The following is a 121896-nucleotide window of genomic DNA, read 5'->3' on the forward strand; positions in this document are numbered from 1 at the left end:
ACTCTCAGACCAAAGGCCCTGAAAAGAAAACTGAGGAACCAGACACTCAGTGTCCAATCCACAACAAGCCACATCCACTGTCCAAGTGCCGGGACTTCAGACGGAAGCACATAGACGAGCATAAGGCTTATCTGAAAGAAAAGCGGATTTGCTTTAAATGTTGTGGTTCCACTAAGCACATTGCAAAAGACTGTAATGTCAATCTCAAATGCAAAGAATGCAACAGTGATAGACACACCTCAGCGCTGCATCCTGGTCCAGCTCCCTGGATAGCAGAGGCACCTACAACTGTGAGAGATCAAGGCGGGGAGTCAGAGGAGACTGCCTCGTCTGCTGTGGTCACATCAAAGTGCACAGAGATATGTGGAGTAGCATCAAAACCCAGATCATGCTCCAAAATCTGTTTAGTGTCTGTTTTTCCCTCCGGTCACCCTGACAAAACAAGGAAAATGTATGCTGTGTTGGATGACCAAAGTAATCGGTCATTAGTGAAATCTGAATTCTTTGATCTTTTTGGCATTAGCGGTGACTCAGCCCCTTACACTCTGAGAACATGCTCAGGCATTATGGAGACAACAGGGAGGAGAGTATCCAATTTCACTGTCCAGTCCATTGATGGGAAAACACGGGTAAAACTTCCCACTCTAATTGAATGCGACATGATGCCGGAAGACAGATCAGAAATTCCAACACCTGACATTGCCCAATATTTCCCCCATCTGAAAAGGGTAGCAAACCAGATCCCAGCACTAGACCCAAAAGCCCAAATCATCCTTCTCTTAGGTAGAGATATTTTAAGTGTACACAAGGTACGTGAGCAGTTTAATGGGCCCCACAACACGCCTTATGCACAACGGCTAGATTTGGGTTGGGTTATAGTGGGAGAAGTATGCTTGGGAGGAGCTCACAAGCCATCAGATGTGAGCATCTTCAAAACAAATGTGCTACACAACGGACGCACATCTCTGCTCAGTCCTTGCAGGAACAGGATTCAAGTGAAGGAGAGAGTCACTCCTGACACACAACAGCCGCACAAAACGCCTCAGTGCTGTCTAGAGACTGTAACCCCTAGCACAGACAGCTTGGGAGATGGTGTGTTTGTTAGGACTCCAGATGACGACAAACCCGCTCTGTCCGTGGAGGATAGCATGTTCCTGGACATAATGGACAGAGAAGTGTACATGGATGATGCGAACCACTGGGTGGCACCGTTGCCATTTCGCTCACCTCGTCGTCAGTTGCCAAACAACAGAAAGCAGGCGTTAAAACGTCTCTGCACTCTGCAACGTTCACTAGAAAGAAAACCTGACATGAGAGAACATTTTGTCAGTTTCATGCAAAATATGTTTGAGAATGACCAAGCAGAACCAGCTCCACCATTGAAACCAGGTGAAGAGTGCTGGTATCTGCCCATTTTTGGTGTCTATCACCCACAGAAACCAGGGCAGATTAGAGTAGTATTTGACTCAAGCGCTCAGTATGAAGGCATCTCCCTGAATGACACACTCCTCAGTGGACCCGATTTAAACAATACACTCCTAGGTGTCCTTATGCGTTTCCGCAAAGAGCAGGTTGCAGTCACTGCTGATGTGCAGCAAATGTTTTATTGCTTCGTAGTAAGGGAAGACCACCGCAACTATTTAAGATTCCTGTGGTACAAAGATAATGACATCACCAAGGAAATAGTGGAGTACAGAATGAAAGTGCATGTGTTTGGTAACAGTCCCTCCCCAGCTGTAGCCACCTACGGACTTAGACGTGCAGCTGAGCAGGGTGAAGCTGAACATGGAGCAGACGCAAAACAGTATGTCACAAGAAACTTTTACGTGGATGATGGACTTGCCTCTGTGCCTACAGAAGCTGAAGCAATCAGCCTCTTGCAGAGAACTAAAGAGATGTTAGCAGCCAGCAATCTCAAGCTACACAAGTTCGCATCCAACAGTAGCTCAGTCATGGAAGCATTCCCCAAAGATGACAGAGCGAAAGATCTAAAGGACCTGGAGATAGGCGTGGACCCTCTGCCCCTTCAGCGCAGTCTTGGGGTGAGTTGGAACTTACAAACCGATAGTTTCACGTTTAAAGTGTCCCGAGATGTAAAGCCATTTACACGCAGAGGCATCTTATCCACAGTAAATAGTATTTACGACCCCCTAGGATTTGTATCCCCCATAACTGTGCAGGGTAAGGCCTTAGTCAGAGATCTGTCCTCAGAACAGTTAGACTGGGATACTCCGCTCCCAGTAGATAGAGAAGCTCAGTGGAAGGCTTGGACCGACCAGCTGATTGATCTTGAGCAACTCAATATCCCCAGACCCTATGTGCCAGTGTCACTCTCATCTACTCAGCACAGAGAGGTATGCATATGTTCTGATGCCTCTACTACAGCAATATCAGCTGTGGCCTATCTTAGGGTTATAGACCGTGATGGCCAGTGTCATGTAGGCTTCATCATGGGCAAATCAAAACTAGCTCCACGCCCTGCCCACACAGTGCCACGCTTAGAGCTGTGTGCAGCAGTCTTAGCAGTCGAGCTGGCAGAGATGATTACTGAGGAGATGGACATTGATCTTCATGCAGTTAGGTACTACATTGACAGCAAAATTGTGCTTCTCGTAGATTCTATGTATATGTTTCAAATAGAGTGACACGAATTCGAAAATCTACTCACCCTAACCAGTGGCATTACATAGCTACAAGTCAAAACCCAGCAGACCACGGTACTAGACCAGTCCCAGCAGCTCTTCTACAGCAGACTAACTGGTTCTCAGGCCCGGCATTCCTGTACCAGGCTGATGCAGAGGAAAACATAGAGACAGAATCCTTCAACCTCATTGGCCCAGATTGTGATGACGAGATCAGGCCTGAAGTGACAGCCCTTGGTACTAAGGTCACTGAACAGCAGCTGGGGTCACACAGATTTAACACAGAGTTCTCCACCTGGAAGTCACTAGTGAGAGGTATGGCTACTCTCACCCACATTGCCAAATCATTCTCCAGCAACACACACACAGACTCTTGTAAAGGCTGGCATCACAGTAAGAAGCTGTGCAGTTCCTCAGAATTCTCTCAAGCTGAGAGTTTCATAATCAGGTGTGTGCAGCAAGAATCCTTTAAAGATGAACTCATATCTATGTCAAAGAGAACAGAAATCTCAAAACAAAGCCCTATCAAGAATCTGAACCCTATTATTGATGAAAAAGGCCTGATTAGAGTAGGTGGCCGCTTGTCAAATGCGGACCTGACAAAAGAAGAGTCACATCCCCTGATCATCCCAGCCAATCATCACATAGCCACTCTCTTAGTTAGACACTATCATGAGAAGGTGGCTCATCAAGGGCGTCACTTTACTGAGGGCGCTTTACGCACAGCTGGCCTATGGATTGTAGGGTGCAAAAGGCTTCTTTGCAGCATCCTGCACAGATGTGTCACTTGTAGAAAGCTGAGAGGGAGGTTAGCGGAACAAAAAATGTCAGACCTCCCTGCAGACAGACTAACAGTGAGTCCCCCATTCACTAATGTAGGCCTAGATGTCTTTGGGCCATGGAACATCATTTCACGTCGGACAAGAGCAAACAGTGCAGAGAGCAAAAGGTGGGCTGTGATATTTACCTGCTTGAGCACTAGAGTAGTTCATCTAGAGGTCCTTGAATCCATGTCAACCTCAAGCTTTATTAACGCACTAAGGAGGTTCCTGTCCATCCGTGGGCCTGTCAGGCTGCTCCGGTCTGACAGAGGAACAAATTTCATAGGAGCCTGCAGAGAACTGAAAATCAACTCGGATGATCCAGAAATACAGAACTATTTGCTGGACCAGGGCTGTAAATGGATTTTCAATGCACCTCATTCATCCCACATGGGAGGAGCGTGGGAGAGACTAATTGGAGTAGCGAGACGCATTCTTGATGCAATGCTGCTCAAAAACGGAAACACTCGCTTATCACATGAGGTTCTTACCACACTAATGGCTGAAGTCATGGGCATCATGAATGCCAGGCCATTGGTTTCTGTTTCAACTGATCCTGACATGCCAGAAATTCTCACACCAGCGATGCTCCTGACTCAGAAAGCTATCCCAACATCAGCACCGCCTGGGGACTTTGACCTGAAGGACCTTTACAAATGTCAGTGGAGGCAGGTTCAGAGTCTCGCAGACACTTTTTGGGAGCGCTGGAAGCAGGAGTATCTGTCAACACTCCAAACACGCAGAAAATGGAAGGATGACAAACCCAACATTCAGGAAGGAGATGTTGTTCTTCTCAAAGGCTGTCAGGTGAAGCGCAACGAGTGGCCAGTTGGGCTTATCGTCAAGGCTATCCCCAGCAATGACAAAAGAATTTGCAAGGTTGAAGTAAAAATAGTTAAACAAGGGACTGCCAAAGTATACCTTAGGCCTGTGTCGGAAGTGATTGTTCTCTTTTCAGGTGAAAAGTAATATTCTATGCTTTATTATAGACAGAGTATTAGTGGTATACAAGTTATACCAGGCAGGGAGTGTGCTGTCCCCTGACCTCTTTAATTGTTATTGTGACATGCCACCCTGTGGTTGCTTTATGTTATGTCAACCCCTCTTAAATGGTACATTCCAGGTTTGCCACCCTGTGGTTACTTTGTGTTAATTATTTCCTTGACATGGTACAGTCCAAAGCAAGTAGGTCATTCCTACATGGTCTTTTGAGAAGCATGCATGCAGCAGTGTGTTCTCCACAGCTCTCCAACTTTTGTGTGTCTTGGAGTAGATATGTCTGTAAGTTAATTTCCAATATTATGTGTAATGTGTATGTGTATTTCAGTTGCAAATGATAACAGTATATTTGTAATTTGAATGCTTTTCTGAAACCATGTGTTTGTTTATTTCTATGTTTTACAGTCTTACAAAAAATCAATGTGAACCCAATGCAAATAATCTACAGTAAAGACTCTTCTAAAGAAATTGCCTTGGGAGTTTGTACGCTATCTGTCTAGCCTTTGCACAGACACGCAAGTGTGAGGACAGAATAGATTCAAAAGCATTCTAAATTGATGCATCTTTAGATTCAGATTTGATCAAACACCATCCCAACTACTCACAAAACTGGTAGTGCTTAGCAACAGGACAGCTGGCTGTGGGTATGGTGGCCTTGTACTCGTGTCCATTCTGTACATTTTTGCCTTTGTCTGCTTGAAAGAAGAAAAAAAGTTAATATGAAACATTGGATGGTCTTTGGGCGAGGCACAGTGCTGAGTGCGCGGCCACAGTTTTTTGCAGCCAGCGGATTCTAGAAAAACGCTGTGACGCACCTGTCACTCACATTCAAGACAGTCCCCGTAGCCCGCACTGCCACTAGACACTAGCCACTAGACAAAAGAATGCCTTTGCACTTTCACACTTGGGGTTCGTACATCTACATACACATTCAGATTTAAAATATAAAGTACTTACCCCATGGCCACGGATGTTACAATCATGTACGGGCCCTCATAAGTATCCGTATCTTCCGTATTGTTCAATAAAAAGCATTTTAATCCAATCAGTGGTCATTTTCTCCGTATGCTTTCAACTGCGCGATCCTAGCGGTTAAGAGGTTTATTGCACTGTTGGTACATTATAACTCTATGGGAAAATGGCCACCAATCGGATTAAAATGCTTTTTATTGAACAATACGGAAGATACGGGTACTTCTGAGGACCCGTACATGATTGTAAAATCCGTGGCCATGGGGTAAGCACTTTATATTTTAAATCTGAATGTGTATGTAGATGTACGAACCCCAAGTGCACAAATTATAAAGTACTGGGTGAGATGCAACAGCTACAACCAGTTGGTCCACTGAGAGCACCATGTTGCTTCCTGAGTCTTGGGACAGTCCGCCTTCGACTCACCCGATTGGACAGAGGGGGAAAATCGGCTCCTGCCTCCAGCAGTTTTATGCTTCTTCGTGTAGAGCGGATAAACGCAAGGTCTGCGCGATAAGCGGAAAAATCTGCTCTTGCGTGAATCCACGCATTTGCATTGACAAAGCATTGGCAGATTCTGCCCCAGAGGTAAAATAAAAGTGCGGTGGGAGCGCGCCCTAACAGAGTATTTCTACATTGCAGTATTGATACTTTTATTTAAGTAACACATGTGATTACTTTTTCCACCCCTGCAAATATGGTTTTAATTTCACCTTGAGGGGCTGTCAGTCTGAACCAACATAATGAAGAGGTAGAGAGAAAGAATATGAGCTTCCTTCCTTTAAAGTAAATATTTTATTGTGAGCTTGTAGATCTGCTATATTGGGTGTGACCACTAGTAGTCACCACTAGGTGTCATAAAATCCCACCGCTTCAAAACAAAACAAAAACAAGGATACGACAGTGACGTCACGTTGCGTCATGCCACGGCGACGTGGTGGTACGTGGCACTGTGTGACGTCATCGGAAGGCGTCCATCTCCAAGCTGCAAGGTAAGTTCAGTCTCTCCTCAGTTTATCATCTTCTCCTGATGTTACCTTGTTGTTACAATTGTGTGTGTGTGTGTGTGTGTGTGTGTGTGTGTGTGTGTGTGTGTGTGTGTGTGTGTGTGTGTGTGTGTGTGTGTGTGTGTGTGTGTGTGTGTGTGTGTGTGTGTGTGTGTGTGTGTGTGTGTGTGTGAGAGAGAGACATTTAATACTGAGCAAATGTGATTAACCATACTGTGTGTGTGTGTGGGGGGGGTGTGCTGTGTGTGTGTGTGTGTGTGTGTGTGTGTGTGATGTAGTGTACACTACACACAGAAATACATGTAGTACATTTACATTCATAGTGGGGCTGTACAATATACGTATCATATCATCACAATATCAATGCGCAATATACAGTACATATTGCATAATACATCTTGATCTGCAATAAGTGCTATATATATACATGCCATGTATTCAACACTCTGTAGATCAATACATTTGGCCAATCAATCGGAGCCCTACTAGTTATTTAACTTGGTTTCAGGTTTTTATTCATTTCAACGATCCATGTATAAAGGATGTTTTTGTTTTTGATTAGAAGACAATGTTTTAGGGGAAGCAGTGAGAAAGTGTATTTCTGAGTTGGTGGTTTATATTCATTGTCAATAGCAGCTGTAGGCAGGTTCAATGTTTTCACTAATAGTGGAAAATGTACAGTAATCCAGTAGTTCTCAAAATGATTTATGCCAAGGACCCCCAAATTGATATATATTTGGCCACGGACCCCCCCATCGGAAAATGTTTTGTGCCAGGGACCCCCAGAAGAGAAGATGTATGTTAAAGTCAAACAAGTCAACACTTTAAAGATTTTACAAAAAAAAAAAATCTAAAATAGCAGATGTACAAGCTTGCAGCACCACACAAACTAACATGATGTGAGCTTGTAGATCTGCCATTTTTTCGTATAAATCAAATGGATTGTTATTACTAAGCCTTGTGATTAAAATGATTGTGATGCTGTATTAAAGGTAGGGTAAGTGATTTGCTTTGGTTAAAATAAGTGTTAAATAGCTCTATATTCTGATAGTACTCATTGCTATGGAGTGTTTGTTCAGTAACAGGAGTCTCCTTGTCTCTCCACCTATTTATTAAACAGAAAATACATTTTCGTTTCAGTTTCAGTTTCATTTCCAATTGTATCCAACCAGGATAGAGAACTCAATCAGGATATAGATTAAACAAGTGAAATTGGAAGTGATGACACAAAGAAATGAGCAGGCAAAATTGGAACTGGAACACTATAAAAATTAAGCTTAAAATGGGTACTTTCTCCTGATTGGCTGAGATTTTGACACCTACCGGAAAATGTATTTTCTGTTTATTAAAGAGCTGGAGAGACGGGGAGACTCATGTTAAGCCAATAGCAATGATTACTATCAGAATATAGTGCTTTAACCTTTTAACAAAATACTTTTTGTTATAACCAAAAAATATCACTTACCCTACCTTTAACTACTATTGCTGGGGACCCCATGGAAACCCCCCTTAAGGACCCCTGGGGGTCCCTGGACCGCAGAACCACTGCAGTAAAAAAAAAGAATCTTCCAGTGTGTGTGTACAGTAGGCTTCTATCTTGGCAGCCAACCCAAGGCAGAAAGCATTCAAACTATATACTTGTTTACTTATCGCAATTCATTTGATTTCATCATCGCAATTGGCTCTATTCACAGCAAGCCACATTATCACTTCCTTCACAGGTGTTACCAATGATACTAATGAAGGCTCTGTTCCATTTAGTGTAGCACAGTCAGACTTCTTAATTTCCACAACCACCATAACTCTGAGAGTGTACAAATGGAACCAAATGGACCCTTACGGGTCCATTTGGTTCCATTTGTACACTCTCAGAGTTACACACCCGTCAAGGGGCCATTTGGAAGTCCCTCAGAGTGTTTCCAGTGAGACAGCATGCACAATATCAGCACCCTGACTCTGTTTGACCTGAATGGAACGGAGCCTTCATTAGTAGCATTGACAACACCTGTGAATTTCTCCACAATATGGCTGCTGTGCATAGAGCATATATTCAACAATGTTATCGCATGTTTTCCTAATATCGTGCAGCCCTGATTCATAGTAGCACTGATGAGGACATAAACATTGAAAATATGTCCAAGTTGATTTCCTGTTACAATGTTTGTGAACATCGGTAACTGACAGGAAATAAACTGTTCTGACGACAAGGTGTGTGCAAACACATAATATGATACAATCTGAACACAGCATAATTACCGTAGATCGTTCATACGCTTTTGTCAACATTTAGAAAAGAAACCCAATGCAAACAATCTACATTACTCTATTTGTTTTGTCTGTATTCATTTATTAATTTAGTTAGTAAATACGTCTGTGATAAATGTTCAGTTCTTATTGCGCTAATGCAGGTGTTTTAAGTGATTAAACGCTGTACAGTAGTAATACGTCCCAATATTTATCTCATTGTTCAGGATTCTCATTCTCATTAACCACTTGAAACCCAATCTGGGGGAAAAAAAGGTTGATTTTCCCCCCTTTTTGTTCTTGCGTCTGGGGGCACCACCTCCCTTTTTTTGTGTAGAAACAGTACTCGGTCTGGCTCATCCCCTTTCTTAAACCACTTCCTCCCGGCGCTTCTGTTTTTATTCCTACTAATAACTATATTACATGTTTAAGGCAGTGGTGCTTGAGAGATTACTTGAACCCTAGCAGAACCCTGTTCTGGGGCAAACATTTGGCGAAAATAGCCGATCTACAAGCTTGTTGTTCATTGTTAGCTTGTAGTTTGGCTAATTTTGGCATAGATATTTTGTGTAGAGCAGAAATCAGTAGGGGCCCTAATATAGACCCCTGGGGGACTCAAGTGTTGTGATATATATTGGAGTGGTGATTGATCATCGGGTGATATACAGTTACAGTAGTATACAGAAGTGGTAATAGGCTCTATGCACAGCAGCCATATTATCACTTCCTTCACAGGTGTTACCAATGATACTAATGAAGGCTCTGTTCCATTTAGTGTAGCACAGTGGTTCTCAGATTTTTCAATTTCCACAACCCCTATTACTCTGAGAGTGTACAAATGGAACCAAATGGACCCTTATGGGTCCATTTGGTTCCATTTGTACACTCTCAGAGTTACACACCTGTAAGGGGCCATTTGGAACCATGAGGGTCCCTCCCTGGACCCAAATTTTAGACCCACTGGTGTAGCAGAGTGTTTCCAGTGAGTCAACATGCACAATATCAGCACCCTGACTAATTTTACCAGAATGTAACAGAGCCTTCATTAGTATCATTGGTAACACCTGTAAATGTCTTCACAATATGTCTGCTGTGCATAGAGCCTATTGATAAGGTAATATAATATATTGTAGAGGTGGTTGATAAGGGGATATGTATTGGAAGGTGACTGATTGATCACCCATGGTCCTATGAATCAGGTACAGAAGGCTGACATCATGATGGAGGAGAGCGGAATTGAGACCCCCCCACCCACCACCCCGACCCCACCCCCTGATTTGGCCGCCACTGGAAGCGTTCCTCCGCTCGCTATGGGTATGATAAAGCAGTGCTTCTTAAACATTTATCATGTCAAGGACCCCCCACATTGATTTGGCCACGGACCCCCATCTGAAAAGATTTTGTGCCATAAGAGAAGATTTGTGTTGTTGAAAAGTGGATGTTACACTCTTTAACTTTTGTAAACCATTATTGTCCATTCCATTAAAGGTAAAACACAAGTTTTTTTAGTTAAAAGGTTAAAGCATTATATTCTGATAGTAATCATTGTAATAGAGCGTTTGTTCAGTAACAGGAGTCTCCCCATCACTACAGCTCTTTAATAAAACAGAAAATAAATGTTCAGGTGGGTTGCCAATTTTCAGCCGATCAGGAGAGAGTACCCATTTCTCAGCTTCAATTTTACTGTGTTCCAGTTCCAATGTTTGTCTGCTCATTCCTTTGTGTCATCACTTACAATTGCACTTGTTTCATCTGTGTCCTCTGCGAGTTCTCTCTCCTGATTGGATAAAATTGGTATCCCCACCTGAAAATGCATTTCCTGTTTTAACTTAGAGTTATTTAACACTTATTTCAACAAAAAAATATCCCTTACCCTACCTTTTTAACTGTGTTGTAGATCTAGTCTTGATTGACGGAATCCGTCCTTTTCTCTGTTCTAGATCTTTCCAGCCCCCTGTCCAGCGCCGCCGCCGCTGTCTCTAACGTCACCGCTCTCTCCAGCCCTGTCCCGCCCAGCCACTTCGCGGCCTCCCCGCCCGCTATGCCCGGCGCCCAGCCTCTGGCGCCTCTCGTCTCCCCGTCCATCGCTACCGTCCCGCTCACGTCCCACCTCGGCTCCCCGTCCATTGCAGCCGGCCCCCACACGGGCCCACACGCCTCCTTTTCGGCCCTCTCCCTCTCCGCCCCCTACGTGGCCTCGTCCGTCGGGGCCCCGCCCTCCGGCCTCGTCACGTCTGCCCCTCCGACGGGGCCCCCCAAATCCTTCTCCATGAGCGCGGGGTATGACATCACGAGAGGGCACGCCGGCCGCACGCCACAGAGCCCGCTGATGCCCACCATCGCCAGCCCCACCCAAATCTCAGGTAAGAATGAACTAAAGACCTAGTCTTTATTATTGGGCTTTGAACCGATTGCAGACCAGGGCACAGTCCAGAGTTCAGACATTTGGCTAAACAGGTCTTTTAAGGTCAAATGTTTACACTGATACTTTAAAGCAGGGGTTCCGAATTATTATTATTTTTTTTTATTCAACAGAATGGATGAAATACAATCTAAAAATGATAACAAATAGTACATTTTACCATTTTAATACACTACAAATGCACACCGAACATGCAAGTTTATGTGCATAAATTACCTCCAGGGTTAGGTGGGGTCGCGAGTCAATGGCCGCATTATTTTGGGGTCGCGGGCTGAAAAGTTTCGGAACCCATGCTTTAAAGCAGGGGTCTTCAACGTTTTTTCAGGCCAAGGAGGACCCCTTAGCTGAGAGAGAGATGAAGCAGGGACCCCCTACCACATATTGTATAAAATTGTGTTGCAGATTAAACTTTTCAATAGATTTCATAGATATCTTCATAGACTTGTTTGACACACTATCTAATCATTGTGTAGCGTGGTGTTGGATTCATGTTAATGTGTGTTGTCAGACACTTAAACCCTCAAAACTTGCACTTTTTATGTCTGCTCTTTTCCCCCTCAGTACAGTACAGTACACTACACTACAGTACACTACAGTACACCAAACCTCTTCGCCAAAAATAGCCGTTGTAGATTGGCTATTTTTTGCCCCATGTTCCCCTCAGAATAGGGATGCGAGGGTTCAAGTGGTTACTGTAAAAAAAGGTTCCTATCACACAAAGAGTTGGCGCCCCCCCCTGTTGTAAATCTGAGGACCCCCTGTTGAAGACCCCTGGTTTAAAGGAGCACTTCTCACATTTTCAACCATATCTTATATGTATATCGTAATTGGTCCTCCTCACTAATGCTCATTGTAAGATGGCTCCATTTCTTTCTACTCACTCCGTGTCTCAGAAGAGGACTGTGGACAGTTCAGAAACTACCACAATGACATCATCAGCGGTAATAAAAAAGTGTGTTATGGACAAGGACAATGGCTTCTATTTCAGCATGCTTTCCAGTAAGAGAAAGGCTGTAGTTTCTATTAGCTTAGAATGCCTTCGATGAGGTTTTGTCACCAGCCTTAAATGAGAATTGGTGAGGACCGGTCATATGAAGATATGGTTGAAAATGCTCCTTCAAGCAGTATTACTTATGGATTGTCCACTTGTCCAGCAGGTTTGGTGTCCAACCCGTTGACCCAGCAGCCAGTGATGTCTGGAGGTTTAGACAGCTCACCCATCACTTTCCCTGAGAACCCAGAAGACCCCAGGATCTCTGCAGACCCCAGCACAGGGGGTGGAATCTGGGGCTTTATCAAGGTAAAAGTATTGCGTCAGTTGATTACCTGAAAGTTGATTAGCACTCACTTAGCATGAGGCCCATTCATGCTGTCATGATAGAAAATAATTCTTCCAGCAATAATTGTCGTTCTCACAATTCTTCAGCTCAACTTCGATTTAGATGTATACAGCATGTGAGGATTGGGCTGGGAATGGATGTAATTGTATTTGTCCAGATTCCTGAAAAGGGGGTCTTTAAATGGGGATGAAGCCCTATGCTGATTTTGAAGTTTGTTTTTCCAGTTCGGGTTTAAAAACTACAGCAGATTAAAAACACGGCAGGCTGCATAAGGCTGATCTTATGGTACCACATGATGTTAGACAATCTGTCTAAATAACCTGCTATCTAAAGTTTAACATTGTGGTCTAGAAAAACAAGCCTATGTAACAAAAACATGAGAACAAATGACCAAGGTAAGTCTGACTCTGCATGGGCGTCATAATTAGGTCAAGTGCTATAGGCAAGTGCTACAGAGAACAGTGGGAGTGAGTCTGCAGTTCTGACTGCAATGGGGAGTTTTTGTACTGTATACACACACACACACACACACACACACACACACACACACACACACACACACACACACACACACACACACACACACACACACACACACACACACACACACACACACACACACACACACACACCACATTCACACACACACACTCACATGTGTATCGTGTGTGTTTGCAGGGTGTGGCAGGTAACCCCATGGTGAAGACTGTCCTGGACAAGACCAAGCACTCTGTCGAGTCCATGATCACCACACTGGACCCCGGCATGGCTCCCTACATCAGTAAGTCAGTCCTGTAAGCCAGCGGCGTCGCAGCCTTTTCTGGATCAGGGCCCACTCGAAAATGGTTCATTCATCCATTTGACCACTTTAACCACTTAAACCCTGGCATCCGTATTGTGGGGAAAGCTTTTGCTGAAAATAGCCGATCGACAAGCTCACGACGCGTCGCAAAACGTTGTGAGCTTGTCGATCGGCTATTTTCGATTTCCCCCACAATAACAGAAAACGGAAAAGCCACTAATATGTAGAGCTCTGAGGGACTCCGGTCAACTATGTAGGGTTGAAGTGGTTAACACAGCAGCCAATCGGTGCGTTCTCAGAGCATGTGTATTTTAACCACTTGAACCCCAGCATCCCTATTCTGGGGGGGGGGACGGGGGGACGTTTGACGAAAACAGCCAATCTATAAAACAAAAGAGCGTGTCTAGTACAGTTGCAACTCACGTCCATTTTACTAAGTATAGAGGGTTTAAGCAGTTTGTTAAAAATGTATACATTTTCTTCAAACTAGATCGACAAGCTCACAATGCATCACACCCCAACGCGTCGTGAGCTTGTAGATCGCAAACAAAGTATAAATCAGGATAATATTGTGAGGGTACGGCCTTGTGTTTCCAGACCATTGACACACATTGTGAGCTTATAGAACGGCTTTTTTCGGCACGACGGAAGTTTAAATCGGGATAACATTGTGACCGTGTTTTTCCAGAGTCCGGTGGAGACGTGGACATCGTGGTGACCTCGGACAAAGAGGCCGTCGTGGACGCCGTGAGGGCGGCGTTCCAGGAAGTGTTTGGCATGGCGATGGTGACGGGAGACCCCGGGGTGTCCAACATTGCCCCCCAGCCTGTGGGCTACGCGGCCGGTGTCAAGGTATGTGACCTGACCTCTACTCTACTTGTTTGGACTGTAGTTTTATATCGTCTCTGTCAGGTGGAAACCTCATATGACCAAAACTGTTACTTTTCAGGATTCAAATTTAAAAAAGTAGGCAAAAGTAGCAGATCTACAAGCTCGAAACGCGTCGCTTCGCGCCGCGCCGCGTTTTGAGCTTGTAGATCGGCTACTTTTGATGCTTTCACGTGGCGCTGTAGTGTGATCAAGTAAGGCGTTGATTTACAAAAAAACTCAAAAAGTTAGAATATGGAGATAAGCGGTTTCTGCCCGACAGCAACGATATGCAGTATCATCGCTGTCGAGTGGAAACCTTGTATTTCCAAACCTTGGAGATACAGGGTTTGGAGAGCACACAGCTTCCATTAAAGGCACCTAGGAACCTTGGTTTGTGTAGGCCTATATCAGTGGTTCTCAAATAAAATAATATGTCAAAGTCAAGGACCCCCAAATTGATATGTATTTGGCCGCGGACCCCCATCTGAAAAAAAATGGTGCTGTGAGATTTACAAAACAAGATTGTCGAGGGGGACACTCTGGAAACCCCTCAAGGACCCCCTTGTAGTGTGGGTTCCCCCGGACCCTGCTTTGAATTCGGTTCAGCTTCACCCAGCTGATGGCTGCTCAGATGGTCATGATGGGTGCTCACTCAGAGGGGGATAAGTTAGGGGTGAAGTTCTCAGAAAACACTGTGTTTGAAGGTACTGCAATGCAAAGCGACAGGAGTCTTTTGATCATGATTTGTAATATTACTGTATGTCTGTGTTCTGAGAGGGCTCTGCAAGTTTTCCCCAATATATGCAAGACCACAGGGGCATTTAAGCATGTACAGTGTATACAGTATCACGTTGTTGGTCTTACATGAAATAATACCTTTGATATTGAATGCTCTTCCCCTGTGTGGACTATAGCATTTCTTGCTTTTGGGAGTCAAGTGACACCGTTGACAGTTGTTTCATTTATAACCGCCTGGTTCCAGAGGGCTCAAACAGGAATGGGGAGGTACTCTAAGGTGAATGAGACAAATGCTCTTTGAGGGCAGGGTTCTGTGAAAACAACATGCCAGTTGTTTATTGATGTTGGTGGACATTTATTTTGCTATCGGATAAGCATAGACCAGGGGTCTTCAACAGGGGGTCCGGGACCCCTAGGGGGTCCTCAGAGTTACTACAGGGGGACGGCCAAATCTTTGTGTGATAGGAACTATCACACAAAGTACCACTTGAACTCCCTATTCTGAGGGGAACCTTAGCCGAAAATAGCCGATCTAAAAGATGCGTTCCCAGATTTCCGGCCCTGGCCTCTGTGAGGCGTTTTGAGCTTGTAGATCGTCTATTTTCGGCAAAGAGGTTTGGCGTAGAGGGGAAAAAAGAACTGACCAAGTACAGAGTGAAAGGTCAAATTTACAAACTTTTGACAGTTCAAGCTCACACATTAATTAAATGTGTGAAAATACACATTAACATGAATCCCACATACACTGATCAGTGGTAGTGCTGTCAAACACGTCTGTGAAGCTATATGAAATCTATGAAAAAGTTTAATATGAAACACAATGTTATACAATATGTAGTTGGGGGGGTCTCTGCTTTATCTCTCTGTCAGCTCAGGGGTCCTTGGGCTGAAAAATGTTGGAAGACCCCTGGCATAGATGATCCTGTTGGCACTGATCAGTGATTTTGATGCTGGTCTTGTTCAGGCACTCAGAGTGTTGTTTGTTACAATACAAAAACAATTAAAGGCTTGTGTTATCAATTTGTTTTTTTGTACCCCTCCATATTTGGGCACGACTGACCCACAATAGGCTCTATTCACAGCAGCCATATTATGAAGACATTCACAGGTGTTACCAATGATACTAATGAAGGCTCTGTTCCATTCTGGTCAAACAGAGTCAGGGTGCTAATATTGTGCATGTTGACTCACTGGAAACACTCTGTTACACCAGTGGGTCTAAAGTTGGGAAACCACTGTGCTACACTAAATGGAACAGAGCCTTCATTAGTATCATTGGTAACACCTGTGAAGGAAGTGATAATATGGCTGCTGTGCATAGAGCCTATTCCATATTTGGGCATGGCTCACCCATCGTGACCTCATCGTGATGATGCCAGCGGCACTGCTGGCTAGCTTATTATAACCAACAGGGTCATCAGAATCTGTGCCTTCTGTAAACGCTTTGGGAGTCAGCCCTACGAGAACCGAACATCCAACATGGCTGCCGCCATAGTGAGGGGCATCGGCTCTAACCTGGCCAAGAACCTCAGAGAACTCCGTCTCCATTTGTGTCAGACTACCGCTGCCAGCCAGGGAGCCAGGGACTTTGTGGAACAGCACTACGTGACGTTGAAGAAAGCCAATCCGGAGTTTCCCATCCTGATCAGGGAGTGTTCAGGAGTCGAAGCCAAACTCTGGGCTAGATATGACTTTGGGAAAGAAAGGAGTGTTGCGTTGGACAACATGACGGCAGAACGAGTAGCCCAAGCGCTAGAGGCGGTGGTCAAGTCCAAACCCTGACCTCACCGGACAGAGTCTCTCCCAAACCTATGTTGCTATATCAGTGGTTCTCAAATTATTTCATGTCAAGGACCCCCCAATATGATATGCATTTGGCCGCGGAACTCCATCTCAAAATATTTTGTTTCAGGGACCCCCCCCCCCCCCCAGAAGCAATGATTTGAGTTACACATGTATAAAAATATATATATATTCAAAGATTAGCACACATTTCCAAGATTTTTCTAAATTAGCAGATCTACAAGCTCATAGAGTGCCACGCTATGAGCTTGTAGATTTGCTGTTTTTGAATAGCCAACGCTAAAATCTAAAATGACACAGAGGCTTTCCCGCTCTTAATGGATTCATGTGACATTGTCTGTTGTACTTATTGTTAATAAACCCAATTTACAGCACTAACCCCCCCTCCCAAAAATAAATCTACCTCATGCGCAGCTTCATTCACAAAGACACTACGAACCATTCAGCCTTTTTCGAACTACGGAGAGCTGTACAGGTTTAGTGGCTGCAACTTGAACCGGAACTCCATTGATCTGTGGAAAAATAATTCTGGAGGAAGGTGAAAGTCCAAAGTGAGAGGCCCAGGTCCAGGTTCAATGTATAGTAGTACGTGCTGTTGCAAGGTGGGAGATCGTATCATCCTCTTTGGAGGATACACCACACCACACCACGCCTGTACAGCTTAGACTTATATCTTAGTATGAAGACATTTATGCAAGCTTGCAGTTCATCAGTACCGTCTGGAGCAGTCAGGACTCCCGCACAACATCACGTGGGAACTGGCGGCCATGACTACCCAATGTGAACATGCAGATGCTGTAAACACCGTTTCTCAAGTTAGAGCTCCATTCATTCATATGGGAAAGAAAACAGAGCAGATCAATGTTGTCAGCGATAGCTAGAACCGTGACTATGGAATCCGTGTTATAGATTCCATACATAGCAACACAATAGACCGTGTTTATGGGAAGCACCCAATTCATATCACACACACACCATGTGCTGTGACGGCCTCACAGTAGGAAAACTATATTTTCTTACCTGTGTTTCCCACCGTGGTCATGGAATCATCTACAAAAAGATCTCAAATTGGACACATCTATCTCCATCGATGCATTGAAGAGCATCATAAAGCATTGGTTCTCAAAGTGGGGTCCGGGGACCCCCAGGGGTAGCAGAGCCATAAGCTCGAAAACGTGTGACGCTACTTTTGTTTGACGATACTTTTGTGCGACGATACTTTTGTGTGAGTATGATCAAGTAGGCAGGGCGTTAAATTACGGAAAAAAACACTGCAACAAAATGTTTTTTGGGCCCTAGTCCAGAACAGGTTGGGAACCGCTGTTCTAGTCTGTGAAAGTTGTGTGTGAATGGAATTTAATGGTCTCCTGAAAAATCTTAACTACAGTATGTTTTCATATGTCTTGTTAACTTGTCCCGCCGTTGCCCCGTTCCTCCACAGGGAGCACAGGAGCGCATCAACAGCCTGCGGCGAACCAACGCCATACACGCCAAGCAGCCTGCGGTGTCTGTGGAGAACTTCATCGCCGAGCTCTTCCCCGACAAGTGAGCAGAAACGCACACAGCTTCCATTAGCCCGTTCAATCCGGTAACGCATACCGTGTGATTTTAGATTTTTTGCTATAGCCATTATTTTATACTTTGGGATATTCAAAAATAGCAGATATACCAGCTCATAGCGCGGCACCACGAAAAATTGGGATTTGTGCACATTTTAAATATATATATATTTTTAAGCGAACTGGGGAATTTTAGAATTCTGGGGTTTCTACAAATGTTTTCTAAATCCTAACAGTTTTTTTGAAAAACACTTTTGTTGCTATGATATCAGTGGTTCTCAAACTTTTTGCATGTCAAGGATCCCCAAAATGATATGTATTTGTCCGTGGACCCCCCCCCCCCTCCATCTCAAAATATTTTGTTCCAGGGACCCCCAGAAGCAAAGATTTGAGTTAAAAATGTATATATATTCAAAGATTTGCACAAATTTACACCATGTTTCTAAAATAGCAGATCTATAAGCTTGGTGAGCTTGTATATCTGCTATTTTTAAATAGCCAAAGAAATCTAAAATGACACCGATGTGTTCCCGGATTGAATGGGTTAAAAGCGCTAGTGTACTATATATAATATATCAGTATCAGTATATATTTTCATCTCAAACAATGGAAACAAGTCCCCTGGACTTTTTTGTGTTATCCTTTTAGCCTTAATGTCTTACTGTACCACATGCTGTTTACATTTCTGATTAATAAAGTATTCAATCAATCAATCAAAAGGGCCTTCAAATTGATATGCATTTGGCCGCAGACCCTCATCTGAAAATATTTTGTGCCAGGGAACCCCATGAGAGAATGAATAATCGGAAAATAGCAGATTTACAAGCTCACAACGCTCATAAAACATTTCTCTGGAGACACTCTGGGACCCCCTCAAGGACCCCTGGGAGTCCCCGGACCTGCTAGTAATGTTTCCCAAGCGTATGTCCAATAGACAGGTTTCCTGTTAGTAAACATGAGAGGATATGACCGCGCAGAGCCGGGGGGAGCCTATAGAGGGCGCCATTACCCGCAGCAGCTCTGGTCAAATGTCCATTCATAAAAGACATGATCTTCACCGGGTTTAAAGGGGAAATCCACCCATTTTCAATATTTAACTATGTCATTAATATAGCATAAAGGAGTTGTGTGGAAATAAGAAAAAAGTTCCCCAAAAAATGTTAAACCCAAAATCAAAAGATTGATTTTGGGTTTAACATTGCAAATTACAACATGATGACTCATCATGTTGTAATTTGCAATGTTAAACCCAAAATCAATCCTCCAGTTCAAGGCAACACAGAAAGGGGGGACCTTTTTTCTTATTTCCACACAACTCCTTTATGCTATATTAATGACATAGTTAAATATTGAAAATGGGTGGATTTCCCCTTTAATGAAAGTAGATTAAATTATGCAGTTTGTAATACCTTGTTTACTCAATAAAAATGATTTGTCGGAAGTTGGATCTGTTTGTATATAATAGCAGCATTATGCCTATTATGCCTATAATAGCCAGAATTATGGCTATCTAACTCCCGAACATAACAACAGAGTGAACGGCGCAACAATTCGTTTCCCCCGAGCATGCGCAGATTGCGCATTCTGCTCTGTGATGACGTCGCGTGGAAATCCGTCTATAGGCTCTATTCACAGCAGCCATATTATGAAGACATTCACAGGTGTTACCAATGATACTAATGAAGGCTCTGTTCCATTCTGGTCAAACAGAGTCAGGGTGCTAATATTGTGCATGTTGGCCCACTGGAAACACTCTGTTACACCAGTGGGTCTACAGTTGGGGTCCAGGGACCCTCGTGGGCTTCCAAATGGCCCCTTACAGGTGTGTAACTCTGAGGGTGTACAAATGGAACCAAATGGACCCGTAAGGGTCCATTTGGTTCCATTTGTACACCCTCAGAGTTATGGGGGTCGTGGAAACCACTGTGCTACACTAAATGGACAGAGCCTTCATTAGTATCATTGGTAACACCTGTGAAGGAAGTGATAATATGGCTGCTGTGCATAGAGCCTATTCTAAGTTGTTCTGTCTCCCTCCTACACAGGTGGTTTGACATGGGCTGTTTGGTCTTGGAAGATCCGGGCCTGGGCGTTTACATTGAAACCTTCACACAGGCCACTCCTGTAGCACTGGAATACATTCAACAGGTAAAAGGTTCATACAGACCACTGCTGTAGCTGGGGTGGGAGGGGGGGGGGGGTACGTTCAACAGGTACACATCAACTAACACTGTTCACAGGGGAACCTTTTATGACTTTTAAAGCTGCCATCCATGACTTTCTTTAGTGAATATAAAAGGTTATTTTAACCAATCTGTATGGTTTATCAAATATAACATAATAGGCCCGCATCGCAATTCATTGCAATGCGTTGTAAGCAGGCCAGGAATTTTGTTATTTTAGGGTCATGGCCACTTGGCCTTTGGTGTTGTCACACTTTTGAGGGCACAAAGGGCAAATACCAGTGCAGAAGGACATCAAATAAAACAATTATTGTAAGTCCAAATAATGAATTTAACTTAAAAAGGGTAAGGATGATTATATTTTAATATAGACCTAGTACAAGTACAGTATAACTATCAGTAATACGTATATAACCTGTTTATTTCACAGAATAATGTAGAAAGTCATATTGTCTCAATATGTCATTCAGCACTGTACTTCACTGATTGAAGTAAGGGTCACATGAATCACATGAGCATTCACAGATGTATGGTTTTATTATATTTTTTATTTTTATTTAAGATGAATTGTGATGAGACTTGCACTTGTAGTGATGACTAATGACTTTAGTTTATTTTTTACATGATTTAGCTTAAACTATGGTATTTGTTAATTATTGATTAACTTTATTTTCATTAATTTGGTTAGCCTACGCATTCTTCATAATAACCTGGTTGTAAGCTTTTAGATCTTCTGTCTTGGCTATGTTTGAAATAGTAAAATTTACCTTTGTTGTACGTTTGGATCCCAAGGAGACACCTGTTTGTATGTCTTCATGGCTTCCATTGAAAATGACTTGCATCCTGTCGCTTTGTTTCTGCTAATGTGATCCATCGGTCCTCTTCGGCCCTATATACTTCGCACATTGCACATCGTGAGCTTGCCGATCGGCTACTTTCGCTATTTCGGAAAAATTGTGAAAATATTTATTTCACATAGTACATTTCCGTGTTTTAGGCTCAGTCCATGACGCCGGCCGACTACAGCCTGCGCTGGTCGGGCCTGCAGGTGACGGTGGGGGAGGTCCTGGAACGCAGCCTGCCCAACGTGAGCCGGGCCAACTGGCAGCGCGCCCTGACAGGCATGAGCCACCAGCAGATGGTACACAGCGCCGCCACAGCGCTGGCGGGGATGTACAAGCAGCAGCTGACCTCCAGGGGGAGCCTGTGAGACGCAAGTGAGGCTTTCCGTGTGTTCGGAATCGAAACGGGGAAGGGAGGGGACGGCCGTTCGACGGGATCGCCCCCCGGTCAGCGTGATGAAAAGCCAAATGCACATTTTGTCGCGAGGTGTTTAATTTGTGTCTGCAGAGCGATGCAGGCTCCGGGGCCTGAAGTGAATTGACCACTTAAAGGTGGTGTAAGTGATATTTTTTTTTAAAGTAAGTGTTGAATAGCTCTATATTTTCTGATGGTAATCATTGCTATAGAGTGTTTGTTCAGTAACGGGGGCAATGTTACTCCGCGTCTCTCCAGCTCTTTTGTAAACAGAAAATAGGAATAGGAAAATCAGGAGAGATCATTTATAAGCTTCGGTTTTATAGTGTTCCATTTTTTGTTTTTGTCTGCTCATTTGTTAGATTCATCACTACCAACTCCACTTGTTCATCCTGTATGTGACTGGATAAAAGTGGTATCCTGACCTGAAAATGTGTTTTTTTGTTTACTAAAGAGCTGGAGAGATGGGGAGAACCCTGTTACTGAACAAACACTCTGTAGCAATGATTACTCTCAGGATATAGAACTATTTAAAACTTATTTTAACAAAAAAAGTATAACTTAAACCATGTTTAAGCCCTATTAAAATAAGAAAAATCTAAATGTGTCAAATGTTTTTTCAAAGAATTGCAGATCTAAAACCCTCGCATTGTGAGCTTGTAGATTGGCTATTTTTTGAAGAATCTTGGAACATGTTTGGAACATGCCCAACGACATGCCCAAAATGGGGATGTCGGATTTAAAGAGGTCAATTAAATGCCAACAGACACCAAAATTGAGTTCATTCCTGCCAATGCCCGAGCAAGCACAAAGACATCACTCGATAATTTATCTAAAATATGATTAGATTGTGTGTGGTGGTGGAGAAAGAACAGTGATATCCTGAACAGTGCTGAGCGATGAACCCAAATGACACATTTTGTTTTCATTTTTAGTTGTCTAAACTGATTGTAAAGATTGGTTCAATCATTAGAAATATTCAAATCTGGTTCATGCTGAGTTTACAGCTCTCTGGGTGAGATTTTGTAGTATTCGTCGACTTACTTAGAATCTACACGCAGGGTGTACTATTGACTGTAGAGGGCAGTAACTCGCCTTTCAGCGTCTAACCTGACAGAAGTATAGTATCAGGGTGAAAACCAAGGTAATGGAAAGAATTATATTCTGTGTTTCAATGGATTCAATGTATCATTTAGTCACAAGCCTTTGTTAATATTTTTTTCTTTGGTTCAATATTTATAAAAACCCACAGACCTGGCCTCTATTTTGGCCATGTCATTATAGCGAAACCTCGCAACTTTTTCAGAAGTAGAGAAAATACAATCTACAGTACAAGCTCACTACCGCCATTTTTGCTACTTTTACATGACACTGTCATACAATGAATCATAACATAATGCATTAATCTATGAAAAAAACAAGAAATATGGAGATACAAGGTTTCTGCCTGACAGCGACGATATATAAATTAGTTTGGAAAGCTGTCAGTGCATTCATAACATTTACCCCCCCCCCATCTTAAGTTCCATTCCATTACTCTGAAAAACCAACTCGACAAGTCAAGTAAAAAGTAATCGCTCGGCACTGCAGCGTATCACAGCCTGTAAGATATTGTATGATTAATTTGCCGATATTTCCGTCAAATAAAGTAACTTTCTGTGCTAATGAATGCTGATTGTGTATGGAAGACTAAAGGATTCTCTTCCTCAGTTAATTGTAGCTGTGTTTTTAAAACGTACATGTCTTGGTGTCATACAACATGCTGTATTGCATATCTCACTTCTAACTTATTTTAAAGTACCAATATTATTCTTGTATTTGGTGTCGCACGTCTGTTTGCCAAACGTTTGTACTCGAGCGCCTTTCCGTCACTGAATAACGTTAAAATGGCCTGAAGTGTGAGGTAGTTTTCTCTGCAGTTATAACTTTATGTCTCAAAAATTTGAGGTTTAAAACCTCAGATAGATTTTTGTTTTGTTTTTTAATGAATTTATATCCCAGACCCAGATTTCTGAGGGGTTTTCGAGCAATTGTGAGGATTCTAAGGTTTCAACTCTTTATATAAGATTTCTGTTTGTTTTTGTTTAACTTGGAAGTCACAATCGCAGGGAAAATAACTCACAATTCAGGCCTTTTGAATGTCATTCCCAGGCAGAAATGGGCTTCCACACATTGATTTGGAAGGCAATGAATTTGTCCTGGTTACAGGGGTTGACACTAACGGTTGTCTGATTGCCTAGGGCATGTAGAAAAAATATATACAAGTGGAGTTTACTTTCTGGTTGCCCTAACGGGCAAGTGACTTTTTGCAGGATTGTTTATTTCTTTGTTCTTTTTTTTTTGTGTTTTTAGAGACTGAGATCAACTTGATTTTGTTCACTATTCACAAACGAGATATATTTGTCCATAAACATGCAAATGTCTCTAACGCTCTTTCTCTGCCCAGAGCGCGCTCTCATTCTCTCTCCCTCACTCTGCCTGTCTTCTTTTTTGTTAAGGAACGGATATTGTGTCAAACTCCCTATATCTCCTCCCAATGTTTTGTAGTTCAAACGTATGACCTTTACCTGCCTGGTCAGGTGGTCAATGCATTTGAGACCGTAGTGACAACCTCTGTGGTTCCTGTTAAAGGCACACTTCACCCATTTTCAACCTATCACATAATTGGTCCTCACTTATGCTCATTATAAGATGGCACCATTTCTCTGTGTCTCAGAAGAGAGCTGTGGACAGTTCAGAAACCTTACTCTAATGTCATCATCGGTTTCCTGCAATGACATCATCAGTGCTAATTTCCAACAACATTTCAAACAAAACCTTTTTTTTGTCTCCGCCAGAGGTGGAGAGTATGTTTTCGTCTCCGTCCTTCCGTGTGTCCGCCAACATTGGTTAAGCTTCACGTGACACGTGATAATATGTTGAAAGGGTGTGCTTTGATTGGCTAGCGAGACGCATGACGAAATAGAAACCTATAAATAGGTGTGTCACTTCAAAAAATCATATATATTTTTTGAAGTGAGCTTCCATCAGCCAAGCTAACATTGGTCAAGTGACAATACGTAATATAAATAGGTAAGACAGGATTAATCAGGAACAGTACTGGCGGAGACGTGCTCCGAGGAGCACATTTTTTGTATTGATTCAAGTACAATGGCTTCTACTTCAGATAACTTTCCAGGAAGAGAAAGGCTGTAGTTTCTATTAGCTTGGAATCCCCAACGATGATGTCACTGGTAGATGGGTTTCTAGAACTGTCCACGGCCCACCAATGAAACACAGAGGCTGCTACAGGCAGCTGCACATCCTATACCATAAAGTTAGGTAAATACCATTCTTCAGGGATAGTTGCTCAAAATTATGTCCGACAAATGCCAGAGTCGACTTTGTCATTGTTCTCTCAGATATCAGGATTTGTTTTGTGTGTGTTCAATATAAAGAAAGAAAGCTTGTGCAGCTCTTTACTCCTAAATGTGCCTTTAATACGCAAGTAAAATACTTTTCATACTGCTTTGTGTTTTGTGTTGTTGACTGCATACACACACACTTTGCTTCCCAAAGCATATTCATTATTTTTTAATGCAGTATGATTTTTTTCAACCAATTGAAGTATAGCCATTTCTGTAGAATGTTTTTTCCTAAATCCATATTGGTGTTCATACAGAATGTTACACTCCTGCAGTGCAGATGTTCCATCATTCTGTTGTAGACCAACTTCTCCAGAATCGATGAGAAACATGGGAGAACAGAAATGGGGCGGTAGTTGCTAAATACACTACGGTCTCCAGATTTCTAAACCGGAACTACTTTAGCAACTTTAAGGTCATTGGGTATGATTCCAGTTTCTAAAGATTTGGTGAAGATGTGGGTCAAAGAAGGCTTAACAATTGCATGACTAGTTTTGATGATTAGATTAGACTTGACCTCATCATGACCAGCAGCTGAATCTTTCAGACACATAATTATGTCTATGATTTCCTTCTCAGTAGGAGGCTTGAAGCTCTGAATAGAGGGATGGCAATCTGTCAGAAACTCAGATGGACACCCGGCCATAGGACTCTGATAGAACTGAACCGATATTGACAAAATAATTGTTAAAACACATGCAATGTCAGATGGGTCAGAGTAAACTCTATTGTCATCAACAAACTGTAATGGAAGAGTGGCTGAAGCCTTGGAACATCAACCAGCTTCCTATTTAGAAGCTGGTTGATGACTCCCCAGGTGGTTTTGACACACACACACACACACACACACACACACACACACACACACACACACACACACACACACACACACACACACACACACACACACACACACACACACACACACACACATATTGATATATGTGTGTGTAAGTGTAAAACAAGGTTGAGGTTAACTGATTGTGATGCTATATGAACTGATGTAGCTGGGGATCTCCTGGAACCCCCTCAAGAACCCCCCCTTTTTTTTTAGAACTACTGTCATAGTTCAGGTGTTCTCAACCCCCCCAGGTGGGTCCCCAAATTATTTTTGGGTGGGGGGTCCCTAGATGATTTGCTTAATCTGCAACACTGTTTTCTCACTCAACAGTAAACAAACTAACATACAGTATAAGTGTTTACAGGGGGGGTCCACAGTTCAAATATGTTTTTTTGGGGGGGGTTCGCGGCCTGAAAAGTTTGAGAACCACTGTTAGAGATGACAGACATCACAGACTGGTACATGGGATCCAGGCTGTTATAAGACCCTGTTTGTTGAGAAGCATTTCAAGTGTGTGTGTGACACACAAAGTGGCTTCAGGTTTAATCCTAGTGAGATTAAAATCTCTTTACAAGTGAGAGAGGTGTAGGAAGGTGCAACAGTAAACAGTTACAACAGATAAAGATCACCAGGCGGCAAGGATTCTATCTCGAAAATGAAGCCAATGCGGAAATAAGGAAAATGCTGCAGTTCGCATTAATGGCCCGCCCAGCAGATGGCGCTGATTTCCCTCCTCCGGCTGCAAAAGAGATTTTATTCAATTGAAGTCAATGGCAACTTGACCCGACTTTACACTTAAAGTTTTAATACCTTAAGTAAACCTTTTCTTAAAGACCTTATGTTTTCAAACGCTAGTTTCGTTTCAAGTTTTCTTTCACACAGCATGATATGCGTTTTTGTAAATTATGGTCCCATTCATTTTAAAATTGATGATAAAGCAGGGTATGCTTTCGGGGCTTGGTTGGTTCTTCTACTGAGGGAAGACCCACCCCTCGCTCGCCTTCACACCAATAGGCTCTATTCACAGCAGCCATATTATGAAGACATTCACAGGTGTTACCAATGATACTAATGAAGGCTCTGTTCCATTCTGGTCAAACAGAGTCAGGGTGCTGATATTGTGCATGTTTTGGCCCACTGGAAACACTCTGTTACACCAGTGGGTCTACAGTTGGGGTCCAGGGACCCTTACATGCCCCCTTACATGTGTGTACTGCTCAACAGAAACACGGTGACATCATTTACGCACGTTTACACAGAAAACATTCTTACAGATGTCTCTCTCTCTCTGTGTGTGTGTGTGTGTGTGGTGGACGGGTCCGCGGCCTATATGCGTGTCAACGCATACACGGCGAGAGAGAGAGAGAGAGAGAGAGAGAGAGAGAGAGAGAGAGAGAGAGAGAGAGAGAGAGAGAGAGAGAGAGAGAGAGAGAGAGAGAGAGAGAGAGAGAGAGAGAGAGAGAGAGAGAGAGAGAGAGAGAGAGAGAGAGAGAGAGAGAGAGAGAGAGAGAGAGAGAGAGAGAGAGAGAGAGAGAGAGAGAGAGATCCGCGCGCCTGGTGTAGCCGCTATCATTGATAATCACTTGGATCTAAACAAACGCGCTGGACGATCTCTGTGTGTGTGTGTGTGTGTGTGTTCGCGACGGGAGCATGTACCGTGGACTTTACTATATAACTTGGGGTCCAAGACATAGAAATGCCATTAAATGGGGGTCCATAGCCCTAATGCATGTCAAACTGGGGGTCCTTGAAATTAAAATGGTTGAGATTCACTGCTAGAGCCGTAAAAAAAAAAGCTCTTATGGGGGTCCCTGGCATATCTTTTCAAATGGGGGTCCGCGGGCTAACAAGTGTCAATTTGGGGGTCCTTGACATAAAAACGTTTGCGAACCACTCCACTACAGTACAAACTCACTTTCGATCCCTGTTACTGTCTGTTCTCAGCGCATAAGCCAAACTGCACACGTTGGGTGCTCATATTCCCCTACGGGTATGGTCTAGTGTGTGTAACTCTGAGAGTGTACAAATGGAACCAAATCCATTTGGTTCCATTTGTACACTCTCAGAGTTATGGGGGTCGTGGAAACCACTGTGCTACACTAAATGGAACAGAGCCTTCATTAGTATCATTGGTAACACCTGTGAAGGAAGTGATAATATGGCTGCTGTGAATAGAGCTTATAACACACTGGTTGTGGTTGCACTCGCAGTCATTTTTTGCTGAAATAGTGGCTTCAAAACTGTCTGTAGAAACCAATGGGTGACGTCACACTCTCTTCGTCCATATGTGGTGGGGGATTCATGGCTCTGCTTTTGATATCCCCCCTCTGGTCATTCATGTTTATAGTAGGTGGAGATGGTTCATACAAAATAGGCTTAATTGGTTACAGTATGTTTTGTAATAATAATCTAAATCTTAGTAAATAGTAAAAGTTGTCAAATAATTGTAGTGGAGTAAAACGAAAAGTACAATATTTGCCATTGAGATGTAGAGTAGAAGTATAAATTATCAAAAGATGGACATGCTCAGATAAGGTAAAAGTACGTCAAAACTGTACTTGAGTAAAGGTATTAGTTGCATTCCACCACAGCATGCCAGTGTAATGTCTTGTGAGACAAGGCAGTGTGCTTGAAGCTGTCATAACATACAGGATGAAATAAGGAATGTATGGCACTTCCACATGGATTCATGTTAACACCATCAAACTATGTGTGCCTGCCTATCAGCTATTGGTGCACTACTACACAAACAAAACGGGGGCCTCTTTTCCGGCCGCTGAGCAAACGCAGTGAGAATATCCATATCTCCACCAGGTCCGGTGGTCTACCCAGGACTGTTACGTAGTATTGTGACGTTCATGAACAATTTGCTCGAAATGATTCTGCCTTTAGCGTGAACGGGAAAGAATATATAGGCTCTATGCACAGCAGCCATATTGGAAAGAAATTGGGCCTCTTTTTACTTCCTTCACAGGTTTTGCCAATTGATACTAATTAAGGCTTTGTTCCATTTCATGTAACACAGTGGTTCCCAAACTTTTAATTTCAAGGACCCCCATAACTCTGAGAGTGTACACGGGTCCATTTGGTTCCATTTGTACACTCTCAGAGTTACACACCTTTTAAAATGCACAACAGTATCCTGACTCTGTTTGACCCGAATGGAACAGAGCCTTCATTAGTATCATTGGTAACACCTGTGAAGGAAGTAAGAAGAGGCCGAATTTCTCTCCAAAATGGCTGCTGTAGCCTATTCGGTCACTCTCTCAAACGTTATCGTACGTGAGGAACCGGACTTGCTGACGCGGTGAACAAAACCTTTGAACTAATCTTCGTGGTGAACGAAATAATTCGAACACTGAAATGAACGGTAATTCCCACCACTAACTGTTAGGGTGCATTCACACCAGGCGCCTTTAATAAGAAAAAAAGAGGCACCGCCTTTTAACATTAAATCCTATGAGAACTGACCAAAAGGTGACAGCATAGTGACTGCTATTAGGATGTGCTGGTCAGAATGTTTTTTTTCTGGCCGAGCAGAGCTGCCAGTCCCAAGCTGATGGTCTCTCTATGCCCTGCAGCAATGGAAGAAGTATACTCGCTTGTTTTACTTAAGTAAAAAGTATCAATACTGCAATATAGATATACTCTGTTACAAGTAGAAGTCACATATTCAAAATGTACTTGAGTAAAATTACAAAAGTATTGGCATCGAAATATACTTAAAGTACCAAAAGTAAAAGTACTCATTGTGCAGAATGTCCCAAGTTCAAAATGTATAAAAAATATTTTGAAAATAGCCTAATGGTCGAAATATTTATTTGGCTGAAGTGGTTAGTGTGTTTTGTAATAATAATCAACATCTACAAAGTAACTAGTAAAGTTTTCATATAATTGGAGTGGAGTAAAGTACAATATTTATCTCAGAGATGTAGAGGGGGAGAACCGGAGAAGTAAAAGTGTTGAAAATTGCAAATACTGAAGAAAGTAAAAAGTACAGTATTTGAGTACAAGTTACTTTACACCACTGATGCCCTGATGCTCGGCCACAGAGACATCCACACCCAACTACCACCTGCATCCCTCCTCCTCTTCTGCCAAACAAAAAACACTTTTTATTACCTAATATAATTACAATGTAGGCCTACTCACTGTATCGTGGAGTTGTATTTCCTCAGCGCAAACCTGTTAACATATTCATCAAAGTCAGCTGCACTGCTCCAGCAAGGACAAACACAGAAAGTCTGTTTTCATCTGACAGCTTGTCTATCAAAGATCAATACATTTTAGCCGAGAAATATGTCAATCATCCACTCCACATCTACACCTACTATATTATAAACCTTGTCAATATTTGTTATATTGAAGTCTGTTTATGTCGATCACATAATGCCCCCCGCCCCCTTCTTTCTGTCTTTTTTTCTTTTTCTGCAGAAGCAATGTGCATAAGAGTGAATGTACCCTAAGAGGCACAATGTGAAATTGCAGGGATGATGTGTGGATTTTATGTTGACCGTACCAGGCGTACACCAGGGGTGTCATTTGGGGTCTCAGGGGATGGCAATTGCCAACCCCTATAGTGTTCACATTTAACCTCAAATTCAGTTCTTTTATGCATATTTTCCACTACTCTTTTTTTTCCTGTTCACCAAAGGCCAAGTGGCATTGCCCGTAAAATGATGAAATCCCATGCCTGGTTGTGAGTCTCTTTTTATGTTTAATCAATTAAATTGATTACTCCAATTAACAGTTGCCCCCTGGCCCTAACTGTCTGTATTATCGTTAGCAAACAACAGCATGGCCTGAATTCAATCCGGCCTCTAGTCTGGACAAGCTGTGCAGACTGCTACAGTAAGTGCTCGCTGCTCAATGCATCTCAATTATAGAGGCTGTTGGGCCCTTTTAGTACCAGTAATGTACCTCCCCATAAGCAGTGGCGGACAAAGTACTCAACCACCCTTCTGTCGTACTTCAAAACATCAATGTTTCATAAAATATAGAGGCCCTCAGTCGTGGAACTCTCTAGACCAGGGTCTTCAACAGGGGGTCCGGGATCCCTAGGGCAGTGGTTCTCAAACGTTTTCGTGTCAAGGACCCCCAAATTGACACTTATTAGCCTGCGGACCCCCATTTGAAAAGATAAGCCAGGGACCCCCCATAAGAGAAGATTTTTATGGCTCTAACAGTGATTCTCAACCATTTTAATTTCAAGGAACCCCAGTTTGACATGCATTAGTACGGACCCCCATTTAATGGCATTTCTATCTCTGGGACCCCAATTCATATTGTAAAATCAACGTTAATTTAACTCTGAGAGTGTTGGTTCCATTTGTACACTCTCAGAGTTACAGACCCATAAGGGTCCATTTGGTTCCTATCCATCATTTAGCTGGGGACCCCCTGGAACCCCCTCAAGTACCCCTGGGGGTCCCCGGACCCCACTTTGAGAACCAATGCCCTAGGGGGTCCTTGGAGATACTGCAGGGGGGCCAGGGTGGGATAGGGACTTTATTATATATATTTTTTACATTAACCACACTTAATGTCCCACAAGCCCACACGACGCGTTGTGGGCTTGTAGATCGGCTAAGAGGTTTGGCGTCCAGGTACAAGTATTGAGGGTTGAAGTGGTTACGGTTAAATGTCTGAAAACGCACATTTAACATGAATCCAATAGGTAGTGGGGGAGTCCCAGTCCCTGCTTCATCTCTCTCTCAGCTAAGGGGTCCTCCTTGGCCTGAAAAAACGTTGAACACCCCTGCTCTAGATGCATCAAAGTCATAACTTTACTTACCAATATTTAAGAAACATTTTTATTTTGTGCAGTTTTTGTGTTTTCACATCTTCATTGCACTGCTGGTCCCGTTGTATAAGCTTGTATTCTTTTGTATTGTTCTTATTGAACTTTTAATGTATGTCATAAAATGGCCTCTTCCGTTAAGGAAAGGATTCCAAATAAATAAGCCTATTGGCTTCTTCATTTTCTTGCACAATACGTGTCTCATTTTGAGATGTATTGTTTCTATTTTATATTACAATGTGCTAATAAACTAAACTAAGTCAAAGAATAGATACTCCTGGTCAAATATTACTCAACTGCAAGTGAAAGTTGCTAAAATGTCAAATTTGTAGTCAAGTTAAAGTACTGGAGCCTTTAACAATACTAGTTTGTTCATTTATTGACCATACTGTTGACTACTGTCTACACTGGTACACCCATGGACACACCTAAATCTATTACACACCAATTATTAATTTCATTATCTGCTGCAGCTGTGTTACTTGAGTGACAGCGGTGGCCTAGTGGTTAGAGGGGCGGCCTTGATACCGGAAGGTCCCTAGTTCGATTCCCCAATTCACCACATCAATCATGAATCACCGCTGAATAGCCCTTGAGCAAGGCTTCCATGCAGGGTCCGGCTGGAAACAAGTTTCGTACTTAGTCCGACACCCTGGGTAAACAACAAACTTTGCTTTGCTTTACTTACCATGCCATGTTTTTAATCTGCTGTAGTTTTTAACATGAACAGGAAAACAAGCTATTCAGCCTAGGGTTTCATGGCCCTTTAAGTTTATACTTTGACCTAGCGAATATAGGCGATTTTCAAGCTCACAAGTTTTTGAAATGGCTTGCCCATATGCCAGGTCGCAAGTGGTTAAAATATAGTTCAGGACGATGGACAAGATATGTATGTGAGAATTGTTGACCGTTGTTGGCTGCAAATGTCAATAATTTTCTTGAACATTTTTATATTAACAAATGTATTTATATCGATTTGACAAGTACATGATGCTAGTATGTCGCAGGGACCTACCCCCAATCCAACCCTTGATGCCGAGTGCCAAGCAGGATGGCAATGCGAACACTCTAACCCCTAAGGCCACTGAGTTGGCGATGAGCCGTTTGTTAAATATTAGTGTTACGCAGCGCAGCAGAACAATAGGCTTTGATGTGTGATCTTCCAGCACACAGAATGCAGGTAGCAGGATGTGGGATTTGCGTTGAACCTCTACTGTGTCACTTCCTCTGGGCGTCTGTGCAGCATGGGTCACAGTGACCTGTGTGACACACAGTAGTTGTGATTAACCTCGCATCACCAAGGCTTTCCATGTTGTCCTGTCAGGAAGTTCATCATCAACAGTCTTTACAGCCTTCCGGGAAACACAAGCATTTTGTTTGGGGCCCAGCCTAATCTCGTCACTAGGCTTTCCACTGGCTTTAGTTCTGAATTAAGCGCGATTTGTACTTCGTTGTACGACGGCACCCGTTGTGAGCTTGTAGGTCGGCTGTTTTTGCCACACAACACCGCCGTACAGCAATCAGGCTTTAGTCTATTGTTTCTTGTTTCGCTTGTTTCTTGAAACGCAATTTTCAAATGCTGCCGCCCTAACGGCCTGTACAACAGAAGTGCTGAAAATAAGTAGCGGATGTCCGTATTTGTGTACGTACTTTTCTGGAATTATGTAGACAAAATGACGGTCAGAACATTGGTAATTGGTGAATCTAGATAGGACACTTCAAAATCAGGTGTCAGGTGCCCATTTGGAACATAACTCAAAGAACCCAGAAGGTCCCTGTACCCCCCTTTGAGAACCACTGCTCTAATCAATAGGCAGAGCCTATTGAGATGAATATCTTAGACCCATCATCTTGTGGCTGTTTTTTAATCTGGTTTTACAGTCCTTCTCAACCTTTTCAAGGACCCCAAGTTTGATATGTAGGCTACTAGGCTAGTGTTTCCAAACGCTGGGTCGTGACCCATGACCCAGTTTGGGGTCGTGGACCAATTTTTATGGGTAATTTTGCAAGTAATGATTCCTCTTTTATTATTATTATTCCAAAAGATTTTCTATTTTTTTCTAAAGATTTTTGTTTTATTATTAAAATTAAAATAATTTCGGAAAAGTTCAGAACATACTGTAAGAAGAAATCCATAAAATAATCGTAAGTCTGTATATATATATATATATATATATATATATATATATATATATATATATATATATATATATATATATATATATATATATATATATATATAATTTTTTTTAAATATATAATTTATATTTACTCGCCCCAAACATGGGTCCCGACCCACTGTTTGGGAAACAGTGCTTCTAATACGTATAACTGGGGGAGTCCCAAGTTTGAGAAGCACTGCTCTAGAATGTTCCCTGAAAGTTCACTCTTTCACTCTGAATTGTGGTTCTTCAAGTCCCACTCAGCCGACACTCAGCCACAGCGGGGTGAAGGTGTGTGAGTCATTGTTCTAGTGCTGTAGCAGCAGTGGAGAGAGACGGTCTGTTGTGCATTCGTCTATCAGTTTCTCTTGAAATAGACCAATGTTGGTGTGAATGTCATGAGCACTGATGTCACTCAGTGGTGGAAAAAACACTCATATTCTTTACTTAAGTAAAAGTATCAATACTGCAATGCAGAAATACTCTGTTACAAGTAGAAGTCCAGCAATATTTACTTAAGTAAAAGTACAAAAGTATTGGTATCAAAATGTATTTAAAGTACCTAACGTAAAAGTACTCATTATGCGGAATGTCCCATTTCAAGTTTTCAAATGTATTAAAAAATATATGTATAAGAAAATAGCAGATCTACATGCTCACAATGCATCGCATCGTGACACATTGTGAGCTTGTAGATCGGCTATTTTCAAATGGCCGAAATGCATGTAAGGCTGAAGTGGTTAATGTATGTTTTGAAATAATAATCAAAATCTACAAAGTAACTAGTAACTAAAGTTTTCTAATAATTGCAGTGGTGTAAAAGTAGCCTACTACATTTGCCTCTGAGATATAGTGGAGTAGAAGTAAAAGTATTGGAAATTGGAAATACTCGAGTAAAGTACAAATACCTCAAAATTGTACTTGTAAATGTACTTTCCACCACTGATCTCACTGCAGTGCAACATGCACAGCGAGTGTCAGGCCAGTTGCTCTCTTCATGTCTGCCGATTGCATTTCCTTCATCAGATCAGTGATACTCAACCTTTTTTTAATTTCAGGGATCCCCCCAGTTTGATATGCATCAGGACACGGGACTTGTGGGCTTGTTTACCATCGAGCGCATTCTTTAGAAAACCTTTTCAAAAGTGTGGTAAGCTGTAAGCGGTAAGGACGTCAACCCTTTCTTTTCATGTTTTACCTCTTTGGTTGGGTAGTCATGGCTGCCAGTTCCCACCTGATGTTGTGTGGGAGTTCTGACTGCTCCAGAACGTACTGAATAACTGCTAGCTTGCATGGTGTCTTCAGACTAGGACTCAAGTCTAAGGTACAGCTCCAGATACAGCACAGGTCATTGAGGTCAAAGGATGTGCTGTTGTATCCTCCAAAGAGGATGACACGATATCCCACAATGCAGCAGCTGCTCACAGGATGTGACTTTGTGCAGCGCTGCGAGCTTGCACGTCTGCTATTTTTGAATTTGTTTGAAAAATGTCAAAAATGTTTGGAATCTTTTGAATAATTGTGAACAAATCTTAATCATAAATCTTCTCTTCTGGGGGTTCCTGGACCCTGGCACAAAACATTTTCAGATGGAGGTCCGCAGCCAAATACATTTCAATTTGACGAAAACATTTGAAAACTACTATTTTAGACCTCACATTGAAAACCACTGCACTGCCCTAGTCCACCTCTGGACGTGTACAATAGATACTCTGACAGCAGGACAGCGGGTATTGCAAAACCGGGTGTGGCTTCATTCTCTCTTTTCAGCCAAGGGGTCCTTGACCCGAAAAACGTTAAAGACCCTGGTCTAGAGGGTTTAAGTGGTTATAAAGGATGACCTTTATAAGGTGTCGTTTTGGCTGTCGTTTTGACTGACCCTGTCCAATGTGTTACAAATCTTTAAGCCCTGCCCTTTGTTTATGTTACACGGCTAGGTGACAGAGTTTAGCGGGGTGGAACATGGGGCCTTGCAGCCTTTTCGTTTTGACATTTTGGAGCACTACAAACGCAGGCCTGTCTGCTCTACACGCTACGCAGCAGCATGATGCAACCGTCAATATTGACACGGTCGTTAATGTTTACTGTAATTACAGTAATTTCATCACCCCAATGCTCCAGCTGTCAAGTCTAAATGCAGGCGGGGCCAGTGTGCGTGTGTTGACGCTCACAACAAACACTCTATTGGACAAAGGATATTGCCACTGTGCTTGTATCACTACAGGCAACAAGGTAGGGGGGGCTTTCAGGGGTTGGGTGGGGGTGGGGTGCTAGCGGTCGTGCTTGTGCGTGTGCGTGTGCGTGTGCGTGCGTGCGTGCGTGCGTGCGTGCGTGCGTGCGTGCGTGCGTGCGTGCGTGTGTGTGTGTGTGTGCGTGCGTGCGTGCGTGTGTGTGTGTGCGTGTGTGTGTGTGCTTCCGTCAGACATATGCTTGAGTAAAGATGAAGAGTAAAACCACTCTTTCACGTACAACTTATTCAAAATTTGACATAATACAATTTTTGTACTATAAATAAAAATGTAATAGCAAACCACATACTAAATAAACAAACAATATCACACAGTACACAGTCATATCCTATGTGTTAATTTAAAGGTGCAGTTACTTTTGTGTTAGAATAAGTGTTAAATTGCTCTATATTGTGAAAGTAATCATTGAGTGTTTTTTCAGTAACAGAGGTCACCCTGTCTCTCCAATTCTTTAATAAACAGTTCGGGATACCAATTTCATCCAGTCAAAACATTCATTAGTATAAGAATATAGAGTTTACTTTTTTTTAAAACAACAACAACCAAAACTGAGGGTCCATTTGGTTACAGAGAATGGATGCAAATGGATAAATTAACTGTGAGGGCTTTGGTGTGTCGGTGTTAGACATTTAAACCTGTGGTGTCTCAAACACTATTCACCCTGAGGTCAAACAAAAAAAGGCAGTAGTAGTATTTCTGCCCCCATCGGACTCTCAGAGAGATCACATGAGCACGGTGCATCTTGACAGTGCACGTCTCTTCACAGGGTGTGGTGAGTTGCAGCGTGATTACCTTTCTTGGGGTTTCAGAATGTGGTGTGTAAGTGTGGCTGGCTGCTACTACACCTTCTGAGAATTTGAGCGACCCCCCCTCCCCTGTATAGTCAAACATCTGCCTGCTAGTCCTGCGCTAGCCTGTTACTACACTGTGGTCTAGCTCTGTCTACTCTGGGTTGTCAGCAAACAATAGTATCAAAATTGGTGTAATAATCACCCCTAATAATCACTCATCCTACAGCTCCAAGGCCTGATTCATACGTAGTTGCATGTGGGTGTTGTACACCAAAAAATAGCAGATCTGTAGATCTGCTATACTTTCGGTGCACGACACCCACCCACACACAACTAAGTATAACTCAGGCTGCATTCACACTAGCAGTGACTAAGGCAGGCTACCAGTGATTTTCATTGGAAGCCAGTAACATGAAAATGTAATTGCCGTCATCTTTTTTCAGCGCTCCAATTATACAGTGTAGCGTAAATCAATCATATGTTTTTTTTCCCTCCACCATTTACACTGACTCCCCTTATCTCACCACAGAGTTCCTGCTTGTAATGGGGGGAAAAACAAACCCTTGGGGTTAGACTGTGGTCTATGGTTTGAATCCATCGAGGTGCATCTGGCTTTGTCGAGTGTCTACGAATACAGTTGGCCCGTGTTCGGGGAGGGAAGCCGGGCGGGGAGGGTAGTATTTGTCACATGCACGAACCTCTACGGGCTGGGGCACCTGTCAGCGGGGAGCGTTGGTCGGGAGCAACATGGACGAAGGCTCCGCGTCCTCCCGGTTGGGGCTCCTCACTGGCAGCTGAGTCAGGATACAATACAGCAGTGACAACACACAGAAATATGTGTGGGGAGGAATTAATTGGCATAACAGTTCTCTGTTCTTTTTAACCCAAGCCTTTACATTTTCCTTTATATTTTGCTTGCTTGTCACTCCCATACGTGGATCAACGGGCTTGTTGAGCAACAATTTAAAGGCGACTCGTTGACACTGTAGCTGACCATGTTTGGTCGTTTGGTAGTTTTGTTGCTGCTTGTTTGAACACAGCATAAGGCTAATGCTTTGCTCAAGAGCACACAGGCAGAAGTATGTCCCCCATCTGAACAGTGTTTCAAAGCCAGTCTGGCACGAACCCGGAACCTTGTTGCTGTGAGACAACAGTGCTAATCGCAAACGTCATAGAACATCATGATGACACACAATCTCACTATAGACTCTATGCAGAGCAGCCATATTGGCAAGAAATTGGGCCTCTTCCTTACTTCCTTCACAGGTCTTACCAATTGGAGGCTAAAAAAGGCTCTGTCTGTTCCATTCTGGAGTCAGGCTGCTGATATTGTGCATATTGGCTCACTGGAAACACTCTGCTTCACCAGTGGGTCTCAAAGTGTGGTCCAGGTACCCTCATGGTTCCTTGAGGGGTTCCAAATGGCCCCTTTCGGATGTGTAACTCTGAGAGTGTACGAATGGAACCAAATGGACCAGTAATGGTCCATTTGGTTCCATTTGTACACTTTCAGAGTCATGGGGGTCCTTTAAATTAAAGGGTTGAGAGCACTGTGCTACACTAAATGGAACAGAGCCTTAATTAGTATAATTGGTAAGACCTGTGAGTAAGGAAAAGGCCCAATTTCTTTCCAATATGGCTGCTGTGTATAGAGCTTATCTAAGGGTGCATCAAAGATACAATGCAATAACCGAAAATTGATTTTTTTTTATCAACACTTCCTTGTTTTCCGAGGCGACCATGTCCACCCAGCACAACACTTATAATACTTTCATTACCGTAAGCAAGGAAATACTTTGTTTTGTTGTTACTTTTGGGTCAATGTATTAATTAATTTATTAAGTAGCCGTATAATAAGCAGGATCATTTACGGTGTGCCGGTCGTTGTTGAGAAATAACCCCTTCAGGATCATTAAACCCCTCGGTTTCGTCTTGGGATTTACTCATCCTGTCAGGGTTATTTCTCAACAACGACCGGCACGGCATAAATTATCCCTTGTTTAAAATACTATACTAGTTATATTGTATTAACATATTATATATATACTAGTTATATTCTGTATTAAAGCAGCACTATGTACCTTTCCTCTTCTACTGGGATTTGAACCTGGTTTCCTGCACAAGTGCTGACTTTTTTTTTTTTACCATTGAGCTAATAGAGCCGGCCTGCTTGCTCGGGGGATAAATTGAATCTTGTCAAAATCCGTGTCAGATCCTGTGTCTAGGTGAGACATGACCTTTGACACAATCTAAATGTCTCAATAGAAGAGTAGGGAGACAAAATACAACCACCCCAATTGTAAAAGTTATATTGTATTAACATACTAGATTGGACATTTTAAGATATTTTTTGGGCTTTTTTTGCCTTTTTATTGATAGATGACAGTAGACTGACAGGAAATAGGGAGAGAGATGGGGGGGTGACACGCAGCAAAGGTCGTCGGGATCGGGAGTCGAACCCGCGACACACTGTCAGGCTGGCATTGCAGCCTAGGGTGCCTGGACCGCCACACTGCGGCCCAGGCCAAAATGTATTATTATTTAATATTCATTACAAAAATGTTTCATAGTGAGGCTTTAACATAGTACTCTGCTGTACAGATATGCAAGATATACTGTATTAACATACTCTAACATACACATTGGTTAAATATATATTAATTAAAATAAGCCTCAGAGCGTTAAGCATAACACTCGGCTGTAGAACATTATGTCTGTTCTTATTCTATTCTGTTTTTTGAATCTCAAGGTTATTCACCAATTAGAGAGTGCCGTACTGTTTCACAGTTTCTATTCTATGAATATTATATTTATATCTGAATCCAAGTAGTCATTTCATGCTGTACACTGAAGCCACTGGCCACATCACATCTGCAAATATCTTGCAAGATACTTTTTTTCTTCTCCTGCAGCTCGCTACAAGTGGGTCTAAATATTTTCACCAGCATCCGATCTGTGATGGCAACCCTCTTGCTTTGTGTTTGAGCCGCCTAGCTAGAGTGAAGTCGTTTACGTACAAAGTGCACCTCATCAAACTCACTCTGTGCTGTTCTGAAGAGCTCAGCCACACATAAATTAAATCTGATGAGGAAAACAAAACTGTAGCCATTCATGTAGCGATGCCGTTCATCTTTGAACATTATGGGTGTACTATGACAGGTTTTTAAAAACAAGTGATTTAATCACTTGAACCCTATATACTGTGCTGACTGGAGTCCCCCAGGGACACCATCTATACTAGGCCCGCGCCTGTTTTTGCTCTACACTAAACATCTTTGTCGAAAATAGCAGATCTACAAAATAGCAGATCTACAACTTGTACCTGTAGATCAACTATTTTCACTGAATGTTTGCCCCGAGAATAGGGACGCTAGGGTTCATTAAATAAATAAATACAAGTAAATACGTATTGGCAATATGAGGGAAAGAGTAGATTGGCCCCAGACAGACTCGTACAAGAGCCAGGCAGTAAAAAGCGTCACCTTGAACGTTGGTGAGGACAGTTGGGCCTACCTGTGAAAGTCACGGCGCCCTGTTGAAGTGAAAGGCCAGCGGTATGGTCACAACAAACCATGTTGATGACACATCAACTCAACTGGATGCTCCCCAACCTTAGGCTACACCTTTTCATCTGATGGGGACACCATCAAAACCGCTCACTTCTCCTGCGATGGTCACACTGGTTCCACTCTCTAATCTTCTCAGCACACTTATAGACTTGCTTATCTAGGTTTCTTTGTTTGTTTTGCTTACGTTTATGTCGTTTTGCTTGCTTGATTATCTACTCTGTGATGTGTTAAATAGCTCTGCATTGTGATAGTAACCATTGCTATAGAGTGTTTATTCATTAGCAGGGGTAGATCTTCCCGTCTCTCGCCAGCTCTTAAACAGAAAATACATTTTCAGGTTAGGCTATACCAACTTCATCCAATCAATCAGGAGAGAGAACAGGATACACGATAAATATATAAAAGTGGAAGTGATGAAACCAAGAAAATAAGCACACACAATTGGAACTGGGACACTAAAGCTGTATGGGGTTCTCTCTCCTGTCTCCTTATTGGATAAAATTGGTATTCCGTCCTGAAAATGTATTTTCTGTTTACTAAAGAGCTAGAGAGACAGGGAGACCCCTGTTACTGAACAAACACTCTATAGTGATTACTATCGGAAAATAGAGCTTTAACTAAAAACCTTTAGAATTAAATAAAACATCTCTTGAAACAAATGTTTAAAGAAACTGCAGGCGATGTGTGCTCTCATCTCTGCCTGCCATTTCAGCTCAAAATGCAGACATTTACAGGAAATATGTCGATCATTTCCCTTCCAATGACCTTTTACTGCGGTGACATGTGTGTGAGCACATGGATCAATGCTAAAGCAGTTGTGTTGTGATCTAGCCACTGATTGATTGTAATGAAGACCAATGAGGCTGATTTACATTACACATGCAGTGAATTGGCTTTGTCATTTGGAACAGGAAATTGGAAATGTATTCTCACATTTTAATATATTTTACATCCGTTTGATTTTCGTTTTTGTTTTTGTAGGTCTCTTAAGAATAAAGGAATAAAAGTTACATTTTTCAAATGATTTGGCTACATTCCTCATGTTACTTTTATGTTTACCCTTTTTTTTATTACTTTGTGTATCGTTGCTGTCGGGCAGAAACCTCTTGTCTCCATATTTTAACGTTTAACTTAGTAACTAGTAGCTATTATAAGGGATTGAAAGGGAATTCAATATTCTTTTTTAAGTATTTATAATTTTATATTGTTTGTTACATACTTTCTTACTCTTACTCAAGCAATTATTTGTACGACTACTTTTGCTTTTCCTTTACAAATATAATTATAATATTTTTTACTACAGGTTTTAGTTAAGTTCAGTTTAGTTTATTTGCAGTAGTTAAAAACACATGGGAAAGGAAGAGAAAAGAAATACAACTTTTTATTAAAATGGTAGGATACAAAAACAAAAAGACAAGAGAAGATGAGGCACGCAGAGGCCAAAAAAAACAACAAAGTGGCTTGTCAGGTGGCCTTCCAAATGAGAGTCCTAAAAAACATCAACAAAATACTAAATGCTAAGTACTAGTGGAATGCCCTGACACCATCCCTTAAAAAATGTGGATCACTGGTTTCTTTCAAAACAGGCCTGAAAGAACATCTATCAGGAGACAAAAAGGGAGGTAAAGGTAATCTTTCCATCTCTTTTGTGCGCACAGTGTTTGTATTTGTTGATGACATGTATTATTGTATTAATTTCTTATATGCTATGTTGATGAATTGAATACAATGGAAACAAGTCCCCAGGACTTTATTTTGTGTTATAATGTCTTACTGTACCACGTGCTGTTTACATTTCTGACTCATAAAAGTATTCAATCAATCAAGTCTTGAAATAGGCATTATAAGTAGTTATATGTAGTGTTTTGGCTACTCTCCCCAGCTCTGCAGCCTAGCATGGCTGATATACACATGAACTTTCTCCACCCAGATGCCACATACCAAATGGATATTCACCAGGGCGTCACACGAGGGCTGAAAACGGAGCCGCAAAGACGATACATTTGTCATCTGATTGGTAGTGATCAGATTCAACATAGTGACAACTTGAAGACTTGCTGATTTACGTTTGGAAGTGACCACAACAGAAATAACCCCAGAGGTCCGAGCTGGACCGGTCATATCTTCTTACAGTCAACTTAACACCAGGAGGAGGGGGAAGCAACCACTTAGCCTATTTAAAGATTAAAAAATAAACTGTGAAAATAGCTGATCTACAAGCTCACAATGCATCGCATTGCGATTGGCAATTTTCGGTTAGGAAATTTGATGTAGAGGTGGGGAAAGGGAGGGGGCCCAAGTATAGACCTCTGGGGAACCCCGGTCAACAGAGTATAGTGTCTCTGTCGCGTAGAAACCATTATGTCCAAAACGTTACTTTTCAGGATTCAAATAAAACAATGGCAGATCTGCAAGCTCAAAACATGTCACTTTGCGCTGCATTTGATCTTGTAGATCTGTTATTTTTCTGCTATCTATCTGCTATTTCTGATACTTTGCTGTAGTATGATCAAGTATAGGCCGTTAAATGTATGAAAAAACACAAGAAGTTGGAATATAGAGATACGTTTCTGCCCGACTGCAACATGTGGTTATTGCTAATTTGGTCAGAGGAATATCTTTATCTTTGCATTCATCATGATTAGCCATCATCATCATCATTTTGGGAGGTCCCAAACAAACATCTGGTGTCAGACCCCAACCAACAGGTCCCTGGCACCAACCTCCCAAGGAGACAATGGTCGACACTCAATCGATTCAGGACTGGACATGGCCCCTGCTTGGCCAGCCTTCACAAGTGGGGCAGTAGCCCAAGCCCACTGTGTGCTTGTGGAGAGGAGCAAACTATGGAGCACATCATAGAAGTTTGTCCTCTCCAAAGACTGAAAGGAGGATTAGTCACCCTCCATACAGCAAACCAGGAGGCAACTGCTTGGCTTAAGGACTTTGCATTCGCTAAATACAATCATCATCATCATCATCGTCATCATAGGCCAACAATTGCAGTTGCAGTAACTTTTAATCATTCAAAGTTGCTGCGTATGGAGTCAAAGTTTGCGGCCTGTTTTTCCTCAGCAGACGATTGCAGCCCCGAGAAGTTAAGAAAACCGAATCGAGCATCATAATATTTCATATCTGGCCTCAGCCTGGCCTCTACACACCCTGAACCCACATGCACCAGCTCTCTGACTGAGGGAAGAGGAGGTAATAGTCTCAGTTTGTGTAGATTGCGAACTATTTTGTGTCAGTAAGAGACGAGGCACTCTGGTGTGTGTCTGTAGGATGGATTTGAATGGTTGGACATTAACCCTGGTGTCCCTATTTTGGGAAAATGTGACGCTTCGCGTCGCGTTTCGAGCTTGCAGATCTGCTACTTTAGATACATTTGTGTGACGCTGTACAATCAAGTAGGACGTTAATTTTAACAAAAAAACACAAATAGTTCAAATGTGCAGATAAGATGTTTTTGCCCGACAGCAACGATATCAGAAACATCACCATGAAGCTGTCATTCTGTTAGCTGACACTGAGACACATGCTGAGATCCAGTGGAGGAAAAAGTACACCTTACCCTGAACAGATACTATTCAGTACCTTACCCTGAACAAATACTATTCAGTATCTTAACCTGAACAGATACTATTTCAGTACCTTACCCTGAACAGATACTATTCAGAAAATGCTAAACACCAAACTCCTCTGCCCAGAACCCCCTCCCCCTTCCAGCAACAACTCCCATGGGACACCAGCATGATAGATAGCCCTGGAGACAACTGGAATAGTGTTTGCAGACAAATGAAAGAATATAAGCCTGTATTTGAAAGACAAACAAACAAACAAAAAGGAGTTTGAATTACCGGATTGCCCCTCCGGAAAGTGATCCAAAATTAGGGCCCAGGTTTAAAATAAATACAGTTCCCTTAAAGCATCTGTAAATACGTTTGTGTGGTTCTGTGAAATGAAAGTTTCAAATAATATAGGCCTGGATTATTAGAATTAAGTATGCCTTATACATGCTTCACAAACTGTTAATGAGTTATTCATTAATTGTTAAATGTTTACTAATTGCTGGTTAATGATTTAAAACTATGCTTTATATATAGTCCATTGATCATTAACACGTTATCAACTAATTACTTGTTAAGTATTTGTTAAAAGTTGATCAACAACTTTCATTACAGGTAAATAATCATTAGTGGAAAGACAACCCACACACGCATGCACATACTGTATGCTGGTTCACACACACACACACACACACACACACACACACACACACACACACACACACACACACACACACACACGCATGCATGCACCCACAAATGGTGGTAACAGACGTACTATGTATAGCACCTTTAAGATAGGTGCTATATAGCACCAAAAGAGGTTCCCCCCTTAGATTACGAGCCAAATATCCACTTTTACGGCTATTTAGCACCATTTGCTTGTTTAGTGTTTAAAAAAAGGAAAAGCGCCCCCTTATAGAAGTTGAGTATAGGCCGTGTGTCCAACAAAAAGGTTGTTGTTTTTCCCCAGCTGAAAACTGAAGGCGCTCTCGTCAAAGCTATCTTCCAAACGCCCAGAGTTGAAAATATTTCAACCAGACCAGATAAAAAAACACCAGACACACACGGCGCAGAATACACTCAGAACCTCCTCACACTACTGGTGTTTCTAGCATAGCGTTGCTGTCGTGTCAGGCAGAAACCTCTTATCTCCATATTCTAACTTTTGTTTGTGTTTTTTTTCCGTAAATTAACGCCCTACTTGATCATACAACAGCGCCCCACAAAAGTATCAAAAGCAGATCTACAAGCTCGAAACGCGTCGCTTCGCGTCGCGTTTCGAGCTTGTGAATCTGCTACTTTTGCTACTTTTGAATTTGAATCCTGAATAGTAACAGTTTTGGATATGAGGTTTCGGCCCGACGGAGACAATAGTGTAAATATGTGCTCCCATTGAAAACAATGTGTTTTTTTGGGCGTTTCTTTTCTATTTTGCGCACGTCTGGTGTTTTTTATCAGGACGTCGCCCAGAGTTGAAATATTTTCAACTCTGGGCATTTGGAAGCATTTTAGGAGAGCACCTTGAGTTTTCCACTGGAAAAGAAAAAAACTGGTGGACACAAGGCCTAAAAGTACAATATCTCTGTCAAACACATAGTGGAGTAAAATAAAGTGTCACACTCAAGTGCCACTACCTAAAACATTGTAATTAAGTGGAAGAACTTGAATAAATGTACTTAATTACTTTCCACATCCACTGTGGTCAAGAGACATATGTGTCGGTTCAAAAAGAAAATCTGTTTGCTGTTCCAAATGTCTAATTCCAAGATGTACAAATGTAACCTGTAATGGTCCATTTCGTTACCTTTGAACTCTCTCTCCGAGCTAAATGAATGTTCCGTATTTTACAGCGGAGCTTCCAAGCGACACACAAAAGGGATGATGGCTGACGGAGAAGATGGATAATTGACCTGGGAACTCAAATGTCCCCCGCTCTGCTCACCGACTCTCCAGTGCTCCGTCTTTCAACTCCAGTGAATGCTTTGAAAAGAAGCTTTCTACTGTATGTTAATGCCTACACAACCGTTCCTCTGTGAGGAATGGCCCCCTGCAGTGCTGCACATTGGAATGTATAACAGTGCAGCAGCAATCGCCAATATTTGATGATGGTCTGTGACAAACATGCACAACAATGTACAGTAAAATGTTGATTCTGAGTTTGTGAGGTCCTCAAACTTTTTCATGTCAAGGACCCCCAAATTGAATGGTATTAAATGCCTCACCGTAACTCTTTTTTAATAAAAAAATAATAAAATGTAATTGTGTCCAATCTGTATGGTAGAGTATGTTAATACAATGTAACTTATATAATTGGGGTGGTTATAATTTGTTCTCCATGCTCTTCTACTGAGATATTTAGATTGTGTCAAAGGTCATGTCTCACCTAGACACAGGATCTGACACGAATTTTGACCTGACCTGATGGACCAAGATTCAATTTATCCCTCGAGCGAGCATGCCGGCTCTATTAGTTCAATGGTAAAAATGTCAGCACTTGCGCAGGAAACCGGGTTCAAATCCGGGGTAGAAGAGGAAAGTTACGTAGTGCTGCTTTAAGCTGCAGAGCCCCATTTCAAAAGATGTTTAGCCAGAAACCCCCATGAGAGAAGATCTTAATTGTTAAATAAAACTTTGCACAGTATTCTACAACTTGCTTTACTGTAGGTGGAGAGAGAGAAACCTATAACAGTCATTCTTAAGCATTCTCTCGTTGGATGAGCCTCTAGATGGTGAAATTATAGTGAACCTGCCGTTTGTATAGGCAAAACACACATTGAACACATTTGAAGAATAGCAAAGATATGCAGATCTAGCTCACAAAAGCAACACATCACGGCACATTGTCTCACACTTACACATGTGAAATGAGAGTTTGCAGAGTAAGCATGAACCTTAGTCAATAAACAAGGTAAATAATCACATAAGCAGAGTGAGAGAGTACAATGTAGTTCCTCAAAGTAACTAGGATACCATGTAAACAATGAACCTAGCATCTGTCTAAACAACATGCTATCTAAATAACATTATGTGCATTTGTGGTCGAGAATTAAAAAAAACGTATTGATTGATTTATTGATTGAATACTTTATTAACAGTTTGCAAATAGTACAGTGGTACGATTTTACAATGATGCTAAAGGATAACACAAAAAGCCCTAGCGGCTTGTTTCCATTGTGGTCCTGTTGTAAATCTTATCTCTAAATAACAAAAAGCATGAAAACAATATTACATTTACATTACAGTCATTTAGCACACGCTTTTATCCAAAGCGAAGTGACCAACATGTATCTGCATAGTATAGTATCTGTCAAAATGTACCAAAAAGGGACACAAGAGAGAGGAGCGCTAGGGGGTGGAGTCTGAAGAGGTGAGTGCTAGGGGCTGAGTTAGAGTCTGAAGAGGTGAGTGTAGGGGGTGAGTCTGCAGTTCTGACTGCTGTGAGGAATGTATTGAACAGTTTGGGAGTCAGGAGGGAGAAGAGTCTAGGACGTGTGGAACGCTGTCCAGGGTGATTTAGGGAAGGCTCGGATAGCATTCCTGTGTTAGCTGATCTAAGTGAGTGGGTAGGGTTGGATCGTGTCTGGAAGACACACAGACATGTTAGTTAACCACTTAAGCCCATATACTTCTCGCATGTCAAATAGCGACAATGAGCTAGTATACCGGCTATTTTCGCTATGTCTTTAACCTTTTGAAAAATGTACACTATTTTTGAGCTATCAAAACGTCCGGCTATGCGATCTGTCCACCAGGGGGCTCTGAAATTGACTTAAGTGTGTGTCATGGCAGCCTAGACTCCCAGTAATGGGCTCCCAGTGGACAAGGAGGAGCATTAAGTGGATTACCGATTTTTCTGGCTGATTAGCAGCAGTTGGAACAGTAGCGGGTCTGACCTTGGACTGGGGGGGTACAGCCCTACTGTACAGTGGTCTGTCCAACTGTTGTGTGAATGAGGTGGACCTTTTGGACGGTGGTTACAGTGCCTATCTAATAATAGAAAGGTCACAGCTGTTGGCATGCGTTCAGTCACAAGAAATCTGGACCATAACACGCAAAGCCATATTTACTCAATGAGTCATTCTGGATATGGCCAACCGCCTCTTATACTGCCATTAACATGTTAAATTCACATGTCACACTCAAAAATAGTGGTTCTTCAGCAGTTCTTTGCGACAGTTGAGGAGCAATAGCACTTATTCTTTTTTTTTATCTCAACCCTAATTTAGTCGTTATCTCAACTGATTCCTCCCCACACACATTTGTGTGTATATCCTACCGACTCGCCTGCCAGTGAGGAGCCCTCACCGGGAGGATACTATACTCCTCCCGCCCAACACTCCCTGCTGACAGGTGCCGCCCCCAGCCAGTAGGAATACGTGCAGTGACAATTATCACCCTCCCCGCCCAGCTTCCCTCCCCCAAACAAGAGCCAATCATACTTGTATAGACACACCTACAACCTCTGCGGTGGTGGGCAGGCACCTGCAATAGCAAACAATAGCAATAACTATCTATTATCTTTTTAGCAATAAAAATCTATTATCTACATGCACACAGCATAATGCAGCTGGAACAGTATGTACACGAGGTTAGACATAAGGTGCATTAGGTTAGGGCACAAAGGTGGTTGCAAATCGGTAGGTCCACAAAGCAGCAGCTATGTACTTCAGATAAAGCGCAAACAGAGTGTCAACGTATTGTCAGGTTCGACCACATAGTCCACAAGGGGCTGTAACTTTCACAGGTAAAAATCCACACGATAGATTCACAAGGAAAAGGTGAAGTCCAAGGCCAAGCCTGGTGACAGGCGGTGTTCAGGCCTTGTTCAACAGTCTGATGGTAGCCGGGTGGAAGCTGTTCATAAACCTAGTGGTCTTGCCTTTGATACAACAGTAGGCCTCCTAGAGTGAACGCTCTGATGTGGCCCAGGGGTGGAAGAGAGTTAGTCCAGGCAAAGTAGCATTTCCAGACAGACTAATTGTAAGAGATTTTTTTTCAACAGATATCATTTCTATGAGGTGTCCAGAACAACATACTAAAAGTCCTAAGAAATCCTAGATGCGGAAATATGTTTAATTCTCATCAATTCAAGATGTGTGCTAATACCTCGAGAAAACTAAACACCCTAATGGGCTTTTTTTTTTCTTTTGTCCTATCACAATGAAACTTTCCACAATGAATCTTAACATGAAAACTAACATTTTTTGTATTACAAGTTTTTCTGAAACTTAATTTGAATATACAAATTAGCTTCATATATATTGAATATGCCCAAATATGCATATCACGAAAAGTACTTTTCCCCAAAATGTATTATATTTACATTGTTGTTTGTTAATGATATCAAAAACACTGATCAGACTTTCATGAACCATTTCATCGAAATATTGTGACTTCATAGAATAACATCAAAAACACCATTCATATGTATGACAAATGCATAAATCCGTCAAATCTTCCTCCAACCATCCTACTGCTAACGGTTGATGGCAATGCTGCTTTTGGACTGGCCTCTAACCTGAAACCTGCCCGGCTTGGTTGTACCTGCCGGGGGTATAACCCCCACCGGTATACAATAAATGAATATGATTGATATTCTGCGAAACTTCATCAGAGCTGAGAGGACAGGCAACTGGAGATTACATCTTCAATGTGTTCACGATATGTTACCATACTTTGCAGCTACTGGACACCGACTATATGCAAAGTCAGCCTATGTGTACCTGCAAATGATGACAGCCCTACCTGAAACACACCCAGTTGTCCACAAGAAATTTGAGGAGGGATTCCACGTAGTGAGGCGAAGCAACAGGTATTGGGCTGGACTGTCCACTGATATCATTATTGAGCAAGTGCTCATGAGAAATGTAAAAACACATGGTGGCCTAACGAGAGGAAAAGGATTCACAGAGATACAACGCTTAGTGTGGGTCCTTTCAATACCATCGTGTGCAAACATCAACAATGCTATGCAGTCATTCACAGGTGTCTCATATGAGACAAGCGACCAACATAAAGACCTGTCCAAGGCCAGGCAGACAAGAGATGTCGGTGACACGCTTGCCCTTCTCACCTATCTGAAAGAGAGAAATCCTTTCACTGAGAACCATTCCCTGCACAACATTGCTAATGGCATGACAGCCGAGCAGGGAGTGAATGTTGAGAAGTCAAGGGAGATAGGGTGCAAGATTTTGGAATCTATGATAGGGAAATCAGTGGAAGAATTCACCTTCAGGAAAGCTGACCAAGCAGTGACTCTTGCATCTAGATCAACTGTCAAGATCAGAGGAGAGACAGTAGTTGTGGATCCACAGCTGTTATTCCAGCGTCTCGTAGCAGTGAGAGACCGTTGAGAAGATTTGCCATCACTGTTCAAGTATGAACTTTGCAGTCATCCAACTGCTTTGTTTGAATCGTCAAACCTACCCCTCCAGGCAAACAAGGCAATCCTTGCCGATGTCCTCTGGAAGTCCATTGATCAGCAGCAAAGACAACCCAGTGGTGATGTCCAGCATGTCCTTGATGGGGGTGCTTTACTACATCGTCTACCATGGCCAAAAGGGTCGACTTATGACAGTGTGTGTGAAATGTATGTCAGATATGTCATACAGAAATATGGTATGACTACTGTCATAGTCTTTGATGGCTACAAAGACAAACCAACGATAAAAGATGCCACCCAACTGCGACGAACCGGCGTGACTGTACACTTTTCTGGTGACATGATCATCCAATCCAAAAAGGACCAGTTCCTTAACAATAAGGAAAATAAACAACACTTCTTGGTTTATCTAAGTAATAAACTAGATAGGGCTGGGTGCATCACAGACCATGCAAAGAATGATGCTGATGTGCTCATTGTCCAAACCGCCATTGCCTCAGCCAGAACCAAAGACACAGTCCTAGTAGGATATGATACAGATGTATTAGTAGGCCTACTCTTGTTACATCAGGCTGATCCAAATGCACAGGAACTGTTTCTGGCACCAGAACCAAAGAAAGGAACAAAAGCAAGAAGGATATGGTGCATAAAGCAGACAAAATAACTACTTGGTCCAAACGTGTGTGATAATCTCCTCTTCATCCATGCTATTTTAGGCTGTGATTGAATTTCTCGTCTATTTGGCTTGGGAAAGGGATTGGCACTGACTGTCAGAGGAAAAGGTCGGAAAAGGAATCATCGTTGCAGCAGGTGAAAAGGCTCTAGTCTCCCTGTATGGGGGTGACAAAGATGAATCGCTGGATATGCTGAGACACAGGCGATTCTGTGAGAAAGCATTGAAGAGCACATCTCCAGTGGAACCTCAAACTCTTCCACCAACATCATCAGCTGTGAAGTTCCACAGTCTCCGTGTGTTCTACCAGATCCATGAATGGAAAGGAACAAGTGAAAGCATGAGTCCAGAAGACTGGGGATGGCATGTTATAGGTGGTAGATTCATACCAATAATGACTGATCAGCCTGCAGGGCCACCAGAATTACTTAATGTGGTCTGCTGTAGCTGCAAGAAAGACTGCAGCACGAAGAGATGCACATGCAAAAAACATGGACTCCCTTGCACTGCCATATGCGGAGAATGTCGTGGTACTAGCTGTACAAATTCCCAGTTGCCTGATTTTTCTGATGACTAGAATCATACAAAAGGAGTTGAGGATCACGTTTGAACAATAAAATAAACAAAAAACACAAAAAAAGAAAACAATAAGAAAAAAACACAAAAAGAACCTCCCCTGTTGTTGCTACCTTGTCGTGGTGGGGAGGCTTGTGTGCCTCCTTGACCCTGAGGACTATACCGGTGGAGGTTATACCCCCGGCAGGTACAACCAAGCCGGGTAGGTTTCAGGTTAGAGGCCAGTCCAAAAGCAGCATTGCCATCAACCGTTAGCAGTAGGATGGTTGGAGGAAGATTTGACGGATTTATGCATTTGTTTTTGATGTTATTCTATGAAGTCACAATTTTTCGATGAAATGGTTCATGAAAGTCTGATCAGTGTGTTTGATATCATTAACAAACAACAATGTAAATATAATACATTTTGGGGAAAAGTAATTTTTGTGATATGCAAATTTGGGCATATTCAATATATATGAAGCTAATTTGCATATTCAAATTAAGTTTCAGAGAAACTTGTAAAACAAAAAAGTTTAGTTTTCATGTTAAGATTCATTGTGGAAAGTTTCATTGTGATAGGAAAAAAGAAAAAAAAAAGCCCATTAGGGTGTTTAGTTTTCTCGAGGTATTAGCGCACATCTTGAATTGATGAGAATTAAACATATTTCCGCATCTAGGATTTCTTAGGACTTTTAGTATGTTGTTCTGGACACCTCATAGAAATGATATCTGTTGAAAAAAATTCTCTTACAATTAGTCTGACTTTTGGGTCTAAAATGGGCTAGATTGCCTGGACTAAGTGAGCAACTGTCTGTGTAGGGCGGAGCTGATCGGAGGCCTGGTGGTGCTCTGATTTCCATCTACCTCCAACCAGGAGACACCCCCCCCCCCCACACACACACACACACACACACACACACACACACACACACACACACACACACACGGCAGTCGGCAGAGGCCCTAGGGCCGTCACAAGTGTGTATGCAGTACATGACAAACTGAGCTATCTAAAATCAGCAGCTTGAGACAGTTATCTAAAATCTCGTTACTGTTATTATTACGGACGGGTGTTTTGCATTGCATTCATTCTACGCTATGTAATCCAATTCATTGTGATGCAAATGAAAACTCTGGTTTGTTATGCAATAAGCAGCAGCTGCCAACAGTCTGTGACGTGCAATACAGAAGCACAACTGCCTCATAAAAAACACAATTCTGAGCTTGTTTCATAGTATTAATCATAGCAGAGTTACAGTGGTGGAAAAAGTACTCACATGTTTTACTTAGGCTAAGTAAAAGTATCAATACCACAATGAAGAAATACTCTGTTACAAGTAAAAGTCCGGTGTTCAATATTTTCTTGAGTAAGAGTACAAAAATATTGGCATCAAAATATACTAAAGTACCAAAAGTAAGAGTACTCATTAGTATGTCCCATTTCACAAGTTCGTCATGTATAAAACTCTTTTGAAAATAGCAGATCTACAAGCTCACAATGCGTTGCACTGAAGTGGTTAATGTATGTTTTGTAATAATAATTAAAATCCAGAAAGCAACTAATAACTAAAGTTGTCAAATAATTGTAGTGGAATAAAAGTACAATATTTGCCTCTTAGTTGTAGTGGAGTAGAAGTAAAAGTATTGAAAATTGGTCATACTCAAGTAAAGTAAAATTACCTAAAAATTGTACTTAAGTAGCCTACAGTACTTGAGTACATGTACTTAAAAATAAGGTTAATGGGTTTTTATAATTTGACGATAGATAGATAGACAGATAGATAGATAGATAGATAGATGGATAGATGGAACACAAAGGGCATACAAATAATTAATTGGGGCCTAAATATACAGGCACAGTATACTGCATATATGCTGCATTTTCTGCATACTATTATATAGGCTACTGCACCAACTCTTTGTAAGTAGTTTTTTTTCTTTAAGAACACAACTTTAGAAACACGTCAATGTATGTAAAAGGCATCATCATGCGTCAGTGCCAATGAAAAATAGTGATGGCGACAACAGCGTTGCGTGACGTCAGCACCTGACTCTTTTCTTTTTGGGGAGGAGGAGGAGGAGGGGCGATGATGCCCCCCCCCCCCCCCCCCCCCCCCCCCATCTCTCGCGAGAAGACCCGGGGTCTCCGCCCATCCTGCTTTAAAGCCGTGCTGCGGCGGTGAGTGAGAGCGGAGCAGAGAGAGAGAAGGAACAAACATCCAGCAGCACACACACTATAGCACAGCATCCTGTCTCTGTATGTGTGTGTGTCTATGTGTGTGTCATCCTCACTTCAAGTACAAAGGATAAAAAAACAACCTCCGCACATCTGAAGGAAAAGGTCGTTCGTTCGTTCTGGGGAGACTTTTCTACCCGGAGAGAGAGAGAGCTGTTCAGACGGACCCCCGCGCTGTGGATGCTCCCCCCTTCCTCCTCCCGCCGACAGGCTCCAGGCAGCGGATAAACCGAGCGGACCAGGGCGTGCTGCTGCTGCTGCTTCCATTTTAAAACATCCACATTATAACCCCGGAGTGGTGGAGCTACACCGAGGCAACGTGGATAGAGGGAAGAGAGGGGGAGAGAGAGAGAGAGAGAGAGAGAGAGAGTCGTTTTGAGTGTGTGCGCGTGTGAGTGTTTGTCAGTGTGCGTGCGTGTGTCTGTGTGTGTATGTGTGCGTGCGCGTGTCCGGGAAGCAGCCGGGTTACTTTGGGAGAAACAGCACGCGGAAGTTTTGTGTCTCATTGATATTCGGGGTGTGTGTGTGTAGTGTGTGAATCATAATGTCCGCGCCGCAGACCGAGTCCTCCTCCGCGGAGACGGAGACCCCTCCCGCCGCCACGGCCACGGCCACGGCCCTCCTCGACACGGACCCCCCGCCGGCCCCCGGCCCCACGCCCAGCCAGAGCCGCTTCCAGGTGGACATTGTGCCCGACGCGGCGGCCGCCGCCGCGGCGGCAGCAGCGGCCGCGTCCACCGCCGCCGCCGGCGGCAGTAATGACGGCGCGTCCTCCTCCGACGCGTCGGGCTCCGCCACCGCCGCGTCGGAGGAGGCGAAAGGCCGCTTTCGCGTGGTGAACTTTGCGGCGGGCGACGCCGAGGAGGCGCCGCCGGCCGACAGCTCCGCTCAGAACGGGGACACGGTGATGAGCGAGACGTCGCTGCACTCGTCGACGGGCCAGCACCACTACCACTACGACACGCACACCAACACCTACTACCTGCGGACGTTCGGCCACAACACCATCGACGCCGTGCCCAACATCGACTTCTACCGGCAGACGGCGGCGCCGCTCGGGGAGAAGCTGATCCGGCCCACGCTGAGCGAGCTCCACGATGAGCTGGACAAGGTGAGAGACAAGGCACACACACACACACACACACACACACACACACACACACACACACACACACACACACACACACACACACACACACACACACCGCACGCGTCAGGATGCGACAGGCGACAGCCTGGTGGCTAGGCAGTGTTGCCAGATTCGGCTAGAGAAACAAGCAAATGGGATTGAGAACGAGGCCAAAAGAAGCAACTAGGCCACATGAGCCCTTTAAACCTACCTACCTTCTGTATATACATCGGCTTTTTGACAATAGCCGAGCTTGTAGATCTGCTAATTTCTAAAAAAATCTAGGAAGATAATGTGGAATATTTTTTTAAACATTTTAACACCACAAATATTGTATGTGATGTGAGTCCTTGTCATAAGTTATTTACAGATGGGGGACCGCAGATAAATGTATATTAATTTTGGCATGAAAATGTTTGAGGACCACTGGTTTAAACAACATGAAGCAAGCCCAAAGCAACTATACTTAAGAAATAAGAGCCCTAAATAAGACATTACACTTTAGAAACTTAAGCCCAAAAAACCGCAACCACCAATATTTACAAGCAACAGAAAAACGAGCCCAAAGTTGCTTATAATAAGCGGACACGGCAACACTGGGTGATGGACCTAGGAAAGCGACACACACCGACCGCACGCGTCAGGATGCGACACTAGGCGACAGCCTGGTGGCCGGGTATCACCTCGATCACGGTTTCTCAACGCCTGGGACGGGACCCACCAGGGGTCGTCACCGTCCAAAAGGACCCTTACGGGTCTGTAACTTTAATCTTTGGTACCCCAATCTACACCCAAATTCTCATTGTTAACTTAACAATGTCTCGCAGAGTTGCAGACCCATAAGGGTCCGTTTGTGCCTCCTGAATCCCCCCAGACCTGTCATTGAGCACCAGTGATCTTTATATTGATCACCCGGTTTCTCATTACCACTTAAGCCCCATTTTATACTTGGCTCTTTCGAAAATGGCAGATGTAGGAGGCCCTGTGAGCTTGTAGATCTGCCTTTTTTATTTGTCAGATGTCAAGGGCGTAAGTGGCAAAATCACTATTTTTGGCCAAATGCCATTACCTTGATATTGTGACATGATATCATACTATAAGCACATCAAATTTGTCAAAAATTGCTTTAAAAAGTAAGTAGCTTTTCCAGAAAGGGCAGATCTACAAACTCACAACGCATCACAAAATTACACCTTTTAAAGTTGCATATTTGCTATATCTGAACTATATTTTTGACAATTTGTGAATGTATAAAATAAGGCTTGAGTGATCAAAACCAAGAAAAGACGACCCTTTTGCCGTATCACAACATGGATATAATATCGATATGTTGCCCAGCCCACACACACACACACACACCAAATGCGACCTGCCGCTTTATTTGCGGGCCAGCCTTTCAGGAGAGTGTTTACTGGGGGTATCTATGGCTACCGACATCCTTTTGTTCAAGGACCATACATTGTTTTATTTGTCCCATACACACATTGTTGTCTTTCACATGGCATGTGGTCTAACACCCCCCCCCCCCCCCCCCAATAGCCCCCTCCGAAGGACAGTCAAGGGGGCGCGCCCACTTCCTCTCCCATCATGGGAAGTCGTAAAATAGATTCATGGTCAAATTATTTACAACAACAATTTGTGTGGTTTGTTAATAACTCCCTATCAAAATTCTAACCATTGTATTCAGTCATAAGGCAGCACTCAAAGCCAATTAAGTATTGATGAATAGTTTCTTATCTTTTTTTTTTAAATTTTGCTTTGAGTTTATGAATCTGCCAGGAAAGATAATGACCCATGGACACTATTTCAAGGTTGAGAGTCTGACAATGACTTCAATGCCAGTATATCATCTCTGTCGGGTCGGGTGGAAACCTCATATGTCCAAAACTGTTTCTTTTCTGGATTCAATTTGAAAAACGGCAAAAGTAGCAGATCTACAAGCTCATAACGCGCTGCTTTTGTCGTGACGCTGTAGTATGGTCAAGCAGGGCATTCATTTACGGAAAAAACACTTAAGTTACAACGATATATTTGTTTCCCTTTTTCTGCTCTAAAATGTATTTTTATATGTACAGTATAGAATAATACGCAACAACCTCTAAAGCCTTTAAGGTCGATAGTGAAGCACGACCATATTGATTCAGAAGTGGATTAGTAACTTGAAGCTGGTTGAAATGGTCCGTGTAGACCCGCTGTGTCAGAGCACCCCGAGCTTAAGGCCAACTTATTACAATGTCTTCTTGGCTCGGGGCAGAGGAAAAAATAATATGATGCCGTGATTTTCCTTCACTTCAGGTAGAAAACGTTTTAGTCTGTGTATAATGCTTTTAAAGGTTTTTTACAGAATTCACTACCAACCATTTTATTGAACGTGGATGCTTGTAGGGAATTTTCCGAAAGCCAGTTTTCTTAGCCACTTAAAACCCTTATACTTTGTTGACAAGAGTCCCCCAGGGGTCTGTATACTAGGCCCCCTAATTTTGTCCCTCTACGCCAATATCTTTGACGAAAATAGGCCAGCTACAAGCTCACAATGCGTTCCCCAAATCTATGCCCCAGAATATGAACGCTAGGGTTCGAATGTTTAAAAAGCAAAGTGTGCCTCATATAGTCCAACCTGTTGCGACAGCATAGATATCACTGTGTGTACTGACATGTGTGGTAAATCTACACTGGCAATCACAGGAACATTGTAGATCAACTTCACCTTAAAACACCCCTAGCATCATGTCAAAATGCTTATCAGGTTTTTCTGATGTTTTTTAATGTGAAGCGACAGACTGTAGCACTCTGCCAAAGACGCATTACCTCTTGGGCACAATAAAGTGCCTCTCTCTCCTTCTCTCTTCCTCTCTCCATCTCTGTATCTCTCTTTCTATCTCTCTCTCTCTCTTCTCTCTCTCTCCCAAACATTAACAATGGGTTATATAATGGGGGTGGAAATGGAAGATGTATTTTCATACCCTGGTATGCTTTCTTTCTACATGATATTGTGATATGCCAGTGTTACTGTCTGCTGTGTTGCATTTCAACCCATCGGATGTTCATATCGTGTGTGCAGCACAATGGACCATTTCAGAATTCATAGGCGGTGGCCAAGTTCCTGTACATTTACTTGTCCTATACTTTTTGTACTTGTATCTTTGTTGTGTTTTGCCAAAAAACAATTGAAGGTCTTGAACTGAACATCAATTCTCATCAGTGTTGTTATTGTATTAACAGCTGGTGACTCTAAAAACTCTGCTTTGGGAAAAGTGTTTGACTTGGTGGAAACTGCTCGCAAAAACAGTAGGGCCCAGTTTGAGTGAAGTAACCGACACACTTGAACTTTTAAGCGAGATGTTTACATAGGGACATGTTTGTGTTTCAAGTCGGGCTGCTGTACTTTTAATTTTGGACGTTAGATTTGGAATTGAGCCTACCGCAGTTGACCGCATTTAATCTAATCTAAATCATGGGCTACGTTCGTAACGTTACTGTAATCTGTTTAATGTTACACAAACCAAAGAATTAAATTCAACATCACAATTCATGCTATTTGTTTTCTATTTTGGAATTCCTTTTAAACCTATGACATGCCCAAAATGGGCACGCCATGTTTTTAAAATCTGTGAATTTGATAAATATTTAACCAATGAAATCATTAGAGCTTTGGATGGCTACATTGGATCCATTTGAACCTGTGGTTCTTTTTTTCTCTCCATTTCCTGAAAAGTAATAGTTTTGGACGTAAAAGTTTTCTACCCCACCGCGATGATGATTGTAGTTAATTATATAGTCATTAATAGTAGCTACACAAAGCTTAATGGATTATATGTTACACTGTCAGTTGTTAAACAAATATGACCTTCATCACATGATCCGATGGAGGTCATATGTGACGGGATATGTCATGCTTTGAAGTTTCCGGAACTCCTACAACAGCAAATGCCGCTGTTCCACACATGTGTGTTCTTAAGTGGTGCTCGTATAAGATATGAGAGCGTGGATTGTTTATTGGTCAAGTATGTTTACAGTGGCATGCTGGGGGAGTTATGAGGACTCTGAGGAACAGGGGACTGAAGACATATTGCCCCCTAGATGTGATGCGTTCCATGTCCCCCGGGACGTCTTGCATAATGCTTCCTGTTTGGTCATGTTCGTCACATCACTGCTGCACTCTGGGGTGCTCTGTTCATTGTTATGGCGTCAGTGTCTTGGCAAACGCTCCGGCGATGCCATTTGATGATGTATGTTGGTTCCAAATGTTTATATATCTGTTTAATGAAAAGCACAATGGATGTTAGGATAAGGAGCAGTCGAGCAGCACACGAGCACGGTTCAGAAGGGCCACGCGATGCAGTGCGCCACAGTTTGAGTTTGGGATTGTTCATTCTATCCACATTTTAATGAGTGTTTCATATTGTTTTAGAAGTCGGTGACCTGCTAAGGTCTAAAATCTCCGCCATTGCTCATTTGAAAATGAGAGGTTCTTAAGCCTGATATCACATGCCGGAAATAGCCGATCTACAAGCTCACAGCGCGTTGCATCGCGACACGTTGTGAGCTTGTAGATGGGCTATTTTCCGGAGCAAGAGACAACGCTCAACCAAGTATAAAGTAGGTTTTTATAACGTGTGACTTTGAGATATTCCTTAGCCGGCTCAAGAGATGTTATAAGATGCCTATTTTATAGATTTTTTTCTGCTTAGTCTGGAATGACCGTTCTGTTTGACCCTGAGCACGGGCAGCCCTCCCCTGTACACAGTTCAAGATCGCTGTGTCTGCTCCTAGCAGAAATGAATCAAAACGGAAAGAAAGTAAGCCCCCCCTCCCCCCCTTTCCTCATACTCCTAGAAGGTGATTCGGAATCCAGCCGTAAAGTAGTTTTTGATGAAAAGTGCTGGTATGTATATGTTCCTCTTTCAAGGTTGCTGCGGTCAAAAAGAGAAGGTCCTATTGTTGGTGCCCACTGATGATCGGGGGGGGGGGGGGGCATGTCAGTGAAAGTCAAACGCCTGGGTCCCGTGTCATTTAGTGTCATCGCCGAGAGATTACTGCTGTTGGCAGATATGGAAAAAAAAGTCAGATGATAGACTGTGATTTAATTATCTATTTAATAAGCTGCCGCTGTAAGTCTAGGAAATTGCTTCTTCTTTGGGTTGGTTTTTGAATGTGACCGTGAGTTTTTTCTTTTCTTTTTTAACATGGTCTCTCAACATAGGGTCCGGGGCCCACCAGGGGTCCAAATATGGACCCTTATGGGTCTGTAACTCTGAGAGTGTGCAAATGCAATGTACACTCTGAGGGTTAAATTAATGCTGGGGATTATACGGTGTTGTTTGGGGTCCAAAGGCATCAAATGGGGGTCTAATGCACGCCATTGCCTTTGGGCAGAAGCCTCTAATCTCCATATTTCAACTTTTTATGTTTTTTCGCAGATTAAGAGTGTCTACACAAAAGGAGTGAAAATAGCCAATCTACAAGTTCAGAACGCGTTGTGGACTTGTAGATCTGCTATTTTCACTATTTAAAAAGGTTATTTTTACAATGATAAAAGGAACGGGTTTTGGACATACAAGGGTTCTGCCCGACAGCAACGATGACAAACCGAGGGTCCTTGAAATTTCAAAAGAGGTAGAATCGCATTTCTTTTGCCGTCTAGGAGGAAATTGCTTTCTTCTTTCGCTTGGTTTTTGAATGTGACCGTGAGCTTGAGCTGCTTTCCAGCCAGCGTATACCATCCTCTGCGTAAGATGATGATGAGCGGTGACTCTCACATCCCCCTTTTTGCTCCAGCAGGCATCAGTTGTCACAGGCAGCCAGCAGAGCAGCAGCAGCGTGCTATAGGAGCATATTGACTGGCCGGTAAACAGCTGACAGGGCAGATTGATTTAGCGGCAGGCAGCCAAGCATGCCTGGGTTTGCATATCGATGCCTGGTGCCCTGACTGTCCCCAACCCAAACATGCTACTGTCCCAGTGACACGTCACACACACACACACACACACACACACACACACACACACACACACACACACACACACACACACACACACACACACACACACACACACACACACACACATGTCTGCTTGCATACAGGGGGAACACCAGATGTCTTTTATTTGTTGTTTGTTTTATTTGTCAATCGATGTTTGCCTCAACAGAGCAAGGCAGTGAGGTAGTTCCTCATGTAACCCAGTTGCTCAATTAAAAGACACGCTACGATAAACGGTGATGAAGCTTTTTTTCACTGTGTGTCTGAGCAATTAAACAGAACTTTCCTTTGGTATTTAAATAATAACAAAGAGAACATTTTAGTGTAGTTACCTTTAAATAATTCCAAGAGGCAGACATTAGTAAATTAATCAATTGATCTTTTGTATTTAGTTGAAAGTTAAAAGTGAATTGACTTAATGGCCATGACCTAATATGTAGCAATCTGGGGTAGGGCTGCAACTATGGATTCTTTTCTTAATGATTTTCTTTAGATTTATTTTTTCGTTTAGTCAATCGAGATGCTTGTTTTTTTTAATATACATATACAAATTTTATTCAATATCAGCGATTCGACTAATCACTTAAAGGACAACTTTGGTTTTTTACAACCAATGTTTATGTTTTAGATTGTAATTAAAGTAAATAAAAGATGAGTGTTAAAATTTTAAAATTTACTGCTTTCTATAGTTTTAGCAATTTTCACAATCTTTTTTACAGTGTTTTCACAGTGGGCGGGGGCATTCTGTCCGGTGGCTAAATATGTATTTTTTTTAACACATTAACCCCGCGTTTTCTTTATTATTATTTACAGTAGCTCTTCTAGCCCCCAATAACTCACATCTGGCCATCTCAGACAGCCGGACCTTTTTTATTGTGTAAAAAAGGCATATTTAGCCACCGGACAGAATGCCCCCGCCCACTGTAAAAAATATCGCAAAAAATGCTAAAACTATTGAAAGCAGTAAATGAAAAAAAAATCACACTCATCATTTATTTACTTTAATTACAAGCTAAAATATAAACCTTGGTTGTAAAAAAACAAAGTTGTCCTTTAAAACCTATTTCATACTTTGTTGCAATACAGTGTCGTGCAAAAATAGTTAGTGCTGATCTACAAACTTGCAATGCTATTTTTGAGGTTTTTCAAAGCCTATAAAGACATGCCCAAAATAGGGTTTGATTACAAATCGATAATTGTATTAATTTATTATTATTTTTAATCTATTGCACCCCTAATCTGTGTGTGTGTGTGTGTGTGTGTGTGTGTGTGTGTGTGTGTGTGTGTGTGTGTGTGTGTGTGTGTGTGTGTGTGTGTGTGTGTGTGTGTGTGTGTGTGTGTGTGTGTGTGTGTGTGTGTGTGTGTGTGTGTGTGTTTGAGAATCAGTGCGTGTGTGTGTAGCTGCTCTGTAGGTGGTCAAAAGCAGAATGTGTCATGTCAGGAACTGATTGCGTTGCACACAGGAAATGCTTGTTGAGGTGCACTGCCTGCATTACACCATGTTGGTTAAGAAATACTGTACATACTGCCCACAATTAAACACAGATATGGCATTTGAACATTGTATACTTTGTACAATGGCGGTCAGCAGTATCAGTAATGTCAATGTAAGTATATGATACCATAGTAGTCAATGGACTCAACATGACAGAATACCTCTATGGTCCTTAACCCCTGAAACCTGATACGTCATTGACCGGTTTCCTCCGCTGTTTTTCACTTGACACCAAATCTACAAGGTCACAAATCTACAAGCTCTGAACGTGTTGCAAGCAACACGCTCACAATGTGAGCTTGTAGATCTTCCATCTTCCTTCGCTGAATGTTCACCTCCAGAATACGTAGTTGAGGTTAAGTTCTACTTAGAAACACGACACGGCACACGTGTGTAGTATTTTCACATTTTCACACATTTTCACACTGCCTCAACAGTGTTTTCAGTTGAAAAGGGAGACATCGTTTTTGACATGTTGCTCCTCCTGTTTCGGTTGCTGTGTAGCTAGCTGAACAGGGTTTATTGCTGGAGGGTGGGTCATGTTTTGGTGGCTGAGACTGTTTTGGTGGACACCAGCGTCCGTCCCTATTCTGGTCTGATATCATAATGGCAAATGGCTGATCTATAAGCTCCTACCGTGTCAGAGCTTGTAGATCGGCTATTTTCTGCAAAGGGATTTGGTGTAGATCAGTGATTCTCAACCGTATTCATTTCAAGGACCCCCAGGTTTGATATGAATTAGGCTATAGACCCCCCCCCCCCTACACTGTAAAATCCTCTGTGTTCATTTAACTCTGAGAATGTACAAATGGAAGCAAATGGACCCGTAAGGGTCCATTTGGTTCCATTTGTACATTCTCAGAGTTACATACCCATAAAGGTCCATTTGGGTTCCTAATGTAACTATCAAGGACCCCTGGCTGGGGGTTCCCAGACCACACATTGAGAACCAGTGGTGTAGAGGGAAAAAAGGAGGGGCCCAAGAAAGTAGATACGTACACCTGTGGGACCCCGTTTATCGAAGTATATAGTTTTCTTTTTTTTTTGTGACCCCCCCCCCCCAAAAAAATACCAAATTTAAACCCCCATGTTTTTGTGTTTCCTATTTGTCACTCTCATTCCATTGAGGACATATTTTTGTGGAAGGCAGTGGTGGATAATGTGTACTACTGTTTTTATGTTGTAATGTAATACTCTACTTACCCTGAATAATCAGATTAGAGGGATAAACCGGCGTGTTTGTTTACACGTTTTCTTTTTTTTTGTTGAAGCATCATCCTCTCCCATAATAGCAACCTGAGGGTACTACTGTCATTGTGTCACATGAGTCTTAAGTGGTTAAGGTGAATGGATGGTGTATTTTTTATAATGTTGTCGTGCACTGTTTACTGGCCGCCGTAATGAGGAGGTGGTGCTGGGAGGTTAGCTCGCCTCGCACACAAAGCAAGCTGTGTGTGTGTGTGCGCGCGCATGCGTGCACGTGTGTGAGGCCAGCTTTACCAGGACATGGATTCATTCTGCTATTTCCACTTGTTCTGTCTTTGTGCAGCACACCCAAGGTTATAGGAGATATAATGTATGTATGCCGTCACTGTGCGGTGGAAACCTCATATATCCAAAACCAAAACCCCCTTTTTCATTATTATGTTTTTGAATTAAAATAGGGGAAAATAGAATGAGCTGGTGGATCGGCTATTTTTACTACTTTTGTGCGACACTCTTGTATGATGATGGAGGGCATTCATTTACAAAAAAACATAAGTTGAAATATGGAGATGCAAGGTTTCCACCGACAGCAACCATATACTGTGTGTGTGCTGTGTGCACACACACACACACACTCTCTGTCTCTATATATTGAAACGATAACTAAAACCCCCCTGTACTTCTCTTAGTTAGGATGGGACCGCACACTCCTTTAAGCACAATGGGCTTGAACTTTAACTTCAATGCTTAATTTGATTGTAGTACGACACAACACAAAATGGCACAAGTCAAAGGTCAAGTCCATCTATCGTGCCTCTTTTTTTTTTTAACCCATGAAGACCTGCGGCCGATTCTACAAATGCCTTCTAAATCAGCAGTTCTTACACTTTCAAGACTTTTCAAAAATAGCAGCTGTACAAGCGGTGTTGGCTAATTTTGAATATCCAATGCAAAAATCTAAAATGACAAGGATGCTTTCCCGGTTTTAATGGGAAGGTGTGTGTGTGTGTGTGTGTGTGTGTGTGTGTGTGTGTGTGTGTGTGTGTGTGTGTGTGTGTGTGTGTGTGTGTGTGTGTGTGTGTGTGTGTGTGTGTGTGTGTGTGTGTGTGTGTGTGTGTGTGTGTGTGTGTGGGGTCCCTTTCCTAACTAAGAGAAATACTGGGAGGTTGCATCGTTGTAGTTTTTGTACATCTTCTTGCCTACCAGCACCTCCTACTCAGGATGTCCTATCTGATTTTTCTGAAAGAAAGAGTACAATGTATATATCTGAGAGAAAGATCATTAGTTTTAGTATGATAACAATGAATAGTATAGTAAGGGTTGTGGTTTCCCACCAGTCTAGGCCTCTGCGAGAACCTATCAGATATCCTAGACTGTGAGTCTTTGAGAATCCTCCTCCTTTTTGTTTAAAGAAAAGACCCCGCCATGCAGGCGTTTTTTGTTATTGTGCTCCTATGTTTCACCCCCTCCCCTCCCGAGGTGGGACCCCCGGGCCACCTAGGGCGGGCGTGCTGATGGAACCTAAATGGAGGCGGCCTAGTGTTACTCCCCGAGCCTTTCTCTCTCTCTACCTCCTGAATTGTGTTGGATTACGGGGCTGGGATCCCTGCAGGACTGTGAAACTGCATGAGGGGAGGGTTACTCGGGGAACAATGCCGGACCTTGTTTTGCAAGGTTGGCTGCGGCACTCCAACTGAATGTGACTTATCTTGTTGACCGCTTTCAACCTGGTGTCCACTGTTTGTCCACTGTTTGTTCAAAGACTGTCAGAAATCTTCGAAAATAAAAGACGGAAGAAATAGAAGATCAACAAGCTCACCGGGTGTGTTGTGAACTTGTAGATTGGCATTTGTCTTACGATGAAGTATATAGGGTTCAAGTAGTTAACTGTTTTTTATTATGTACAGACTGGAAACCATGGCCTGTCTTCACGAAGCAGAAATATATTTTCTTATTCAGAGTCAGACGTGAGATTTTTTTATGTTTGTTCATTATCAAGGGTCTCCTTGTCTCTCCACCTCGAGTCAAAATGCATTTTCAGTTCAGGATACCAATTTCATCCAATCAGGACAGGGAACTCATACAGGAGAAAACAAGTGAAATTGGAAGTGACGAAACGATACAAATTGAAGCTGATAAATGGGTGTGAGTGGTTTCTCTCTCCTGATTGGATGAAATGTGCAACCCACCTGAAACTATTTTATTTTCTAAAGTGCTGGAGAGACATGGAAGACCACCTGTTACTGAACACACGTTCTATAACAATGATTACTATTAGTATATAGAGCTTTAACTTTTTAACGACAAATGTTTGGTTTTAACAAAATATCACTTAAAGCACTTTTTTAATAAAATAGGATTGCTGCTTTAAAATTCTAGAACATTTGCATATGACAAGAAGTTGGCCCAGAATACCATGACAGGATGAAGTGAATTCACTGTTTTGATTGCGGTGTTGCCAAGAGGAGATGTGATTGAATGCACATGTCTGCTCATGATTGTGAACTGGCTACAAAGCAGCATTTTAGATGGAGCTACTGTAGAGCTGCATGCCTGCAGGCTAAATACAACAAGCAGAACGTCAACTGGAAAGGAGTTGGGCTCCTTTCACTGCATTTCTACACATGACTTCCATCCCGGCTCTGATTGGCTCCCATAGGCAGTGGTGGAAAAAGTACTCAAATGTTTTACTTAAGTAAAAGTATCAATACTGCAATGTACTTAAAGTACCAAAAGTAGAAAGTTCTCATTATGCAGAATGTCCCAGTTCCCAAGTTTTCTAATATATAAAATGTTAAATCTTTTGAGAATAGCAGATCTACAAGCTCACAATGCATCGCATCGCGACTCATTGTGAGCTTGTAGATCGGCTATTTTAATGTAGGAGTTAATGTATGTTTTGTAATTATAATCAAAAGTAACTAGTAACTAAAGTTTTCAAATAATTGTAGTGGAGTAAAAGAATAATATTCGCCTCTTGAGTAGTAGTGGAGTAGAAAAGGTACTCCAGTAAAGTAAAAAATACCTCAATCTCAAGTACAGTACTTGAGCACATGTACCTAAGTTACTTTACACCACTGCTCATAGGGCATGTGTGGTTGTGACTGTCTGTTGGGTCTCAGTGCTCATAGTGTTTGCTGCTTCCACATGTCTAAAATGTGCACACAGTCAACAACATCACGTTATGTTGTCGCTTTTTAACCATTTGATTTAGGACCTATTTTATACTTGGTAAAATGTTCAAAAATAAAGAAGATTGCAGATCAACAAGGTTTTACTGATCTGTTATTCTTATTCTCATTAGAATTTATGAACATTTCTTTATTTGAACATTTTGGAGTTTTTGCCAGGACGAAACTCCTCTATGAAACATGTTTGCTCCATTGGATAATATATTGTAAATGGAGATACGTGGGTTTTGGCTTCTGCCAACAGATCTAGACCAGAACTCTTGAGTGTCTATAACCCTTGACCCTTTGTCTGTCTGTCAGCAACATAACTTGGAACAGATGTGTGGATCTCTATGAAACCTGGTGGGACTGATCAGATCAGCCCCGAAGAGATGATTCACTTTCGGGTTGAAAAGCTCAAAGGACAATGTCCCAATCGAGGTTAGAATCTAGTATGGCTGGGAGGATTATAATGAAACAGGGTTTCATTATAGTTGGAGCTATCAGAGAGACACAATTACACAATGTGTTGAAAATGGATAGATATTCAGGTGTCATAACAGGCAAGAGCAGATTCATTCAAATGGGTAAGTAAAAAGAAGAAAAACCTATAAACTAAACTAATCCATAAAATCTGACTTAGCCGTCTGCAATCGAACTGGCCACTAGAATGTGTGAACCTTGGAAAATTTGTAAGGTCAAGGTCAGAACCAAGATGGATGAGTGGATTGTCATGAGACCTTGGTGGTGGGAATGATCTGTATGCTTCCCCCAAGAGATGATGAACTTATGGTTTGAAAGGGACAAGGTTCCAATCAAGAACAAAGTCAAAATGTCCCCATGATCCATGAGTGATATGTGAGGTGGATGGGGCGTATGATGTCAGCGTCATATTGTTAAGTGAGGTATGCGGTCTGTCTAGTTTCACATGTAGCTCGGCTTAGGAATGCAGAGTGGACCTGGGTTGTTCATTAACCGAAGTCTTATTTGTTTTTTGATTAGACGTAATTAACGTGCAGTTATATCAAATGCAGACACATTTTTTAAGGCTCTCGGCTTTTGTTCTGCACTTATGCCACCCAATCAACCTTTATTTAAACCCCTCGGAGATTGTCTCATTTTCTGCTGCTCGGTTGCAACTTAATTCTCTGCTGCTCAGTTTCAACTTCATTGTTAAACAATTGCAGTGAAATGAAATCAAATAAATCTACGTTTGAAATGGTCTCAGTGGCAACACAGTCTATTTCCAAGTGTTTTTCCAGTTAGTTCCAGGAAGAGTGTGATGGGTGCCAGTGTTCAAGTCACACATGGAGCTTAAATAAGATGGTAGTTTAACAAGCAGGGCTTTGTAGATGAAAACCAGCCAGCCAACCTTTCCATACAGAAGACCATGTTGGCTACAATCACAGGCATCACTATCACTTAATGAATCTGAATGCACTGTTCAGGAAGCAAACTGAACATTACATTACAGTCATTTAGCAGACGCTTTTATCCAAAGTGACTTACAATAAGTGCATTCAACATGGGTAGGGAACGAAAACTACTAATCACCAGAGGTTTTAAGTGCATTTCCTGCAAAAACAAGCAACCAAGAGTATACCTAGCGCTAAGGTAAAAGTGCAATATATCAGCTACCTATTTCCTTAAACAGATGAGACAAAATAGCAAAATCAAATGAGCAGGAGCTTAAAACAAATAATTGTATCGACTAAACAAGATCCAATACAACAATAAAACAAGCGTTCATACAACTAGTTAACAACAAGTAGGCCAGGCAAAGAGGAACCCTTTTGGCTGAACCTTTTGGCTTACCAGCCAAGCAGATATTTTACAGACAAAGTGATAAATAGGCATGTAATATTAATAATGCTCTCATATCGTCGCTGTCGGGCAGAAACCTTATGTCCATATTTTAACTTTGTTTCCCCCCCCCCCCCCGTAAAGTAATGCCCTACTTCGATACTACAGTGTCAAACTAAAGTAGCACTCAAGTCGATCTACATGCTCAAAACGCGACCTGTTTTGAGCATGTACAGTAAATCAGCTAATTCTGCTATTTTAGAATTAGATTTCTGAAAAGTAACAGTTTTGGACAGCAATGCCATGTTCAACGACTATCATAAACAACATAAGGAATATTGGTATCATTTTGAGTGAACTGAACGGCAAACTCAAGATGGCTGAAAAAGCGACAAGTTCCAAATCAAACCCCTGTTGTTGTGGGGTGTGTGGTGCATGTTTGGCAAATTATCACACTATCACAATTTATCAAACACTATCAGCCGCTATGGAGTAAATACACACACACACACACCAATCTGTTTCAAATCTGCTGCCCCTTTTTGTGTTGTCAGTGAGAGTGCTCGGTAGTGTCCTGTTCCAAAAATAACTGATCTACAAGCTAGCAACGCTTTACATCGCGAGGCGTTGACAGCTTGTAGATCTGTTCTTTTTAGGCACATGGCTCCCTCCCTCTAAGCTTACGTACCACGGCTCTCCCTAGTCCCGCTTCTTTTTACATGAGGTTGTGCACCTGCCTGTTGTTTCTGGAAGCACTCGACTCTTTAAAGGACACTCTCTCGGTGAGATCGCTTTAATTAACATGTTTGATTGGTCCTGTAAGTGCAACACATTGCGTGTTACAGACACGTGCACATGGAAGTGGCTGCGCCACATTTAAAAAAAAGTGCTTTAGGCAGAATCACAAATATTTCTATATTCATACTTTGTTTTACACATCAGAGTGCCTTATTATAGTCTCAAAGAGGAAACGTACACACCATCTGGCCCCAGCCTCCATATTCTGGGGGAAACTATTTTTAAACAGCCGACGCATACATTATATAGGTTTAGAGTGCTCATTTGGCCTAGTTGCTTCTTTTGGGCCTGTTTTGCTAGACCTGGTTGTCTATTTCTTTCACAAAATCTGGCAACACTGGTAAGATATTGTGACGTCTCCAGCTGATGATAACCTGTGGTGGTGTTGTGTGTGTACACTGCTAAGCTTGTCTTACATGTTTACATAACATATCAAATTGCCAAATTATGTCTTTTAATTATCACGTCACATTTTCCCATAATAAAGTGGCATATTATCCGTTTGAATTAACACGTGCAAATTACCCTTACTAAAAGTGCCACGTTATCTCATTTAATTATCCACTTAAATTCTATTAGCGGAACCATAATCATTAAAACGGTCTTGTTTATCATAGAATGATCAGAAAGGAAGGCTGTAAGTTTGTCTTTGCTGTCTCCGTATTCAAACAAAGTCTCACAATTACCGCACATTGTTGTATTGAAGAGTTGGGTAACGCTTTAATTAAAGGTTGGGTCTATAATTCATTATATAGCTGCATTTACAATGCATTATACTGCACTTATAAGGCTTCATAACTCATAAATGTTTATAATTATGCATAACTTTATAGCTTTATAATTATAAATTGATTAATATAGATTATTGTAGTTATACAGTTCCATTGACCTTATAATGCATTATAGACCCGACCTTTAAGTAAAGTGTTGTCAAGAGTTGTGTTGTCATTGATGGTCGTGTTGTTGTACAATGTTGTCTCGTAAACAAATTAGCTGACCTACAAGCTCGCGATGCGTTGCGAGTTTGTAGATCTGCTATTTTCGGATGAATAAATTAGGCTTTTTTTAGCCAAGCTAAACAGGCCAGCAAATGACGACATTTGGTTCAAAGAGCCTCTGTTTTGCAGGGAGGCTGCATTGCTGATTAAATGTTGCACACAGAACAGGCTGCCTCCCAGTTAATTTCTGCAAGAGCTAAAGTAGATCTTTGTGCTGCAGAGAAGTTCTTAGAATGATACATTTGGGATCAACATTGCTTATTTCGAGCAGCGCTAGTACAGTGCTTGAGTTTTGGTTAAAACAGAAGAAAGAAATCTATAATCATATCGTGCAGGAAAGCCTAGAGGCTTGTAGAGAACTCCCCCTTTTTTGTAAAATCTTAAAGCCAGATTTATAGTTAGATTTGCACCAATCATCTTCAAGCTCACAGCTGTGAACTATGTAGATCTGCTATTTTCATTGCAATGACAAAGCGTGCAACAAAGTATATCAAGCTCTTGTAAGTTCTTAACCACTTGAACCCCAGCACGCATATTCTTAGAGAACTTTCACAGAAAATTACAGATCGACAAGCTCACAATGCGTTGCGACGCGTTGTGAGCTTGACGAAGGGCTATTTTCAGTGGAAAACAGAGAATACACCAGAATAGAGCCCTGAGTGGCTCCACTTAATAACGTATGGGGCTTAGGACGTCCCTTCTCGTTCAGATATCAAACCACTCCGCCATGATCAACTTCAGCTTGTGCCGTGCGTGAAAATCAAAAGTTGTAGTAATTTAACCCATTCAATCCGGAAACGCATCTGTCATTTTAGATTTTTTGCTATAGCCTATAACCATTATTTTATATATATATATTTATATACTTTGGCTATTCAGAAATATAGCAGATATACAAGCTCATTTGAGAGTATCTGCAAATAAATATATATATACATCACGCAAATTTGTGCAATTTTTAAAATATGTGTATATGTTTTTAACTCAAATCTTTGCTTCTGGGGATCCCTGGAACACAACTTTCATGTCTAGGACCCCCTCCCCAGGAGCAAAGATTTGAGTAAAAAATGTTCGCTTTAAAAAAAAATATATATACCGTAGCCTATATTCAAAGAGTTGCACACATTTTCACGATTTTCTTAAAAAAAATACCAGATCTACAAGCTCGTAGCGCTATGAGCTTGCCCAAAGTATAAAATATGACCAAAATGACACGGATGCGTTCCCGGTCTGAATGGGTCGAGAGTTCTCTTCCTGGCCACTCTGCTGTGCTAAGCAGTGGATGGACGGCTCTTGTTGTTTCAGCCAGGCTGCCTTTGTGATGCGTCGCCCATGTAGATAATGTCCCCCGGACTCGCCCCCACCCCCCTGTCCTGTACATTTGAAAGTGATAGCTCTTACATAGTGTCTATAGTTCAGGGTTTCTCAACGAGGGTGCCGCCGTCGCACCCTAGGGAAGTGGTTCTCAATTATCGCGCTAAAGGACCCCCAAATTGACATATATTTGGCCGCGGACCGCCCATCTGAAATAGCAGATATACAAGCTCATAGCGCGGCACTCGGTGCCGCGCTATGAGCTTGTATATCTGCTATTTTTGAATAGCCAAAGAAATCTAAAGTGACACAGATGCGTTCCAGGTATTAATGGGTAAAAAAAAAAACACTTTCAAGTTTTCAGCATTGCTGTGAACCTATTATATACCTGTTATTTTTGTATAGCCAACGTATAAAATACGGATCAAGGGGTTAAAATTATTGTGATGCTGTATTATTAACACATTTAGCTGGGGACCCCCTGGAACCCCCTCAAGGACCCCTGGGGGTTCCTGGGACCCCACTTTGAGAACCACATCCATAGGGGTGCCGTGACATAATTCCAGGAGTGCCGCAGAATACTTTGATAATATTTGGAATTTATCAATATCGCCTCAGTTTAACCACTTCAACCCTCTATATTTAATAAAAACGGACCTGAGTTGCATTGTACTTGGTACGTTCTTTTCCCCATCTACACAAAATTTCTTCACCATAAAAAAGACGATCTACAAGCTCACAATACGGCTTTTAGAGCGGCTATTTTTTAGGCGAAAGTCCCCCCCCAAGAATTGGATGCTGAGTGGGGTTAAAGTTGTTAAACGAATAAACGTCAAGTATAAAGTCATTTTCATTCTGTCCTAATGGAAATCAAGTGACCGAATGACGAATGTACATATTTATGAGCCGTAATGTGACATAAATGTAAGGTGCTATAAAGTAACAATGTAATTCGGGGGTGTTGTGGATGGAAAGAGTTATTTGCAGGGGTGCCCTGAGTTAAACAAGTTTGAGAACCACTATAGTCTAAGTTTTCTCAGTCCCAGGCTCAGGGTGTTTAATCAGTTTAAACGCCCGTTGCCACTGTTTTTGACTACAGGCCTTGAAATTAGCATAAAATAGATTGTGTTTTTCTGTCCGTGAGAACTTTCATCAAAGACTGGAGACGATTACACAGCTGGTAAACACTACACAGATGCTACATCTTTATATAATAGCCTAGGCCTTTTAGAAAGTGAAATATTATAGAGAGTGGTGCAACTCTCTTAACCTCTACTTGTTTTCGTTCTGATTGTGGTTGACACCTGAAATGTCCCCCCGGAGATTATAAAGATATATATATATATTATCTTATAAAAGAAAGTGAAAATTACATGATGACATAAATCACAAGTGTCCCTAAAACAACCTCCAGGCTAAAGCGGCTTAACAAGTCAGCCACAGCTTACATAAAAAACATACTGCCACTGTCCATATGTCTACTCTAGTAGGCATACAAAGTGTGATCACAATCTGCTTCATTTTAAGAAGTTTAAAGGGATAGTTCACCCCCAAATATTTTTTTTTCTATCCATTAGTCACTCCATGGAGCCTTTTTTTTTGTCGTATTCCTAAGCCAATAATTTGATGACCAGCGGACCGGTAGCCAGCGGTTCCGGTAGGAGACACAAAGGAGACTCTTTGTGGGTCGTACCAGAACCGCTGCCGGTCATCAAATTATTGTTAAAAAATATCCATGAATTCAGGTCTCCATGGGGTGACTAATCGATCAGGGAAAAAAAGTAATTTTGGGGGTGAACTATCCCTTTAAGGAGCGATTATGGTTTTCTGAAGAGGCCCTGCGGGGTTACAAGTTGCAACAGAGATTGTCACACTCATACACATGCCATCGTGCAGTGTGGCTGCTGGTGATGTCACAGCCATGTTGGTGTAATCATCCACCGCTTCTCAATAATGTGCGGTCCTGAGTACCCCTCCCCCCGAGGCGTTCTTGAGAGGGTTCCAGGAGGGGGTCCCCCCAGCTTAAATGATTGTTAGTTGCAATTACTCGGTAAAGATAGCCGGGAGAAATGTGTGCACCAAGTGGTTTTCTCAGGTCCTTGTGTGATGTCCTCATGCCTGCTCTCCCTAATGCCCTGGGGCGAGAGGAAGAGCTAAAACAAAGTAATAAGTGGGCGATAATGTTGGTTTTTCATTACTTTAAGGAGCCTTTTAAAGGGACCGTGTGTGCGTCTCTCCGGTTCTCTCTTGCCTGGAAGCTCTCAAACCCTTGAGAGTGTGCAAATGGAACCCGGGTCCATTTGGTTCCATTTTGCGCACTCTCAGAGTTAACTGAACACTGATTTTTGCAGATTGGGGCCCCCAGAGATAAGAATCGTATTAAACGAGGGGGGGTGAATTAAAAAATGTTGAGTCGCAGGTCTAATCTAGTCTGCTAGACAGCTCTCTGAAGAATGGCTGCAGATAATTTGGGCCAGCTCCCTTTTGGGTAGAACCGGAGCTTTGATTACAGTGTTGCATAATGATCTGAGCGCCTGCTGAGCCCATGTCAAGGTCAGTACTAGATGTACAGGTGTGTGTGTGACACACAACGGCAAGTTTGAATTCGGATCGGTCAGGCGGTACTCGAGTTGTATGCGAGACACACGTACACACGTTTGTATTACTATACTTGTGAGGACATCAATATGTTAGGACGGCATTGACGATGCCAGAAAATTGCTGGAAAATGGTAGATCTGTGACACGTTGTGAGCTTGTAGATTGGCTATTTCTCTGTGTGACATCGCAAGTATAGAATAGGGGTAAACAACTCTAACCCCAACCCCTAAATTTAACCTCTAGATGTCTAATCCTAACCCCAATCTGGAACTTTTCCTAAATTGTATGCCCAACCTGAAAAAACGTTTTATTTTACCACAAAACCACAATGTATTTTGTGAGGACCAGGTAAATGGTCCTAACACTGTCTATTTCTCAAATTGTACGTACTTGTGGGGACATTTGGTGCTCAAAAGTAGTATTCAGTACAAGCGAACGCACACACACACACACACACACACACACACACACACACACACACACACACACACACAGCGCACACACACAGTTTCTGTGCATTTCTTAGAAGGATAAAGTGACCCACAGTCATGCCAATATTGATGTGAAATTGAGCGATAGAGAATGTTTGGGAAATTCTTTTTGTCTTGTCAATGACTTTAACTATGTCCTCAGAGGTTTGTTGGGTTCTTCACATGGATGACAGTGTTGAACTTGAATAGATATACGCTACCAAGACAAAACAGAATGACGTCGTCAGCCATGTTTGTGAAAAGAAAAAAGTTCTCCTCTTGCGCCATCAGTTTGACCCTGAGAAGCTCCAGTCTTTTCAAATAGTTGAGGTAGAAAGTGCTTTGCCCCATAGAACCCTCCCCTCGAAATCTTTCAAAAATGCTTATCGACTATTTTCGCCGCACAACACTGGCGTATGACTAAGTATAAAAGTATAAGTGGTTAAATACTGCAAGTGTGTAACCACTTCCCTCAGGACTCGATACTAGTGTATTTTCTGTTTTCACTTAAACCATATTATATTTGGTTGACTGGAGTCCCTCAGGACTCTATGCTAGTGTATTTTCTGCTCTCACTCTATATTGAATATCTTCACTGAAAATGGCTGATCTAATGGGTCACATTGCAACGTGTTGTGAGCTTGTAGATCAGCTATTTTCACTGGTTTGGGTCCCGGGGGGACATCAAATGTTCTCTTTTGGGTCTCAAACTTAAACGTTTGGGAACCACTGGACTAAATCAGTGGCTCTCAACCTGTGGGTCGGGACCCCCAGCGGGGTCCCACATGATTTTGGGTGGGTCCCCAGAGGACAGTGAAGTAACTTTAAAGACTTAAAAAAAAAAAGTAAAGAAAAAAGACCATTACTGCATCAAAGTAATCAACAAACTATACTAAAAACTGGTCAAACATTGGCCAAATTGTCAAATAATATAAGAAAGAGGCAAACATTGTGAAAATAGCTGATCTACAAGCTCACAACGCCTCAGCTTGTAGATCTGCTATTTTCACAATATTTATTTGTGGAAGTTGGAACCGAGTCACACTAAATGTAATGCCTCAATTCCTACCATTCCAAGTGCTTGTCAGGATGGGGGGGGGGGTCCCCAGTTCAAATACGATCATTTTGGAGGGTCACGGTCTGAAAAGGTTGAGAATCACAAATGATAGAAGGGTGTAATTTTTGGGCGGTGAAGTGTTCCTTTAAACACTTGTCCCAGTTTTGTTGGCTGTGCCGCCGACACGGTTGCTCTCGTCGCATCGCTGAACGCTGAGACTGGGACAATGTGGCCACTTTCTTTTTTGCTCCCCAGGCCCGCCTTCACTGGTCCACAGCCCAGGTGACGTGGTTGAGTCACAGAGGGGCCGCGGGGGCCCGTGGTGGTGGTGGTGGTGGGGGGGGGTGTCACCGTGGACAGATGGCTCAGCTTGATCCCCCCCCCACCACCCTCCAACCCCCCGCCTTGCCTTCCGCAACTCAACTCTGCACATGCCACCTTGTTGTTGGATAATTTATTAGACATGTATAAATAATATACTGTTGTTTAAATTTAAACCACCCCCCCATATTTATTCTGACTGCTTCTGAGTCCTCATCAGATGGGTCATTTAGATTTAGCAGTAACCTGTGCTTACAACATCTCTAAACGATGTTAGTAAGTGAAGGACACAACAATGTCGGTGAAGAAAATATCGCATCATTCAGTATTTTATTTAATTTGACATTTTTAAATATCAGCCGAAGTCTACAATACTGCTACGAAGTGGATCCTTTTACATGTGTTTACTTTGAATCCTAGGCTAGCAGTGCTGTGGTTTTATACAGACAATGAGTCACGTGGTGCCACCCATTAGGTGGCAGTGCAGTGATTCAGAGGATTAAGGTGGTGTTTTGGAACAAAAGGTGCTGGTGGGTGTCAGCCAAACGTCCTGGGACCACCACACCACACCACACCACACCACACCACACCGCCCTGAAGACGCCAGCAACTAGGGCGGGCGATACGACTTAAAATATCAAATATCACCATTATTTCAAACATTTGCCTCAATTATAATTAAGGAACAATTATTTAAAACATTTCTACAGTGAAAATTGCAGCTCCTCAAGCCATTTTGCTACTTTTGTATGTCACCAGTGAACGAGGGTGACCGTTGTACGACAAGTGGATAATCCGACTAATGGATATACTCAATTATAGAAAATCTATTAAAAAGCTTTCACGTTGATTTGTTGATATAATACCAGTGGTTTCTCAAAGTGGGGTTCAGGGACCCTCTGGAATCCTTAAGGGGGGTTCCAAATGGACCCTTAACAGGTCTGTAGCTCTTGAGAGTGTACAAATGGAACCAAAAGGCTACATTTGGTTCCGTTTGTACACTCTCAAGAGTTACGGGGGCCTTTGAAATGTCAAAGTTGGAGAACCACTGATATTTATTTAAAAGAAAAAAAATCATGCTATTCGATTAATAAAAAAAAGTAAACAATAGAATACGCTCATGGATCACCAGCTGTTCATATCACAGACAGACAGACAGACAGACACTTTGCTTTACATTGAAACAATGCCGTGACACTAAACTCCCTTTCTAGTTCAGACCTATATATCTGTCTCAGTTGAATGTGAATCCAACGCTAGTGTGAGTGAGCCTGCGGGGGTCTTGTGTCATAGTTGCAGTGCTGGGCTCCTGGGGGGCCGTATTGAACCGCCGGGCATCACGTCAATACCCAGCGCAGAACACAGCCCCGTTTGTGCATCGAGTTGGAACTGGTCAATGTTTCCACACAGTAGCTGTTGAACAACTAATACTTTTTTGGTTTTGGCTCGTCGTGTAGCGCTGGGAGTCGGGGCAAACACGTTTTTATTTAATTTGAAATGTGGTGTTTTTCGTTTCTCTCTGTCTCTTTCTCTCTGTCTCTTTCTCTGTCTCTTTCTCTCTGTCTCTTTCTCTCTGTCTCTTTCTCTCAATTCAATTCAAAGTGGCTTTAATGCCATGAGAAAACATATGTTTACATTGCCAAGTGAAACAAAACAATCAAAACAAAAATAATGTACAATTAAAAGGGAATAAAGAAATGTGTTAACACAGAGCTGTGTTACATTGAGAAAACTCTCAAAAGGGAATAAAGAAATGTGTTAACACAGAGCTGTGTTACATTGAGAAAACTCTCAATCTTAATCATTACATGTTTGCATCTAATCTGAAAACATTGCAATTTCTCTTATGATATTTACACCTAGTGGCTGACATTTATTGAAAATGGTGTATCTGCAAGCTCCCGACGTGTTGGGAGCTTGTAGATCGCCTATTTTTGCCAAAGATATTTGGTGTAGAGGGGGAAAAAGGAAGAGGCCTAGTCTGGGGGGACTCAGGTCAATGAAAATGAAAACGTTTGAGATCCACTGGTACATATAAGGTTGGAGTGGTTTAATCACACAAAGGCCTTGATATTATGCCATATTTTTGCCATATTTTCAACTGTCTCCTCTCGTCTGTGTCCCAGGAACCGTTTGAAGATGGCTTCGCCAACGGCGATGAGTTGACCCCCGCCGAGGAGGCTGCAGCCAAGGAGGCAGCCGAGTCCAAGGGAATCGTCAAGTTTGGATGGGTCAAAGGAGTGCTGGTGAGTGACACTTCTACTGTGTGTGTGTGTGTGCTAGTCGAATAATGGATTAATCGCTTTGGTCCTAGTTGACCAAGACTTTGTAAGTTCATTGTTTAGTTTTTTTTAATGCTCTTTCAAATGCTGAATGGATTATTTGGGGATAGGCATTTTTACACATTTGTGGATTAAATAAACAAATCGAGTAGTCAACAAGTTGCGTATGAAGTTGAGCTTAAAATGGCAATAAACATAATTATTTGATTGGAATGTGCAAGCCAAGGAAACATGTTTTGAAATAAACATTTAAGAACCATCTTAATAATGATCTTGCATACAAAAAGCCTATGTATGCCTGTATGCATTGCCCATACAGTTTTGCCTGGAGAGAGGCCTCTGTGACTAGGCGATACCTGTCAATCTCAGAGAGCTGATTTCTTATTTTGAGGTAAAAACAATTACAATGGCATCCTGGGGGGAAATACTGAAAGGGTTCATTTTTACACACAAACCAACGCTCTGGGTTTCACTGTGTATGTCGGCTTGTTTATCTTCCGCCACGTCCATCGGGTGCCACCAGTGTGTGACCACGAACGGCGTCCATGAAATCATGTCTCACCCCATTGAGGATTTTCTCCGCAGTGTGTGAAGTAGTCTCTCGGCTGTGTTACAATACTGACACAGAGGTCCAAATGGGCCTACAGCGCTGCACAACCTCTGCATGAACTCGCCATTTCTCTGTCCTCATGTTCGAGCAACTACCAGCCTCATTGTTGTACAATGGCGGTGTACAAAATTTGTGAAAATAGCCACGCTACAAGCTCACAGCGTGATATTGATTTGAAGTCGTTTTGCACAGCCCTAGTACAATTAAGATTTAGGCATTTATCAGACACCGTTATACAGAGCGACGTACTAGTGCAAAATCAGAGTAAGTGGCGTGAACCCTAGTCAACAAATGATAAGGTAAATAGTCACATATGTAGAGTGCAGAGAGAAATATGTAGACACTAGGATAGCAGGTAAACATTAAAGGTGCTGTGAGTTTCCTAAAAAGTGGGTCGGGTACCCATTTGTGGGTCGTGAGTAAATATCCCCTTTATTTTCTTTTTCTATATCAAAAATTATATATATATATATATCATTTTGAAATAAACAAAAAAATCCCAACTTTTCATCAATTAAAAAACTAACATTTTTTAAAAAGTATTGGTGCGATGCGTTGTGAGCTTGTAGAGGTGCTATTTTCACTAGTTTGGGTCCCGGGCAAATGCCTGATTTCTCTTTTGGGTCGTAGTGATATACAGCTGTAACAAGTGCTCTATATTCTGAGTAATCACTGTTTGTTCAGTAACACGAGTCTGCCCATCTCTCCAGCTCTTAAGTTAACAGAAAAAAAACTGTTTGCAAATTTCCCCCGCAAAGATCATTCATCAGCTTGTGTTCCAGTTCCAATTGTGTCTGCTCATTTATTTGGGTCCTCACTTCCAATTTCACTAGTTTATCCTGTATGAGTTCTCTCTTCTGAGTGGATCAAATTGGCACCCCGACTGGAAAATTATTTTTCTGTTTTCTTAAGAGCTGGAGAGACTGAGAGACCCCTGTTATTGAACAAACACTCTATAGCAATGATTGTTATGGGAATATAGAGCTATTTCAGACTTAATTTAACAAAGAAATATCCACTCTAGGTTTGCAGCTCTTTAAACCTAACATCTGTCTAAACAACATGCTATTTAAACAACAGCCTTAGCATTAGATGTCACACTTTCGTCTGTTTTTGGGGGTATTTACATTTCTTTGATTGATAATTATAATATCTTGCAAAAGAGCTTTTTAATCTCAATGAGCCACTTAAATATACGTCATTCAATATTTCTGACCATTTTTGGAACATTTGGCCTATAATGACAAGGGGGAAACAGTAGGTACTGATATTGATGACCATTCAGTAGTTGTTTGCATGTTAAGTGCACGTTGACAGGTAGGTGTTTGTCCTGTACAGTCCATGTTGACGGGCAGTTATTTGTACGACGAGTGCATGTTGACGGGTAGTTGTTTGTCTCTACAGGTACGCTGCATGCTGAACATTTGGGGTGTGATGCTGTTCATCCGCATGTCGTGGATCGTGGGCCAGGCAGGAATTGGTAAGTTCATAAACCACAGAGTCATATCATGACTTATTGTTTTTAACCCATTAAGACCTGAGGCCAATTCTACAAATGCCTCCTAAATCGGTTGTTATCACACTTTCAAGATTTATGAAAAGTTCAAAAATAGCAGATGTACAAGCTTGCAGCGCCACACGAAGTGACGTGCTTTTAGCTTGTATATCTGCTGTTTTTGAACGGCCGACGCAAAAATCTAAAATGACAGATGCTTTTCTGGTTTTAATGGGTTTTAATTTGCAGCCAAGTGTGGTGTAATGAAAAACTGATAATATATTTTTTTATTTCTTATAGACAAATGACCATTGATTGTTTGGGAATAGAAAAGGCCAACTAACTTGTTCTGTCCGTCTTCCTTTTGGCAGTGCTGTCCTGCGTCATCGTGCTCATGGCCACGGTTGTGACCACCATCACCGGCCTGTCCACCTCGGCCATCGCCACCAACGGATTTGTTCGAGGAGGTATGATGCACCCATTGTTATAAAGCCCGCGTTAAACCTTAGTTGCACACAGGTGTCACACTGTAAAATGGCAGATCTGCATGCTCATAACGTGCCCCCTCCTCGACAGGGAAACGTATTTATCTGTGCCTCAGCACAGACTGATGTGGATTGAAAGCGTAATAGGCTCTATTCACAGCAGCCATATTATCGCTTCCTTCACAGGTGTTACCAGTGATACTAATGAAGGCTCTGTTCCATTTAGTGTAGCACAGTAGTTCTCAGATTTTTGAATTTCAGATTTCCACGACCCCCATAACTCTCAGAGTTACACACCCGTGGAGTGTTTCCAGTGAGCCAACATGCACGATATCAGCACCCTGACTCTGTCTGACCAAAATGGAACAGAGCCTTCATTAGTATCATTGGTAACACCTGTGAATGTCTTATAATATGGCTGCTGTGCATAGAGCCTATTGTAAAGTGCAGTGGTGGCCTAAAGGTCGGAGGAGCGTGATTGTTCAACCGAAAGGTTCCCGGTTCGAAGGGCCAGCACTTAACCCCACCCCCAACACCACTGAAGTGCCCTTGAGCAAGGCACTGAACCCCCAACTGCTCCAGTGGAGCTGCTCAGTGGCTGACAGTATAAGACTAAGGTTTTACTGGTCAGCTCCCAGGTTTTTTTTACGTGTCTGACGTGAATATGAAGCAGGGCTTCTTTGTGAAAAAGATAATTTGTTCTCAGCGATCCTCCTCTGGGTAAATAAAGTGTGCATCTGCATTGTAAACATGAGCACACAGAGACCAGTAGTCTTTGCGATATGTCTGTCTTTCCACTTATAGTGACGCTGCTCACACAGACTGGCAGTTTATCCATTTTATTTGGACATACGCTAGAGGTTGTTGCAAGGCATTATGGTCTATGAGCCACTGGATAAGTAGAGGTTTGTCTGAAGCACTGTTTCCCAAACAGTGGGACCCAATTTTTATGGGTTGTGAGTAAATATCCCTTTTTGTTTCCTATAGAAAATATATATTTTTAAATATTTAATTAAAAAATAATAATAATCATCAATTTTAAAAAATCCCAAATGTTTGCTTAACACATTGCCTGCCAGAGTTTTTTCAGATTTTTAGCTGTTGCCTGCCAGGGTTTTGCCATGTTTTTGGTACCTGTTCGCGTAGCCACAGATTTTTTTCCTCCAGTATGATTGATCCCCAGATGGTTTCTAATCACAGATGAGATTCAGGTGTGGTTTCACAAATGTCAACGAGGTCATTTTGACCTCGTTGACATGTTTGGTTGATGTTTCAATATAGCTCAAAAGCAGTAGTTTTAAACCAAAAAACAAAGTGAATTGTTTGTCCGTTTGAATTTTAACATTGAAGTGAATGGAGCAGCAAATCTTCGAACATTTTTAGCTCCTAATCTGTTCATAATTCGACAAGGGTTGAAATTATAAAAAAATGCAAAAAAAAAAAAAAAAATTTATGTATATATACGTCTTTGGCAGACAACAGCTGATAATTAAAAGACGTATATATACGTCTTTGGCAGCTAATGTGTTAAATATTGCATAAATAAAATATATTAAAATAAAATAAAAATGGAAAATAATTTCCAAAAAAACATAAAGGTTTTAGAAGTAGTGAAAATGGCAGATCCACAAGCTTGCAACCCTTTGTGAGCTTGTATCTGCTATTTTCACTAGTTTGGCTCCCGGCCAAACGTCTAATTTCTCTTTTGGGTCTTGAGCAAAAAAAATAGTAACCGCTGGTCTAAAGCAATGGTCCCTACATTACTTTTTTTTAATTTTTATCCATGGAGCAGCCCTTCTTATATTTGACAAAAGCTGAGAGCTCTCACACACACACACGGCCTCGTGCCCCCCAGTGATCTTTGGCGGGGACCCGGGCTGTGAAACACCGCTCTAAAGGGGTACACGCTGATAGAGAAAGACTTTTCCATCTGTCATCAATTAAAATAATATTATCCAAGAAAATTCTTCCAGGGGTCTTACGTGCCCTGTGAAAAGCATAAATAAGATCATTATGACATTTTAACTGGCTGAGCGGGCATTCTTTCTACCCTGCACCGTAGTGGAATATATGAGCTCACTGGGTCACAGCTTTTATGCTGCAGCACTGTGCATGGACTCCGCTTTGTCCAAAAAGAAAATCTCTCTCTCTCTCTCGCGCATATTTCCCTGTAAAACATAGGTCTTCAAGTAAAGAAGCTGCAAATTCACTGCTCCTTTTATGCCCCAGGGTTTCGGAGGACATAAAATGCCCCTTACGGTAACATTCGGTAATTGAGGTTTAAATGAAAGGAGCGTCAGTGATATGTTTTGGCAACTTTCTTTGTTAAAGTTAAAGCTCTATAGTCTGATAGTAATCATTGCTATGGAGTGTTTGTCCAATAACGAACGGGTGTCCTCGCCGAGAGACGGGGAGACCCCAGTTACTGAACAAACACTCTATATTTAACACTTATTTCAAAAGAAATAGCACTTACCGCACCTTGAACAAACACTATATCAGTGGTTCCCAAACATTTTAGCTCGAGACCCAAAATTGAAATTTGATCTCTGCGGGACCCAAACTTGTGAAAATAGCCGATCTGCAAGCTGAAAGTGTGCCTTGAGTCCATATCTAACATACAGTAATGCGTGTGTTTCAACAGTAACTTGTGAAGTGGTGCATATCAGACTGGCAAGATATTGATTAGTAGGCCAATGTAAAAGTTGACAATGCATTGAGGTGGATTGTTTCATGCAAGTCATCTTTTCATTGTAACCTCAGGGTGCACATACAGCTGTAAAAAAAACAAAAAAAACAAGCATGTTTTTATTTACCAAATGCATGCAGTTTTAATATAATTCAGCAAGCGTTTCAAGTTATGGCCAGCTCACTTGATCGAAGTCAGTATGGACCTCTTGAAAAATAAATGCTCTCCACCCCTGCTCTAGCTTAAAGATTGTTCAAAATAACATTTTGTTTACAAAAAAATAGTTTTCAGTGAATAAAATGTACATTTTAAGTTATGGATTCCAGCTTTAACTTCTTCTTGAACTTCGTCTTTTGCATCGTTTTTTGTTTTCTTGTCTCTTTTTTCACGGGCCCTGATAGCTGCGACTTGATTTGAATTCATACATCCTTGTGGTGCACAACTTTTGCTCGGTCACATTTTCGCAGCTGCTTCCTCCCTGTCATATTAAGTCATGTAGTGTCTAGTATTTTCTCTATTCCAGGGGTCTTTAACGTTTTTCAACCCAAGTACCCCCTAGCTGAGAGAGAGATAAAGCAGGGACCCCCACTATATACATATATGTGTTGTTACACTTTTTCATAGAGTTGTTTGATAGCTCGATCATCAGTGTTGTGTTGGATTCATGTTGCATGTTGCATCTTCATGATTTAACCACTTAGTAGACTTGACCTTTCACTCTGTACTTGGTCTGCTCTTCTTTTCATTCTACACCGACCACTTTGCCTCTGTGAGGCGTTGTGAGCTTGTAGATCAGCTATTTTTGGCTAAAGATCTCCTCATAATAGGGATGCTAGGCTTCAAGTGGTTAATGTAAAAAGAAAAAGAAATCCTACCACACAAAGATTTGGCGGCCTCCCTGTAGTAACTCTGAGGACCCCCTAGGGGTCCCGGTCCCAGACCCCTGTTGAAGACCCCTGCTCTGTTCCATTCAGAACGGCAACACGCTTCTCACATGACTTCTGGGCCAGGTGTCTCTGTTGTTGTGCTTGTAGGACCAGGGTGTCCCACATGTGTTTTCTAACCGCGGGGAGCTAGAATCGCCGCTGTATGGCTCGTCACCCGACGGAACACAGACGGCTTGTGTTTTGCAGCTTTGCCCCCCCCCCCCCCCCCCAATAAAGATTTCAAGATAAAAAATGTTCCCTCAAAAACAGCAGAGCTTGTAGATCTGCTATTTTTTTGATAGCCCAACACTAAAATCTAAAATGAAATGTTCAAACGTCAAAAGGATAACACAAGAAAGCTAAAAGCTTATTATTTCCATCGATTATTTCCAACCTGTGGCAGCGCTATACTGTATATTGCAACTCTTATTCTATGTCCTTGATGCTTTTCAGGTGGGGCGTATTATTTGATATCGCGAAGTTTGGGCCCTGAATTTGGCGGCTCCATCGGTCTTATCTTCGCCTTCGCCAACGCAGTGGCCGTGGCCATGTATGTGGTGGGCTTCGCTGAGACCGTGGTGGAACTCCTGGCGGTAAGTTACTACTCCATGCATTTCACTTCTGGGTGTGTTTCACTTCCTATGGTGCTGCCGGGGGCTTGACATTGAATAGTCAGCGCCTATGTGACGTACTGTATCTAAATTGGGGCTGTCACGTTCATGACATTTTACTTGAAGGTTAATTGTCACAACAATAATTGTTTCTTTGGCTTTTAGGCTTCGTAAAAAAAGATTTCACAGGGCGGATATGTCAAATAAATAAATAAATGAAATATAAGACACAAGACTGACATATTTAATAACGACTATCAAAAATATAGTAGAAATGGCTGATCTACAAGCTTGCACGTTGTGAGCTTGTAGATCTATGAACATTTTTCAACGTGGAAACAATTACCGTACAGTAAGACAACTGAATGCTTGCTCATTCTATCCACTGTTATTAAATAAATAGTAAATAAATGAGTTTCTACACACCTCCGTTGAGTGGAGCGGGGCCATGTGAGAGCTGAGACTAGCTCTTCATAATAATAGAGATGTATGGAGAAAGTTATTAATACACGTGTTCAGGAGCGTTTTGCATCGGAGTGCAGTTTTCTGTTTTGGGACGGTTTCATTCCCCTATCGTTTCCCTCCTGCAGGGTGTAGACGCCGTCATGATGGATACCACCAACGACATCCGAATCATCGGCACCATCACCGTCATCCTGCTCCTGGGCATCTCAGTGGCTGGGATGGAATGGGAGGCCAAGGTACCAGCCAATGTTCAATGTTTCACAACGGGGGGTTCCTTGAGGGTGTTTCAGAGTGTACCCCCAGCTAAATGATTGTTAGTTATGTACCAAGTTGACCCTTATGTGCTCTGACGGTGTACAAATGGAACCAAATGGATCTCTACGGGTCCGCAACTCTTGACAGTGTACAAATCGAACCAAACGGACCCCTACGGGTCCGCAACTCTTGACAGTGTACAAATCGAACCAAACACGTTTGGTTCCATTTGTACATGACGATTATTCTAACACAATGTTGTGGTGTCTACAGGCCCAGATCTTCCTGCTGTTTGTGCTCCTCACCGCCATCGTCAACTACTTCATCGGATCCTTCATCCCGGTCAAGTCAAAGGAATCACAGGGCTTCTTTGGCTACGATGGTACGGCCACCATTTTCTCAACTTGATCAACGTTTCTTACAATAAATGCAGGGAAACCGTTCAACCGATCGACTTCACAGTTGCCATGCGCGTCTCAGACGACTGCTATTCATGCTATTTTCAATTTGTCCGTTGTGTTTATTTTCTTTCTAATGATCATGACACCCTTCTGCTTGCTTTTATCAGGTTCGATTATGATGGAGAACATGGGTCCGGATTTCCGAGACTCGGAGACTTTCTTCTCTGTGTTCGCCATCTTCTTCCCCGCTGCCACTGGCATCCTGGCAGGTGCCAACATCTCCGGAGACCTGGCTGTAAGTAGAACGTCACCAGCATAATCGTGGGATATTCATTCATGGGTCTTTGTTGGTGTCTAGGGCTGTCACAAGCATGACATTTTACATGAAGACTTTGCAGTGTAGATTGTTGTCCTAGAAATAGCACATTTGAATCGAACTGGGGTTCTTAAAATTGAAACCTTGAAGTGGCTGCCTTAGAAGAATATATTTAGTGTTACACAGATGGATGATGGCTGCTGTCAGCTAGGGCATTCACGAATAGTGATTTTTAGTATTCGAATTATTCGACCTATAAGTATTCGAATATTCGATTAATCGATTTGATTATAAAAACTAAAATAATAAAAAAATAAAAAATAAAAAAAATAAAAAGTTTTTTTTTTTTTTTTTTTTCAATGACATTGATGACTAGACTCAAGGAATGCGAGTTGACGTCACACCAGAGCTCACAGCTGCGTGTCTGCTGCAGAAAAGCCACTAAAAAAAAAAAAATCTAAAAAAAAGAAAAAAAAAAAAACCTTTTTTTTTTTTTTTTTTTTTATCGAATAATCGAATAGTGGTTTGATAGTCAAATAGTCGGTTTGATAGTCGAATATTCGAATATTCGATTATTCTGTTAATGCCCTACTGTCAGCTTATAGAGATAATTTTTTTTTTTTTTATCGAATAATCGAATAGTGGTTTGATAGTCAAATAGTCGGTTTGATAGTCGAATATTCGAATATTCGATTATTCTGTTAATGCCCTACTGTCAGCTTATAGAGATAAATTAAGATGATTGAACACAATTAATCAGTTATACATATAATATAATACATACAGTACACTTTGGTATAAAACTCAGTAGCATCAAACGCTGTTATAGAATGCATTTTTCCCCATGTATGAGCGATCTGATCCCTTGTATGTTTTATAGGTGATAATCCAATATTTTTTTGCTATTTATTGTACAACAATGTATAGTGCTTAGGTGGTTAACAAGAACTAATAATAATAAGAACTCATAATGACCCGGTGGATGTTTGGATTTGTACTTGCAGGACCCACAGCTGGCCATTCCCAGAGGAACCCTCCTGGCCATCTTGATCACTGGTATCGTCTACTTGGGAGTGGCCGTCTCTACAGGTAACACTGCTGCCACACGCATGCTTCTCAATTCGCAGGGGGTCCAGGACCCTTAGGGGGTCCTCAGAGTTACTACAGGGGGGCCGCCAAATCTTTGCGATAGGATCATTTGTTCTTACATGTACCACTTGAACCCTAGCATCCCTATTCTGAGGAGAACTTTAGCCAAAAATAGCCGATCTACAAGCTCACAACGCCTCGCAGCGCGAGGCGTTGCAAGCTTGTAGATCGGCTATTTTCGGCAAAGAGGTTTGGTGTACAGGGAAAAAAGAGCAGACCAAGTACAGAGTGAAAGGTCAAGTATTGACGGTTCACGTGGTTAAATGTCTTAAAATACACATAAACATGAATCCAACATACACTGATGATAGTGCTGTCAAAGTCTATGAAGCTATCTATGGAATCTATGAAAACGTTTAATCTGCAACACAATAGAGTAGACAAGAGTAGACTAAGCATGAACTCTAGAACAGTGTAGTGCCTCAAAGAAACTAGGATACCAGGTAAAAACGATGAACCTAAATTTATCTAAGAAATAAACCTAGCTGCTAGCATTTTCTCCCAGCAGCATTTAAACCTATACAGGATTTTATTTTTTTATTTGACAATGCAAAAAATCACATTTCTTTCTCTCCTTGGTTGACTCAGGCTCGTGTATCGTGAGAGACGCCACGGGCGTTGCGCTGAACGAGACGCTCAGCGGACAGTTCCTCGCCAACTGCACTGACGCAGCCTGCAAGTTCGGCTACGACTTTTCCTCATGTCAGCCGAAAGGTTTGGGGCCCTCGGAATGCAAGTTCGGACTCCAGAACGACTTCCAGGTATGGGATCGCAACGCAGGCCAGACAGACGTAAATTGAACGATCCGGTTAGCGTTGTGTTATGAAGCATTAAATAGGAATAGTGTGTCAAAAATATTGGAATTGGTCCATTTGTTCCCACTCTTCGTTTGTGGTCCAAATAATCTAAAAATAGGGCGCAAAAAAGTAGCGGTAGCGTTTACTGCTGTGCTGTCTCTGGTGCCTGAATTTCCCCCCCGCGGGATCAATAAAGCTATATATCCATCCATCTACAGGTGATGAGCGTGGTGTCTGGGTTCGGCCCCATCATCACAGCAGGAATCTTCTCCGCAACGCTGTCCTCGGCGTTGGCCTCACTGGTCAGCGCTCCCAAGGTTTTCCAGGTGCGTCCATATTGTGTTACACGGGTGTTAATTTTGTCGACTAAAACTATGACGAAAAATTACTGCCTTTCAATGACAAAAACTAAATAAAAACTGAGATGTCATGACTAAAACAATATATTGACAATTTCGTCAGCAAATAAAAACTAGACTAAAATGTCTAAAACGTAGGAGATCCAGTAGAACAAAATAGCAAGTCATTTTATGTTTGGTTGCGCTCTGAAAATAGAAGATCTACAAGCTCACAACTCGTCACACTGCGACGCGTTGTAAGCTTGTAGATCGGGTATTTTCAGAGTGTTTTTCGACAAATGATGCAGGCATCGGTAATGTATTTATTTATGTATTTTAAAATGCCGAGTCTGGCAACGTCAGACCTTGACGCTAGGAACCTGCAGCATTTGCTATGGAGCGGTACATCCGTGGCTTTATTTTTGAACTGAATTCTGAGAATCACAGTTCTAACAGACGGATGTCTGTCTAAAAGACTACTAAAATGAATGTCACACAGTATGATTTTAACTCTGTGTTTCCCCCCCCCCCCCACATTTGCGTAGGCACTGTGTAAAGACAACATCTACCCAGGTCTTAGCATGTTCGCCAAAGGCTACGGCAAGAACAACGAGCCTCTCCGAGGATACATCCTGACCTTCTGCATCGCCCTGGCCTTCATCCTCATCGGTATGTGACCAGCTTCAGCGCTCCTCTCCTCTAAGACGCTTCTCAAACCTTTGTCGCGTTCTGGACAACTAGCATCATTTTTTAACCCATTTAGACCTGAGGCCGAGGCCTGAAGCCTTCTAAATCCTGACCTAAGATTTCTGAAAAATATTTATTCAAAAATGTACAAAAATGTATGTTGCTTTATACTGAACATGGCAACAAGAACCCCAAAAGGGGTTCCTGGATTGAAAGGTAAAGTAACATAGGGGTTCCAGGTCTAAATGAGTTAAACAATCCTCAATGTCCAACCGGGGTTGGGATCCTTTAGGACAGTGGTTCTCAACCTGTGGGTCGGGACACCCAGGGGGGTCCCCACATCATTTTGGGGGGGCGATCCCCAGATGACAGGGAAGTGACAATTTAAGGACTTTTAAGACCTTTCTAATGCCTCAAAAAAGAAAGTAAAGAAAAAAGACCATTACTGCATCAAAAGTAATCGACAAACTATGCTATAAAAACTGGTCAAACATTGGCCAAATTGTCACATAATATAAGGAGGAGGCAAACGTGAGGCGTTGTGAGCTTGTAGATCAGCTATTTTCACAATATTTATCTGTGGAACTAAGTCAAAATCACATTTTGCAGTGTAAAAGGAGTTTTAAAAGGAGGTGTGGAAGCCTAATCATGAATGTTTTTCTTCTTTCAGCGGAGTTGAATATAATCGCTCCCATTATTTCCAACTTCTTCCTGGCCTCCTACGCTTTGATCAACTTCTCTGTGTTCCACGCCTCTCTGGCCAACTCACCAGGTAAAAAAAAATGACACGCATTTCACTCTTATCTAGTGAAAACTCTGTACATTAAACCTTTATCTCTAGACATTATCTGTATTCATGTAAAGACAAATACAAAAGAATGGCTGACGGATAAAAGCCTGATTTTAAACGTTGTCATACGAACACTGTCACGTGCCAAAAATAGCCAATCTACAAGCTCACAATGCGTCAGGTTGTGAGCTTGTAGATCTGCAATTTCGGCGATGGGAGGTGATGGGGCCTGAAAGGACATTAGACCGTTAATTTTTTTTTCCCCTCATCTTTCAACTTTGTCAACTTGCAGAACAGCAAGACAATATGTCAATATCAGCCATAATAAGTAGCCATATACATATAGTTGATAGATATAGATATTTAAGCAATATTCTGTGAGGTGCCGTGTTTATCGGCACCACGGCGGTATTTGTAGTATAATATATCTCACAGCCTTGAGTTAATTGCTTTCCTAAGATGGTTGCCAGCGATTGGCAGGCAGATTCAGCCCTAGATTAAACCAAAAATGTTTGTTGCTAACAAAACCCCTAGTGTAGCAGTATGTTAACCTCATTGCACAACAGAGAACTTGTTATAATTAGTGATAGCTAGGGGTGTGCCGATATATCGTCCCGCGATATATCGCGATACGTTTTCGCGACGATATGTATCGTTTTGGGAAAAAAAAATATCGTTTTTTTTTTTTTACAATCATAATAATCAGGCATGCAAACGGCCCCGAAGTGAAAAGAGTGACAACATGTTTTATTTTCGGGTCAGGTGTCATACTATTTGGATTCAAAACGGCTATTGTAGCTGAAAAGCTACAAGTTTGCATGTCTGAATAATGCAAAAACAGAATTATTTGTTTGCATTTTCTTTTTTTCTCCTCCATATATTTTCATAATAAAAAAAGTGCGTATCGTATCGTATCGAAATCGTATCGAAGTTGTGAGCCAAATATCGTATCGTTTCGTGAAATTAGTGTATCGGCACACCCCTAGTGATAGCAAAACAATACCTGTTGATCAGCACTATGAAAGTGTATCAATCAATGTATCCATCAGTCTGATACATATTGATGCATTGTCATGGGTCTACTTTTAGCATTATGATTGCCATATATCATCTCTTGTCGGTCGGAAACGTCATATTTCCAAACTATTACTTTTCAGGATTCAAATAAAAAAACGGCAAAAGTAGCAAATCGACAATCTCAAAACGTGTCGATTCGCGCCGCGTTTCCAGCGTGTGGATCTGCTACTTTTTAGGGAGTTACTTTACGAAAAAACACAAAAAGTTAAAATATGGAGAGGTTTCTGTCCACCGATATAGTTCCTGTCCACCACCGTGGTCTCTAGTTGTTGGAATCCTCCCCTCCATCTGGCTTGGCCTGGCTCTCCAACCAACACAATTGGAAGGGAAGCCGGGCAGAGAGGGCGATCTCTATTAATGTCTTTTTTTTCTCCTTTGCAGTCCTGTCTAAGGAAACAAATGGCATCCACCATTCATTGTTACATTTCCTATGGTTTGAACAGCTGCCATGTGCATAACTGTTATCAAATGATTTAAAGAGATGTGTGTCTGTGTGTGTGTGTGTTTTCTCCCTTGACGCCAAAGCTCTTGAAGAACATCAGGTACAAAAAAATCCTCCACGCTGATTCTGCTTTTCCTCCAGGCAGTTTAATACAGTAAATACATAGACACAAATGGTACGCCACTTGATAAGATTGCTGTAGGCAAAACCGCCTCTGATTAACCCAACTTGATTGGCTCTTGAACCCCAAATCTTTTCGTACCACTTCGGGTCTAATCTCCGGCATCTTTTGGCGAGTTGCAGAGCCAATGGCCCGATTTATACTTAGTTGCGCGCCGGTGTCATACATTGAAAATATCGGATCTACAAGCTCACAATATGTTTCAGTGTGGTGCGTTGTTAGACTGTAGATCGGCTATTTTTGGTGCGTGACGGGAGGGCACGGTCACACCTAACTCTTCTGAAGCTTCACAGCGTTCACTTCCATTCTATGGGAGCAAGGGGGGGCGGAGTGTCCCACTGCTGCGTCCCGACGCAACGCTTTACGCTTCCAACGCGTCTGAAAAGTTTGACATTGTTGAACTTGAACCGGGCGACAACCAATAGGCTCTATTCACAGCAGCCATATTATGAAGACATTCACAGGTGTTACCAATGATACTAATGAAGGCTCTGTTCCATTCTGTTCAAACAGAGTCAGGGTGCTGGTATTGTGCATGTTGGCCCACTGGAAACACTCTGCTACACCAGTGGGGTCTACAGTTGGGGTCCAGGGACCCTCATGGGCTTCCAAATGGTCCCTTACAGGTGTGTAACTCTGAGAGTGTACAAATGGAACCGTTCCATTTGTACACTCTCAGAGTTATGGGGGTCGTGGAAACCACTGTGCTAGACTAAATGGAACAGAGCCTTCATTAGTGTCATTGGTAACACCTGTGAAGGAAGTGATAATATGGCTGCTGAATAGAGCCTATAGCAATTAAGCGCTGCGGTTGACCCCACTTGGCAGCCATTTAGCTTGTAGTGTTCGTTCAGTTAGCCAAACACTCCAACATAAGTCAAAGGAACTTCCCACACCCCGAAAGACAAAGTTGACGAGCCTGACTCCTCGGCATGCATTGGCTACAACGCTTCTGACACAGATGTGTGACCGTGCCGTTATCCTTAAAGGCAGAGCTCGTGGATCTGCGCTTTCCTGTGGGGGCGCGAAATGAAGCATAGTATAAATGTGGCACATGCCTTAATAAGAACGTACCATTTTGTGTCTGTGGCTTGTTCTAGAGCGTATCATTGTGTAACAGTCCAACTTGTTCATCATGTACTAAAACTCCCACTAGTTTAGTTCCTGTGGTTCCACCTGAACAACGTGCTTCTTACTAGATACCGGACGTCTCTTAACTGGTTAACTCTTTAATCAATGCCCATATCCATACTCCCTTTAATAAGCGCATTATTTTAATATCCTAAAATATTCAGTAACATCACTTACAACTGTTTTTATTATTATTGGAAATGTATTTCTTTGCTTTTGAAGAGTTTTCAGCGTTTGAGATTCCAGGCACCGACTGAATTTAGTTTATGTTTGTCTTTGGTTTGATGAAGGGTTAGGGTTGGTAAACGTGTTGGGTTTAGATCCACATGGGTAGCCCGCTGTTGACTGGGATTTCATCCCAGTCTTGTTTTAGTCTTTCTGCATTAAAATATTCAGTACTGTAACATCACTTACCAATTGATATTTATTTGTTATTGGGATTTTTCCCCCATTGTTTTCAGTGTTTGGGATACCAGTCACAGACTGAATTTTTGTTTATAGTTTCTGAATTTGGTCTTCTGTTTGAAGGGTTAGGGCAGGTTCTGTCTTACGTTTCAGATTTGTTTGTGGGGGAACATCAATGAAGTTTCCTTTGTTCCTCAAAGTTCTTATTCGTTTACCAAATATTTAGGTTTTTTATTTAGGGGTGTCCTTCGACACATTTGTTTTTCTTTTCTCCAGAGCACAGGAAAAACGCTATGCTGGAACCATCAACAGCATGACGAGGAGCTGAACATCTATTCTGTGCTGAGCGTTGGATTACATTATTTGTGTGTTTTTAGATGAGCGCCTTGCATTTTCAGCAGGGATAAAAAGCTTTTGCATTGGTCGTTTTTTTTTTTTTTGGGGGGGTAACATTTATGATGATATTGGCGTTGACACAGTAGACGTGGCATGATGTAACCTCTTCCTAACCGCAACCCTGCAGGATGGCGCCCCAGTTTCAAGTGGTACAACATGTGGGTGTCGCTGGCGGGGGCCGTGCTGTGCTGCGTGGTCATGTTCGTCATCAACTGGTGGGCCGCCCTGCTCACCAACGGCATCGTCCTGGGGCTCTACATCTACGTCAGCTACAAGAAGCCAGGTAAGGGCTGCAGCAGAGGCCATCTTGGATTCGCCTAATAATATTGAGGTTCCTTTCGAAAACGCACTGTATCATTTGTCAGCCTGTGTGTGTGCTGTAGGCTTCGGCCACATTCGATAATATTGGATATCACAGTATTGCAGAAATATCGCAAAATGTCTAAAACGTTATGAATAATATATTCATATGAGCTATATGATTTCATACATCTTGCACAGCCATAAACGCTGCTACTGCGATGATGCCAAAGGTCAGTCTCCTTTCATATCAGACAAATGGAAAATTGAAAAGAAAGCTGTTTCCACCTATTGTGAATAAGCCCGTAAGGAGGTTTTCTCACAATTCAAATGTTATACCTAAACTATTCTGTTAATTGCGACTTTACTGTGTACCAGAATAAAGATACAAAGTATGAATTGCCGGGGGGGAAACAAATCTTTCATTGAAGTAATTTTCTGAGCGGTGGAAACAGCATCCACGTTGAAATGGACATTTTCATTCATGTCCTCTGTCCCAGACAGCAAGCCAGTTGACCTTTTCGACCCCTACCATGACAAACGTGCTGGCATCTGAGCGGCGCGCGGCGCCCATGGCTGCCGGCCACCCACACGCTCACGAACTCACGTGCACTCTGACCCTAAGGAGACTAGAAAAACACTGACGGGAAGAAAACAAATCTCTATAGCTTTTAGACGTGCTCAGTTTGACATGCAGCTACACACACATGCAACACATCGCAGCTGACCCAACACTGCATGGGTGACTCACACTCTCTCTCTCCTTCCTCTTTTCTTTCTCAACCTCCCTCTCTCCCTCCCTCTTTTGTCTACATCTCTCTATCCTCCCCTTCTCTCTCTTTCTTTCTTTCTCTCTCTCCCTCTCTCCCTCTCTACCTCTTTCTCTCTCCTCCCACTCTATGTCTCTCTCTCTCTCTCTCTCTCTCTCTCTCTCTCTCTCTCTCTCTGTCTCTCTGTCTCTCTCTCTCACCTCCCCCTTCTCTTTCTTTTTTCTCCCTGCCTCTCTCTCTCTCTCCCCCTCTCTCTGAATCTCCCTCTCTCTCTCCCCCTCTCTGAATCTCCCTCTCTCGCCCCCTCTCTCTCTCTCTCTCCAGATGTGAACTGGGGCTCGTCCACCCAGGCTCTGACCTACCACCAGGCGCTAACGCACACGCTGCACCTCAGCGGCGTGGAGGATCACATCAAGAACTTCAGGTGACCACCGCCATCATGCACGCTTTTTTTCTTCTTTTCATTTATCGTTTCGCCACTCGCTGTTAAACCTCATTTTTTCGGGGTCTCCCAACCTCTGTGTACAAGTTCTTCAGTCGCCACGACTGATTTCAGTCATTTGGATTCCATAGGAACCAGCATGTCTTCTAAAATGGAAGCATGTTGCACAGCGAAAATAGCCATTGAGACCTTAGATTCTGTAGGCTATTTTTGGTTATTTTAAGATTAGATTTGAAGTGGTCAAACTAGCAGTTCAGAAGCATCTTCCATAAAACCCTAATGGTCTCGGATATTTCATATAAAAGCAAAGGTTAAAGCCTGTGATTTCTTTGCCTGGTTTGCAGTATGGAGAACAGCAGGGACCAGTTCTATGAAGATAAGGTTGAAAATGGGTGAAATGCTCCTTTAACCCATTCAAACCGGGAACGCAGCTGTGTAACCACTTTATCCTTGTTTTATATTTTGGCTATTTAAAAATAGCAGATCTACAAGCCCCGAATGCCATGCTATGAGCTTGTAGATCTGCTATTTTTTGAAAAATCTTGCAAATATTTGAATATATATATATTTTTTAACTCATTCACTGCCAGAAATGAATTAATTAATTAATCCGTCTACAGTCCCCTTGCCAGCAACAACGGCAAAGATTATTCAAAGATTTGCACAAATTTTCATGATTTAAAAAAAAAAAGGCAGATCTACAAGCTCGTAGCGCAGAACTTCGTGCAGCGCTATGAGCTTATGTATCTGCCATTTTTGAATAGCCAAATCCATCTAAAAATGACATTCCATGTCCCTCCTGTATATCAGCTGTCATGCATTTAGTTCTCAGTACATCACTTTCGTTACGGCTTAGTCAGTCGATGAGATCTCAGTGAAACGGAACGTCGTATTTCAACACGTGTATCATCTTGTTGCTAATGCATGGTGCCACATGTTTGCCAAGATGTGTATGTACTGTTATGTATACTAATATATGAGAGCGAGAGAGAGAAGTTAATGACCGTTTTTAAAGTGCCTGTGTCAACTAACTAACCACAGCTCTAGTCCTGTTTGCAAACACGCTCACATGGATTAGAGTTGTAAGTCGTCACGAATGATTTTGTAGCAAATGGAACACATGCTTTATTGCTTTAACCCACTAAGACCTGAGGCCAGTTACACAAATGCCTTCTAAATCAGTAGTTCTCAAACTTTCTTGCGCCAAGGACCCCCAAAAATGATGTGTATTTGGCAGCGGACCACCATCTAAAAATGTCTGTCCCCCCCCCCCCCCCCCCCCCTAAAAAATGTAAAATGATTCAACATTTTTTAAACACTTAGACAGAGGACTGGGGAATGAAGTCTTTTCCTGTCATGGACCTCTATATCCCAGCATTCCTCTGCTGTCCCCAAACCCCCCCCCCCCCACCTCATGGGATTAGAGCAGTGTAATTGTTGTCTTCCAGAGTGTTACCATGGCAGGGTTAAAAGGCCAGAGCACCCGTTACTAAAGTCTACTTGTAACATAATCGTCACTGTCGGGTGGAAACCTTGTATGTCCAAAAAAAGTTACTTTTCAGGAAATGGGCGGGGAGGGGGGGGGGGGGGGGGTGGGGGGAGAACCTGTGTTGCATTGGATCTAATGTAGTTATTATTTAGTCACAAGCTCTTGTTGATACTTTTCATTGGTTCGATATTCATAAAAACCCACAGACTCTAACTGTCACTTAATATGTTTTAGTTTTTTCAAAATGGCAAAATTAGCAGATCTACAAGCTCACGACGCGTCGCAGCCAGGGCGTGTAGCTATTTTTGCTAATTGTATGTGACACATAACGCATAACAAAGTAGTTCATCAATTTATGGGGATAAAACTGTGACCATAATGTTATATAAGTGTAAATATACATTTTAAAGCGGCCACAGTGCAGGAACTCGTCCCTGTGGATGCGTTTGGGATTAGACCCTATGTCTTGGAAAATAGGCTTCCCATGGCAACAGGCCAACAAAGAGATTAGAACGCAATTTGTCGTCTCGGATATTTCCTATGTGTTTTGTGTGTGTGTGTGTGTGTGTGTTGGTGGGCTGGCAGGCTTTTAAATCCTGCTCTACTTAACATAGTTGCTTTCATGTGCGCTACTCTGGTCCTTGTAAGTCTGCTTTGATATCCTCCCTGAGACGTGAGTCCTCAAGGTCACAAGGAGAGATGTGAGGAAATAATAGCTGCTCATGTGAGCACCGGGAATATACATAAGAGCTGTTCACTTTACTTACTTCACTTTGTATGTTTATATTGGGCTTCTTTCCTTACTTGATTCACATGTGTGTTTGTAGGGATAATGCACCTTTTTTTTTTTTTTTTTATCCCACGATTTTTGTAACCCTTTTTCACCCGGTGCCAATTATCTAAGTGATCCTGGTCGCTACACTCCCCCCGCCAGCCTAGGGAGCCTTCAATGCACAAGAGCCAACTGACCTTCTTGTCACCTGACAGGGGGGGAGTTTCCCCGGTTGGACGTAACGTGGAAGGAACACGTTATTCCAACCAGGGACAATGCACCTGAATGTAATCACTAAAACATGATTTATTTATTTTTAATATGCCGGATTTACTCAACTCACTCAACTCACTCAACTCACGATGCGATTCCAATCACGATGCTAGGTTCACGATGTGATTTCATGCTTTTTTAAACACAAAAAAAAAGAAAAAATGAAAACATTTTTTTTTTCTTACACAAATCCAGTATTTTCTTCTCTTTTATTTTGCTTTATTCCATGAGTATGGGAACAACTGTAACACTAATGTGGTGTCTCCTGTGTGTTTGTCTCGTAGGCCTCAGTGTCTGGTGATGACCGGCTATCCCAACGCTCGTCCAGCTATCCTCAACCTGGTCCACTCCTTCACCAAGAACGTTGGCCTGCTGATCTGCGGACACGTTCGCACTGTGAGTACCTGGCAATCTACGAGTTGAGGCATTTAGCAGACACGCTTATCCAGAGCGACTTACAGTAAGCAAGGTAATCACACGCATGGAATTCAGAGAGACAGTGTAGTGCCTCAGTAATCTAGGATAACGGGTAAACCAAGAACCCTGCATCTGGCTGCCTCAACAATATACTATCTGTATAACATTCTGTACATTCAAGCTATAGGACACCAGGTAAACGATGAACCTAGCATCTGTTGAAAAAAAAAAAAACTTTCGGAATTACATTTTTGACATTGTGATAAAGAAGTAACAAAAACATGACAACGTGTGCATGGTAGCCATGTCTTTGTCAATCGCTAGCGTCAAGGGGAGGGGTTGTAGGGTTGGATCAGCAACCGGAAGCCAATGGAGGGAGCAGGAAAAGGGGGGAGCGGGATTTTTAGACTCTTAGTCTTGTTGGCCATTATTTCCGTTGAGTGATTTCTTCTCAGGCGCTTCGAAGCGAGTAAATTGTACTTCCAGGAAGTTTGCTGTTGATGAGGGGGGGGGGGGGGGGGGGCGTGATGTAATCTGCTCCTCAAATGTGCACCACGTGCGGCCCGGGCCAGCCACCGTTACATTACTAAATTCCCCAATCGAAAGTGTCCGAAACGCTGGGAGAGGGAGGGTGCAAGCATTCCTCCTATTCCTGGGGGTGGTGGAGGGGAGGGGGGAGGGGCGTATTCTGTGGAACACAAAGGCCTTCAGAGATGTAGGAGCTGGTTGGTTTGCCCTGCAGGTCGCGTGTTCCATTAGCACCCCGGTTCTGGGAAGGAGAGACAGTCTGATGCCGGGCCCTTGGAATGAACACGCTCTGTTAATGGAGATGCATTATCCAGGCTTAAGGGAGGTTTACACCGTGTGCTCTTTCTGGAGGTACAGACAAGACTACTTAGTCACTTTTAAACCTGGTGTCCCTAAAAGTGTAAAAAAAAAGGGGGGGGGGGGCAAAATAGCCCCTAAAATAGTGAATGTAGTCCCTAAAATTGTCGTATATCGAAGTGTATATAGAGCTTAAATGGTTAATCAAGGAGAGACCAAATTAGCTTTTTATGCACATTAATGTGAATGTTTTTTTCACACGAGAAGCGACTGCTTAGCAATTCATTTTCAGTGAGAGTCGAGCTGGCAGGTACTGTAAGGCACTCTGACAGGCGTCGTGACAAGCGTGAACCTGTCGATGTTCATGCTTGCGTCATGCACACCACCTGCAGCCAGAATTGAAATGTGTAGTGACAAATGCGTAGTGACACATTCATGACACATATTGCTCTCTCTCTCTCACCGTCTGGGCGCGTTTCTCACAGGGCTCCCGGCGGCCCAACTTCAAAGAGCTGGCCTCCGACCAGTCCCGCTACCAACGCTGGCTGCTGAAGAACGAGACCAAGGCCTTCTACACGCCTGTGTTTGCCGAAGACATGAGACAAGGCTGTCAGTATCTGCTACAGGTGAGAAAACACCACTGTTGCCACCGTGGAACATGAGCAGTGGCGGACAGTAGCAAAGTACCTTCACGTTTTATGTTTTATAATCAATAAATGGATGCCCTACTTTGTTGTGCAAGACCGTCACGCAAAAATCAATAGCTATTTTTGTTCATTTTGAAAGGGGTTAATTCTGCCTGTGTGTTTTTTTTATAAATATTGAACCAATGAAAAGTATTATCAAGAGCTTGTGACTAAATCAATTGGGCCTCCTCCTTACTTCCTTCATAGGACTTACCAATGATACGAATGAAGGCTCTGTTCCTTTCTGGTCAAACAGAGTCAGGCTGCTGATATTGTGCATGTTGGCTCACTGGAAACACTCTGCTACACCAGTGGTTCTCAAGTGGGGTCCAGGAACCCTCATGGTTCCTTGAGGGTGTTCCAAATGGCCCCTTACTTATGTGTAACTCTGAAGGGTCCATTTGGTTCCATTTGTACCCCCTCAGAGTTATGGGGGTCCTTGAAATTAAAAAGTTTGAGAACCACTGTGCTACACTAAATGGAACAGAGCCTTCATTAGCGTCATTGGTAACACATGTGAATCAAGTATGGAAAGAGGCCCAATATCTAACCAATATGACTGCTGTGCATAGAGCCTCTTGAATCCTATCCAATATGACTGCTGTGCATAGAGCCTCTTGAATCCAACATCCCAAGTTCATCCCAAGTTCTTTTTTTGTCATTTCCTGAGAAGTAACTGTGTTGACCGACAGCGGCGGTGTGCATGACAGTGTTGTGGTTGTTTGTGTTGCAGGCTGCAGGTCTGGGTCGGCTCAGGCCCAACACTCTGGTGCTGGGCTTCAAGAACGACTGGAGAGACGGTGACATGATGAACGTAGAGACCTACTGTCACATGGTCCAGTGAGTACCAACACCCGTTTTAGAAAATCATAGCTTGCGTTCATTCACTGTATGTTATCAATGCCCAGCGGTCCAGGCGCATACCACATACGCTTGTAATCCAGCTTGACAGCGTGTCGCGGGTTCGACTCCCGATCCCGACGACCTTTGCTGTGTGTCACCCCCCCATCTCTCTCCCCATTTCCTGTCAGCCTACTTTCTTATCAATAAAGGCATAACCCCCCCCCCCCCCCCCCCCAAAAAAAGAGCCTATCTACAAGCTCTGAGCATGTTGTACCGCCACGTGTTGTGAGCTTGTCGAATGGCTGTTTTTACTTCCTGTCGCACAAACATTTAGGCCTTTAAGTGGTTAACATGTCTCAAATGCACACGTGCGTTGCGTGTGTGCTTGCTTGCACATGTGTGGGGGGTCTCATCCCTTCAGATGTAAGAAGGGGGGGCTCCAAGGAAAAAAGGGTTGGGAACTACTATCGCACAACGGCGATACGAGCCAAAAATAGCCCAACTACAAGCTCGCAACACGTTGCAAATGTGAATTGTTGTGTGATGAAAATGGCGAGAGCTAGACGCTCACAACAAAGTATGAATGGGGCTTAATGAGGCTGACTCACTGAGATGCATAAATACTGAAGTTAGATAAAAGCCTGAGTCAGTCATGTGAGCTTTGCTCTGGATGATTGGAGTACAGTGGGATTATGGCATTAAGCTGGAAGGTCCGCTTCCATTAAAATGATGACTAATACTCCATGCAATGTGCTCGTTATTACTGGTAATCCAATAACTGGCCTTAGTTTAGCACATGTACACACGCATGTTGGATGGGCAGCCTGGTAATCTCTGAATTGACAACATGCTTCCTTTTTTTACATATACCTTTTTTAGTTGCCATTTGTTTCATAGACTAATAATTATTAATTTGTGTGTGTACACACACACACACACACACACACACACACACACACACACACACACACACACACACACACACACACACACAATATCTTTCATTTAAAATAAGTGCTTTATTTGACAATGCACTGTGAGCAAAGAAATATCATCGAGTGTCCATCAATTATGAAGTATTATGATGCTTGGCCTTGAAAACATTTAAAATATGTATTGGTTCTTAACTATAATGAAGCAGATTACAATGCACTATGAGTATGTTTTATAATGCATTCTAGACATGAGATTCATAGAAAGTGTAGAATAGTGTAGAATATAGAATATGTCCTTTATTTGACATTAGTGGCCGGAACCATTTCTTCCTCGTCAGGGTGAGCGGATCTCAGCTGTTTTGTTTGTGTATTGAGTGTAAAACTGCAGTCTTCCTGTAATCACACTCAGTCGTTGATGTGTGTGTTTGTTTGTGCTTTGCAGTGACGCGTTCGACTTCCAGTACGGAGCTGTGATCCTCCGGCTGAAAGAAGGCCTGGACGTGTCCCACATCCAGGGACAAGGTACACACACACACACACACACACACACACACACACACACACACACACACAGACGCTCTTTATCCAGAGCGACTTACAATAAGCAAGGTACCTACATCAATTGTAGAGAGACAGTGTAGTGCCTCAGTAAACTAGCATCACAAGTAAACCAAGAACCTAGCATCAGTCTAAAACAATACTATCAAAATAACAACCTGTACATTGAAACTATACGATACCAGGTAAACGACAAACCAGCTGTCTAAATAACCTGCTGTCTCAATTTTAACAATGTGGTCTAGAAAAACAAGCCTAAGTAACAAAAACATGAGAACAAAATGACAAGCCTATAGTAAGCCTGCATGGTCGTCATAACTAGGTCAAGTGCCATGGGCTAAGGTGGAGTCTGAAGAGGTGGGTTTTCAGATTACGGCGGGAAATTGGGAGTGCAATTCTGACTGCAATGGAGTTAGGGTTAGGTTGTTCCACAGTATTGGAGCCAGGAGGGGGAAGAGTTTGGGACGTGTGGAGCGTTGTCCTGGGTGTTTTTAAGGAAGGTTCGTGCATTAGTTCACAACCCCCTTTCGATAACATTTTCATCTCTTGCACCCCAATCTACACTATAAAATCCTAACCCTGAGAGTGTGCTCTCAGAGTTGCGTACCTGTAACTTGCGGGTTCCCAGACCCCAGTTTGAGAACCACTGCCCTTAACACACGCATCCATGGACGAAGTACACACACACACAGCACCACTTTTAACACCCACAAGAGAAGGAAGGCCTCTTTTCCAATAATCTATTATTAGTGCTAACGGCAGCCCACTGCGGCCTCAGTCATCAGTGGATAGTGATCATTGCCGAGTGTATAAATACCAAGCAGTGTTGAACAGGGACTAGACCACCGTTTCTCAAAGTCTGGACCGGGGACCACCAGGGGTCTGTAACTCTGTGTGTACAAATAGAACCAAATACACTAAATGAACACTGAGGATTTTACAGTGTAAATCCCAGAGATACAAATGGTATCAAATGGGGGTCTGTGTGGCCCAATGCATATCAAACTGGGGGTCCTTGAAATGAAACGGGTTGGGAATCACTGGTCTAGATCCCTGGGACAGTGTGCAAATCTTTTACCACACACTGTTTTTAGTTGGCCAACGGTCCTGAAAAGCAAGCCATGGCATCAGAAACAATTTAAAGACTGAACATACATCAGAAGATCACAAGATCAGTTTGAGCATGATTGTCGGCGTTAGGCTTGATTTATTCTTAGTCGCACGGCAATGTCGCTCGCTGGAATTTGCTTAGCTATCAGCTCACAGTGCCATGAACCCTAACCCGCCATCTTATTTTTTAACCTTTTTATTTAACCAGGAAACCACAACGCGAGCTTGTAAGTCTGCTATTATCGACGAGCAACACGGTCGCTCTACGAAGTATGATTCGGTCCTAACAGCCTAAACGAGCAGCCCCCCAAATTGATATATCTTTGGCTGCGGACCCCCATCTGAAAATTGTTTGTGTCAGGGACCCCTAGAAGAGAAGATTTGTGTTAAAAATGTCAAAATTATTAGACATTTTTCAAACACTTTAAATGTAAAAAAAAAAAAATAGCAGATGTACAAGCTTGTAGATCTGCTCTTTTTGAATAGCCAACGCTAAAATCTGAGTTAAAGGACGATGTGGGGACGAAAGTGTCCAGTTGAAACCGTTTTTGTACATCATTCCAGTCTCTGGCTGCAGCAGATTGAAAAAAACGACAAAACCGAATGCTGAGTGTGTTTAAGGGACCTTGCAGCAGAATCAAACGAGCAGAACGGCTGTGCGGATGAGATATGCAGTAGTTGACACAAATAGCAAGGGCAAACCAAGGACAGTTTTATATATTAAATATGAACCAATTAATATTTCGTCTGTAAAGATGGCCTGTCACCACTTTATGTCGGCACGACCACACTTCACAAGCTCTTCGTTTTGACCACGACATAACAAGACATAACCACACATACTGTAACCTGACATAACCTGTTATAACCTGACATTACCAGACATAACGTGTCCTGGGCTGTCACGATCATGACATTTTACCCGAGGATTAATTGTCATTGTGCATTATCTCAAATAATTGCGATTAGGCGATTGTGTAATAATTGTGATCATAATAAGCAGACATCTATCTCTCCCCCTCTAGATGAGCTGCTGTCATCTAATGAGAAGTCGTCGGGCATGAAGGACGTGGTGGTCTCCATAGACATGAGCAAAGACTCTGATGGAGACTCGTCCAAGCCCTCCTCCAAGACCACCAGTGTGCAGAACAGCCCTGCCACCCAGAAAGGTCAGCATCAACACATCTCTACATGATATATCGTTGTTGTCGGGCAGAACATCTCCATATTCTAACTCTTTGTGTATTTTTTTGTAAATGAACGCCCTTCTTGATCATACTACAGTGTCTCACACAAGCATCACAAGTAGCGTTGAGCTTGTAGATCTGCTACGTTTGATCCTTTTGAATTTGAATCCTGCGATGCAACCGTTTTGGACATGTTTCCACCTGACAGAGACGATATACATTCATTCATTCATTCTTCCCGTTTTTCTCATTTTCTTTTAATCTGGGTCTCCATTCACGTCTCTAAGGACTACATTCTTATTTGTAACTTAATTAATAAGTTACAGGAGTATATAATTATGCCAATGGTATTTAATTACGTTGAACGTTACGTTAATCAAAAATGTCAAATAAAAACAATTAAAATCTGTACAGTAATACAGCAGAGGCCCTAGCCGTGGTATAAATATCATTATGAATAAATATTATAATATTAGTCCAGAATTAATATCTGTGTGATAATCGCCCCTACCCATAGTTTCATTTATGCAGAAATACGACGGCAAAATAGCATTCGAGTTAATTAATAGATGACCATGCCACAGTGGACTAAATGGTACAGTCCAGCTGGGATTCCCAACCAGGGTGGGGAGGGAGTCGACTCGGCTGAGTTGGCCCGCCTTGCCTCTTTAACTCTGATTGGTCAGACGCCATATCAGCCCTATACAGCTCATCACTCTCTCTGTCCCTGACCACATGAATCCTACTATTTTGGGGATTATGTCATAACACGGCAAAAAAAAATGCTGATCTAGAGCGGCTATTTTCGGCATTTGCATATAGGATTTAAGTGCTTATCCACCTCACCCACTACAGATAAAGGCTGCATACGTGATAATATGGTATATTACAGCCTTCTGATTGCCAAGCATAATCTGAGCAGAAAGTGTTTACAAGCCACCTTGTGGTAGGCTAGTGATGTTACACGGTTCATAGCAAAAACATGTATTGATACGCATACCAAGCAATCACTGTTACATCAGTGTGATTTGTTACAGCTATTTTGGTTTTATTTACCGACACGAATGAAGTTTGCAGTCATGCAACAACAGCAACTTATTTTTATGTTTGGGTTGTAACGTTATTAAGCACTATTCCAGGTAGGAGAAAGCTGTTTAGACCCTTCAGGAACAATGGCTTCCCTTATTCCTCCCATGCACGCACACACACACACCCACACCAACACAAGCTGCCGTGAGAGGAAGTCGCCTCTTGTCACCCGTGACCCAAATAGTCCCACTGGGATCTGTGTTTGTGACTCTACAGATGTGTGTGTGTGTGTGTGTGTGTGTGTGTGCATGTCCTCTTACAAGAGCACAGTAGAAAACAACAAGCAGTAATGTATGTACGCACTAACCACGCAAAAACGGTGAACAAATAAACATGGGGCCAGTTTCCCAGACTGTCACACTGTCAGCTGGGGTCCGTGTGTGTCGCCATAATTTCGTTGCTGTCTGGCAGAAACCTTGTGTCTCCATACTTCCAACTTTGTATGTTTTTGTGTAAATTAATGCCCTACTTCATCAAGAGTGTGTACAAGAGTGTCACACAAAAGTAGTGAAAGTAGCAGATCTACAAGCTCACAACGCGTCGCGACACGTTGTGAGCTTGTAGATCGGCCATTTTCACTATTTTAAAGCGTTTTTTTTTATGATTAAAAAAGGAAAGGTTTTGGACATGCAAGGTTTCCTTCCGACAATAACCATATGTTGAAGCACACATCTCGCCTCCCAAACTAGGGCAGTAGTTACACCGGATTTGTTTGCCTCAGGGGGAAATAATCCACAGATTACGTGGGAAAAGAGACTGAAATCTTAATTTCCACACATTGCGGTGACCGCTCTTGTGTAATACGGTTTAACTAGTTGGCTTAACAACTTGAAAACCTAGCGCCCCCTATTCTGGGGGGGAGCATTCGGTTGAAATGGCTCATCATGCGTCGCTTTGATTTGGTGTAAAGGCAAAAAAGTCAGAGGATTAGTATGTAGACCCTTGGGGTACTCCGGTCAACAAAGTGTTTACAGGGTTTAAAATGGTTAACAACTGCACAGCTTATGTCTTGAATAGATTTAGCAATGAAACGCACAGATCAGAAAATCAATGGAGCATTGGAGCCAACTACCTACTTCCACGATGTTAAGCCTAATAATGGGTTTCCGATCTGAAAGCTGTTGTACCCACTGCACTTCTTTATTTAGTAATCGCAGAGTAGAGCGGGATTTCCTTTTTACAGACTTACTGCTTTCCGGGAGTTCAGCGATTTAAAGAAGGTGTAAGTGATCTTTTTTTTGTTAAAGTATGTGTTAAATTGCTCTCTATTCTGATAGTAATCATTGCTACATAGAGTGTTTGTTCAGTAACGGGGACCGTTTCTCCAGATCTTTAGTAAACAGAAAATACATTCTCAGGTCGGGATACTAATTTCATCCAATCAGGAGAAAGAACTCCTACAGCATAAACAGTGAATTTGGAACTGATGAACCAAATAAATGAGCAAACAGAATTGGAACTGGAACACAAGCTGATAAATAATGGGATTTCTTAAGAAATATGTAACCCACCTGAAAATGTATTTTCTGATAACTAAAGTGGTGGAGACACGCAGAGACCTGTTACTGAACACCATGATTACTATCAGAATATAGAGCTTAAACTTGTTAAAATAAACGTCTTGTTTTAACCAAAAATGATCACGTATAGCACCTTAATGCGTTAACATGTTTTTGCTACGAATGCCTGTCTAGTATCACCGTGTTGGACTTTCTATTAATCCCTCTCAGTTATGTATTTGTTCTTGGAAGTCAATGTAATGAAACAAACAAACTGATATACTTAATATTTGGGTAGAACTGATTATACTTTGAGCTCAGGCCCCATTTGGGTTGATAACAGTGCCCTCAGCTGGGCAAAGTTATTTATTTACTTGAGCATACTTTGTTTTTTTCTGGTCAGTCAGATTTAAGATATTTGTTATGTATTGTTACGTCTTACCAAGTATCAAAGAGTAAAACATATTTAGTTTTGAGTTCCTCACACATTTTAGCAATAATTATCAAGATAAAGGAGGGAAAACAATAGTTAATAAAAGAATAGCAGCAATCCTACGACGTCAAGTTTGTCACAAATGTCAACGTTTGTACTTTGGTCTTAGCACTTAACCACTTAAAACTTGTTTAATTCTTTGGCCAGGGTCCTCCGGGGATCTACACTAGGTCCCTTACTTTTTTCCCTTAACACCGAATCTCTTTGCCGAAAATAGCTTTTCCACCAGCTCATGAGCTTGTAAAAAGGCTGGAATAGGGACACTAAGGTTTATGTGGTTAAGGTGTGTGTGCACGGTTCGTTCTTCTAAAAAGTGTCATGTGCCAGTGTGTTGAGAACACACAAGCTGCCTTCTGTTGGTGTTTTAATATTGAATTGCAGGAATTGCATTTGCTTCTGACTGTGATGGATTTTTTTGGAGAGGTTATTTTTTAGTATTACCACTGAATCAAATAAAGAGAAGGCCTGCATTGTGAGTGTTCTTCCTCACAATGCTGATATATCTCAAAATTCTGGGGGTTTATAAGAGAATATATCTTCTATTTTTGTCCTCCCAATTCCAACCTTATATCTCAGACTTCTGAGCGTTTCTTTTTTTCTGAAACCTGAGACTAACTCGATATTCTAAATTTGTTTTTTGTTTGCTTCCTGCACTTGCCATGAGACCAGAAAAACGTCAGTGGAATTCAGAGTTACAAAGTTAAATAAATTGTAGGAAACATTCCTCAATTATCTCATCTGGATGATCAAATCCACACTTTGTGTAGACGGATTGAGCAATTGAATTAGCCATAACTATATCAGAGAGAACCTTTTCTCCCATTGCCTGGACAGTTTCATTGCATTTTGCTGCCGAACAATAATAATGGGCTTAATTTACCAGAAAATATATCATAAACAAACCATAAGCCCCATTCACACAGGAATGTCACCACAGTGTAAAATAAAATCCTCTTTTATCACTGAGTGTCTCAGGTACGGCATAATTTATACTCCATTGCACGACATATCGCTCCCCGAAAATACCTGATGCACAGTTTGATTCTGAAAAACTGGTTAATGCTTTGATTTCTTGTAGACTAGAGTATTGTCATGCACTCTTAGCTGTACTGACAAAGCAGGTCTTCACTGGCTCCCAGTGAAACAAAGAATTGTTTGTTTACCAAGCCTATCAATGGCATGGCTCCTTCCTACGTTTCTTTCAACATGCTCACTCCATACCGACCGCACTGACTAGCTCCCTTGGATCATCAGATAAAGGTCTCCTCTCTAAACCCAGAATAAACTCCAAATCAGATTCAGGTGGTCTTGAATTCCGTAGAGTGTGACTAAAGTGACCTAAGGCCTGCTACAACGTTATCTTAGTTTAAAAGCAGACTAAAACCCTATGTATTTTCACAAGCTTTTAGCTAGGCTTGAAGTGGGTAGTTATCTCATTCCATTTCTTTATTGTATTTTTTGACATTGTGAATACTTACATTTTCAATAATTTGTATACAAGGTATTTGTGGCACACGACTCAAACGATGAAGTTTAAAACGCGTTTAAAAGGTGGATGGAGAGAACGGATTCTCAGTTGAAAATCTCCGTTGCACTCCGCAGGCAGAGTATCTCGCCAGCGTGTCCGTTTTCTCTCGCCGAACAAACTCTGTGAATTCAGATCATTCATTCCTAAGCGTTCCAATTCATTTTCATTTATTTGATTCTAAACATTTTTCTCACATTCCCCAGATGACGAGGACGAAGGCAAGGCCCCGACCCAGCCCCTGTTGAAGAAAGGCAGGACATCCCTTTTTTTTCTTTCTCCTTTTCATCTTCTTAGATCGATTCTCCTTTGAAATCTTTTCCCTCCTGTTTTTTTTCTCCACACTTCTCTTCTTGCTTAGCTTTCGCTCTGACGTCTTTCCCGGACACACACCCCTTTGTGTCTCTCCGTCGTCACCATTGACGCCATCCTCGGCATTGATTAACACATAAAATTGACATTAAGAACGATTCGCTTTCATGCTGACACGCTATTTATTAACGACGCCTCTAATCTGTTAACTGCAGATCTTTTGAGACTAATGGTGAATTCGGGTGGCTTTGTAACACCTTTCTCCTGTCTTCTCTTTCTTGCTATCTACCTCTCTCTGTCTCTTTCACATGCACACATTCTCCCTCTTTCTTGCTGTCTACCTCTCTGTCTCTCTGTCACACGCACTCTCTCTCTCTTGCTGTCTACCTCTCCTCCTGTCTATAATATAATCCAGCTTCAAGCTCTATTCCCACAGCTGTGTGTGTGTGTGTGTGTGTGTGTGTGTGTGTGTGTGTGTGTGTGTGTGTGTGTGTGTGTGTGTGTGTGTGTGTGTGTGTGTGTGTGTGTGTGTGTGTGTGTGTGTGTGTGTGTGTGTGTGTGTGTGTGTGTGTGTGTGTGTGTGTGTGTGTGTGTGTGTGTGTGTGCGCGCGCGCGCTATTGCATGATCCTGTCTTAAGAACTGTTTAGGTTCCAGTCTGTGCCTTCCATTTTACAATCTATTCTCTCTCTCTCTCTCTCTCATCTGTTCAACATCTGTTTCTTGTCTCTGGAGGTGACTCTGTTATGGGGGGGGGGGGGGGTGCGGTTTTCCTTCTGATGTCGTTTCCTTTCCTCCTTCCAGCCCCTTACGGACTACCTCAGCTGTCTCTTTAACCTCTTTGTCTGTCTGCACTAAAAGTAAACTGCTGGTTGAACTCCTGAGTGTAAAAATGGATCCATTTTTAAACTCTTGAGTCGCATTAAAGATGCACTCTGTAACTTTCATGTTCCACCACTGGATTCGAAGCCTGCCTGCTTGCTCAGGGGAGAAATATAATTTGTACATGCAGTCGACCAGTTGTGTCAAACAAGACACAGGATCTAAATGTCTCAATTGGAAGACCAAGGAAACCAAATACACCCAATTGTATGAGTTATATTGTATTAACATACTCTACCATAAACATTGGACAAATTAACATTTTATTCACAAGAGAAGTTACATAGTACAGCTTTGACCCCAATGATTTTAATGCAGGCTTTTCCTACAATATCGTCTGTATTTCCCGTATGTTCATTCAGCACTAGCGCTTAAGAACAGTGTCTCAATTGGAATACATATTCAGAAAATGGGGAATTATTTGGTTTTCCATCGACCATAAAATGTAGCTTTAGCAGTTTAGCGCTAACCCGTTTCTCACTACGCAGGGTACTGTTGCAAGGCTTTTTATGGTCTATGGGAAACCCAGCGAATGGCGCCTGGAGCCGACCAAGGTTCTCAAAGTGAGGTCCGGGACCCCCAGGGGTGCTTGAGGGGGTTCCAGGGGGTCCCCAGCTAAATTTGTTAATATAGCATCAAAATCAGTTTAACCACTTTAACCCTATATAATCTACATCGGCTATTTGAAAATAGCCGATTATTAGCTTGTGGATCAGCTATTTTAAAGAAAAAAAATACAATCTTTGAATGTTTTTGAAACATTTTTAATAACACAAATTTTATGGATTGGGGATCCCAGGCACAACATATTTTCAGATGAAATGTTTTTATAAACCATCTATAGGGGAAACGCTTGCTTTGTGCTATCTTTCTCTCTCTCTCTTTTGGTCTCTCTCCCTCTCACGTATGTCTATGGTAACACAACTCTCCTTGCAAACAAAAGCCTTGTTCTCTAGTCACAAATACCGTAATAACTGGTGTTGGCTTGCTGTCTAACTTTTCTGTCATTTTGTTTGTTGTGGTGTGTGTCTGTGTCCTGTATGTTTTGGCGTGTGTGTGTGTGTGTGTGCGCTGTGTACACAACGCTAACGTGGTGCAGACAAGAAGAGTCCCACGGTGATGCTGAACGTGTCAGACCAGAGGCTGTTGGAGGCCAGCCAGCAGTTCCAGAAGAAGCAAGGCAAAGGCACCGTGGACGTGTGGTGGCTCTTTGATGACGGAGGTCAGAGTTCAATTCGTTTGATTAAACCCCTTGTTGTCGTAGGGAACTGGACTTGAGTTGCAACTGTATTTTGACCACTTTTTTTCCGTCAACACCAAACCTCTTTGCCAAAAATTGCTGGTCTACAAACTCACAATGCGTTGTGAGCTTGTAGATCTGCTATTTTTTTGGCTAATGTTTCCCACCCAGAATATGGACGCTGGGGTTCAAGTGGTTAAGGATCCCTAATGGTTAATGGTGTTCCTAATGGTGTTCCTAATAGTGGTGGTGTTCCTAATAGTGTTCATAATAGTGTTCCTGGGGTCCACATAAACAAACACACAAAAGAACTACAGTTAAATACATTAAATTACGAATGGATAAAAAAATCTGGACTTGACGCATAATACATGGTAAACCAACTAATGTTAAGAAAAGAGGAAAGAAAGAAGAATAATAATAAATGACTAATCCGAAATATTAGAAATGATTCACTAATATTGAATATTGAACTCAGAATCATGATCTATACTCTTTGTGCGATGGTGTCATGTGGCGAAACTAGACGATATTTCGCTGTTTTTGAAAGGACAAAATACGGCTTAAACAAATGAACACATGAGCATTCTGCGAAAATATTTAGTGTTCCAAACAGGAGTTGGAGTCCAGTCAACAATGTATAGAGGGTTTAAATGATTAAAATATATTTTTTTAATCATTTAAAAAATGATTAAAATATTAAGTGAATGAAGTTGTTGTGTTGTTTTAATTTTCCGTCAGGCCTGACCCTGCTCATTCCATACCTGCTGACCAATAAGAAGAGGTGGAAGGACTGCAAGATCCGCGTCTTCATCGGAGGCAAGATCAACAGGATCGACCACGACCGCCGAGCGTAAGAACCCGCCACATTAGCACGTCACCTTAACCATTACTCTTGTGTCACACTCCGCCCGGTGAAAATCTGCTGTTTTACGTTTTCCTTTTATTTTCTTCCGAAATTTGGCCAATTGCGTTCGTATTTTAGGTGCCCTAATCTGTGATTGATCTGTTATATGATACATGCCAAATCAAGTTAGTTGATTGATTAATTGGATCAGAACTTGATCTATCTCTGATCGAATAAAGCCATTAACGGAAACAATCTGGAGTGAATCTCACTCTTTCCTTACTGTACTGAAACACATGCGCACACACACACACACACACACACACACACACACTCTTATGTCAGCCACAGCTGCCAGGATAAATTTAGGCTTGATTTTACTTCGTTGCATGCAGTGTCGCACACTGAAAATGGCAGATCTACAAGTTCACACCCGCGACGCTTTGCAATGTTGTGAGCTTGTAGATCTACTATTTTCCATTGGTGGCAACACTGCCGCCCAGCTAAGAATAAATCTGACTTTGATGGATTTGTGTGTTTTTGTGAGCACACATTTTATTATTATGCTTTTGAGATGCGTGAGTACTTATTTCCTAGTTTTGACGCTTTGAATCATGTTTTTGTTTGTTTAAGCCAGTGGTTCTCAAAGTGGGGTCCGGTGAGGGGGTCCGCGTTCAAATACATATTAAATTAGGGGTCCTTGACATGAAAACGTTTTCTAAACATTATTGGATCATTCCTGGATGGAATCAAACCGTTATTTGCAGCATTGCGATGCAATGTGAGCGGCTTTGAGGCCGTGTGCTCCAGTCTGGGCTTCAGGGGATGTTGTTTTAGAGACAGACAGCCTCTTTGAAGTAGAGAGCACAAGGAAATAACCCTGATCCAAACAAGACATTTGGCTCACATCTGCGGTGCCGAAATAACCCCCGTTTGAAGGGGGTTTTGAGGGTCTGATTCTGTGTGATTTCCTGTTTAAAGAGGGGTTGGAAAGTAACTAAGTACTGTACTTGAGTACAATTTTGAGGTATTATTGCTTTACTTTGATACTAATACTAACTTCTACTCCACTACATCTCAGAGGCAAATATTGTACTTTGTACTCCACCACATTTATTTGAAAACTTTAGTTACTAGATTTGGATTAAACATACATTAAACCAATTAAGCCCTATTTTATCCTTCAGCTATTGGAAAGTAGCTGACATACAAGCTCACAATACGACATGTTGTGAGCCTCTAGATCTGCTATTCTCAAAAGAATTTGGGACATACAACATTCATCATAATGCGTACACTTAAACATAATGCATAAAATAAGTACTTTTGGTACTTAAACTCATTAAAACCGGGAAGGCATCTGTCATTATAGATTTTGTGCTTTTCAAAAATATCAAATAGACAAGCCACGCCGTGGGCTTGTACATCTATTTTTTTTACTTTTTTTTAAATTCTTGAATGCGTGGGAACTACTGATTTAGAAGGCATTTGTAGAAGCGACCTCAGGTCCTAATGGGTTAAGCATATTTTTATTTCAATACCTTTGAACGTGTACTCAAGTAAAACGGAGAATTTCTACATTGTGGTATTTCTACTTTTTTAAGTAAAACAAATCAGAGTACTTCTTTCACCATGTGTGAATGTGTGTGTTTGGCTGTGTGCAGGATGGCCACGCTGCTCAGCAAGTTCAGGATTGACTTCTCTGACATCGCCGTGCTGGGAGACATCAACACCAAGCCCAAGAAAGAGAAGTAAGTCTGTGTTCAACATTCATACCACGGTGAGAGATTGTGGATTATCTGGATTAAGTGAAATATACCTTTAACTACTTTTACTTTTACTTAAAAGCAATCCAAAAAATAGCAAGCTACAAGTTGAGCTTGTAGATCTGCTATTTTTGCAACTTTTGTGGGGCTTCTGTGGCTGTAACCTCCCCTCTCTTGTGTTTTCAGCACGACAGCCTTCGAGGAGCTGATTGAGCCGTACCGTCTGAAAGAGGACGACATGGAACAAGAGGCCGCCGAGAGGCTGAAGAACAGCGAACCCTGGAGGATAACCGACAATGAGCTGGAGCTCTACCGCGCCAAGGTCAGCCTACTAAATGCGTTTTTTGTGTGTTTTTTGAGAATATATTTTTGGGGCTTTTCTGCCTTTACTGGATATTGGATAATATAGCGAAGAATGACAGGTAACACGGACAGAGAGGCAGGGAGTGACACGCAGCAAAGGCCGTCGGGCTCGGGAGAGGATTGAGATACGTTTTCACTGTTCACAGTACCGACTCCAATTGCATCAACATGTTGATTTTTGAGAAGACCCAATTGTCCAGGCATTGTCACGGACAAAGGGGGGGATTTGCCAAGTGTGAAATGGTGCCAGGTGTGAATTGGCCTCTTTTCACTAGGATTTAAAGCCAAAGTGCAGTAACTACGCAAAGAATTAAACTGATGAAACAGGCTTTAAAGTGTTTCAGTTGGCCAGCCAAATGACTTATCAGTATAAGTGATATTGTACTAATTGTATATCTGTTCATGAGGTAATTGTTTATCCCTCAAAATCATGTACAGTAGGCTGACTTGACCTTTTAAGCAAATAAACAAGTTGGTGTGTCCACAAAGGTAGTTGCTGTGCTTTGGCTTTTTAGGGCAGAGTGATTCTCAGACCTTTTAATTTCAAGGACCCCCTTGAAATGAATTAACTGAGAGCATAAAAATGTAATGTAAGGGTCCATTTGGCTCCGTTTGTACACTCTGAGTTACAGTCATGTAAGGGTAGACCCCTTGGAATCCCCTCAAGGAACCCTGAGGGTACACTGGACCCACTGCATTACAACATTAACTAGGATTTACAACCCTGGTGTCAGGTGGGACACACCAGCGTTACAACCCTGATGTCGGGTGGGACACACCACTGCTTGACAATGTCAATAACGTTATTTGAAGCAGACAACTTGACATACAACTGCATCTCAAACCAATGCTCTTTTTTTCCATTTGTCCTTTCAGACCAATCGCCAGATCAGACTCAACGAGCTTCTGAAGGAGCACTCGAGCACGGCCAACCTCATCGTCATGTAAGATCACCTACCACTCTTCTGAAGTATTACTAGCCATTAGGGGCCCATGTCCCCAGAGAACGCCTTTTAGGCTGAGGGGCCCTTTGGATATCATGTCCATAGCGCTCGCACACAGTGTGATGCCCGCACTGTTCGAACCTATCAACCATAGGCTCTATGCAGAGCAGCCATATTATCACTTCCTTCACAGGTGTTACCAATGATACTAATGAAGGCTCTGTTCCATTTAGTCTAGCACAGTGGTTTCCACGGCCCCCATAACTCTGAGAGTGTACAAATGGAACCAAATGGACCCTTACGGATCCATTTGGTTCCATTTGTACACTCTCAGAGTTACACACCTGTAAGGGGCCATTTGGAAGCCCATGAGGGTCCCTGGACCCCAACTGTAGACCCTGAACACTCTGCTACACCAGTAGCAGAGTGTTTCCAGTGGGCCAACATGCACAATATCAGCACCCTGACTCTGTTTGACCAGAATGGAACAGAGCCTTCATTAGTATCATTGGTAACACCTGTGAATGTCTTCATAATATGGCTGCTGTGAATAGAGCCTATTGAGGTGCTCACTGCTCAAATGTCCTGTCATCTGCGTTATTAGCACAAATAGCTTCGCTGAAACAGTGTAAACATGGACTTCTTGTGGTTGTACTAATGTTTCAACTTCGGGTTGTAGATTGTCGGGTTGTCACATCCAATCAGGAGGATCAAATGACCGGCGCTCCCTTCCAAAAGTTTAACTGTTTACAGCTTGAAGGGCGCTGCTCCAAAAGAAATGATGCCATTTTAAAATGATGCTAGTTTACTGAGGCACTACACTGTTCTCTCTCTGTATTTGATGTATGCGTTTTTTTAAGAGCGTCTGCTAAATCGTAAAATTGTTGTTCATGTGTTTCAACAGGAGCATGCCCCTGGCCCGGAAAGGCGCCGTGTCCAGCGCTCTGTACATGGCCTGGCTAGAGACACTGTCCGGGGGCCTGCCGCCCATCCTGCTGGTCCGAGGAAACCACCAGAGTGTCCTCACCTTCTACTCTTAGAAAATACACACACACACACACACACACACACACACACACACACACACACACACACACACACACACACACACACTACTACTGTATAATCCAAGCACACTCCCATTATCTATAGAATAATACCGGTGGTTCTCAAACTGCTTTACTTTCAGGGACCCTCATAACTCTTGAAAATGGAACCAACTTTGAGAACCACTGTAATAATGCCACACCTACCGCCACCCACTGGATCCCCTAGGGACAACACGACCACACGCACACACATAACACAACACACGCATCCACACTTTCCGTCTTAAAGGGCCCAGAGCTGGGGGCGTGGCATGTTTGAACCCGCCCAACTGTGACTTTGTGATGTACTTGACCTTACCGGCCACCGTTTTACCCCAAAAACTGTAGTTTGTTAGGGTTTTTTTGTTTTTAATTAACATATTTTTATTTAAAAAAATGTTTTACACTGTCAGGCGATGAACCCTCCTTAAAATGCCCTCTGCATCGCCCGCTGATCAGTCTGTCGCCTTTTATGACATCATGGATGTTTGGATTTTTGTTTGCAAATGTTATCGTTTTTTCCCCCTCCTAGGGGCTATTTTTGGCGATTCAAATTGATCCGCACTTTCAAATGCTTAATGATTTCATCAAATTAACCCCACGAAAATTCTCACAATAATTTATAATTCATAGTCGTATGACACTGTCGCACAAGGTGTTCACGACAAGCGAACAACACATTGCAACGCGTTGGTGCGCTTGTAGATCTCCTATTTTGCCATGGGACAACAAAGTATAATTCAGGATGGTTAAAAAACAAGTTAAAACTTGTCCATGCAAGTAGATTACCATGGTGTGGTGAAAGTGAATGGAATCCAATTGGTTTCCTTGAAAATCAATCAAACTACAGTATGTTCACTAAAATGGTGGTCGGTAATGTCAAGTATACCATGAGTCATAGTCCATGGACTCTACATAACAGACCAGACTGGTGCTTTTTAGTCTCTTAACTTTCACACACAATCCAACACTGGCAGACACGCTGACATCGGTAGGAAGACTATTTAAACAATGTCATTGAAGTGGTTACGGTTGGAACGGTTTTTGGCCATGAAGTTAATGAAATGAATTTCATCTTAAAAGGCTTATTATAGTTTGTTGCTCGCGACAAACTATAAATTGGGCTTTTACAGTTACTGTCTTGTGGTTTTCCCCACAAAGTGGGAGAAACCCCTTTAAAAGTTGATTTTCACACTTCTGCACAATGTTCACGTCATCGATAACACTGCTTTTATCCCCTGGATTCTCTTGATGTCATGATAACTTAAGTTCTTTTTTTATTTTTCTTCTTGTGACGCAGCAATAATTTTATTTAATTATTTCTCTTGATGGAATATTGGGGGGAGAGAGAGAGAGCTGTATAGAATGCTTTGCAACACCTTCTATAGCCTTATGGATGTGCCTTTCCAGTTGAATCAGATTAAATTATTGATAATACACTGATAATAATACCTATATATATATATATGAGTAAATACTTTTATTTGGAGAATTGTGTTCATGCAAGTGGAGGCTCGCTCAACTGCGTTAACGACATTCTCATTCATTCCTCTTCTGTTTAAAACCATCCTATCAGCGGCTTTTTGTCGTACTTAATTCTAGCCACATTCAAGTCTTCCTTTTTTAACACCGTCGTCAAATTTAACGGGCATATTTGTTAGTGCACTAACGCCTTCCTTTGCAGTCACAATCTAAACTCCTTGAAATGTGACCACATTTTTGAGCGGTCCAAAATAACATATTTCTCTCTCTACAGCCGAGATCGTACGGTGGTCTCTGTTTAGTTCTGTGTCAGAAATGAATGGGACGGAGGGGTATAGACGATGCTTAGGATTCTGTTGTGTTTCTCGCAAAGCTGCTTGTTGACTCGACGGTTGTAACTACAATCTTTTTCATCCCTGTTCCGTGTTTTCCCGTGAAACCCTAAAAGAGACAGCTTTAAGCCTAATATATACGCTGCGTCACGTCCACTGCGTCGCTCGACGAAAAAAAACAACCGGCATTAAAAAAAAGAAGAAAATTCTCAGTTTGGAAGACGTTGTTTTTGGTGAGCGGCAGACATTGTGCGACGAAATATAAATTGGCCGTTTAGCCCCACACAAGCTACTTAAGACTTTGCCTTAATGCTAGATCTATTGATTGTCAAGATTTTCTCTTATAAGCCATACTGGCTGGAATGTTGACTTCCTCTGGAGGGGTGCAGATATGGACAGTGATCCATTGGTAACGTGAAGATAACACATCGATTGTTCAGTACATTCTACGCAGTTTATGTGTACGCATTTATTTTTAGTTCCATAAATCGCCTCTAGTGGAATGGTCTGCGTTGTGCGTTCGCTGAAGACATGGCCATGATTTGGAACTTGTGGGTTCGTGGACAGATTTCTGTTAATCTTTTAAAGAGTTCTGGCAGTTTGCCATTCTGTCATATTCGAGAACATTAGCTTCCTAGTTCCACAAACTCTGTACTCTGCGTGTAAGTTGTTGTCGTGAAATGCCCGACTTTTTTAAATCATTTTAAAAGAGGGGAGAATCGCTGGTTTAGCAGAAGCAACAGACCACAGTTCAAAATGGGAATCTGAACATACACGTCTATGCAGATGAGTCGGTGTAGGAGCGAGCGTGGTCACTCGTTCGCGAGTGACAGCATTCACCTCTGTTGTTGGGGGCGATTTTATGTATAGCATGTATAGCCCTCATGACTTTTTTTTCCTTCATTGTTTTCATTTTATTTTTTAGTTCTTTCCAAGAGCAGTTGGTATGCTACTCGGGAGCATTTCTTCTCAAGGTTGCTATGGATTCAAGGAGATAGCCAAGTGTACAGGCAATTCATACTTTGTCGTAATGGCGCATCATACAGTTACAATTAACCAATTGATCCGAAGGTATTCAGTATAGATGGGAGGGGGGGGGGAGTAGGGGCCTAATGTAGAGCCTTTTGGAATCCGGTCAGCTAATTATAGGGTTTAAGTGTTGATGCATCTTAAAATAAGATAAAACATTTGTTTCGCGCAAAAGTACAGCAAAGCATGAATTGGCCTCAATAGCTGCCTGACAACAGAGGTGTTGACTGCCATCATCTAACGGATCAAAACAGGGTTCTTTTGTCATTTGTTTATTCTTCTGTTTTGACCTTTGCCTTCCCCTCACGCGCTGTTAATAGGCTCTTCTAGAACTAGACTTGATTTGTTTCCACATAATATCCTGTCCTATATGCAATTTCAAAAGAGAAATGTGACAATGTTGCTTAGGTTAACTGAATATACTACAAGTACGAGTTCACATGTATAATCTTTTTTCCCTTTTCTCATTTATTCAATTTTTTTTTCCCACGAGCATTAACGTAGATTTCAGTCCCACGTGGAAAATCAGCAGAGATCCAGTGTAGTTTTTGGTACTATTTTATGTAGGATCACGGTTTAACACGCACGCTAGTTCTGAAGATTATTTCATGATGTATTGAATAGAGCTTGAAGGTTTTAAGAATTCCGAATGTACTTACTAAGCCCCTTGTACCTCTGTGATATACTCACCCCTTCAGTACTGTTACAAAGCAACAATGTTACAAAGAACCTGTTTATGTTACATTTGTATATTGAAACACATTGGTATATATACATATAATGTATATGTATCATTACAACTTAAATAAGAGGGGATGTTTTTTTTTTGTCTTTCATGTTCCAATATGCACGCAAATGAAAACAAAACCTTGCTTTCAGTGGATACATCACAACCAAATAAAGCGTGTTAATCTATGCTGTTTGCATTTTCATCCATTCTCAACGGTTTGGTCAGATTTGTCAGTAATATCGTGACTCGTTGCACCGCTCAATTTAGACTTTGTCGTGCGACAAGAGTCGGCCGCCAAAAATAGGTAATCGGAAAGCTCTCAACAAGCTTTTATATCGTCTATTTGCCTGAATCCATCGTACAACAAAGTCTAAATCAGCCTATCAGACTTACTTCCGCAATATAAATATTTCTATTCCCTTCACCCTTCTCAGAACATTTTGCAGCTCATGTTGGGGTCCAAGCCCCTCTGCAAAGCACTGCTGCACTGTATGTACGTTTAGCTAAAGCTCTGTAACTGTGTGATGTGGAGAGAAAACTGAAGATTGTCTGACTGTGTGTCATCCCCTAGTTCACACTACAAACATAACTTAAACCTGTAAATACATTTAAGTAGTATCACCACAAATTAAGGGAGTGGACATATTAAAAGTCAAAATTATAATGGAGGATATATTTATTTTTAGTTTAGAATTTTCTCCAAGTTATTTTCTTTCCAAAACACTTAAGTTAATTTGCATGTAGAATTTTCTTTTCTCTAGGGGGCGGGGGTGATTCTATTAAATTAAATTTCCTTTATATATATTTCTATACTTTCAATGCCTTTTTTTTGGAAGAAAAGCTATGTTGACAAATGGTTCAAGCCTGTTTTATTTTATTTTTTCCAGCTCACCCACAAAGGTGGACGGCATCAACCTGTTGGGTTGAAACAGTAATGTTTTCATATACTGTAATCTACTGTTACCTGTCACAGATATGCTTTTTCTAACATTTTAACATTTAAAATTATCTATACTTTGTACATCTTTATTGCAATAAAGAAATCGAATGAAACAAATCAATTATGTGGGATGTTTAACTGTTTACTTTGGTCACAATTCAACAAAGGCAGCAAAACAAGTAATGGCTGAAAAGTTATGGCCTCAAGTCGACGCTTATTATGACCACCTATTAATATTTGTATTTAACACGTTAGAAAAAGGAATGACTAGAGAGCAAACTAAAAACAAAGTTTTCAACTTAGGTGGGAGGGTAAGTGATATGTTTTTGTTGTTGAAAAGGTTACTATATATTACTATATAGTACTATATTCTGATAGTAATCAGAGCGTTTGTTCGGTCACAGGGGTCTCTCCAGCTCTTTAGTAAACAGAACATTACATTACACAGTACATTTTCAGCTAGGTGACAAAATTTATGCCAAACAGGAGAGCACTGAAAATGCATTTGCTCTTGCTGTAAAGAGCTGGAGAGCTATGGGAGACTCCTTTTACTGAACAAGCACTCTAT

The 121896-nt window shown here is 42.1% G+C and overlaps 3 protein-coding genes across 4 annotated transcripts; all 3 read left to right on the forward strand.

Moving 5' to 3' along the window:
- Positions 1–6298: 6298 nt before the first annotated feature.
- Positions 6299–25166, forward strand: prrc1 (proline-rich coiled-coil 1). 2 transcript variants are annotated; one of them, XM_084047639.1, is made up of 9 exons: positions 6299–6426; positions 9885–9999; positions 10626–11048; positions 12262–12407; positions 13126–13228; positions 13938–14101; positions 18102–18205; positions 20265–20367; positions 21400–25166. In XM_084047639.1, the coding sequence occupies exons 2-9, from the start codon at positions 9903–9905 to the stop codon at positions 21610–21612; spliced, it is 1353 nt and encodes a 450-aa protein (XP_083903765.1). In that variant the 5' UTR covers positions 6299–6426; positions 9885–9902; the 3' UTR covers positions 21613–25166. The 2 variants fall into 2 exon arrangements, with proteins under 2 accessions (XP_083903765.1, XP_083903766.1); XM_084047640.1 differs by having other exon boundaries at positions 12265–12407.
- On the forward strand, positions 16254–16639 carry LOC311037591 (NADH dehydrogenase [ubiquinone] 1 alpha subcomplex subunit 2-like; the record flags this gene model as incomplete). The annotated part of the gene is made up of 1 exon (XM_084046817.1): positions 16254–16639. Exon 1 carries the CDS (start codon positions 16337–16339, stop codon positions 16637–16639), a length of 303 nt encoding a protein of 100 aa, XP_083902943.1. The 5' UTR covers positions 16254–16336.
- A 28674-nt stretch (positions 25167–53840) lies between the features above and the next one.
- Positions 53841–121449, forward strand: slc12a2 (solute carrier family 12 member 2). The gene is made up of 27 exons (XM_084046597.1): positions 53841–55004; positions 78361–78480; positions 80531–80606; positions 80993–81088; positions 85175–85314; positions 85923–86033; positions 86326–86434; positions 86621–86748; positions 87774–87858; positions 88507–88679; positions 88934–89041; positions 89599–89722; positions 90411–90512; positions 94290–94445; positions 95557–95656; positions 98493–98604; positions 99936–100076; positions 100870–100976; positions 102357–102436; positions 104608–104751; positions 109582–109629; positions 111667–111789; positions 112549–112660; positions 114319–114405; positions 114607–114742; positions 115660–115727; positions 116632–121449. Exons 1-27 carry the CDS (start codon positions 54438–54440, stop codon positions 116765–116767), a joined length of 3489 nt encoding a protein of 1162 aa, XP_083902723.1. The 5' UTR covers positions 53841–54437; the 3' UTR covers positions 116768–121449.
- The last annotated feature ends 447 nt before the right edge of the window (positions 121450–121896 follow it).

Source organism: Gymnoscopelus microlampas (genome assembly GCF_963454915.1).
Source record: "Gymnoscopelus microlampas genome assembly, chromosome: 21".
Lineage (NCBI taxonomy): Eukaryota > Metazoa > Chordata > Actinopteri > Myctophiformes > Myctophidae > Gymnoscopelus > Gymnoscopelus microlampas.

Bases quoted from the DNA above. Each gene is read 5' to 3' on its own strand.
- prrc1 (XM_084047639.1), top strand. From the start codon at position 9,903: ATGATGGAGGAGAGCGGAATTGAGACCCCCCCACCCACCACCCCGACC. The intron at 10,000-10,625 runs GTATGATAAAGC...TCTCTGTTCTAG, and splicing joins CGTTCCTCCGCTCGCTATGG to ATCTTTCCAGCCCCCTGTCC. The intron at 20,368-21,399 runs GTAAAAGGTTCA...TCCGTGTTTTAG, and splicing joins CACTGGAATACATTCAACAG to GCTCAGTCCATGACGCCGGC.
- slc12a2 (XM_084046597.1), top strand. From the start codon at position 54,438: ATGTCCGCGCCGCAGACCGAGTCCTCCTCCGCGGAGACGGAGACCCCT. The intron at 80,607-80,992 runs GTAAGTTCATAA...TCCTTTTGGCAG, and splicing joins CGTGGGCCAGGCAGGAATTG to TGCTGTCCTGCGTCATCGTG. The intron at 87,859-88,506 runs GTAACACTGCTG...TGGTTGACTCAG, and splicing joins GGGAGTGGCCGTCTCTACAG to GCTCGTGTATCGTGAGAGAC.